This window comes from Tyto alba, unplaced genomic scaffold (genome assembly GCF_018691265.1).
Source record: "Tyto alba isolate M040663 unplaced genomic scaffold, T.alba_DEE_v4.0 Super-Scaffold_7, whole genome shotgun sequence".
Classification (NCBI taxonomy): domain Eukaryota; kingdom Metazoa; phylum Chordata; class Aves; order Strigiformes; family Tytonidae; genus Tyto; species Tyto alba.
In genome coordinates, this window is record NW_024881328.1 from 2285801 (window position 1) to 2427996 (window position 142196).

A 142196-nucleotide genomic window follows, 5' to 3' on the forward strand; every position below is an offset into this window, starting at 1 on the left:
GCTGCAAACGAGCACCGATCTGTACCCGGCAGCGTTGGGCGACGCTGCGGTTGAGGCGGTCGTGGCCGTTGGGGCTCGGCTTCAGCCTGAGGGGGTTAACCCCAGCTCGGAGGCCGGTACCATCCTCCTCACGCCTCCGGTCCCCCACGGTCCCGAGTGGGATGCGGAGAGCCGGGCTGGCTGTGCAAAACTGCCCGAACGAACGCCGTGAGGGCGGCGGCGGTCCCCGGTACTTTGGGGTTGTTTCTGACAATGAAAGACACCCGCACGGACAACATCCCCTCAAGTTCCTCCCGTGACGGGGAGTTCCTCCCTTCACGGGGGTGGAAATACCGGGCGCGCCCACCGAAACTCACCTTTCCTGAGGGGGGCTTCGCCCCGCGGCCGCCGCTGCCCTCAGGCCGCTTTCCCGCCGCCCCCGGGTTCCCCTCGCTGCCCCTCAGGCCGCTTTCCCGCCGCCCCCGGGTTCCCCTCGCTGCCCCTCAGGCCGCTTTCCCGCCGCCCCCGGGTCCCCCACGCGTGTCCCGGCCCCGCCCCGGGGGCCGCCCGGTACCTCCCCACAGCTCCCTCCCCCCCGCCCGCCCTCGCCCTTCCCACCGCGCCGGGGCCGGGCGGCGGGTAAAGCGGGCTGAGCCCAGCGCCCCGGGGCTGAGGGGAAGGGCCGCTCCGCGCCGCCATGGCCGCGGTGGGTGCAGCGGGGGGGCGGGCGGGGCGGGCGGGCTCGGCTCCCGTGGCCGTGGCCGTGGCGGTACCGGTACCGGCGACACGACCTTGATGTCTTGGCCTCCCCCGGGGCAGGTGACGAGGGGCACGGCGACGCGGCGCAGCCGGTTGAAGCGCTCCGATGGCAGCACCACCTCCACCAGCTTCATCCTGCGGCAGGTGAGGGGCGGCGGGGCTGGGGGGTGGGGGGGGGCCCTCTCCGCTGATCGCAGGGGAAGGGTTGGGTTAGGTTTACCTTTTTGAATCTATTTTTTTTTTTATTTATTTTGATGAAGAAACCACCGTGTTTCGGGGCTGCTGCCGGGCTCCCGCTCCGGGGACCGCACAAGTTGTGGGTGCTGCCCGGCCCCTCTGCGCCCAAACCCGGGGAGAGTTTGGGCACAGCTCAGAGCTGGGCTTAAAACTATAAACCCGGAGAGCTCCAGAATTAGGAGAGGGGCCTAAAAATTCCGACCAAAGTAATGATTTATTTGGATAAACTCAAGTATTGTGTTTGCCTTCTCCCCCTCAGCTGCGACTCAGGCGTTGGGCTGATATTCTAGTTATTCCCTGTAACACTGAGGGCAAGAAATACACTTTTTCTTAAAGAACAGGAGCTGGGATTTTAGTGGTTTTCTGATTTAAGGATTTCGGGGGGAGCGGGAAAAATGCTTGTGAAGGTGTCAAGAGCATTGGCATGTCAGTTTGGGGCTTGGGGCTCGTCGGTGCTAATTATACAGCAGCCCTGCTTTCCTCTGGCACTGCGGGAGTAGCGTTAGCGCTCTAGATGAAACCTCCTGCTAATAGTTACCCTTTCCTTTTCTGTTTCCAGTGTTACACTCTTGCCTGTCAGCTGTCTCTTGGTAAAATAAAGACTAACATCCCGAGTCTCACTGGAACATCACTTTCTCTCCTAAAAGATGCTTCTTAGAGTAAATATTCTTAATTTGCTTTAAAAGTAAAGCAGGTAGAATATTTCTTGGGGCACAAACCTGTATCCCCCACACCCCCAGATTCCTCGGTGACTTTAGTAGAAATTTAAGGAAGTGGAAGGAAAGTGGAACTGGGCCCTTGACAAATTTAGGGACACTTGTCATGCGTGGAACCGTATTTTGCTCAGGACGTGGAAGTTGTAAGGTCGGTCTGTCAGAGAAAGAGGTTTAAATAATCCGGGGAAGTTTTATTTTGCTTCGCGGTGTCTCCTCGTCGCTGCTCCAGCCTGGAGCAGAACCACAGTGGTGTCAGGTTGGCAGTCCCCGTTTCCAGCACCAGCAGAATGAGATGTGAGAGTCACAGTAAGAATCTGATGTTTAATGTGATCTCAGCCATGTAAATTAGAGTTGAAACAAGGATAAAGAAATATAATTAGCCTGTGTTTGTCGTGGTGGTTGAGGAGACGTTGCAGGCGGCTGTGGGCCCTTCCTGGAGATGTCCTGGAGAATCTTTCAGCTTGTCAGAAGTGTTGTTTCAAGAGGTGGATTTCGTGCTGTTCTCACAGGGAAACTGAGGGCTTGTGAATTAAGCAAAGGGAGGGGACCGGAGCACTCGATGCCTGAGGGAGCGAGGCTGCGGCGCGGGGTGTTGGAAACCTTGCACGTGGAAGTTGCGTGCTTCCGTGTCTGTTTGTCCGGTGGCTTGGGGGAAAGCGGGGAGACTTGCTTTTACTTCTGACACCCCCCCCCCCCCCCAACCTCCCAGGGCATTGCCTTACGGTCGGTGACACATTTGAGGGGTGCTGCCAATTCATAATAGGAAAGTCGGGTGGCGGGATGTTTTTCCTTCCATTGTGGTTGCAGACCTGCGAGTCCCCACACCAGCACCGGGGCTCTTTGTGCACCAGCATCTGCCTGTGCTGCCCTGGCAGGGACAGTGCCGTGTCGGCTGAAGCTAAGACAATTTCAGCTCCATCTAACGTAGAGCAAAACGAATTGTTGCATATCAGAACTTGCTTATCCCAAAACGAGAAGGCAGCAGGCAACCTGCTGTCGCTTTCTGAGGTGACTGCCTCGAGACTCTTTAAACAGGCAAGCGTGGTAGCTCTCGTCACAAGATCAGCGAGAAGATTTCATTTGAATCGCGTGATTTGAATCCGGGGGCAGCACGGTGGGGCTGAGCTGGAGACGTGCCGGGTGAGGGTCTCGCTGCTCCTTCCCCTGGACTTCACGGGATGATCCTCACTGTGGGGCAATTCAGCTCCTCAGGACAACATTTCCTTTGCACAACAGTGTTTCTGCTGCTCCTTTAGTACTAGAAGGAGACAGTTTTCTCAACGCTTGCTGTTTTTCTTTGAGAATGGGGGATTTCAGCTCCACAGACAGAGCAGTCCCAGCTGCCCACTGTTGCTGTCCTCTCCTGCTGTGAAGTTCTCCCTCATAGCAATCAGGCTTTAGAAGCATGAGTGGAAAAAACAGGGATTAACTTCAAGTAACATTGTGAAGATTGTAGGTATAATTTAAAAAAACATAGAAATTCTGCCAGTAAGATTTGCAATAAATGTCCCAAAAGAGTTTAAATCTTTCGTAGATCTCATATGCGTTAAGATTTATGCACCAGCTTCCTGTCCAAGTCCAAAATACAGATGGAAACTTTGTCATTGGTTTCCTTTTGTGTCGGGAGAGGCGCAGGTCCCCCGGATTTGAACTCTTTACTTGGCTTTTCATTACGTTGCATTTCATTTTTAATTTCAATCCATTGGTCGATCTAATTTAGTAAGGGAATAATGTTTGGACGAGCTTTTGGATTTGTGTTTTTGTCAACACCACGTGGCGATAAGCAAAGACGGTCCATCGCACTGAGTCCCGTGCGTGTGTCGGCAAGGGCAGAGCCCCCAGTCCCAGCACGGCCAGCGTGGGAAACTGGTGCCGCCCAAAATTGCCTCTTGCTGTGGGAAATGCTGTGCTGGAAGACACGAATGGCACGATGTACAAATGGGAACAGGTAGGTATGTGCTGAAAATCAATGGGCTGGTATAAAAAAAAAAAAAAACAAACTAACTCCTACCCAGTGAGCTCACTCATGTCCCAGACTGACCTGGGGTACAGGAGGTTCCCAGGTTGTTGGATGGGCACTGTCTCCAGTGGCATGGCCAAGGCTGCGAGTAAACCTGGCGCTGGAGCTGTTAAGTGTGGTGTTTGAGCAAGGAATGGGTGTACAAAATTGTTCCTCTTACGTGGCAGGTGCTGCTCAATTATATTTAAGAACCCCCTTAAGGGACAGAAGTCAATTATAAGACAATAAGTAGGTCAGCTGAAAACATATGCTTATAATTTTGCAAAATGCCGTCATAATAATTCATTGTTGTTTTTTTTTTTTTTTTTTTCTGGAGGATTTTGTGTTTCCACCACTTAGTTTCAGATGGTGTGACCTGCGAGTATATGCAATTTATTTTTTTCCGTTGACTTCTGGTAGCATCAGTTTTATTGCCTGTGATTTTTAACGGAATTTATTTCACTGAGAAAAGTTAAGTGACCTGTGAAGAACAGCAAGAGTCACCCAAAGGTTCTGTTAGAGCATTACTTCTTGTCAAAAGTAAGTGCCGTGGTGGCTGCTCGTTGCTGCAGGTGGTCCCAGGTGAGTTAGCAGGGCCAGGACTGCAGCTCTAGGTATGTGTGCCAGCAGTCATTAAAACCTTTTATGCATATGCTAATACAATTTGGGGAGGGAAAACACCACACAGTGAACGGTTCCGTCTGCGTAACAGGACTGGGGATCCTCAGGGGAAGGTCAGCGTCGCAGAGAGGGACTTTTACGCGTGGAGGGGGGTTGATGAAGGTCTGAGCAGGGGTCCTGTGGTGCTGGAGGTGAAGTTCAGCCTCCCTTCCTCCTCCTCCTCGCTCCTCAGCTCGGGCGGGTGCATCCTCGCAGCGGTGCCCATCTGTCTGTTCTGACTGGGGGTGCATGAAGTGTCTATACAATTTCTTTTTTTTCTTGAGCAAACCGCAGCCCTTAGTGCAGGTACGATTGAACATCTCCTTATTCTAGGTGTCCCTTCAGCACGCCCTTCCTCACGTAAAGAAGACTTTGTGCAATTAACTTTCAGGAGGTGGTCTGGGTTGAAGAGGTGTCAGTTGGCTCCACTTGTGAAGCTGTAACCAGAATTGCAGTCGGGTGGTGGGCTGATGGTTGGGTCCCTAACGGGGCTGGTACTTGTTGGCTCGTGCGCCCGATTGCCTGGCTGCGTCACGTTACCACAGCTTACATGCTTGAGGTGAAATACAGAGTTATCTGCTTTTTGATATCTCCAGATATCACATAAAATCTTGAAACACTCATGGTAATCAGTGGAAATCCTTTCCAGCTCATGCCAGAGGCTTCAAGGAAAGCCACCGAGTGTACCTGTTCAGTCCAAGCACATTTATATAAAATTATGTTCAGACACGCAGTTTATTTCTGGAAGATTTTTTGCTGTTTACATTTAGAGATAGTTGAAGTTAAAGTCAATTTTCTTTTAAGACATAGTTACACCTATTGTTTCATCTCTGGCAACGCTTGTGCTTCCCCCTGTTAAGTATCTTTTTTCCTATGTAATATTGAGAGGAAAAGAAAAAAAGCACTTTCTGTTCTTAGACCCGTTCTCAAGCTGGAACAACATTTTTAAAAGTTAGTGACATTCTGATCAAAAAAAAAAAAAAAAAAGTTACAATCTTTCAAAAGAGCTTTGTTGCCTTGTTTTCAAATGATTTTTTTTTTTCTGTCTGTGGAGATGGGATTGTGGTGTCCTTCCTGCAGGACCAAGAGGTGGGCTCCAGCTGGACGTTGGCATCTGCATTCAGCTATCTTCTTGTTCAGTCAAGCAGAAATAGTTGTAGATCAGATTTGGGAAGCTTTAAGGGTGTCTGAGTTTTGTTTGTCATTTATAAATTCTGAAAACCTTTCCCTTGGCACGCGGGACGTGGAGCTGCCCCGTTCCCACCTCAGGTGTCCCTTCGCAGATGCAAAGCACACGAGGCTGCTCATTGGCTCTGACAGATGTTGGCCTGAAGTACAGGTTTGAGTTTTGTAGCTGATGTTTTTTGCTGACTATCCTGTAAAGCAGTGATCAGAATTAGGGGGAATCAACATTTGGTCTTTGCCTGTCAGTGATGTATGTCAGCAGCTGCAGTGACCATTTCTTAACAAACTTTTTAACGTGCATTTGATTTCTTCCTTCAATTCTGCATTTCTTTTGTTTTAAAATAATCTTCCTCAGAATGAAATGAGACCTCAGTTGATGGCCTTGAGACTTTGGTCTTTGTAATATAGGTTTTCTGGTATGCGGGAGCTGGATGATGCTGAGTAGCATAGTCCATTCCAATGTGGGTATGTGATGAACCAGGCATTTCTCAAAATCTGATGCTGATTAGATTGATAAAATACATAGCTGCAAAGGAGCAGATCAGAATTTCAGTAATTTACCAGGATGATCTCAATTCTACGATGAGTCATTAATTTCTAAAATATAACTTACTGTCATAGAATATGATTATTCCTTAGGCAGAGGACTGGATCGTTGTTTTTCTCTATACAGCGTTTAGAAACTGTTAAAGGATTTGACAGGTGAATAAAAGATTCAGCCCTTTCTCCAAAGAACATAAGCCTTGTCTGCGTGGCAGAGTGACATTGTTTTAACTCACCTTTCTTTTTAAATCAATGTAGTTAGCTCATGCCACAGTTGCATCTCTCAAGTTAAACGACGCTTAAGACCAGTACACTTTATAAATCTGCATGTTTCAATTAAATCAGTAAGGTAAAGTAAGGCACGCTTGAACTGAAATGAATGCTCCCGGAGCATCTTGCTGTAGTACCCCAACAGCCATTTGACTTTCAGGCTGGTTTGCAGTTTTCTCTTGTGTACAGCACCATGCAGTAAGCTTCCAAAGGTCTTACGAGCTTCGGGAGAAATGGGTGTTTTCCACCGATGTCATCGTGGCCTGAAGTTCCTCTCCAAATGACAGAGGTGATTTCTGAAGATGGCCTGCTTCTGGAGGGCGGAGAGGAGGCCGTGCTTTGTGTCCGCGCGGGCAGTGCTGGGTAGGGGCTGTGCCAGGAGGAGCCCAAGGACAGTCCTGAGCAGTGCAGCCTGGCACTCCGTCGACCTCGGCCACCGCGGCAGGATTTGCCTGCCATGGGCTGGAGAGCTTTCATGGAGTTGTCTCCTGCCAGCTGGAGAGAGACCATCCGACCAATGGGCCCAACTAGGTTTGGAAGAGAAGGTCTGTTGTGACCCTTGGTGAGGCTCCTAATGACGACGGCGAGTAGGAGAGCTACGGAAACGATGAAGGCTGTCAAGGAGAACCACGCTTTGCTGCTGCTGCGCGTGGTTCAGTGATGGAGGGTGTGATACCTGAGCAGCTTCAGCACTGGTGAGCCCCATGCTTAGGTGGCATCTCTCCGTCACTTCCCATGGGATGCTGCCTCTGCGGATTACGTCAGAGTCACGGGATACGCCGCTGTTGGCTCTACCAGAGTTGTCTTCTGATAAGGCTTGAGAGGCTGATGGACTTGGAGTGTGTCCCCCGTTCTTGGTTTCCCCGTTGGTGACAGCTGGTGGCGTGTGGCTGTCACACGTACATGTGCACATCTGCCTTCCTGAAAGCTGCCTTGGCCCATCCAACGGTGTTGCTTTGATCCTAGGCACCCCAAAATCCTGCCTTGCTTGGGTTTCTCCTTGCACGGTTGGGAGGAGGAGGCGGGTGGGGGACAAGCTTCAGAAGGTTGAAACAACAGTAGAAGGAAACTTAAATGGATTTTTTTATTATAAAACAAAGACTAGGAAAGTTGACTTCTTTTCTGAATTCTGCCATCACTTAATCTGACCATGAAGAAGCCAGCAGACTTCTGCAACTTTTATTTCTTCATCTGGAAAGCGAGTGTAGCTGTGTATCTCTGTGTCACCAGGAAGCTTAATTGAATGTTTCTTAATGTACTAATTGAATCTCAAATTAGGTTCCCACTTAGCGTTCCGTTAGGAAAGGAAAAAGATCTTTTTTTGTATGTCTGTTTGCAAGCAAATAATGATCATGATTGCATTTTTTTTCTAAAAAAAAATCCCCTAGTTGTTTGTTGGTTTTTTTTTTAATTTATTTTTGTTTGGAGCCTTTTAGGTAGGTTCACTGGATTTATTCCTAATAAGCTGTTGTCGTCCCAGCTTGGTGAACGTGGCCAGTGCAGCACGTGAAAGTGGAACAGGATTCGTGTCCTTAGCATGCCAGTGCTCGTAGTGCTGCTAGTGGGTATTGGTGCATAAGAACAGCTAAAAAGCTTGTCAGAAACCTGGAAGGTCACAGCTAACTAAATTAACAGGATCCCTTATGTGTATTTGATGGAGTCATTGGTGCAGATTCATAAAAGTCTGTGCCTTTGAAATTCTCACTTTAAAAATTTTATGTCCTGTTCTTCAGCAGATGTGCTGACCGGCTTATTGTCTCCATGGTAACAAGGTTTCGTTTTTAAAATAGCCTAAAGTCGCAAAAGAGGAGTCAGATATTAATAGCATAAGCAGCGTAGGTATGAATAAAAAATAGGATTTGGCTATTCCTCATCCAAAATTTCTTGTATTTGGAAGTTGTCTGTCTCTTTGTGCATACTGTGGGTGTTTGCTTAAATGTATTTTTCTGGTGTGACCTATAAAATGAATTCTCTTTATTCATGCAATGTTATTAGAATGAAATATTTACATGATTACAGTAACACTTAGAATACTGGCGTAATACCAAATGCATAATATTTAATAGGTAACCATTAAAACCAATCATCTTTGCAAATGTGCAGGGCATGCAGGGGCGTAAGCACAAGGTGCTCCTACTGTCCCCCTCTCTGGAATGGGGGGACAGGAGGCAGAAGTGCTACGTGACTTGATAAACCCGGTGTTAAAGCCGGGGCTCGGCGCCCTGGGCAGCTCCATTCCCACCTCCCCTCGCCCTCCACCTTCTGACAGTCTCACCGCTATTTTTCTACTGAACAGAATGTGCAAAACTCCAGTTGTGTGATTATAGTGTAACGCCACACGCTAGAGCCATTTTAGCAGGTTTTGGGAGCCCGAGCCACGCACAGGCTCTGCCTGCGTTTGCTGTCATGCAGTTTCTATGGACACCAATGGTTTGTGTCAAATGCAATCTCGGTGTGATTGTCTGTGCTGAATATGGAGGAAGCAGAGATGATTACATGGGACTCCAAACCTGTATTTGCTAAAATGTGTTCTGTTGCTTTGAAAAGAATATGGTAGAGACAAAAATAGCTTTTTCCGAAAATCCTTAGGTCTTGCGTGACCCACAGGGTTGGAAAAAATAGCTTCTTAACTCCTTTCTGTTGGTTTCAGGGTTATATGGGAAAGCCTGACGTGTATAATCTTCAAAATTCCACTCTAAAAAATAATAAAGCAGAGCTCTAGCAAAATGAAATTTAGATGGAAACTTCTTCAGCCACTTGCAATGTTAGAAAGATCTCCCAATAATAACAGTTTTTGGCTAACAGTCAAATATAATCAAAACAATCAGAAGGCGATTTTGATAATCGATGTCGGGAAACTTGACAGCTGACAAAAGATGTCGAACACGTGTTTGGAGAGTCTGAGTACGTGTCTCTTGTCTGCTGTATTAATTTATTAATTGGCTGCTTGTAATGAGGTCTCCAGCTGTCCCTGGTGCTTTGGGGCAAAGTGGGGTGGGCAATAAATTGGACTCGCGTGCCTCCCCCTACCCTCTAGTCAAAAATAGAAGCTTTTTTAAAACATGGGGAGAAAGGGCCCAGACCTCTTCTTGCCCCAGTAAGTCATCTGTGATATGTACAAATAAAGTGTATTTTTGCCGCTAACTGGCTTTGGGACCTCTCCCAAAAGTCAGGGCTTGTAAAGGGGGGCTGTTCTGTATGGCTGTAGGCAGTTTTGGTGTCGGCATTCCCACGGGTAGCTTCTTGTATGTGAGTGGTCCCACACCAATCTCTGTGGTTTCTGCTTTTTGCAGTGTCTTGCACGTGTTTTTTTTTTTGTGAGATCTGGGCCGTAGCACGTTAAATGCTTTAAGGTACTACGGTAAAAATACATCTTAGTAGTTACACTCCAGTCACATTCCCTCTTAATAATAAACCCTCTCTGCACTCTGTTTCCTTGACACTTTTTATGATGAGCATCACAGTTTTGGGGAAAACCTTTTTTTGTTCTAAATAAGAGACTTAATGTCCTTAAGTAAGAGTCACTTTTGAATACTAGATTCTGATGGCTTTGTGTGGCTTGTGTCTGGGTTCTGACATCTTTTCTTGCACAGAAAAAGCAATATTCTAGCTGTAACCTTCATTTGGTTTTTCTTGTATTCTGTTTCTGCTATCGTTTGTATTTTTATGACTGTCATTCTCCAGGCTGATGGTTTCAGTGCTAAACTAGCGACTTTTTCTTCCTACCTTATATAATATATCATTTTTCCGTTTATACAGACAGACAGCGGGAACTGTCTCCACGTCTCAATATTTCTGTAGGTTAATACACTTAATGCATTTTGATATCCCTTGCAAAGTTTGATATCCCGATTAAGATAATGTAGCAAAATACTACAGGTCAGAATTTTGAAAACACTCGTTTCTTTGAAAATCAAGATAATCCTTTTATTGGCATAACCCGGTAGCTTCTACCCAGTGATATTCCATTAATTTTTCACGTTTCACCGATAGAAATATTTCCAGTGGTTTATTCTTTGGGAGGAAGAAGAGGCAGCGTGGTGAAGCAACAAGCTGCACATGGACAGTTTCTGTGACCAAATTCCCGTCAGATCTGGAAGAAATGTGTCCTGCTGAAGCGCTCCTCCTGCGGAGATTATTTTGTGGGGGGAATTGTCTTTCAGCTGAAGTTGTAGAGGTCTGCGTTTTCTGGCAAAACAGTGAATTCTTTTTTGTGTAATGCTTACAAAAATTAGTTCTTTATTATTATAAGTATTTCATGAAGAAAATGCATCTTTGGGGTGTTCTGTGTGGCCTTAAGCTTGCGTCCTAACGGGTGTTTTAGGGACATTCCCAGTATTGCTGCCTGTGCTTCGTGTGGCCCTTCGGTTTTGTTTCTTGCACTTTCCGTGGAGAGCTGCTCTCATACCACTCGTTGGGTGGGAATACATCGGGTCTTGTGAACTAAAACCAAGCTTATACCTGGCAGGAGAGACTTTGTCAGGGCACTCATCTATATGCTGGCACTTGTGGCGTGTTTTTTTGGGGGAGCCAAGCTGTTTCGTGGTGCGCTCTGCGGGAGTCGCTTGGCTCTGCTCTGGTGTCTGGTCCCGTGTTGGACATCCCAGGCTCTCCCAGCTGAGAGCATCCAAGCACAGCACGCTGTGGCAGGCAGGAGGTAGGATCTGGGTACCTGTGGAAGACCCATCACCCTGCTGCAGCCCTCCAGGATTTGCTGGGTGATCTGAAACAACCTTAGACACCTGAGTTGAAGCAGGAGAATCCCATCTACCATGTTACGGAGGAAAACCTAAGTCAAGCGCCTCACTTGTGACCTCAGTAACTGCAGGGTTACATGTCTCTTTCCAAAGAGAAAGGTTATGATTTTCCAACCAAATTAAATCTTTGGTTTGGATTTTGCTTGCCCAAATTCATGTAGTGAGATATGTTCTTCACATCCTACCTCATGAGTTCAGTGGTACCTTGTCCTGTACAAGACCTTCTTGGTGACAACACACATTGTACATAAAAGCTCTACTCCAATTTTTGTGAAGTGCTTTTGGAGCCTTTTATGGCAAAAGCACTGTGTACCTTGAAGTTCATGAGTGGAAGTTTTGCATTAGGAATTAGTTGAAATAAAATTCTGCTGAAATTGGGCCGCAAGTTCTGCTAAAGCTTCTATATGTGTTATGGCCGTTTTTGTGATCGTGCTTACAAATGCAGGACGTATCTATAAATAATGGAGAGGCGAAGTGGTTACACTTAGAAATGGAGATCCCTTTCCCCTGCCTCCTCCAGTTAATAAGACAGGTCAGACACGCCTGAGCCCCTCCGGTGGCAGATTCTCCATGGCCAGCAGCAGCACAGCAGTGGTCATGGACACTGAGACACAAAAGGGATGGTTTCTTCTTAAATACAGAAGATGTGGAGGACTGAAAGGAAACCTAGTCCAAACTCAATTCTTACTATAAACTGGTTGGCCTGATCTGCTGTGCCTGGAGGGGCGTTCATTCCTTGGGTGATCTCTTCTTAGCAATTGAAACTGATTTTCCCATTAGGAGATATTTCATAAGCTGGTGGTTTGGGGTTTTTTTCCTCTCTTTTATTCATCTTAGAGTGATAAAAATTACCTTGGCACTAGGCATTTCTTAGGGCTTTATGACCAGTTGTGGTTAATGTCCCGAGATATATTAAACATCCAGCCAGTCATTAATCTTCAAAGTACCTGGTAGCAATTATGGCTTAAATAGTCTTCTCCTGCTTTGGCTTTGATTATTCTGGGCCATTAGGAGCATCTTCGCCTCCGTCTCCCTGCTCCTCGCATGTTGGGATCATGGGGAGAAAGCTTCCATCCCACGGGGTGATAACACGAGCTGCTCCCATGCTCTGGCTGTGGATAGACGGGGTGTGTGACCTCGGGGTGTTAGACGGGAGGGCTGGTGGTGGTGGTGCAGGGTGGCAGCAGTAATGAAGCTTATCTTCACGTTTCTGCAGACTGTGATAGGAGGAGAGGGAATCCAGGACTGCTGAATGTAACCTACTTCCTTGGAGAAAAGGGTCAGGTTGGAGACAGAGAGAAATGAAGAATGAGATGGGGTTAAAAAGGCATCGAGAAGGTGGAAGAAGAGGAGGTGGGGGAACCATGACTGCAGTTAGAGCATGGGTGGAGCGGTGGGTAGGGAAGATATTTATGAAGTGAAGGGAGAATTGAGCAGGTTTGGAAGTGAGATGCAGGAGGTACAGGTAAATGGGCATCGCCGTGTGCCAGAACCGACCTTTGCATGACGCCTCCCTTCCTGCCACGTTCACCCTTTTTTAACCAACATCCCTCCTCTGCTGTTGTTTCGCCTCCCACTGCTGAGCTGCTTTCCCTCGCAGCACCCCTGTGCTGCCTGCTGCAGCTCATGGCCCCCTTTCTCTTCTCTGTCCTCTTCCAGCTCCACTGTTGGCACCCTCATCCTCTTCCAGAAGCTCCCTCTGACCTCCGGCTTTGGTTTGTCTGTCTCCTTTCTCAACCCCTGTGCCTCTCATTCCTCCGCACTGAATTTCAGCAGCTGCCTTGTTACCCACTTTCATCCAAGACAAAAAGAGTAGGAAGAGGGGAAATCACCAATTTTTACTTAAGTAACTATTTAAATTTGACTAAGGACAGTATGTGGGATTTTCTTGTTTGCCTTTTTCCTGGGAATGTTTTTATTATCTTTACCTCATGTTCTGTATGTCACATCTTATATTCCTCTCTTAAAACTGAAGGTGGACTTCAGCATGTTGTGACACTCGTTGCCTGGCTAAAGAGACCTGCCCAGTATACAGGATGGCAGCCATCAAATTAGCCAAGTGATGTGAAGAGATAAAGAGTTTAAAAAAAGAAAAAAAAAAAAGACCCTCCAAAAAAACCCAGCAAAGAACAGGGGCAGAGAAAAAGACAAGAGGAAGTAGAAAAGGGGGAAAAAAGGAGAGAGTAAGGAAGAAGAGGCACAATATGTCTCTGTCTGGTTTGCAGAGCAAAGAGTATGTGAACTAAAAATGTTAGTAGCAGCGTGCCAGAATGGGTGACTCTTGTGTAACTGTCATCTTCTATGACTTAGGTATTCTGGAAGGAAGATGTTCTCTTTTCCTTTAGGGAAGCCATTAGATGTGTCCTAGCCACACTAGCTGGTAATATAGGAGGTTCCTCTGGTTTTGTCCCTTCTTTTCTTTCTTTTTTGGTGTTTTGTTTTGGTTTTTTTAAATTTTTCTCTCCCTGAAGAGTTAGGGAGAGGATTGGTAGAAATACTGGCAATGAGGAGACAGCAGGAAGGCCAGAGTTGTCTGCTGCCTCTCTGCCACGTCATGGCCTTCTTAAGGGCACTCTCAGTGTCAAACCTCTGCCACTCTCTGTTTTCCAAGGTATTTTTCCATGCCTGGAACGTAGTTTGTAAGACTTCTGGAAGACACTGAGATTTCTCCTGGCAGTCTTGACTTCAGCACATGTGGTTCTGTTTTCTCAGTGGTAATGACAAGTTTACTCAGGGACCAAACCTTCAGAAAGCAAAATTTACTTGGTCCAAATGCCTTACCAAAACCAACCCTCTCCAAACAATACATGCCTTTATCGCATGCCTGCCTTTCCAGGCGCTCATCCAGATTCCCTGTGAGGCTCTCTTGGGGTGACGGAAATGCCTCACGTTCCTTTGGGGTCTGTCCCTCTTGGCTGTGCTTCCATGTTGGCTCACTGTGCCAGGTGTGGGTTTGATCAGAAGTCTCCTTTCTTCTCAGATGAAGATGGTAATTTGGTTTTGCTTCAGGCTCTTTGCCTTGTCACGCATCTCTTGTTCAAGGTAAAATTAACATAAGTAATTTTGTCTGGGAGCGACACCCCAGAGGATTAGGTGGTGCTGCTGTTCCAGCATTGAGGATTTGCATTAATTATTCCATATGGACTTCAACTCTTGAAGGGAGGTCACTACTCAGCCAAGAGTAAAAATCCGTATTTACCACAGAAAGAGGTGTTGTGAAACAAAATGAAGATGGAATAACTCTCACAAAATTCTTGCAATAATCCTAGAGCCCTGGCCTGTTCCAGCCATATATCGCCCTAGCACAGTCCTGGCATGAAGGGTCCAAACCTGGGCTGCAAGGAGTTGCAGGAGGCTGAATGGCAGAATGGGAAGATGCAGGAGGAGATGAAAGACGGAAAGATAACTGTTGCTTTCTGTGTTACCCTTTTTTAATTTTTTTTTTGTTTTTTGTTAAGCAGAAGCATTAATTACCAATCTTAATGTTGAGCCCCCAACCACCAATCTCAAAGAGAGGAGACTGAATAGAAAAGGCTGCTTTATTCTTAGTCATATTCCATAGTCAGGAGGTAGACAGCATTTGCTGTCAAACACGATTTTCAGAGCCCAAAAGAACATGAAAAAAAGAAAAAAAAAAAAAAATGATGTAAGCATTGCCGAGCAGAGCACACCCATCTGTTTGACTGAATATTCAGGCCCTCCTTATGATTTTTATAATGAACTTGCTTGCCATGGTAAATGCTGAAATAACTATTACGTAAGCTGATTTTGTCTTCCGAAGCACGGTATGAAGAGTAGCGTGCACACGGTGTGTCCCTGCTCCACAGTGTTCCTCCTGCAGCCTCATCCGTTCCTCCTTCCGTTCGTTTCTAACGCACTGTCCCCTTGTCGGATGTGGTGGTGCAAACGTTCTACTGACGTCCCCCAGCATATGGCTCGGTGCAAGCTTCGCATTTCTTATTAGCGCCTGTCCGTTGCCCAGCTTCTTGTTGAAGAACGGCAACACGGTTCATTTTCTCTTCTCTCCATCTTTGCTTGGGGGAAAGACGGGTGGACTCGCCAGAGGCCGTGCTGCTCTTACTGCGAGGCAACGGCTCTGCGTTTTGCAGTCCCTTCAGTCAACTGCGTAATTGCTCACAACGGAGCTTTTATTCAGATTCACGTGGGTTTTATTCTTGTTTGAAGCAAAAGTGTTTTATTTATTCATTTAATGCACTTAAGGATTTTTCTGCTTTAGACCATTATCAAGTAATTGAGCAGCTTATACCCCTCCATGACAAATTTCCTGATACTTTAAACGTCTGCATAATCTTGTGCTTTGGGTCCTCTCTGAGATTGGTGCTGGTGATTTAGAAGGACTTCTGTATTCTGCTGTTAACTGTGGTCATTGAAAATGAAATAACTGAAAATTTATCTCACAGCCAACCTCTCACCAGAAAATAGTACTTTTCCCACTTTTCTGGACCACATGTATGTGTCAAGCTTGCAATGGTTTCACCTGTAAATACTTCACCTTCCTTTTTGCAGATGACACTGTTTTCTGTGATCGTTAAATGAGAGGTTACCACTTACATGCAGGAAAAACAGGAGTGTGATGAATTACAAGCCGGTGTAATTTATGCAGAAGCAGTGTGGGGGAAATTGCAGCCCACTCTTGTTCCACATAAATTATGCATGTACCTCCTTGAAAATAGCTGCAGAGGGTGTTCAGATTTTTTTGGCTAATGAATCATGCCCTAAATTTCTACAGTACATACATTGACTCAAATGTCTCCCTTTTGCCCCACCTTTATTTTTAGATCATCTGTAAACTTTTGCTGAACGTGCAGTTCCGGATGTTTCTTTATTTTCCTGACAACAGACCTGTTTTTTGAAGACCCTGTTTTGAAAAGGGGCTCCTAAATTTACTACTTCTCCCAGAGCCCTCCCACGTGAGAGTTTACATCTTATGCTTCGGAGATCTTTGAAGAGATCCCTTGGCTGTTGTAGTAAGGATATATGTGAATAAATGTATGCTTATGAAGATGCAGCCTGCTCTTGTGTGCAGTCATCTCCCTGCAGACCGCGGCCGTAGACGTCTGGAGCAGTAGCCTTCAAGCTGAGGTCATGGGCAACACAAAACCATTGAACCTGAGCGCGGAAATAAAGAAGTTGCAAACAGTTCATGAAGAAAGCAAAGTACGATGCTGTCCACTATATAATATTTGCTTGGCGTAATATGTAATATTTATTTGGCCACAAGCTAGTGAAGCCTGGGGATGGTTAGAGGAAGGCTGTGTGTAGCCCTAGCCACTGAGCCGTGAGTAATAACTGGGGAGCAGCAGAACTGTGGTCTCAACTTCTCCTTCATCTCAGGAGCAGTTGCAGAGCCAGAGTTCCCTCTGTGAGACAGCAGCGGTAAGAGCACCAGCCAGCAAGATGCAATTTTGGAAGGGCTTCGAGAAGAATAGTGCTTTGAGGAGGATTTGGAAAGTGAAGAATGGTTTGGAACATGAGAAGATGGAACAGCTTTGGACCTAAAAGCGGCTTGCTACAAGGATGTAGAATGTTATAGAAAGAACAAGTCAAAGAAAAGTGTGATTTTCATTATAATAAAGGTGTGGGTGGACCAGCGTAGGCAAGCCTGGGAGAGGGGGCGGCACGAGGCTTTGGCTGGAGTGGAGGAGCAGAGATGTAAGGGAGCAAAAGCTTTAGCAGTGAGGAAGGTGGGCGCAGTCATGGAAGACCATTTTGATTTGGTCATGGATATGGAAAAGAGAATTTCAAGATGCTAAAGAGAGATACTCGGTTTATTTTATTGTCGTATGTTAGTGCCCTGCCTAGGCTATATATAGTTGATCTTAAATGTGCTTTCTTGAGGATTTTTCAGTGTTTTTTTCCCACTGCTTTATGTTACTTTTTAAGCACAATTATTTATCTTCCTTTGATGTGTCTAAGTAAAAGTGATTGCATATTTGGGGCCAAATCTTCCTTGCCTTGGTCCTGCTCTTCCTGAAATCAGTGAAGGTCTTCCATGTGCAAAGCAAGCAGGATTGCGTGAGCTAATAACACAAGCAGATTTTTTTCCCTTCTCTGCTATTGTTAGTAAATTGAAGTTTGCTACCGCTGCACGTCTATGTTTTGATAAATGAAGACAATCCATTTGTGGGAATGGCACCAAAACCAATTCAGTTCCTAACAGAAAAATGAAATATGATCAGCCTGGGGGAATGATGTATGACATCAGTTGGCCGTTCATATTTCAAAAGTGATGTGGTTAGAAAAGGTAGTTTTCTTATAGTCTGGTCTTCTAGGTAGCACTAGGCTGATGAACTCTTCCGTTGATGATCTGTATGATAAAAACAGTGCTAGGTCTTGCAACTTGACTTTTAAGGGCTCCATGTGGATGGAAAATATACCATTTTGCTAAGTACCGAGAGTAATTATCTTCTGGAGTTGTTCAGCACTATCTTTCAGTTGAGGAACTCCTTGCCACAGGGTTCTGTGGAATCAAAAAAAAAAACCCAAATAGATCAAATCAAAAAGGGAGTGGACAAACCAGCAGGATAGAATTCTTTTCACAGGCTGTCAAGTATTTGGCTATAATTCCTGGCTCTGGGATGGAGCCAAATCCCGGGTGCTCAGAGCACTCGGCGGTGTGCTTGCCCTCTTCCCACGCTCTCCCTGGAAGGGCACTGGTGAGGGGACTGGGACAGGCAGATCTTTGATCTGGCCTCAGGTGGGTTTTCTTCCCTGTGTAAGAAAGACATTTCTTGATGAACTTAGTAAACTGTATTTCATACCTTTCTTCTTGGGGAATGTATTCAGAGCTTTTGTTATTTCTGTAGTTCATTTCTGGATTCCTTCTGATTTTTAACATCCTTCTCCCAGTGAGGATAACAGAAGATGGCGTATCCAGGACTGACCTCAGCAATGCCCTAAGCAAGGTCATGCTGTGTCTCCTCTGTGGCTACTTGATGCTCCTTTTTTTTTTTTTTTTTTTTTGTTTGTTTGTTTGGTTGGTTGGTTTTTGTTATTTTGGTTGTGTTCAGGCCTCCAAGGGCTGCATTTCCCAGCGTTGTGCAGGTACTTATTCAGCCTTTTACTCCCCCAATCCCCCCACTCAGTGTTTCTGTGTTTTAGAGTTTGTCTTCTGTCTTATATAGGTAAATACTACTTCTTGAAGGCATATAGACCTTTAGCCTGTTCATACAAAAACATACTTGGGAACTGCATCCTGCTGTGCTTGATACTTCTGTTAAGCAATTTTATGGCAGTTTACATGTAATAGAACATTGTAATATTTTTGTCACAACCTGCTTTTAGTACAAAAAGATGATGTATGGCCATCATTAAGGAAGAAGGTGCTAAAAAAGTGGAGTTATGTGTCTGTTCTGACTTGAGGCGTGTGTGCTCGGTGGAAGGCAAGGCAAAGGCTCGGAGAGGGCTCCCTGGGATGGGAAAAGGTGAGTGTGCTCGGGACTTGCACCCTCCCACGGCTGCAGCATCTCTCCTTATAAGCATTTCAGTAACTTAACAGCCATGTTACAGAGATCTATCGACTTAACAACTTCCTCATCTCTTTAATGTTAGACTTCATTGATAGAGCAGCCCTTTTACCAGAAAGTCAGGCAGATCTCAATCAAGTATCAGTATATCTAAAAGAAAATGTTATCAATCTATTTTTACATGTTGTTTGATGACAACCACTCAAAGTCTGGTTTATTTTCAGTGAAATTATGATGATTTATGTTACTGTGCTAATTCTCTTAAATTCTGCAGTGATAGCATTGCACCTCAGGATTCCCTTAGTATGTTTTGGAAATTATTCCTGTTTACATATTTGCACAATGCTACCTTTCTCCTAGTCCTTATAAAGTTCCTCAGTATTTAAAGACTTATTTTTAAAAGACATAAAGAAGGAAAGAAGGAAAGGAAAAGGAAAGGAAAGGAAAAAGGAAAGGGAATGGAAAGGGAAGGGAAAGGGAAAAGAAAGAGGAAAAAGAAAGGAAAGGAAAGGAAAGGAAAGGAAAGGAAAGGAAAGGAAAGGAAAGGAAAGGAAAGGAAAGGAAAGGAAAGGAAAGGAAAGGAAAGGAAAGGAAAGGAAAGGAAAGGAAAGGAAAGGAAAGGAAAGGAAAGGAAAGGAAAGGAAAGGAAAGGAAAGGGGGAAGGGAAGGAAAGGGAAGGGAAGGAAAGGGGAAGGAAAGGAAAGGGGAAGGAAAGGAAAGGGGAAGGAAATGGAAGAAAAGATAATGAAAAGAGAAGAAAAAATATAAAAGAAAGAAAAAATAAAGAAAGAGTCAACCTATAACAATTTAGAGAGCCCTTTAGCCAATTTTACTAATATCTTGGGGTAAAAATTGTCTTTTCCAACTACCTAAAAAGTAACGTGTTGTTTCACTCCTTTCCTAGTTATTATTGGAAAAAATGATTTATTACGATGTGATGTGAATACATCGTATCACTTATCACTAGATACAAGGCAGTTTTTATTAAATAGTCATATCTTTTCTGCCTTAGGGCTCCGTTGCGCCACAATGTCACCATTACCACTTTTACTATTATTAAAGCCACACATTCAGTTGTTTTTACAATGTGTTCAAATTTCTGTTCCCAATATATGCTTAAATTGCTCTTAAACCTAAGTTGGCCAATTAGGACCTTTGCCTTTCCTTACAGCCCGCAGTTCTGTGCAGGTTCCCTCCACTTCTGGCCGTTGGCTTCACGATTTCTCCTCTGCTTTGCTTCCAGTTTCTGCTCCCACTCCCCGTCCTCCCCAGGCTGGGCTGGGTCTCCAGCCTAAGATGCAGTTCAGGCAGTTTCACGCTTAAGCGTTCCCCGCTCCTCACTGTTCATGTATTTTTGTTCATGTCTTACTCTCGCTTGATCCCAGGGTTGGAGGGGAGGTGCTGGGGTGCAGCGAGCATCTGCTCCTGGCCAGGGCCGTGCTGGGTTTGCGCAGCAAGCAGGAGGGCATGGCCACTCATGGGACACCAGCCATCGCCGTTTCACTTCCACATCCAGCGTAGTCTTTGTCAAATATTTAAGTCCTTCAGTTCAGGCCCTGGAAGTATGCGAATCTAACTACTGACGAGTAGTGAGAGTGCACTGTGGTAATTTACAGCATTAATTCCGTGGGGTTTTTGAAGTTCAGCTAAATATGGCTTTTAGAGATGGATAACATCGTTGTACGCAGCAGTTTCAAGCCATATTTTTTTCTCGTTCAGTTCTATTATGAGAATACTTACTTGTTGCAATGTATTTTAATACAATCAGAAACCAAAATGCACTGTACAGGTGGTTACTGACTCTCCAGTATCCTCTTTCAGGACCGTGCCCATTAATTAGTTCTGCTGTGTTCACCTGCGTGTTACTGTTTTGTAGGAGGAAAAATCCTTTGTACCTAAAAAGTAACTTTTGATTTGTACCTAAAAAGCAACTTTTGATTTGTACCTAAAAAGCAACTTTTGCTTTGTACCTAAAAAGCAACTTTTTAAGGTTGAATGAACTTGCGTTATTCCTATGGAAACAAAATGCTGTGCAAAGGAAAAAAAAAGAAAAATTCAAAACATTATTGGAAAATTGTGACCATCTGGAGGGAGAAGCCGTGTAGCGAGATGGCAGTGCTTTCACTCAACAACAGGAGCAAGGCACAGATGCTGCTGCTTCTTAAAAAGCGTCTCTCAAGGGATTTGGCCGCTCCCTCCTGGGTCTGCCTCCCCATCTTGCCCGGGTGCTTCTGTGCCATGGGTAGCACTGGAGACCACCAACGTTTTGGGGAGCTGGCCCCATGCTGTGCACCCACTGATGGCAACGGCTGCTTCACCCAGCTCTGATTCTGCATTTTCCAGGACCAAACATCCCTGGCTTCACCTTGGCACGCTCATCTCAGCGCTGGGTTTGCCACTGGCATGTCTTTATAGCGGCAGCATAATTATTGTTGTTATTTGACCTCAAATCCAGTTAGTTTGTATCGATGCTATCTTGTATTTTTGGTACTCCTTCCACCCTAATGCTGTCAGTTGAGGTATTTCATAAGGATAGACAACACTGAATTTCATCAGAATGAAGTATCTCCTAGATCCTAGGAAAAATAGGAAGAGTGTTTCAGGTAAGAGTTTTAGACCTCTGACCCATCTAGTCACTTACATAGAAAGTCATGAATTATTATGCTTACTGCATTTAAAAAGCATCTTCTCACAAAATTCTTCCTCAGTATTTTGGGCAAGATTAACCTGGCAATTCCTGGCTCATCTGGTGAGCACAGGTTTTGATAAGTAAATGTGAATCTAGTTCCTAAGGGTAATTTTATCAGTCGCCACTGTACAGGACAGGGGCCCGGAGTTTCCTGTGCCCTTATAGTCTCGTGGCAGCATTAAGATGGGGATGTGGTGGGATGGCTCTTATGACATGGAAAGGTACGGGCTCCTTGGGAAGGACAGGCAGGGGTGATGAGGAGGGGGCTCGCCCTCTGTGTCAGTGATCAGCTGGAACTCTGCCTGGGGATGGGTGAGGAGCCAACCAAGATCTTATGGGTCAGGATTAAAGGGAGGGCAGGGACAGGAGACATTACACTTGGAGTCTGCTCCAGGCCACCCGACCAGGAAGACCGAGCAGATGAGGCCCTCTATAGACAGAGAGGAGCAGCCTCGTGTTCACAAGCCCTGGTCCTCATGGGGGACTTCAACCACCCCAGCATCTCTTGGAGGGACAACACAGCAGCACATAAGCAATCCAGGAGGTTCCTGGAACGCACTGATGAGAAATTCTTTCTCCAAGTGATAGAGGAGCCAATGAGAAGAGGTGCTGTGCTGGATCTTGTTCTCACCAACAAGGAGGGGCTGGGGGGGAGCGTGAAGCTCAAGGGCGGCCTTGGCTTCAGTGACCATGAAATGGCACAAGTCAAGATCCTTCAAACATCGAGGAGGGCGTGCAGCAAGCTCGCTACCCTGGACTTCAGGAGAGCAGCCTTTGGCCTCTTCAGGGATCTGCTTGGTAGAGTACCATGGGATAAAGCCCTGGAGGGAAGAGGGGCCCAAGAAACCTGGTTGATATTCAAGGATCACCTCCTCCAAGCTCAGGAGCGATGCATCCCGACAAAGATAAGTTGGTAAGTCAGGTAAGACTGCTAGGAGGTCTCCAGGGATGAATAAGGGGCTCCTGGAGAAGCTCAAACACAAGGCAGCAGCCTACAGAGGGTGAAAGCAAGGACAGGGAGCCTGGGAGGAATACAGAGAAACTGTCTGGGTAGGCAGGGATCGGGTCAGGAAAGCCAAAGTCCTGATAGAATTAAATCTGGCCAGGAACATGAAGGGCAACAAAAAAAGCTTTTACAGGTACACTGGTGATAAAAGGAAGATGAGGGAAAATGCAGTCTCTCTCTGGAAGGAAAAAGGAAACCTGTTTACCTGGGACATGGAAAAGGCTGAGGTGCTCAATGACTTTTTTGCCTCGGTCTTCACCAGTGAGGGCTCCAGCCACACTAGCCGACAGCAAAGGTCAGGAGTGGGAGAAGGAAGAACCACCCAGTCTAGGAGAAGATCAGGCTCAAGACCATCTAAGGAACCTGAAGGTGCACAGGTCCATGGGACCTGATGAGCTGCATCCACGGGTCCTGAGGAACTGGGGGATGAAGTGGCTCAGCCACTATCCATCATATTGGAGAAGTCCTGCAGTCCAGTGAAGTTCCTGCTGGCTGGAAAAAGGGAAGCATAACCTCCGTTTTTAAAAAGGGTAAAAAAGAAGACCCAGAAAACTACAGGCCAGTCAGTGTCACCTCTCTGCCCGGCACAATCATGGAGTGCATCCTCCTGGAAACTGTGCTGGGGCACATGGAAGATAATGAGGTGATTTGTGACAGCCAACATGGCTTCACTAAGGGCAAATCATGCCTGATGAATTTAGTGGCTTTCTACAATGGGGATACAGTGCTGGTGGATAAGGGAAAGAGCGTCTGATGCCATCTACCTGGACATGTGCAAAGCATTTGACACTGATCCACATGACATCCTCATCTCTAAATTGGAGAGACACGGATGTGACAGATGGACCAGAGAGACCTGGGCAGGCTGGAGAGGGGACCCGGGCAAACCTCCTGGGGTTCAACAAGGCCAAGGGCAAGGGCCTGCCCGGGGGTCGGGGCGATCCCCAGCAGGGCCAGGGAGGGGATTGTCCCCCTCTGCTCCGCTCTGGGGAGACCCCCCTGCAGTGCTGGGGCCAGCTCGGGGGCCCCCAACAGCAGAAGGACCCGGAGCTGCTCGAGCGGGGCCAGAGGAGGCCACGGAGATGCTGGGGGGGCTGGAGCAGCTCCCCTGGGGGGCCGGGCTGAGAGAGTTGGGGGGGTTCAGCCTGGAGAAGAGAAGGGGCCGGGGGGACCCTGAGAGCGGCCTCCCAGGGCTTAAAGGGGGGACAGGAGAGGTGGGGGGGGACTCTGGGTCAGGGGGTGGGGATGGGACGAGGTGGGACGGTTTTGCACCGAAAAAGGGCAGATTTAGGTGAGCTCTGAGGCAGAAATCCTTCCCTGTGCGGGGGGGAGGCGCTGGCCCAGGGTGCCCAGAGCAGCTGTGGGTGCCCCCTCCCTGGAAGGGTTCAAGGCCAGGTTGGACGGGGCTGGGGGAAGGGGGCCCTGCCCGGGGCAGGGCGGGGCTTTAAGCTCCCTCCCCACCCAAACCACTCTGGGATTATGCTTACTGCATTTTAAAAGCTTCTTTTCACAGAATTCTTCCTTAGTATTTCAGACAAGATTAAGCTGGAAAATCCTGGCTCATCTGGTGAGCACAGTTTTTGACAGGTAAATGTGAATGTAGTAACTTAAGGGTAATTTTGCCAGCCACCACTGTTCAGGACAGGTGTCTGGGGTTTCCTGCACTCTTACATTCTTGTGGGAGTCTTCAGGCAAAGATAAACATTCTCTGGATTTACTAAAAAGTATTTCATTGCTTATCAAACACAAAATTCCCATTTCTTTATAATCTCAGATAAAGTCATATAAAAATACTTTTCTAACAGAATTGCATGCAGGAAAATATGCCCTGTGTCTTCACAGTCATTTGACAGCATAGAATGTGCTTCTAGGTGGGCTAAAAAATCCGCAGTTCTGCTAAAAGCCACAGGGTGGGGTTGTTACTTTAGGGCTTGCTGGAATACTTGAATCCTCGAGCACCAAGTTCGGAATCCTGAAGAGTTTATGTCCTTACAGTAATTTAAATGTGGTCTGTATATTTTTCAAAGTCTTCCTCAAAGACCTTGGCCCAGGCACAGACATCGCAAGCCCAATGTAATTAATTTCCAACGAGTTCCTCCTGCTGATTTTTGAGGAATCATTTGCAGTGCTGGATGCCTGGTAAAATGCCCAGGTTATCTCAGGAGAGAGGAGTTAGCTGGAGCTACAAGGAGTGCTGCTTCCAGGAATTTCTGAGGTTTTGTAGCCCAGGTAAGAAAGACACTCTTGCTTTGAATTTACATTTGTAGCTGTTGAGCTTGCAGGATGCACGAGACAAAGCGAACATTCAACAATTAGAAAGCATTTATTAACTTCTTAAATGAAACGTTTCCCGTAGCATTAAGCCACAAAAGGGGGATGTCGTTCATGGTTTCTGGGCAGGATTCACAGCGCTTTGTGGCTGCGTGAACTGAGCTGCAAAAACCCCTAAATAAGTAAAAAAAAAAAAAACCTCCACCAGCCTCCAAAACTGCTTCTTTCTGACCATGTGCATGTTTCCAGGTGAGAAACAAGCCGGGCTCTGGCTCTCACCACCCTGACTTATGAATACTGGCACCGCAGCCACTTGTGACTCGGTTTCTACCCCTACAACTCAAACGGGGATCCTAATGACACGGATTTTACTTTTTTAGCATCTCTCAATAAACGCAGGCAAATGACTAATATGTGCCGTTACCTGTGTATGAGCAGAGTGGACTTTTACCTTTGAGACACAAGATAGTATGTAAGGGTGAGTTGTATGTTCAGTAACTTCATATGTTAAGGATTAATGTTACATAAAAAACAGACAAGGGTTTTAATAAGAAATCTTTGATTGACAGTGGAAACTATAAGAGACCATAACATCATTGATGGGAACAAAATAGGTTAGGTGGTTTGTTTTGTTTTGTTTTGTGTTTTGTTTTGTTTTTGTTTTCTTCTCTCATCTGCCCTCTCTGTTGTCTTCCTACTTTCTGGGCAAACCCACAGATTAAAAACAAACAAACAAAAAATCCTCTGGTTAGATAAAGACATTTTAAAAGGTGCAAAGACAAACAAACATCGGCGCTGTGCTCTGTTTGAAATGTGTCCTCTGAAAGGGAAATGTGTTAAGAAAAAATGTTTTCTGTGATGAATTAGCATTCTTTGGGCGTGCAAGAAAAATTGCTTCTTCACTTCCACGTTTAGGGCTCCACTGGCATGTCTTCTGGTGTATGTCTTTCCCAGTCCCAAGCCAATAAAACCCCGTTGCCTTCGTGCCCGAGGGCTCCTGGCAGCCTGTCCCTGTGCTGTCGTCTCTCGTTCGTGGCCGAGAGCCCCACTCTGAAGGAGGTGGCCAGCGCTCTGCCCAGCTGATTTTAGACAAACCGCATTTTAGACAGCTGACATCTGTATCAGCAGCTCCCTGAAGCTCTCAACCTCCTAAAGCTTCACGTGCAAAAACCTGCAGTGTTTAAGCCACTGATGAATGGGAACTGAGGTATAATCCATTGGTTTGTACTCCTCCATATCCAGGTCCGAGCATTTGGCTTTTGTTTTTCTATTTACACCACAAAAAAACATTGTCTTATTTTGGTGGGTTTTACTCAGAAGTGCTTATTGATTTCTTTTCACCGCCTTACAGTGTCTGCACGGAGTGCGTTGGTGCTGGGCTGACACGGATTCATAAAAATATTTTGTCCTGAGAGTAAGGGATGAGAATTACAGCACGCACTTTTAGAAGAAGAAAATTACATGCTATCAGACCACAAATATACACCTAATTTACTGTTAAACCTCTGCATTTAAAGCTCATAAAAGCAAGGGGCTGGAATGCAGCACTTGTTTTGCCTGGTTTGTTTAGCTCACGGCAATGTGATATGCTGATGTGCTTAGATATATAAATACCCACGGGGGTGGGTAGAGAGCTGGAATGTATGGTGGCACTGCTGATATTTGGGGTTATGTAAATTAAAAACAGATTTATTAAAAAAAAAAACAAACCAAAAACAACTAAACCCCAAACCTATAAGCTTTTGTTTTTTCTTCCAGATTAAAAAAAAAAAAAAAAAAGGTAAAGGCAACCAGATTTGGTAGTGCAAGCGACCCTGTTTCTGCTGTTTTGGCAAGATAAAATTGTGAGAAATCTGATAAAAACAGTACTTGAGAGGCATACTTTTCCCAGTAGACTGCAGGCCCATCCCTTGATGTGCTGTATTGAAAGCTCTTTAAAAGGGAAAAGGAGGTTATTCCCACCACACTGTGCTTGGCATTTCCAAGAGGAGGGGTCACTGCCTTATTTTCACGTGGCAGCAGAGGTAAGAGCACTTTGCTGTGTCCAAACCACAGCTTTCCCCCCCTGCCCTGAAGATTTTCCATGTCTAGCTATCCACTCCTGATCAGGTGTTTTAGTTGTGGGTTTTTTGGTGTTCTCTATTTTTTAAATCCAAGCTTGCTTGGCCGTGGACAACGCACATGGAAACTAGCAGAGGAAAAGGTCTCCTGAGGTCTTCTGCATGATGACTTTATAGATTTATAATTAAATACAAAAATCTATGCCCTTTCTGTCCTGGGTTATATCATGACCTTGAAGCCTCAGAGTAATGTGGTAACTCAAATTCAGTAATTTATTGCTTTGGGCACCAACTAGTCCCTTCAATAAAAGGTTATTTGATTGGGAATTCGTGAGCCCTGTTGATAAGGACTTTCCAGCCGTGTGTGTTTGTATGTTTTTAGGGCAGCCGGTAGCATTCCCAGCATCTCCTGGGAGTGTGGGGTAGGGCTGTCTTCTCTCCGTGTCCTGGACTGGTAGGACTGGGCAGGCTGGGTGGGGATCTCAGAGCTGCCTCGTCCTTTGCTTTTGTCTTCTGGGAGCCCCAAACACAGTAAGCTGATGTGCAAATCTCTCTGCTCTCTCCCCTGATGTTGTCGAGCTCAAGGAAAATCTTGAAGATGCTCTAAAGATGGAATTGTTTTGAGTCATGAAAACACTAATAAACACTCCTACACGCTTGCAGTACTCAGGCTCGGTTGTTCTAAATAATTATAATTGCTTTAATTCGTCATATTTTGTGATGGCTTGTTCATTAAATCATGAGCTTCATGAAAGCTCCAGCTACTGAGTTGATCTGGTAGAAATAGTAAGATAGTGTTTAGCTGTTTGCACAAAATTATGCAGCAATTATGACGAAACAAATTTATTCCAGATTCTGCTGATTACCATGGTAACCCACATTCAAAATAGCAGTGTAAGGCCACTTAGCATAAGAAAAACAGAGTTTTTATCCCATATTAACTGATGCATACTATAGATTTTGATAAAGAAATCCTTAAAATGGAGGCGCTTCCCTTTTTAATTGCAGTCGTGTTGTAACACTGTGAATCCTCCTAGGAAAAGGAGAAGAGCGATCTCGCTGGGAGCATTGTGCTCGCAGAATACCTAACCTTTTGCTTTGCATAACATGTGCTATATATTTTTGACTTTTCTGACTAACGGCAATTAGGAAGGGAGGACAAGTGGCTGTTACAGGCAGAATTCCCAGGTTAGCAAGGCAGCCTATTTTTAGGTGCATCTTGAAGGCACAGTTATTAAGTCCTATGCAGTGCTTCCTGTAGCTCCAGTTTTATAGCTCTGGACTCAGAGAAACTTGAGCCGTGTGGTCGATTGGGCTAAAAGGATCTCATGCAGATGTAATCTGTGAGGGTTTGACAGCTCCAAGAATTTAGGACTTGAGTACTGACTCTCAGAAATAAAGCTGACTTCAGTTGTTTTCACAGTAGCTGGTTTGGATTCACTTTATGCCTGTGCATATGGTGCATATTTGCTTGACAGTGGTTTGCAGCTGTGATTTTTGTGAAAGCGGTTTTCCCCAATTGTGTGGGCCAGAAGCTGTTGAATTAAAGCTGAGATTTATTTACTTATTATATGCTGCTTTCTCCAGAAATTGAAGTGTTAAGAAAAGCAGTGGATGTCATAGCACTCGTGGTAAAACTGAAAGACTTTCTCATCCCTTACATATTTTTTACTCATCATTGGTGTAAAAATATGAGCTTTCTGCTATGAGTCATTCCCCGGTGTCACTGCAGAGGAAGGTACCAGGGCATCCTGATAATGCCTTGCTGGCTTTTTGATCAAGAGCATGAGCCTCACCTATACAGACCCAATGGAGAATGGTGTTATCTGCAGGAGAGTGGCTGAGGGGGCAGCTCTGATGTGAAAGGCTGTGGCAGGGGCTTTGGGGATGCCTCCACAAGAAGGTGATGCAGAAAATTGTCCCCTTGCCCCACGGTGGGTCCCAAGTCCCCATGGTGGAGATGCAGGCAGGGAATGGAGGGAGATTGGTAGCACCAAACCTGTAAATAAATAAGGTTTTCAAGCTGCAAAGCAACTAGAGTCTCCCCTGGCAAAAAAACAAAAACAACAAACCAAACCAAAACCTAAAACAAATAAACAAGCAAACAAACAAACAAAAAAAAAAACCAACAACAACAACAAAAAACAAAACAGCTGTAAAAGATGTGGCTTTTCAAAATTGTGGAAGTGACGGAAGTGTTAGTGTTGGGGATGTCCTGTGAGCTGGAGGAGGGTGCGTGAGGCAGGCCTGGGAGGCTGGCTGCGGGGAGCCTGAGCCCTGGGAGGAAAGGAGCCTGAATGCAGCAGAATTACCCAGTGCTTTAAAATAGATGGTGAAAAACATAATTGTCCTAGCAGGAGGAGAATGGGAAGGATATTATTTCACTGATGACCACAGGAGATGAATTTGGTGGGTGCGTACTTGTGTATTTTTATTTATCTGTTTGTTTGTGATCGGTGAAGCGTAACAGGAATGCATTCTTTCTTTCATGTCCTACAATTATTTTACTTGCCAGTACGTTCGCAAGCCGTACAGAGGGTGGGTTTATGCACAGTTCTGTTTGCGGCGGTGGATGCCCAGACAATGTTCAGTGAGGTTGAAATGTAGCTGCAAGAATGCAAGCTGTGAAGCCTTTGAAAATTCACTTTTGCATCACGTCTCTAAGACTTGATGCGGAACCAAAACTCAAGTTCGGGGTGTGTTTTCACTCTGGCTAAAACACTGATGTGGAAGCTGGTTCATCTGTGCTTCCTAACTTAACTGAAACCACATGGTGCTGCTGTTATGAAGAGATTCTTGAAATACTTTCCTCTGTTGGATGTGCTTAATGAAGGGTGCAGGGCATAAAGCTGTTTTTCCCACGATACACTTAGTGTGGTGCCATTTCCTCATTCTATAAGGTTATTTTAAATGATTTGTATTGCCTTGTAATAGCAGAAGCAAGTTAGCAGTTTAGTGTCCTCGCAAAGACTACAGCTTTTAATTTTTTGGGTTACTGGACCAAATCCAGGCTAGGCTGGTAAGCGTGTTTGACTTGCTCACGCGTGTATTCAGTGGCCTATCGGAAATGCTGAAAATCCAGGTCCAGGTCTCTAGAGCTGGTAACCACTTCACCTACCACTAACTGAAACTTGGTTCGGGTGTCGGACTTCAAGTCTCAGCAGAGACCAAAGACAGCTCACACGCATGAAGTGTAGCTGTGCCACAGATGGCCATATTGTGCTTATTCCATTCACTAAATGTATTTAAGGGGCTTATGAATGGGTTGCCTGTACTGTAAATTACTTGTGAAGGTGATGCTGGCATCTGACAATACTTTTGGGCTGTTTGCTGTTTGTTTGTGGTTGGCAAACTGTGCCTGCGAGTCTTGCTACAACAAAAGCTTTTTCTGGAAATAGCTGCTCAATTTCTTAAAATTGACAGTTTAGTTTGCATTATGGGCATTAGAAAGATGGGAAAAAAAAATGGGAAGCTACCGTCTGTTAATGCTCAGAAGGGAGAGGAAAAACTGTCTGCAGGTAGATGGAATATTCTCGTTAGCCCTACATCACTGCTTATTTAAGATAAAGGCATTCAAATGTCTGATTTACAATCTGCATAGAATTAAAGACATTTGCTATTTTAAGAAAATGCTCTCATGAATGTATCAGACCCATCAAGCTTCACCTATTGAGCTAGATATTCACAGTTCAGAGCGTAATTTGGCTCGCTGGTATTCCTTTGTCACCTACACCCTTACCACCTACTTTCCCACCCCCAAGATTTAGGTGGGTTCTTCAAAAGATGAATAAAACCAAATTAGCTGCACGAAGAAGAATTCAGGGCTTTCAAATCCAGTGGGGAGAGCGGGCGTGCATGTGTGTGGGAAGGAATGAGTCCACTGACAAAAGAAGCTATTAAATCTTTAGTGTTTGCTTCCTGCTACTATGAAAAGTATTGAAGGCATTTAATAAAAAGTCTTTTATTTTTATTTTTTTTCCATGACTAAGTCTGTAAGCTGCTGTACTGAACTTGGGTGAAATTCCTCAGCTATAAGCTGCTGCACGTTAACACCTGCTTGAAGGACCGTTCCCTGTTCTGGAAGTGGTGGTGGTTGGCTATATAGCTCTTGCAATCTATGCCTGCACAGAATTTTAGTTATAACATATTTTTAACATTGCCGCTTCCTGTACATCTGCGAAGCAATTACATCTTATTACCTTCAACAAGCCAGAGCAGTGCCTCCCCCATGCAGTGAGAAGATGCATAAATGATACACCCTCAAACGGTGAAGCAGGACTGGTGTGCATCTTCCCGGGACAGGGATGTATCCAGGCAGCTAGCGGACGTGGAAGCCGCAGCAAGTTATTTTGAGGAATAGGTGCGGAGGGATTTATGAAGATCTGACTGTGCTGGAACACCAGGACAGAAATACAAGGAGCATCACACACAAAGGCAGCTGAAGAAGCAGGAAAATGCTGATTCAGTGTTCTCTCATCATCTATTTGTTGCTTTTGTGCTCAAAGCCATGCGGCACTTTAGCCTTTGTTTCAATCAATTCACCTCTCTGATTTATCGCCGCAGTAAGGAGTGGGCCCTTCTACCTCTTTCCATTAGGCAGGATTAGTGCTATTTATTTATTTTTCATGGTGGACTTTCCCTGCTTCGTTTTCTTATAATGCATACCGTGCCGTGTCTTTGAATTTCAGTCATTCTGCGAGTATTTAGTGATTTCTGCTTTGTGTTTTTTGGTCAGGGATGATAGCTGCATCCTTCCCTATCACTTCCCCCCGCCTCTGGTACCTCCGCAGTGCCCTGCTTCCATCCCACCTGGATCTAGGCTGGAAGCCCTTGGCTGAGTTATGATCTAGGCTGAATGGGAAGCGACAGGAGTTCCGCTTGCCCTTGGGGAGAGGCGTTGTGTCGTTGAGAAGGGGCTGAAGCAGTGTGCGGAGCGGCGCGGAACTGGGGTGAGCACGGAGATCCCTTCACCTGGACTGCCCAGCTCCACGTGTGATGCACAAGCTCGAGAGCTGATAGGAGCTGATGGAGTCACAACTAAAGACTCTGAATCATCCGGTGCAACAGAGTTTTCTGCGAAACACAGTCAGTCTAAGATGGAGAATCAGAAAGACCGGTGGGTTTTGCTGGATGCAAGACAGGGTAGCTTTGGGGTGGGCTACTCCGGAGACAGGTACCTGGTGATGCTTTCAGGCCACGTAGTGGTTGCTGTAGCCTGTATTGCATCGTGGCCCCCAGATGTCCAGATTAAAAGCGGTGGGACTGCGTGATGGCTGGTGTGCCCAGGAAGTGGTGCGGCTGGGGAAGAAGGGACGGAGGAGACTGGTGATGTCTGGGTGCGTTCCGTTTTGATGGGAAGTTGACCTGAGGGTAGGAAACACAGCTGGGACCAGGAACTGGGAAGCGCTTCCTTGTCCTATAGAACAGCCACAGTCCCAGAGCTTCCTCAGGAGAACCGTTCTGTGCCTCGGGACATGGTGCTGCCGTGGTCCCTTGCTGCAGCCCTCCACCATTCTCCTGTTTTGCCCCAAGCCTGGGGATTCTGGAGGCTCCACAGGTCAGGCACGAGGTGCTGAACCACACCGTGGCTACCCTGGGTGGACCTCAGGTCTGGGACCGCTGCCTCTGTGAACCGGAGACCTTGGGAGTCCAGACCTGCACCCAGGGAATCTGGTGGGCTCTTCAATTTCTTGGCAAAACCTTCTCATTCTAATCTTGAAATCTTCCTGTTCGTTGGCCAGCCACCGTCATACTACCTGTCAGGACAGAAGAGTAATTGAAAGGGATCTTGGCGGGTTATAAATGTGGGCAGAAAATAAAATGCTAATCGGCTGCAAAAATACAGTCTGAAGGAGAGTAATCTTAAGCGTACGTTGAACAGATGGGTGGTGAGAAAAACAAGGCCAGAAGTCGTCTCACAAAGGTGAGCATAAAACATGCATTATGTTTCTCAGAAACATGTCTTTTGTTGAAGCAGGAAAGTGCCGTTTTAGTGCTCCAAATCTCGTCTCTCTGTTCAGATAATTAGAGAAATAGAGCAAGTTTCAGTAGCATTTTTACTAGTGAACTCTTTATGTTACGTTAAGGGAATAAGTATCCAGTAACCTTTGCTCGGGTACTTTGAAGTGATTGAAGACCACTGTTCCCAAAAATCAGAGGATAAAAATCTCTGAACTGAGCTCCCTAACAGTAGCTGCCAGCTGCGTTTTAATGGTGAGGGTGATTAACCTCTTGAGCAAAGGGAAGCCGTGGACTGTCCTGTTCTTGCTGTCTCAAATTGAGACCAAACGCCTTCCTGGGAACTTCTGTTCACCTACTATCCATTATTTCTCCTAACACGAATTTGTAGGTCTCAGCTAAGGGCTGTGGTCTGTAGGTGAAATTCTTTGGTCTATGACTTACGGGGGGTCAAACTTGATCCCTGTCTACTTTGGACTTCAGAATGAGGCCACTCTTGCCTCCCGGGTGAAACAGCCGTCGAGTACAGCAGCGTGTCGCTGTGCCTTGGGATGTGGCTGTGGTTCCAGATTCACGCCCCAAATATGGAGGAGCTGCCTTCATCGATGCGCTTCCAAGGAGGATTTGAATAATAAAATAGTCAGACCTAAATGTGGCTTTTTTCCCCTCCAGATTTGCTCCCTGTCCAGCCAATGCTACCTCAGTCAAGGTCAACAGAAGTGACTTCAGAGTATCCCAGTACCAGCTAGGTTTGGAAAGCCATCCTAAACCCACAGGTTTCCAAGGGCCAAATTTCTGACTGTACAAGTCACGTTGGAGATTAATGAAAGCTCCTCGTACATACGCTCCATCTGCAGAACGCTACTCGGTGATCTTATTCTGCTATTTTTATTCTGCTGAACCAAGAGGTGGCAGCAATATTCACTACTAAGACATTTGATACGTTTTACTGTAGTATAATGTTTAATAGCAGTAATGAGGGTTCAAGTCATAATTTTATTTCTAGTCTGAACTGGAATAAGCCCAGTTTTTCATCATTGCACCGGTGCGGCTGAAAAGAATGCTTATAAGCTTCTGGTCTCAACCTAAAAGGTTGGGTTACCTTTGACTGCCCAGGGGTCAGTGTTGTCGAAAGTAGTAACTACCGTATTTGAATTGAGTGACTAGGACTCTAACCTAGTATTCTGCCCGTCACAGCAGCTAATGGCAGCTATTTGGGGAGAATAAAATGCAGTGGAAAACACATATAGAATAAGCTGTCAACAGTATTAGGTCTCTGCATAAGCCTGTCCCTGCCAAGGGATCAAGGCTGAAAGCAAAGCTAGCCTGTACCCTTTCAAATATTGCTGAGCAGAACGTGTAGAGCGACAGCAGTTGTAGTATTCAAATAAATGTCCAATCCTTTTTTTAAGGATAAGCTTACTAGCTTTTGATTCCATTGTTTATTTTAATGGAGTCTGGAATTCTTCTACAGTTTGGATAAATATGTCCTTTTATAAATTTTTATTTTTGTCACCTTTTAATTCTGTGCTCCCTCATCTGCATATTGAATTAAATTCTGAGAACACGGGGTTCTGATCTGCTTCTCTATTGCTCATAATGATTATAGGCAGGGATGGCAGAGCTGCTATTATTTATTATTCTCAACACTTCCAATTATAATATTCTGTTTTCTGCTTGTAACTCCGTCAAGCCTAGGCTGTTCAAGCTGAATTTTTCCATGCTTGCTCTCAAATGACTTAATTTCATGTGAGAACATTGCTATTGTAATGGACACCTTTTTTTTTTTTTTTTTGCACCATAGCAAATATTAGACCCTAACTATTGATCCTTCTCCATTTATTCCTCCTTTTTGTTTCCTGTCTCATAGGCAGTTTTAGATCTAGGACAGAACTTTCCTCTCAGCAGTCTATTTAGGGTTTGGGGTTTTTTTAAGTAGTCTCCATAAGGATGTTGTCAAAGGCCGGAATAAACTAATCATTCTGTTCCTTTTTTATGCATGACTGCAGGGTTTGAGAGATTAGGGAAAATACACATCTAACAACTGCATGAAAGAGTCAGAAGGAAAAAATGTTAATATTCGTATAAGTGCTCAGAGCATCAGAAATTACCCAATCTCATCAAGCTTCTGAACTAAACCCGAGCTTTCACAAAATTACATCCTAACATCATGTGATTTGATGCATCATTTCAGACTGGGAACTTTGAAGGTTGGTTTACCAATGGGTTCAAACATCTTTTCCTAAAAGCCGAGAAACAGATCCTATATGCTATTATAGTAGCTCCTCGTGCATCAAACCCCACTTACACATAGGAGTTTTCATACCCGTAGCATGAAGATGGGCTCTGCTGCTGCCATGATTTTTATAATGAGAATTGTTCTCTTCTGTAAGGAAAAGACAGAAGGTATTTTTAGTCGTTTCTAACTGCCTCAGATTTGTAAAAGGACTCATACAGTGCTGCTGGCACGTGGAGTATTTCGAGCTGCTGAATGAATTCAGTGAGAATTGCAGGTGTTTATCGCCCTGAGCGGAGCACAGATGACTCAATCAATTCATCCCAGATCCCACCTGACTTTGCTAGAGGATGGCAGTGCCCGGGGATCCCCAAACTCTTCTCCCGTCCCCAGTCATGGGTGTACCTGGATCTGCTGGTGCAGGCCCTGCCTGGCACGAGCTCTCCCTGCAGCGAGGGCAGGCTGCGGAAGGAAGACGGGTGACGTTCTGGCTGCTGGGTGTCTGTTTTGAGCCATCCTACCTAGCACAAAGTGGCTGCTGGCAAACATGACTAAGGCCCTTAGTCCTCCTGGAAACGGTGCTGTTTGTTTCCTTCAAGGAGGAGGAAGAATTACCAATGGAAGGGAGTGAACCTTTCAAATGGGGACTTGTTAGAAATACGTTTTAGGGTTCCTTTTCTGGTCTACCTGTTCCAGGAGAGTCCCGTCATAATGATGAGCAGTCATCATTTGCAGGATTTTTTTACACAGATTTTTGTGTGCTGCTTCTGGATGGTGAGATATCACAAAGTCATCGTGTCATCAGGTAGATAAGAAAAGGTCTTCCAGAGACTTTATCGTCGAAAACCCAGCTTACTTAAATATGCAGCACCAAATCCTTAAATCTTTGTTTTTCTCAACTCAGTTCCCAACTATCCTGACTAAATATTTAAAGAAATCAGGTTGGATAAGTAGTTCCTCATTCATTGATCTGGATTGTTTCTGGATCGGTTTCTCTGCTTGGACGGGTGTCATGGAAATCTACTGAAATGAACTGAAGAGTTTCCTATAGTCCCTTGCCATGAAATTTGAAGTGCTGTGTTGCAGTATATGGTAATTGGATTATAAAGCATATGAAAAGGCAATAAAATCAACAGGCTAATCAAGCCATCCCTGTAAAATCCCAAGGAGAAGCAGCAAACTGTAGATGAGTTTGTGTCACGTTTGCCTCATTTTATTTATTTCTTCCTTTAACCTCTCAACAAGAACACCAATTTATTCTAGGATTTCAAAACTCTTTGATGCCTTTTACAACACCCTTTGTCATAGTCCAAGTTAGCTTAAATACAAAATAGAAATTGTCATTTTACTAGTTTATCTAAAGAAAAAAAATAACCTCCGGTGAGATCATGTTTTTTTACAGAAGCTGGCATTTCATTTTAGCCAGCAGGGTTGTCTTTGTCCAGCTCCAACTGCTCAGTCAAGTCTTTGTTTTCTTTAAAGAATTATTACATGATAGTTGTAATTTATCAAAACTACATTTCAAGTAATTTTTTTATGAATGTTTACTGATAAAACTACTATTCGAATGTATCTGGGAAATTAACAGTGACCAAGAGCTTTCTGGTCTGTACGTCTTTTATGAGATTGGAAAATCTTTCTGCTTATTGCTCTGCAGCCCCCGTGACATCCTCCGTCTCCCAGGTCTGGGATTTTGATGAACTCACTTAGGATAGCAGCGTGTGGCTGCCACCTGCTAATACACTCTTTTGTTATAATGGCTCTCAGATGATGCTGAAGAGCTGGAGATGATCCACATGCAGAGTGCATAACGTCAAACAAACAGCAGTGTCTGGCTGTGATGTTCCCGGTCACCACGGCCGTGCCCTTGCAGTGCTCCTACCCCCGCTACAGGCTCCCTGCAATTTTGCTTTTATCAGCCCCGGGGGGAGGATTGTTGCTCTCCTGTGTGTCTCTGTGGGTTTCAGTACTGGCGAGGCTTTCCAGAATGCACTGGTGACTCTCACTGCTTGGGTAAAAGAGCACCAGCCTGCCATAAACTTTGTAGTTGGTTTTTATTGATAGCTTCCCATCATTTCATTGGTTGGAGTCTAAAGCGGTACACAGCAACACTCAGCATCAGCACTTAAGGCAGTTAAGGAGATGATTGATTAACATTCATAATAAAAGAAGAGGAGCTTAAAATAAAGAATAAAACAAATGCTTAATCCTTTGGCCCAGATGTTTTTTGGCATGGAAGATAACAACACGTACCTTCTCTAAAACCAGATCTCCCCCTATCTTCCTTCCAACAGAGAACTATGACACAGTTCCAGCCCTAAAACCACCCTGTTTTTTGGGTTGGTACCTGTAGTGTGACTCAGTATTTTGGACCTTCAGGCAGCAGCAGCCGGGTGGATGCTGGGAGCTGCTGATCGATGGGAGTTTTGCTGGAGGGAGATCTCCGTGTTCCGTGTCTGTGAATATCACCATGACTGCTCAGCTGCCCACGTATCGGTGTCGGTTCAACTTCATTTCAAGTTTCGAGCCTTTGGAAGGGAGACCCGTGTTAATACAGGGGTATGGCTATGGGCTATGTCTTGCAACATTTTGCAGGTAATTTTGAATTTGCTTCGCTCAATACTGTGCACCAGTGGAAGCCACAATTAGAGTTGGCTTGAGTTATTAAAACCTCAGAGCACATTCATATCTGCCTCAGGAGGTGGAGATAATCTACTCTTTTTTAATCAAAAACACTCCGGAAGGCCGTAGCTATGGTTCCGAGTTCCCCACAGCTCAGCTCCTTGCAAATCTCCATAGTGCCTGCAGGAAAGAGAAATTTCACAACTAGTTAAATATAGAGGATACCTACAAATGTAGCCCAGTTACCTCTCATTGTAGGTGCTTTAAACCAAGAGAAAGTGACAAAGAAGTCTTCACACTCTCTTTAATTATAGCAGCCTTTATATAACTGTCAGATAAATGTGTTTTAGAATAGGTGGCACCTCACTTCCTCCAGAACTGTCAAATTAGACCCTACCAGACTAATTTATTACTTGGAATTCAAAGAATTAACGCATGCCATCCAGTAGTCTCTTTGAATAAAACCTTTAAATGTGCAGAATCCTCTGTGCCACAACACACCCCAAACAGCACAATACTTCTTTATTTTGAAATATAAATACATACTTATTCATCCGATTGCTCTGAGGACTGCCAGATACCGCAAATGTCATCCAGTTCTCATTGTTCGTGAGATGTTGGCAAGCAGGGTTAGTGGGGATTTCAAGAGGTTATCTTACTCGTACCTCCACCCCAAGGCAGAAACTGTTGTTACTGAACCACATGCTTATCTAATCCGTATTATAAAACAGAGGAGGGGAGAGAGAGAAAGAAATAAATTGCTTTAGAGGGAGAAGAGGTAAGCAATTGGGCTATGCCAAATAACTTAGAAGAGTGAGGAACTGGACTCCTTCCAACCGATGGAAGCAAGTTCTGCCTTAGGTGGATTGCTGGAGAATGCTGACGGTCCTTTTCCTTTACATTAATGAAATAGCTACTTGGGCTGTTTTGCTGATTTCAACAAGAGCAGCATTATATGGGGGGGAGGGTGTCTTCAACAGGTCCCAGAATGCAGGCAATGGAAGATCAAAACCAATGCTTATGTTTCATGTGAAGTATGCTGATGAAGCCTACGGGTTTTGGAGGCTTCTGCATGCTTAAAACTGCTAGAAGGAGTGGGTTCATATCCAAATGTGCTATTAATGTAATCACAAATGCTTTTTGTTAATATGCCCTTGCCTGCTGCAGGGATACTGTCTCATTACCCTAAGTAATGTCAGGAGTCCAGGATCATAACCTTACTGGCAGAGCAGGAAGAGGCCATAAAGAATTTCCAACCTTCTTCACTGAGTTGGTGTTTGGGTTTTGTTGCTTCAGGGTTAATATTCCTGCCAATCCTTCTCTCCTCCACAGTAGCAGGAAAAGAGGCATCGAGGCCTGCAGTCCCGCTGCACGACTCACAGTCGGTTAGTAACAGCGAAATCCCAGGTGGAAGAGAAATTTGTTAAAGTACAAAAAAGAGAGAACTTGCTGACTTACATTCTGGCTTTGCGCACTGCAGTGCTGAGGCATCTCCTTGACTTGGCAATCTAGTTACTGCGCATTTATTCAAATAGCACTTTAGTGTGTTTATGCAAATAGTTCATTGCTACGTCTCCTAAAAGAACTGTACAAGTGCTGTCATTTGATTGTGTAATCACTAGGTTGGGCTTTAAATAACGTTTCCTATGGTTCTGTACAAAATGCATGCCCTGGGAAAAAACAGTATTCCCACATCTGGATATCTTAGAAATGACTGAATAATTGATATTCACGAATATATGGATGCATATCTCAGAGAGTTCCTTTGTACTTCAGAAAGGGTTGAATTCAACAAAAAAAGAAAAGATGAATAATCTCTAGTGGAATCAGAGTATTTGGAAGAAGCCAAGTATTTCAGAGGTCTGTGGGATACTCAGAATATTCTGACTTCCAATCCCTTCTTTTACCTCACCCCCCCAACAGGCTGCAATAAAGTCTTGGCTTGAATGTTAGTGCTGGCTCAAAACACCAGGAACAGCTTAATTATCATTGAGCCCAGTGTCTTATGGGGCCCTTAACTTCAGAAGGAATTCTTTCTTTGGACTAATTCCTGGGTTTCCTTGTGTGGTCCCCATTTCTGCTCAGGAAGAGTTTTTGGCAGGTAGTATTTGAGGGCAGGTATAGTTAATCGCTCTTAGCTGCTCTTGTTTTACGCAGAATTTTTGTATATTGCATTTATTTAAGGCCAGAAGAAAATGTGTTAGTCTCTGTTATATCCCCAGTGTCTTATTGGTCATTAGAGGTCTTAGAAGACTCTTTCCAAATGCTAATATTGTCTTAGGTAGCCATATCAAAACAGCAGCCATAGGTAGTGCTGTCTTAGGGTACACATTTGCAGGGCCGTTCTCCAACCCCAAGATTAAGTACAGAAAACCAGCTTCCTCCACGTGCCAGGTCTGAGACCAGAGACTTGCAGGCAGTTGTGATTATGCTACAGTACATATTTGCCGGGGTGCGAGTGCTTAGTGCACAGGACATCCAAAGTCCTTCGGGTCGTGCCCAGGGACTCCGGGGTTCCCTGAACAGCCCTGCTTCCAAAGCAAGGGTTGCTGCAAACGAGGAATGGAGTAATTGCATTTCTCTTCGTGAGATCACTTTTGCTTCGGCTGCCACTGAGTGGGAACAAGACTGACTTGGCTTTATCTGCTAGCTGTTGTTTCCCATTCTGCTGCAAGTCCGGCACACTCTTTTTGGCAAGCCTGTCCTTTTAGTTTCAGACTTCTCATGAAGCCTGTGAAAAGTCCTGAGAAGGAAGAGGCTTCTAATTACCCAGCAATAACAAGTCATGGCCCTCAAGGTGATTCCAAATGATACTTTTGTTGTTAAACCACGTGAACTCATGTTATGCGTCTTCAGTGATGGGACAGCCTGGTTTTTGACAGACGCTTTGGGTAGGTCCTATAGGAACTGGATTGTTTTGTGGTCTTTGTTTACATCTCCTTCAAAATCTCATGTGCCCCTGGGAACATGTAGAGTTGTGGGTTGAGACCAAAGGACGACATACGCTCCCTGCATGCAATATTGGAGTAAATCCACGTGAAAGCTACTCCACAGCAGTCCTGCCAACATCATCAGAGGATGGCCATCCTCAGTGAGGAACATCTTGTGCTTATAGAGATTGCAACATACCATGATTAAATCCTAGTAAAAGTAAAGACCAGGCTGCTTGAAAATGCCTATTTACCAGTCTTTGAAGATTAAATCATAAATGAATGATACAAACAAAATGCACAATGCAGCAGCTGACACCATAAAAAAAAAAAAAAAAAAAAAAAAAAGTCTTCTAAAGGCTTAGACCTTAAAAAGGCTCAATTCAGCTCATTCACCCATTACATGTTTTCATTGGGTCTCTCACAGCTGTGCACGCGTGCGCACACAAACACTGATGGGGTTTTGGATGCTCGTTGCTTCAGTGTTAGCCAAGGGCAGACTGAAGATGACAGGTACCAGAGACTTTCTCTGTGGCCTGAGGCAGAGGAATTCCCTGCCTAATAATATCAGATCATCTGTATTCTCTTTTGGAAACAGGCCAGGGATGATTTTGATCTCTCAAACCCTTCAGTGAATGTGTATTGTAGTGGATTTTTTTTTGTTCTTTTGAACCACTCCTTGGGAAGCTCACCTGAAAAAGATGAAGCTTTTAAGTGTCTCTCCTACTGTAGTCTTTCCATTTTGCCTGTGCTAAGCTATCCTGTAAGTTGAAACCAAAGAGACTGGACTTTCTGGAAGCTGACAGAGGTGACCACCCATATATCCAGTGTAACACAGTGTCCCTCACTGTAAAACATAACATGCTTTTACTGAATAATGCCCCATAACTCTAGCAGTCATGTATAGAGATACCTGTGTTACAGGTAGTGGAATAGTGACAGCTTGTCACTGAAATAAATTTTGAGTTATTTTCCTTACCCTGTATATCCTCCCCTCTGCAAACCTTCCTCGCTCCCTGTTTCTGAGCTCCATCCAGCCTCATGTTCCTTCAGTATATTTTGAGAGCCTGATTCCTTTTCAGGCAACTTCTGACGAGCTGAATGTCTTCCTCTCTTGCTTCAGTGTGCTACCTCTGTTGTGTTTCTGTTGCGTGTTTCTTGGATAAATTGCCTCGTAATATTCAAAACCATCTTTGATTTAGAGTTTCTCTATATTATAGGTATTTGTATTTTTGCATTTTAGGCACATGGCTGGGAAAAAACCTTGTAAATGTTGGGGTTCATGTATTTTTTTGGCTCTTCAATTTTCTCCAACTTAGACCCTGAAAACAGGCATTAGGTGTGTGTGCTTGAGCCAGCTGAGGTTTGCTGTGTCTCAGGGGGGGGCAGTTCAGGTCTCCCCCATGTCCCGGCCCGTGTGATGGCAGCAGGGCAGCAGGGAGAGTTGTCTTTTTCAAGTACAATCCCTATTTAATGAGCTGTGTGTATTTTTATAGCATCTTTTAAGACACTTTCAAGTTGAGTCATTAAATATATATTTTTAATAACCTTTGTGACTTAAAAGGACAGTGTGACATCACAATCGTAGAACACCAGGTTGGAAGGGACCTCAAGGATCAGCTGGTCCAACCTTTCTGGGCACAGCCCGGTCTAGACAAGCCGGCCCAGCACCCTGCCCAGCTGAATCTTAAACGGGTCCAATGCTGGGGAATCCACCCCTGCCCTGGGGAGATTATTCCCATGGCTGGTTGTTCTCATGGTGAAACATCTTCCTCTTGTGTCCAGTTGGAATCTCCCCAGGTGTAACTTGTACCCATTACCCCTTGTCTCTTCCACGGGACTCCTTGCACACAGGGAGCCTCCGTCTTCTTCGGAGCCACCCTTCAAATACTGGAACATGGGGATAAGGTCTCCTCTCAGCCTTCTCCTCCTAAGGCTGAACAAACCCCATTCTCTCAGCCTTTCCTCACATGGCAGGCTGCCCAGTCCCTTGATCATCTTTGTAGCCCTCCTCTGGACCCTCTCCAGCCTGTAAGAGAGGTTATGTACATTCCAGAAATGTAATAATGTGTTCTGAAGGTGCCTGTGTTCTGTACATTCCAGAAATGTAAGTACTGGAAATCAAATAGTGATTCCCTGACTTCTGAATTAAATTATTTCATTACAAATTTATGTGAAGTTCAGACATACTTTTTTTCTTCTTGTGATTTCATGGCCTTTTTTTATTTTGATCTGACAAATGATTCTGATGTTGCACTTAGAAATTCCTTCTCGTTTTAAATTTTCGGTTTCCCACCAACAATGTATTTCTTCAAATTTGTAACATCACATATCTTCAAAGTGGGGGACGGAAGGGACCTTCTCCATAGCACAGGCCCTAAAAATTGATCTATTAATTCCTGTTTAGGGAGTTTAATGATAATTTTAAAGACAATATTGGAAGCTGAAATCCTCTTCCATGGTAACAGCCTCGCTTAAATCACCATGAAGTGCCCCAAAACATGCTGGATGTGTTCTCCAGGCCTAAAGTAACTGGAAGGATAACCCCCAGGAGGAGGAGGAGCTGCTGCTCAGTGTCTGGGGCAGTTCCACACTTGGTCAAGATGGCCAGGAAGGAGCAAGTTAGCATCAATCGTAGAAGTAGTTTCTGTCATCTCAATAACAGTTCCACCAGGAGTGGTTTGACAAAAGTGCTGTCTTGTTTGAAACAGACCACTGAAAATACATCAGAGATTCATTATTAATTAACTACTCGCTGTGTTTTGTTTGCTGGTTTAACATTAGCGATGAGCTCATTTCACAGGGCTAGAGATGAAGTTGCTGTTCCTTGGAAGAACTTGTAGACTGTGAGGGCTCAGTCCTGAAAAACACTCCCAGAGACCTAAACTTTAACCATGAGATTCTTATTTTGATCATCAGTGGGACTATGCTTCCTCAATATGTAGGTACATAAGCTCTTGAAAGTCAGGAGGGTATATGGACAAAAGCAAAAAGTGCATGGAGGGCATAGAAGAAGTAGTAAATTGGGACTAAGACTTACCATAGCTTTGGGGAATCTTTGATGAAATCTGTAAGAAATATGGGGAGAGTGACATCTTTGGCTTTGCTTCAGATGGCTGTTGGACACTTGCTAAATGATTAGTGGTAACTTCGGAAGCCTTTGGAAGGAATAGTAGATGAAGAAAATGGGAAAGACAAATAGGAGGTGTTTGTGAACACAGAGATGTTGGATCAGATTGCACTGAAGATGAGATTTAAAATAATTATGTTATTAAGGATGGGAAGAAAATTGTGTATTATTTCCCTGTAATTCTTTTAAAATTATTTATTTACTTTTTTATCACGTTGGGCTACTCTCTAGTGTTACACTTGCCTGTTAAAAATTCTGACATTCTAGGAAGGAGAAACGCTCAGTGCTTAAGCATGTAAGACGAGAAATCAAGAGACATACGCATGAAGGGCTGGCTTTGCAGTTTTCTCAGTGTGTGACTGATGCTGTCAGTCAGTTATCTTCTCCGGACGTGGTTTCTTCACCTGTGGAACGAGGTTTGCCCATCTCTGTGCGAGGTCGTGCGTGGGGCTGGTGCGCCACAGAAACAAGCAGTTATTTAAAGTGAGGGGTGGAACCAGAAACTTCAAGAGCACCTGTTTTAGAAATTTGTTTTCTTAATTTAGTTGTAGATAAGGCCCAAATTTAGCTTAATTCTGAACGCTTAGGGTTTTTTTTTTCCAGACCCTAAGGGGGAGGGGGTGTGTGTGTGTGTGTGAGGGGTGCGTGTGTGTTTCTCCTCAGAAACGAAATGCTGTTTTCTGGGATCTTGAAGAAGTGAGGCTGCGGGAAAGAAAGAAATAAAGAAATTCCCCCCGTTATTTGCCTCCTCCTCGGCACGAGGTGGCCCGCCTGCGTCGTTAGGTCGTCAGGGCCACGGCCGGGCGCCGTGAGGCGGTTGCCGAGGCGGCGGCGCTAGCCGCGCGCCCTAGCCAATGGTAGCGCGGCGCCGGCGCGCCTCAGCCAATGGTAGCGCGGCGGCGGCGCGGCGCAGCCAATGGGGAGCGGGAAAGCGGGCCGCGGCGGGCGGGAAGGCGGCGGGCGGGAAGGTGGTGAGGGGAGCGGGAGGCGGGGGGGCGGCGGCGGCGGAGGCACCGGCGGGAGGCGGCGCCGCACGGCTGGGGCGTCCGCAGCGCTTTGAGGGCAGGCTCAGCCCCGCCGCCGCCAAACAGGCCTCCGCCGTCCCCCCCCCCCCCCTTCCCCTTCCCCTTTTCCCCTCCCCCGCGGCGCCTCGCAGCGCCGGTTCCGCACCCAGAGAGGCGCCCGGCGTCAGCGGACCTCCATGTACGACAATTTGTACCTGCATGGATTTGAAGACTCGGAGGCGGTGAGTGCCTGCACCCCCCCTCAGGCTTTACTACCAGAGCCGGTAGGAGCCCGCCCCGAAACGCTCCTCAGTTATATAATTGGGGGGGGGGGGGGGGGGGGCGGGAGCAGTACTATTTCGGGGTCCCGGCTACAGCTTGCCGTCTGTCCCCCCGCGCTTGCGGTGCCGGGCAGCGCCGGCTCCTGCCGCGCTTACCGTTCGTTAGTGTAGCGGGGAAAGCCGCTAATTACACAATACTCGGGTGCGTGTTGGACAAAACGGCGGCAGAAGTTGCTCGGCTGTCGTGTGTGTGTGTGTGTCCCCCCCCCCCCCGGGATCGTCCGCATCGCGGCCAGCCGGTCAGCGTGGGCGCCTGTGGTGTGGGTTAGCAAAGCAGCGGTGCAGGTGCCGTGGGTGGCCGAGGCATCATCATCGGGGGTGACAGGATACCTGGATTGCCCAAAATAAGCTATTGCTCTGTGGGAAATGATCTCCCCACTGCTTTCCCCCACACACACCACCACCGCTCCCCCCCCCCCATCAGCTGGCAGCAGCCTTGCTGGGAAGCCGCTGGCGTCCCTCACAAAATGGTTCTCTTGCAGCACGGACGGCCCCGTTACCGCGGTCAGAGCTCGACACCCCGAATCCAAAACGTTAGCGGTGGTTGTCCGAGTGACGTTTCTTTCCAGCGGTAGCCGCTCAGGAGCCCCGTGGGGCAGAATTACTGGGAGCAAGGGGAACTGCTGGGATCACCGGGGCCATAAACACACCGTTCTGTATTAAAACAGGGATCTGTTACATAAGGCATTGTGGCCAGCTCATAAAATACACAGATTATAACATAAAATAGAGTGTACGTCAATGCAGACGTATGTATCGTATGATGTGGTATCCCCAGGAGAATGGACAAGATCCTGTATCGCTTCAGATGAGGCTTTTTTCCTTGCCTGACAAGGAGGTCGTGCCGGTCTAGGACTGAGAAGTGTAATCTGTCTACGTGTTGCCTCACGGACTAGCAACTTGTTTTAGCGTCCGTTTATTTCAGGGGGAGAGAAGCCACAACTGTGCTGGATTGAAATTAAATAATGTGGTACACCATGCTGAGAGAAAACCCTATGTATTTCAATCCTTCAAAACTCTGTATTTGAATTCTTTCAAACCGGTGCTTCTTTGGGTCAATTTAGAAATTCCTGCCTTTTCAGTACGCATATGTTAATCTGTGGTTTGTGTTTTCTCTCACTGCTGCTTACAAGCTGCCATGCCAAGTGCATACGAGTGTGTTGGTTCCTTTAGGGGATGTGTTTTAGGATCCAACTGGATGTTTCTGTAAACCAGGCATTTGTAAGGCAAAGCGTGAATTCTTGGGAACTGTTCTCAATCCTGAATCTGTCTTGTACTGGTATAATGTCTTTCAGCAAAGTATAAATACGGTCTTAAGAAGACAGCCTAAAAGTATAGTAGCATGGCTAAGAAGGCTGACTTGCTGCATAGTGGTTGCTGTAGAATAAATATTTTATAGATAAAAGCTCCATTTTTAAGTTCGCTAGAGAATGCAGATAAATGTCTAGTGGAATTCAGGGGTGCTTCTGAGATAAGCACTTATCTCCACATATTTCAGTAAAGCCCCACTGATTTCTTCCAAGAACATTATTTGGGAAAAGCACTTTTAATGACAGTGGAAGACCAGGGACCTACCTGTTACACAAACACCCGTGCTGGGATTTGTACTGTAAGAATCATGTGAGTAACAGAAGAGAGGAACAAGGTCTTTAGCTGCCTGCTTTGCAGGACTGTTCCAGGTTCCTTAATACTCTCTTAACTAGTTCATGACAGTGCTGTTTACAGCTTTTGTAATTTTACAGTCTATCAGTACTTGAGAATGTTTTTGATAAACTTAACGTCTAGAATCCTGGGAATATGTGAGAATCTCAGCTTGTGTTAACAACCTTCTCCCCCCCCCCCCCCCCCCCCAAACCACCAAACTCTAAAAGCAATCTAGATCTCATAGTCATATGGGAAAGCTAGAGGCCGTAAACCCCAAAGGCTCAGACACAAAGCAAATAAAATTCCCCGAGTGTTTGTTTGCTTTATGCTTCTGAACCACTTGCTTAAAACATTATACCTTATTATTATTTTGGATTCTGACTCATGAATTGAGAATGCCTGCTGAGACAATACTCTGGCAAGCAGGTAGCGTGATGGGTCATATGAGTATTACTTTCAAGCCAAAGAGAGCCAACGTAACAGAATTAATATAGTGAAAAACAAACCAAGGGTAGAATACTGGTTCCCTGTGGTTAAGAGAAAATAACTGCGAGCGTGCAAAGATTAAAGAAAAGGTCTCTGCATTGTTCTGGGTTTTAGGACCTGAAAGGCTTAGCCCAGATGTTGTGCAGCTACTGAATTGAAGGAACTACGAGGCTTGTATACTCTACGTGTTCTTTCATTCCCTCAAGCACAGGGAGATGTGATTGAGGACTTGTGCTACTTGCAGTGCTTCTAGCGCAAAATAAGTCACATCAAGATGAGTCATTCTAGTACAGTAACATCTTCCTAAAGTAGGCATTTGCCCTTATAAAACCCGTACAGCCTAATACTCATGGCAAGAAATAAGAGCTGACAACTCATTGTATTTTTTGCCACAGTTTTCATTATTTTGCACGTGGACAGTGTTCACTCTGCATGCTCTCTGAAGGGAATCCTGGCTCATGTCCGAAGTAGCAGAAAGCTGTTGGAACTGGGTGGACTGGCAGCGTTGGCTCAGAAGGTCTGTCTTAACCTCCAGCTTGGGGGGCAGCCGATCCAGACTGAGCCGAGCCGGCGTGGCTGCTGAGCGTGCTTCGGGCGCTCTCCCAGGCTGGAGCTGCGGTAGGACCTAAAGCTGTGCCTAGCTCTAATGAGAGGGCCAAACCGAAAATCCACTCACCCTCCTTTCTTGAATCTGTTCCTTACCAGTGAAAGCAGAGAGAAGAGCCGCAGTTGTGATCAAGGGTTAACCTTTGTCAGTCTTCACTGGGCTCAAACAGATGCTTGTTGCCCAGTGCCTCTGAACTGCTTCAAACTAACTTAGTGGTGTCACAGTTAGAAATCAGCTGAACGGCACGGTGACTTCAAATATCCATGATGTGGTGTTTTTCAGTAATAAAACCATCATAAGTCCTGTGTGTACATACCAAATTTGAATTTGCATTGGAAGAAAAGGTGAATGATCAGTGGGTGGCACTTGCACAGAGTAAATGTGCTCGCTTTTGGAAAGGCACTATAAAATCACAACATTTAAAGATAGGGAAGCTGAGGCATGAACTGAATTTATACCTCATCTCTTCTGGTAGATAATATGCATATTAAGTGATCAGAGAACACTCTAGGAGAAGTGTGCATGTGAAATTTTCCCTTTAAAATCAGGAACTAAAAGGACATATTAGTTAACAGATGTAGCTGATTCTTGTAATTGAAGCTATTACTATATTGTGGTCTTTTATGTGTGCACATATAGAAAATACATGCAAAAAATACATATTTTTATGTATGTATAAAGAAATTAATTCAGTGTGTGCATGGGTATCACAATTCATTGCCAGCTGTGATGATTAATGTGAAGTAGATGATACACTAGCTAGCATGAGGCTTCTTGGAGGAGGAAAATTACATTCTTGAAGCTGAAAAAGACTACCAGTGATTGTAGACAAAAAGTAAGGTGCAGAGAAATGGAAGCAGCTTTTGCAGGCACAAGTGCCCTTGTAATGAACACAGAAAGTGCAGACTTTCAGGTGATGGAAGTGACCATAGAGAGAAACATCCTCCCAGTTAAGATTTTCGCCTTGTTTGTTGGCCTGCCCTCTGACTGTGTGGTTTTGGGGGGCTTTTTGTAGTGCTTTGGGTAGTTCTAAACAGGGTCACCCTTTGGGGAATGAAAGCTTGTTTGCCTTGTAGGAAAGTATGTCTTACATTCTTGATGAGAAGAGAACAGAACATAAAAACCCATTAGGACAGGCGTCTTAAGACAGTGAGGGCCACTGGGTAAAACTGTTTTACCTTCACAGTTGTGAACTAATAGGTGTGTGTCTATTTATAGCAGGGAAAGATCTGAACACCGTTTGGTATGTTGGTCCAGAATTTCCCTGTGCTTTTAGTTTCAGTAAAGACTTCATCTTTTTTTGGAAACAAGCTTCAATGAACTCTTCCCATAAGAAATTGCATTTTCTGTGAAATGACATTTTCCATTAAAACAGCCTTTAACTGAAAAACTCTCTCCAGGAGTTAGCAACAAGTACCCTCTAATGCAGAGTCCTTCCCCGCCTCAGCAAATGACTGGGAATGGCACCTGCTGCAAGTAAGTGTCACCCTTTTTGCACCTGCAGAACTATGAGACTGGTCCCTTTTAGATTTTTTTTTCTCCCTCCAAAGCAGGGGTGTAACCTCAGAGCAGCACCCGAGCATGTGAAATCGCTTTCCTCACTTCTCACAAGGTGTAAGTTTAACGCTTGTCAACACGTGAGAGGCTTTATCTTGTGTGCTTGAATCGGTTATCAGGGCTGTTGGAAATAGCTGCCTCTGGATAGGTGCTTAGAAGTTCAGCTTGGTTTTGCACTGAGAGCAGAGAGCCAGCAAGGGGTGGCCTGGCGTGGGATTGGCAAGGCTGGCGTGGGCAGGGCTGGGGAGCTTGCTCAGGCGAGAAGCCCCCGTTGCGTGGCCGTGGCAGCGTGGGTGCTGCAGAGCCTCACCGCTCAGCCAGCGCCGGTGACAGCCTGCAGCACCCGCCCCACGTGCCTTTCTGCTTAATAACACCAGAGGCTCCCATTCAGGCCATCTTCTTCCTCTCAGGTTATTTAAAACGGCATTTAATTTATGCCTTTGTTTTCTGCCTGTCTTTTTGGTAGGGAAGCTTTTATTTAAATGTCGACTGGATTTCTGTGTGGTAGCTCTCTGGTCTCAAACAGAGGAGGAAGAGGTGGTCTTTCCTTGCCCTATACACCTCTGTTGTAGTAGGTCTTTTTGTTAACTGCTTTTACCTATTCACTTTTTCTCCAGCATAGCCTCCTTCTCATAAGCTGTGTTTGCACCTTCTTTGCTCAACTTCTCTTAGCCATTTGGCCTGCATCTAACTCTGCTCTGGTTTCCCTCAGGCTCTTCTCATCCCTGCATTTGCAGCCTGCCTCCTACTGCTGATGCTAGAGAGGGCTCTCAGTGCACCGAAGCAGCAGGAGTTTTCCTTTACTGGCTGGTAAGCCAGGATGATGTGCTTCCATCAAAGGTATTATGCAAGTCCAAACACTTATCACCAGGAATTAGATAAACACTTTTGGTGGGTTTCATGCCCAGATCCACAAAAGCATTTTAGATTCCTCTGATGTTTATAGGGACTAAGCACTGGTGAGACTGCTGGTGGGTAATGTTCAGAGTTTGCCATAAAAAGAGCAGTGAGAAGGACTGTGTATGCAGAAGCCTGCCTGGACTCCACAGCAGTGTCTACAGCCCTGGCACATCAGGGCTGTATCAGGGAGTTGGGAAATCGTGGCTGGCAGTGCAATATATAGCGTATCATTACAGCATATAGCATCATCGTTCTGACAATATGATAGGTATGCATTTCATCTGCAGTGTTATTGGCTTTAGGTCATGCATTAGGAGAGAAAGCTCTGCTTGGAGTCCAGTGTGTTGTTAACCAGCGGTACAAACTGTGGTATTGCCACAACTTGATAACATCACATGTGTGCTACAGGAGCTAGAAAGGAGGCTGCTGCGAAGCAGGGCAATAGCACTGAGAATTCATTCCACTAGACACGAGTTTGATGTGACATCTCTGTAAAAACCATGCTGATCTGTAGGTTTTGTGTCCAGTTATTGCATTTAAGTCTTGAGACAGCGTTGCTGAGAATTTTTGGGAAAGAGGTGACAAGAATAGTAGGAAAACATGTTTCATTCACCATGCAAATGGTCAGTGTCAGTATTTTGAGGACCGTGTACTCCACTCCCTTTCTCCAGTTTGGTGACATTACTCCTTAACACCGGTTGGTTGTTCTGTTCCTAGTGTACAGTTTTTCTCATGACAGCTGAGACAAGAAGATCACTGGGTGCTGCTCAAGTACAAAGACATGATTATAGAAAACCAAACCTTGGTAGGGAAGTTCACATTCAAATATTGATTGGATTGGATCACCTCGCTGATCTCTAAAGTAGAAGGAAAGGTGGTCTTTGCTTGCTCTAGACATCTCAGTTGTCATAGGCTAAGAATAAGAAATAAACAGAATGTGTATTTGGAAGTGGTTTTCCTCCTATCTCTTTGGTGATTAAAATTACACTAACTGGAAGTTTTGTAGAATAAAGACTTATGCTTTGCATTCCATTTACTTGTAAACTGTTCTGCAGTACTGCTTGCAGTAAGTGTAGATCCATGCAGAAGTGGCAGCCCAAAACATGAGTCCACTGTTTACACAGCAGATACATTTGAAGAGGCAGCTGGTGTATTCTGGTTTCTTCCCCCTCTCAAAGGAGAGGTGTGGGACGGGCTGTCCTGGGAAGGGGTGATGCCTGCAGAACACTACACGGGGGCTGCAGTCATAGGCATTCCCTTGCACTGTCTTCTGAAATTCATTCTCTGTGCCTGCAGCGCTTGTCCTCTCTTTCTGCTACCCCAGAGCTAGTTAGTGGAGTGGGTTTTGTAATAACCACTTAATTTTATAGAACATCGTTGTACAATGGGCGGCTGAGACCAAGCAGAAGGCTTCATACAGCAGTCAAATAAAACCTGGAACTTACAGTGGGGTTAGAAGGGTGTCAGGGGTTATTTGGTGCATCATTTCCACAGGTTCCTTCTGAAATTTTCAGGTTGAAGACTGAAAGTTGATAGTCTAGAACCGATTATCATTTTATATGGCTTGATGGAGTTTGCAGGCAGGGAAGAAGGCTGGTAGTGAAAGTCAATGCATTTTTCTTTTTTCCAGCATGCTTACCAGCAGGATTCTCTGGTGGTGGAGAGCCTGATGATACACACCCTTCTTACAGTGCAGAGAGTTTTCATACTCATAACATCTTTGCTTGGTTTATACATAAAATTAATTCTAGGGTAAGACTGCACAGGGAACATGCTGAATAGCCTCCTGTACAGACTCTCTGTGAGACGTTGAACTTTCCTTGTGGTTGGTGTCATGCAGTGAGATAAAGGCTGCTGAAGTTGTCCTCCTTGGGGATGTCTGCTTTTACAAAACAGTGGGGTGGTTTTGTAAGACCCCCAGTTGTGGGGCTGATCATCAATAGGAGGCAACTGGATTTCCTCTTTCTTACTCCTCAGAGAGACCACGAATGCGTATATGAACTGAGAGAACAGCATTCACAGTGCCGTTCGTTTGTTAATGACACTCGGCTTCTCTTCCAGCATAGCTGTTCTTTGTTTTTCCATTTGAATTAGTTAAGTTTTCTAATGTTTAATCCAAAAGGATGAGTAATGTCAGGACCTAGTCATTCCAGGATCGTTTGCCAGACTGTTACCAGTTATCTACTTGCTGTTTGTTTATGTAGGTTTTTTAGTTTCAGGTGTGCCCTGAAGTCTGTCTTGACTGGGATCATAGTCGATAATTTCTGATAAAGAGAGATTATCCTTTGCCCATTAAGTCTTCTGAATTGTCATTGAGATTTGGCTTTTACGTGGTCAAAGTGTTTCTGTGTTTTTGACAGTTTCAAATCTGTTTTCATTTCCATTAGTTCTTAGTAGATTGCCTCAACTAATGACTCATCATCTGCCTAACATTCTTCTTTTGTATAAAAGGCTGTCTGTTAAATGTAACGTTGTGATTTGATAGTATGGTAGTCAAATAAAACTTTCAGTAAGAATCATAAATAATTTTTATAAATTACTGCCTGCTGTTCCCATGGAAGTAGTTTTCTTCAGCAAAAATACATTAGAATGCAAAAAAAAAAAAAAAAGCTTCAAGTCATCTAAATGAAAGAAACAATGAGGAATAGCTAATTGTGTGTTTTCAATTTCAGCTGCAAGAGCTCACCTGATTGGGATGGTGTTTGTTTTTATGAAGGACTAAGGTGTATAATTAACTATGGCTTTACTCCTACTTTTGGATTCCTTTTGGTGAACTCTTTAGTGACTGTGGAGTAGAGCTGAAATGACCAGGGCTTCTCACAAATGTGCTGATCCTGGATTGCAGATTGCTTTAAAAAATTTCCCAGTGCTTAAGAAAATGCTGCTGCTAGGAAGCATAAACGGCCCTCGCTGGGCTGAAGGGCATCTGAGGGAGGACTGTAGCTCTTGGTGCTGAAAGAACACATCATAGGAATAATAAATAACAAGGGGAGAAGCTTAACCTAGGATTTGTTGATGTCATGGCTTGCTTCCCTATCTCCCTAAAACATGTTCTGCTTGTGAGATACTGAGCTGTTAGATGTTTTTCCATTGAGTATGCATTTACAAAGATAGTAGAGCCTGCTTTTAAAAATCAGCAGTTTAAACAAATGCAGATTACCGTCCAAACAGGACAAGCCTGACAACTGTTCACGGTCATTTGGAATCCAGTAATTAATTTCAAAATGTCATTTAGCTGGCTGAGTGCTGAGTTCTGTAGGGATCGCAGGTGGTGTCAAGATTTGCTTGCAAACTTTCCGCAGATCCTGGTTTGTATTTTTCCACAGTGCTTTGTTGCAGATTTTCTTGCCAACAGGGAACTGCTTTGAGTTCTTGAGCGCCTCATTTTGCCTTGGCTTCCTTTCAGTGTCTTCAACATGTACTTACATTCAGGTGCAGTATGTTTGTGTTTCTGCATCAGCACAGTGAGGAGGTTAACGGCCTGTTAACAGGCGCGCTCTTTGTCCAGGTACTTCCCCTCTTTCAGGAGGAGAGGTCCATCGCTAGTGGTCATCTTGGGTCTCTTCACTCATGACATTTTTCAGGTTATGGACCTGTGCACATGCCAAATGAATTTAGCTGCTTGCCAGTCACTCCTGTTGTAACATCATCTATGTATGAAACTGCTCCGGAGCATGGCTTAGAGGGAGCTTTTCATTGTTTGTTGCATAAACCAAAGAAAAAGAGTGGACTGGAGCTCCCTTGCCCCATTAAAGCTTACTGGTGCATGTCCTGGAGCAGTGGTTTATGCCCATCTTTTTCTGTGTTACTGGGCATCAGAAGGGATTTCTCCTCCAGTAAAAGACATGTGAGAGCAGTACTTGAAAAATCAGAGGAGCTGTGGACAGCAGGGTGTGTTAGAGGAGGGTGCCTCCAAGCACAGGTAGGCAGTGTAGTTTAGCACATGCTGAGTTAATTTTGGGGCCTCTTCTTCCTTGCTCCTGCATCATTCATTACCTTCCCTTCCACTAAGGTTCTGTCTTTCCTTCACTTGGCCCAGTTCCTAAAGTACTCACTTTGAACAGATGATGGGTTTGTGTCTATATATACACATGCATATGTGTACATACATACATATGTATATATGGGGGGTAGGGCTCAGGAGGTCCCTTCCAACCTCAGCTATTCTGTTACTCTGAAAATTGAAGAAGGACTTTTAGAGCAGAAAGGGAGGCAAGAAGGGGCTGGGCTGGGCTGGGCTGTCTGTCCAACTGCAAGCTCTGATGACTGTCTTGTGCCCACCTATCTATCTTTCTACCCTGTGGTGCTGACCAGGTAAACTTGATTTTTGATTTGGAGGATTATCTGTCTGTCCGGAGTCAGCCAAGCTTTTCTACCCAGCACAGAGAGCTGGAGGAAGCCAGCGGTACCTGATTTTGTACATGCACGTCACAGGATGTAAATCTGCATTTTCTGTTTCTCTCTAAATCTAGCCTTGTCAGAAAAGGCTTTAAGTGTTTTGAGGAAAGGGCTCAGAAGGCGCGATGGTGAGCTAAAGGCTCTACTCTGCTTCTCAGAGCTGTGAAGACTTTAGTTTTCCCAAGGGCAGAGAAAAGTAAGAAAACCCTGGGATGGGAGACAAGGGGCTACTCTTCTGTTTTGGTTTGTTTTTCCCTAAAAAGTCAGGTAGTAAGTACATAGGCTATATAAGTTACAGAGATGGAGCTATTTGGTTGTGCTGTTTCACCAGCATCGGGAATGCAGCCTGGCAGTGATTTGATTTATTACCGTACCATGGAAGAAATCATGAGGAAAAAATATTCCCTATCATCCTGCTGAGTACTGAAGTGGTGAAGCGCGTGTTTGAACGAGCTGCTAGCAACTTCATATGAAACTTTGCAAGACTTTCTATTTTGAGAAAATTCTGCTTATGCTAAATACATTTTTCTCTGTGAGTTCTCTCTTGCTTTTTCTTCTGTGCTGGGACATTTCCCTGCAAATCGACTCTCGCTGCTCAGCTCACTTGTACTTTCTGCTTCCTCCCATGGGCTGTTTGTCCTTGGTACAATGGCAGCACAGTTAGTGATTACATTATCATAAATGTCATGTTTTCTTTGAAAATGTGTTGCTGTAGATGCCGTACTAGGTGCTCTTCATGTGTATGAGGCTAGAGGATTTTTTTTTTAATAGCCATGTCCATTATGGCCCTAAACAAGCCCTTTGTACCTCTCGCCCCTGTGGGGTGAGCTATAGGGTGAGGTGGCCAAGGCATTTTCCCCATTCCCCCTTCCTGCTCACGGAGCCAGCTACAACCTGAACACCTCTGGGCTATTAGTTCAAACTAAACTTTTTCAGGACCTTTCATCCTTTAATCTCTTATTATAAGAACCCTGTGAATAAAGTTATGTTTCTAATGGCTACTCCCTTATTCTGCTTCTTTATAAACTTTTCCTTTCCATGTGGGATTTCTTGACAATGTTTTTGAGCCACATTCCTCCTGTGATTGGTATATCCTCTGAAGAATGTGCATCTCTCTTTTGCCTGGGAAAATGATGTATTCTGACAAGTCATCAGTTTCTGCTAAGATACATGGGTCATCAGATACCATGATAAAATTTTATTTTCTGGAATAATTAGTGGTGATCTCATCAGGTTCTGACAAAACAAGTCCCGGCATCATTCTTGGGCAGAGAAGTTTCAGTTATGACCAATGCAGAGAAAACCTCACCAAGGGAAAAAAAATCCAGTGGCAGCTAGCCCTGCCTTTGTCAGCAAAGGGTGCTTGTGTGTGAGACCCAGCAGCAGCTCTGTCCTAAACATCATGATGAAAGCTCAAGAATAAACCCGCCACACTCCAGGCACGTCAGCTACCACAGAAGTATGTCTCCAAGTAACACCAAGCTAGGAAGAGAAGTACCAGTGATTCAGCAGGCTGGGACAGTACTCAGCCTGCCTCCAAGGCAGTCCTTGCTCTTGACTCAAGCTAGATTCCTGAAAGGTTTGTCCAGTGTGGGAACACAGCGAAGCTCCCTGCGTGAGCATGATTGCTGCAGCATCAAGTGTGACTTAAAGTGTTGGTGCTACACCTAGAAGAAATCATCTTGCTTCCAGCTACCTCCTGGTGTACGGTCTCCCTGCTGACGAGCAGAAAACTGCGTCTGCTGCTGTGCATGGATTCCCCTCACCGGGCTGAGGTGTCAGCTGCTCCAACCAGTCTCGCACTGGGACCAGTATATGGGGGTCAGACCCTCTCCTACAGTATTCCAGTTCAGCCTTTGAGAACTGGGTCTTCACACACGCAGAAGAATGTTTCAACCCCTGGGAAAAAGGCCTCTCCATCGTTGTTTTCATGTCAGAATACCAGAATGAGCCACATCTGGAGGACATGCAGGGTCCCTTAGCAGTGAGGATCTCTCCCTTGTCCTGCTGAATAGCACCTGCACCGTCGCTCTGGGACCGTACAGTATTTCAGGATTTCCAGGCAAAGACTGCCAAGACCTGGAGGTAGGACATGATGTGTTCGTAACATGCCTCTCAGGCCTCCCAAAAGCCAGAACTACCTTCTGGGCTAATGAAGGAGTGTTTGACCTAGCCAGAAGCAAGTGGCAAGCACTAGCTGCTGTAGGTCAATGCTGAAAGGAGAGTAAACAAGTGGGAGCCCAGGGTGTGAGACTCTCTTTACTCTTCAGATGTCATGATGAATTTTGTTCATCTTAAAGTTTTGTTGTTTTTTTTTTTTTTTTCTTGCAAAGTTCCTATCACCACTTGTTTCCTCATAACGGAGCGTGAGGAGAGAAGGGAATTGATCCGTCCTTGCAAGGAAGCTGCTTAGCAGAGATACCTGACGTCGTTTCCCATGTGTACCCAGTGGTGGGTCTGGGCCAAGCTCAGTCTCCCACCTCACAGTAGCTCTTGTTCTCTAAGCAAAATTACACAGTGATACACAATTTTAGTGAAGTGCACTTACTGAAGTGACTGTTAGAAAAGCAGGCAAAATTATTTCTAAATATATTAATTTTCAAAGTTTCTGACAAGATATGAGAAGTAGCTTTATCCCTGGTGCAGTGCTTATTTTAGGTAAAACTTTCTCAAGACCTTTTTGCACACCAGAAACCAGGACTATTGGACTTTGCACTTTTTATCAGTCTCTTATTAGAAAACGAACAGGATATTGGCAGATGAAAAACCAGATGAATTATACTTTGCCTCCCTCCATTTTTTAATGTGAATTACAGTTGTCTGTTATTTTTTTCCTTACTGTCCTAAGGAGTAGGGTTGTAGGAGGTGTTCTAGTACATTGCTGAATAGCTATTGTGATATACCCTGGTGTGAATTCATTTCAGGTACGCATTAAGTAATCTTTCCCCTTAATAGATTAGGTCTGCTATATGTAAACATACAGTATGGGTGGGAGTGTAAGAGGAGAAGAGTCACAGACTGGAATATTTCCTGTTACACATTTAAAATTCTTAGAGTGGTGGTGGATACATGGAAGTTGTTTTGCCAAGTGGAGTTAAAAAGTTGACTTAGGCTTTGAAGCTTGCCATTGAATGTCATTTCTAGCGCCTGTGCTGCCACTACTTAAACCTATGCTGAAGAGGTTTTTTATCAATTATAATATTCAAGAACCTTGTTAAAGTTTTAGCTCTCCTGCTCTGTTCTGAATATGAATGTTCCCTTTTTGTTGTCTTAGAATCAAATTTGCACTTTACTATTTCATTGTAAAACCTTTCCATCTTCTTTTTTAATGAGAGGTATCCCATACTGCCCTCCATGCTCATTCAGTTACTGTATAGGCTTATGTTGTGCAGAAATTTGTACACAGGGTTTTGAATGATGTAGCCCCTCCCAGCCCTTGAGAAAGCAGTTTCCGTGTTACTTTGGTCTCTCTCTGTTCAAAAATGCCCTTGATGCATTTGCTTATTCTTGTTCTTTCTCAGCCTCTCATTTTCCAATATTGGGTTTTTTTTGAGAAAGAGAAGTTGTGGCTGGTGCTATATGTACTCTGCAGATAAAACTGCACCACCATGGGAGAAGTGTTCATTTGACAACTTCAAAGTTACATATATTTCAGTATATTTCATGTGTGAAACCCTGTGCTTCATGAAAGAGGTGTTATGCCTCCCAGGACTATATACATTTGAATACAGAAAAAAATCTTTGCGTACTACTGAAAAAAACACTTGCAGGCTGAGGGCTTTGCCAAATATGCTACTAGTTGGGAGTGGTCCAGAGAAAGATTACAGCATCAAATATTGCCTTGTGTGTACAGTTCCGGGTTCAAAATACGCAGGTTGATCCTTAGCCATGGGTTCTACATGTTTTAAGACGGTAACATCTTGGGTCTTCCACTACATCAGGCCAGGCGTGTCTCTGGTGTTGACCAAGTTTAAAGTTACAGTTGTGATATCTAAGGGATGATTGTGGCAGTCATTTTAATATGTAACATGCTCAGTTCTAAAATCTATTCGAAGATGCTTGGATATAACACAGAAAAAAATCCTATTTCCATACATGTTTTCTTGTCTGCAGGAGAAAGCTTCTGTTTGCAAGATTTCTTATTCAGGTTCTCTGCATGCAAATAGTATCTGCTAAGCAGGAAAATACATTCAAAGGAATGTAACTTTGCTCAGATATTTTGTGTTTTCCTTTATAAGCAAGAATTTCATTTATAAAAGATAGGTGAAATCTATTTGTCATCAAAACTGAATATTTTATATTCCCCAACAAAAACATATTCACAAAGCTAGGCTACCTTTCTTCTAGATGGTCTGATCTCTTACAGATAAAGAAATCCTAGTCTGTAGCCTCAGAATAACAACAATGGTGTAAATAAATAAAAACACTGCAGTGTTGTTTTGCTGAAAACTGACCTGTGAAGAGGTATGTTCGAAGTCACTGCAGTCTGCTTTTCAGGCTGATTTTGCTGAACGTTTTCAAACCTACCTGGCCTAAATAGAAATGATGTATGCCCATTAACTCTGAAATTTGGGGCCAGACCTGAACTGAGGGATGAAACCAAAATGAGACCCTAGGTTTCAGTGGAGCTAGGCTAATGTATTTCAGGGAGGTGCAGCCCAAAAGTCCTGATTCCTGCTTGTTTCTTCCAACCATGAAATAATTCCTCCTTTTGGTTGTATTGCCTCTTAACCCAACTGCAGTTGCTGCATTACTTACAAGAAAAAAAAAAAAAAAAAAAAAAAAAGCAGCACTACTTCCCAGCAGCTGGAAGATTTGACCAGCTTTCCCCCATCAAACCGGTTCAGGAAGGAAATCAGCAAAGTGGGTTCCCAAGCAGCTGCCTGCCTGGCTGGGTACATGCTGCAGTCTCTGGAGATCCTAGAGGCATCTGGGTTTGGTTGTTTGTGGTATTTTTTTTGTTGGTTTTTTTTTTTTTTTTTTGGTTTGGTTTGGTTTGGTTTTTTGGCTCTCATTTTATTTTGCTCTGAATTGCAACGGTGCTGCTGACACAGCCTGGCTGTAAGAGGTCCTGCTGGAGAGGAGCTACAGCTGCCAGGAGGAACAAGCCAGATCCTACTCTTTGCTGGTTTTTCTCTCTTTCAGCAGCTGCTGTTACTGTTCCTTCTGTCCGATCAGAGGGAGGTGGCCAGGCGGCACGAGCAGCACCCCGCTGCTCGCTGCTTTGGGATGACGAGGCGGGAGGAGGAAGAGGGGTCACTCCCAAAGGCTCAGCACTTTTTTTCTCCCTCTCACTTATTCGGTACCTCTTACTAATTTGGTAATTTATTTGTACTTCAGTAGTGTGGCTTGCACGGCTCCGTTCCAACTTTGAGAGCAGCGTAAGAGCTGCAGTGTAGAGATACGGAAGGGGCTGTGTTAGGGCAGCAGGATCGCAACTCAAGAGCGATACAGATACAAATGTCAGCAAAAACCAGCTTGAGTCCTGGCTGTGCCTGTGATGACAGCGTGCTCGCTCTGCAGTTCCCTGCCCATAGTACTCCCTGACAAGATGTACAGCGGAGTAGGAACTTAGTAGGAATCCAGGATTCCCAGGCCCTGTTTCTGGAGAAGCGGTAGATGAAGCGGCCTCCAAGAGTTAGGCAGAGAGAGGAAGGGCTGGGATTTTGCATTTTTCACTCTGCTGTGCATTGATGGTAGAGCTGGGTAAAAATCTTCCTTTAGGAGACAGCTCTGAGCTGCCAGTCCCCAGCGGGGTGGAAGGCAAGTGGGGGTACCCTGCATAGAAGCTTTTCTGTACATACATGGAAGTCCAGCCTGCACTGGCTGGGGCTGGGGTGCCTGCGCTGGGCACGGAGCAGTCACACTGCCACCTCCCTGGCCGTGTCTCAGCCTTGGCTGTGCTGAGTGCTGGCGCTTCTGTAATGCCGCGGGAGAACTGGGGCGTACGTGGCCTCTGCCAACCCCAGGTGCCACTGGCAGCCTCCTTATCCAAAGACGGTGCTGTGCTGCTTCATCCCGGCGGCGGGGAGGCCTGGCCGTGCTCCAGGGAGGGGAGAAACTCATCGGTTCTACGGGTTGGAAGAGGTTAGTGGTGCACGACATGAGGCCTGCTCCTCCTCCTCCTCCTCCTCCTCTCTGCTTGCTGTCTCCACAGCCTTCCCACCAAGCCAGGGAGAGAGCTGCTGGGCGCAGGAAGAAGCGCTGGTTTAGCAACAGCGCACAGCGACGCTGCGCCCTCCACATGGAGCTAATGGCACACAAGAGGATTTACAAAACGGACCGAGGGAAAGCGCTTTAGTAATTGAATTCTCCTGCAGGTTTTGTGCTGCGGAAGGTAGGATATGCACAGCAGCCACTGCGGCTAAACACAGGCCTGATCCCAGAGGAGTGTTCAACCCGATCGCTTCCAAGGAGCGAGCTCCTGGCATGGAAAACTCACTGCAAATGCACATAAAGAATGAAATAAGGAACACTTTGTTAATGCTAAAATGCACTAGAGAAAATGTGAGTTTAATACAAGCCTTTCCTGCCTGCCAGCAGCACAGGGCACTTGGACTTGCAGTGAATTAGTCTGGAGCATGGAGATCTCTTGGTGATCTGTCTCCTTCGAGGGGTGCCACAAATACTTCAGTGCTTATATAAGCTATGCCTGAGTGTATGCCCATCCCCAAATCTCTTCTGTTACAGGAGGTAAATATGATTATTGTTAATCTATATGTTTAGATCAGCATCACGTTATCAGCTGCCGTGTAAGTTGAGGGCTTGTCTGTCCAGCATGAGAGTTTGTCTACCCAAGAGTCAAGCCCTGGGGATTTCCCTTTGTTTAGCCCAGGGCAGAAGGGGAACTCGGGACATGCCAGGAGTTCAGCTGAGTGGCTTTTTGTTTCCTTCCTTCCCCTTGTCCTTCTCTTTGTCTGGAAGTGCAAGGAATGGTTTTGCATCTGATTGCGGGGAGATGTGAACCTACCTAGTGGGAACTGACTCGGAGTAATAGCGACATAAGGGCGGTTGTGAAGAAGCAACCACATTCTATCTTTTGGACTTTAGTTCCTTATGACTATCATATTTTGGTTGATGATTTTTGAACATTTTTCTTTTTTCTGCTGGATATTTTTCTGTACCTTTGACTTCACTGTAGCATCATACCCGTTCCCTGCCTTTCTGGTTACATTTCAGTACAGATTTATAGGGCGCTAGCAGAACCTTTGACAACAGTGACTTTTTTTTTTTGAACAGATGTATCTCTTCTAGAATATCCCAAAATAATGGCAAAAGCTTTAGGCCAAAATAAGGGTTTTAAATCTTGTCAAGCTTTTGACTGATTCCACTCCTGACAAGGCGCTTTTTTTTTTTTTTTTTTTTCTTTCAACAAAGAACAATATCCAGGTGCTTAAAGTTGTCCTGTTTGCTTCTTCTGTAGATTTATGTTACTGATGGATGTGAGAATTTTGATAAAGAAGCAGCTTTTTGCACAGAATGAGATCTTCAGTGCCTTTCTCAGTTATTGCTTTTGCCAAATCAAAGAGGTTGTGGGAATGATAGTGATTCCTAAAGGATTTTTTCTTGGTTGGAATGCTTACTGGATGCTAGTGAGAAGGAATATTAAACTACTGTTTCTCCTAAGCCATTTAATTAAGAATCCATTTTGAGATAACACTGGAGGCATTTATTTAAAAAAGGGATTTTGTCTTTGAGTTTCTAATTTTTAACTCTCTAACTAACTGTCAAATACTGTTGTACTATGTAAAATTGAAATAGTTTGTCATAAGCGCATGGTAGTAATTAGAATTGGGGAACATACATTCAGACCATGCTATGTGCTGAAAAAAATATATTTATGGTGTCTGGAGTTTAGATGTAGCCTAAGGTTTTGTCTGTTCCCTCTTCCTGGATTTGCATTTCTACCTAGTATAACTTAGTACCTTCCCATTTATCCTAACAGTGAATACATGGAGAGACTATTTAGCCAGTGGCATCTCAAGATTTTTAAAAAATCTTTGGTATTTGTTTGTTCCTGCTTCTAATCTCCCCAAAATAAACTGTCGTTTGGTTGTGTGTCCTGTGTTGTGCTGGTCCTTCTTACAAACCACCTGAGAATATGTGATAATAACAAGTACCTCTCAAAACACTGGTGTGTTTTCAACATGCGAACTGATACTCAAATCAGAACAGACATGGTAACACCTAACAAATATTATCAGTGAGGATTTTTTTCCCCCATTTTATGTAGTAGCGATTAACAAACCCCTGGTTTGTTGGCGGTACCTGTGTTCCATCGCTACTCAGCAGTGCTCAGAGCAGCAGGAATAGGTCAGAGTTGCTGTAATTGGGCACACTGAATTTCCAGCCTTATCTCTGTGAAGTCCCATCCAGGCAGTGGGCAGCAAAGTACAGACTGTAATAATCCTGAGGTCCTAGAAAGTCCTTGGAGTCCTGGATTGATTACAGCAATTAAGTTCCATAAAGTGTCGCTCAAATATTACCTCAGTAGGTGATAGCAAGATGCCCTTTCACTTGTATTTTGCTCTCAGCACGTACAGTTTTTAGATTGCAAGGTTTTGGGGAAAGGAGTTGCTATTTGCAGAGTGCATAGTACTTAGAAAATTAGGGCTTTTTCTTACTAAGATATTTCTAGCAGTATATAATAGCTTATTGTGAGTTCAGCAGTCGTGTGATTTCAGAATTTGGTCCTTACTGCAAGAAAAATAGTAAGTGATCATGGCAGCTGAAAGATGGTTCCTTAAAAAAAAAAAAAAAAAAAAGTGGGAAAAAAAGTAAAATGCTCTGTTTGTAAGCTTCGTTTATTAGAGTCTAAAGCTGTTTTTAAGCCTCCGAGTTTGGAAGCTTTTGGAAGGAAGAAGCTAATTAAAAACACAATACAATACAACATACTAGATCTTAGCCCAAACCCTATCAGTTGCCTGGCTTAAATTAAGCAGCATGAAATTCATTTCAACAATACCGTAACAGCATGTCACAATTCTTTCCCATTCACTACACAGCATGAATATTTTAAATAAAGTAATTTTCCTATAATTACATTAAAGGTGTAAGTCTGTTTTGGTTTTTTGTGCCCTTAGCAAAACCTGCGAGAGGTGGGCAAAAGCAAAGTGGATGGGCTGACTTCAGAGGAAGTCATTGCCGCCTAAATATAACTTGTCACAGCAGAGAGCTGCAGTCCTCTGTGTAATAAATGGAGTTTGGCTGCCCACCAGGTTTCTGCAGTGAAGAATTACAAAGCATGTGTTATCTGGAATTTGACTTCTGCGAGCTGGGGGGCCTGGTGCGGTGCTGGAAGGCCGGGTACCCTGCCGGCCCTGCGGCGCTTCTTTGTGCCTGACAAACTAGCGGGTAAGTTGCAAAGCCAACCACCCATCTGCTTGAGCACTGTTGGCAAGCGTGTGGTTTCACCAGATCAGGTTGGGGTCAAATTGTGAGACAGTTCAGCATGTTCTAAACCACTTTGGTTTAAAAAAGAAGAAGAAATAGCCAGGGTTACTTTGGTTGTATAAAACGTGATGGTGTGGTAAGTGGTGACACCACGCTAGAAGAAAGTCAGGACACTGTATTCATAAAAATCCTTAAGAAGATAGATGTTCTTTAATTTAACTGCTTGAATTAGGAGAAGCATGCAGTGAAAATAGACAGGTGGCTAGGATCTTCTCGACAGTGAGGTCTCGAGGAAAATTCAGCTTCTTCCCTCACATTTATAGTATTTGGGAGATTATTGTATTGAACGTTCCTGCTTCAGGGGGCTCAAGTCTTCTCTGTGTGTTTGCAACCCAAGGAGAAATGTACTGTTTTTTGGAAAGTGAAAAAAAAAAAATTTGAGCCAATGAATGGGAGAAAAGAATTACTGAGATCCTTCATTTGATACTTCTTACCCTTTCCAGTAATGCCAAGGCAGCGTGTGCTCTGCAGAAGAGATGACAAGGAGTGGGGGGGTGGCTAGGGTCTTTGCTCCGGTTGTTGCCTCTCGGCCATTTGGCAGTGTAATTCTGCGAGTCTCTTCCATGCACACCATATTGCGAGGGCAGCAATTCGAGAACAGTGGCAATCTGGCTCACCCTACCTACTTTGTTTCTGTGCCACCAACTTCTGCACATGGGTCCCGTTTACTAAAATAAGGTCCCTTATGCACATAATCCGACAAATAGAAACTGGAGGTCACAGCACATCCTGAGGAAAATGAATATCAGATGTCCACGTGCTGCTGAACAGTTCTCCAGGAAAATAACCGTAGCTGTTATAGCTGAGCTGTCTAGTTTTTTCCTTTTTCTAAAGGAATCGGCTGAAATACCAGCTGTCCTCGGGCACGGAAGAAGGCATAAGTAACAAACTTCTGCTTGGTCACTTCCTGCTCCCTCTGTGAATTAGCTACTCAGAAACAGATCACGGTCAGTTCACCAGAAGAAAAATAGAGGCAGAAAATAAATTCCAAATACGTCAAATTTTCAGGGATTTTTTTCTTTCCAGGGAGCAGTCTGAAGAGTGTTGGATGGTTCTTGTTCACTTACTAGGTGATCAGAAACTTAAGTTCTAATACATTCTTCTTTCCTTGTCTGTGAAAACAAGGCTTCTAATAACAACTGTGTTACTTTAAAAACACCAGCTTGTTCTGGCAGGAGCGGAAAGTCTCTTGTCCCATTGTGTGTGTACGTCCTTCAGTCCCCTTAGTGACCCCTGTGTCAGGCAGTTGGTGTTGATGCCTTTGTGGCTAAATACAGAGTTTTTTAGCAAACTTTTGTGCTACTTTATTCAGACAAAACGGGCTAGGGTGGGGTATTTTTAAAGCAGTGACTAGTCTGTTTTGTTGTTATTCCTCTGTGGGCTTTTTCTAAAGATCTGAAGACTAAAACCTCACAGAAGTCCCATCAAGGCAAATGAAACAACAGTGATGGGCTCTAGAGATCATTGCTACCAAAGCATTGTCACTGGCCTGTTGACAAACTTATGCTGTCATTAAAAGAATCCCAAGAAACCCAGCAAACGATGGTGGCCTTATCGCCAGGTCCTTCAGTGCCCCCATGAAGTCCTAAGGGGTGATTTTCTGGGATGATGCTTGCTGTGCCTGACTTCAAAAACGGTCCTAAAATCCACAAGGATGAGAACATACCCATTGTTCAGTTCGCTGCAAAAGAATAAATGCTGATTTACAGACATGCCAAAAAAACCCCCGGATGGCCTCTAGTCAAAGGTAAATAAGTCTATCTGAGAGCAGTCCCAGGACAGGGCGTGAGCAGGCGCAGCTTGGCACAGGGCAGCCCGGCTTTCACAAAGGCGACGTAATGATACGAGCGCACCAGGGAGAGAAAACAAAGCTAAGCTAGATGAAGATGAAAGAGAAATGGGGATGAATTTGAGCAGAGTGAAGCAGGAGGAGAAATGGGAGCTAGTTCTCTTCCAGATTGCCAAGTTAAATATCCATAATGCTGTAAAAAGGAGCTGGATGTAGGTGTGATTTAAAAAAATAAATAATAATTAAAAAAGTGGTTCACCCATTTCAGCAAGAATGCTTCATCACAGCCAGCATAGGAAAGCACCCATAGTATTTTCAGGCCTGCTGCTTCTCTGTCCTGCATGTGTCTCTGCTCCAGGACACTGCACTTGGAGCAAGAGATCCCCAAGAATAATGCGGAGGAGGCAGAGGGAGAGACTGAGGGCTTAGGGAGTGACTTGGGAATACACCACATTATTTCAGGACTTCCTGGCTGAAGACTTCATGCTGTATATCTGAGGAAATGTTGTGGTAGACCACATATGGTAAACACAGATGCTTGTGTAGTTGGCAGTATGATTAAGTTTAGTTTGGGGGCAATATTTGTGTCTCTTATTTTGTTGGGTTTTGTTTTGTTTTTTTTTCCCCTGAAGATTTTTTTGAAAATTTTTGGCTTCCTAATGTCTTATTGGGGACAGATGCAAAGCATCATCTTTCCAGGAGAGCTCATTTAGGATAACAGGTGCAATTTTATTAGCTGGTGTATTATTATCAGGTGTCATAAAACCCAATAGCAGTAGCTTCCCCAGAGCCTTGGGAAGATAACTCAATACTTTCAAGAGCCAAAGTAATTAGAAGAAATAAAGCAGTGTCTCTATACTGTTGCAGCTTTAGTTTGGTGCCTTTTATCACTGAAAAATACACCTTTTTTCTCTCCTGGGTCTTCTGAATAGCTTTCATGAAAAAGAGAGACCAGCTGCAGAGATAGAAGCAAAATTCAAGCTAGAGGTGTTCAGCTGTTGATTCAATCACACTTCTAACTACAAGTAGTTGGAATAAAACACAGAGCAGAGTATTCCCAGACAGATCTTTGGTCTCTTATGGTTGAACAAAAAAATGGAGTTTGAAAGGTTTGTGTGTTGTTCAGATTTCATGGTTCAGACACATTTTTGGAGAAAAACAGTCTGAGCCCATAGACATCTATCTGGCTGGGATCCTCACTTTTTAGTTTGCTTGGAGACTGCGTTAGGGGTTCTGTTGTGTGGGAAGATCTGAATTTACACGCTTTTTTTGGAGGGGGAGAAAAATCCCCATCCCAAAATTAATAATTATTAATTTGGAGGGAGAGGTAGAAAAGGGATGGAAGAGGATGGGTGTAGGCATGTGCTTAATTGCTTTGCTGAGTAATGGGCCAGAATGATAGAGCAGCTAAAAACTCTTCTTGTGAAGGGGACCGGGTAACTTTTGGTACCCGTGGCTGTTTTGTGTAGTTGTTGCCAGCAGAGGTGAGATAGCTGGAGCGGTTTGACTAGTGCCACGATGCATTTAATAACTTAGTTATTACTGATACTAATGTGTAAGTGCATTTTTATGGTCAAGCGAACGGAAACACTGATGGGCTAACTAGTGAGACATTTTGTCCATCTTTGTACCGCAAGTAGTTCATGCTGTCCTTTTTGCCAGTAAAACATCTAAGCTTTGTCTCAACCGATGAGTGTTTGAGGTTCCAGCGAAGGAAAAACAACATTTGAGTTTATAGTTATTTATAACCTGAGAAATTACATCTGCCAAAATGTCAAAATGAGAAGCTCAGAACAAATGACACAATCAATGACCACTGTCTCGGGCTTTTTTCTTGGTCTGCATAAATCTGTAAACTGTGGCTATTTTCCATGTGTTACACCTGGTGAATGTATACCTGTAATGCATGGCAGGCAAAATCTTGTACATCTTGTATGTTCATTTGAACGTTACAGGAAAAGATGTAGTGTTTTGGCAGTAAATGTATATATTACTAGTACTTTTTTTAAAACCAAATTTCTTAGATGTAAAAACACAATCTGTGCTGAACTGAAGGCAGCCTGAGAAAGGAGATGTGACTGCAAGATTTTAAATTCAGGAAAAAAAAGAGATCATGAAAAAGAGATGTGAGAACAATTGCCCTATTTTCTAATAATTAGTATTCACAAAGAAAAAACATGTTCTAACTACCTAGTAATTTTCAAATTGCTGAGACACCTAATGAGTTGTCTTAAATAAATTTACCAAACATATAGAAGGAAATAATTACTGAGCATTTAAGTCTGAAATCACAACTCAGTGCAAAATGGTTATGCAGCTGGCTTGTGTGTTTGTCACTCAGCAAGAAAATGATTTGGTTGGGAACTGAACCTTGTCCTGTTGGACTTTCACGTTCACGTTGTCTCTTAGATGTGAATTTGTGAAAAAGTCCTACTAAAATGCTTTCCTACAGCTCTGCTGGACCTTGGTATTTAACATTACAACAACTGTAACGGATTTTGCCATTCTGGGTGGATATTAATAATTCTAGAGGATACTGAAAGCAAAATAGGGGCTGTGCTTCCAGTATAATCTCTGCACCTCATTCTGCAAAGCCTTTTCGTGTGGCAATAACCCCTTTGGTTTCATTAGTGTTGTTCATCCTGCCTTGAGCTCCCACCAAAGGCTCACTTCAGCACTTAGCGTAGGACCTCTCTGCAAATTTTTACTCGGTGGTTTTTCTAGCACACACAGGTTTTTCTGGCCCTGACTTTGATTGCACCACAGAAATGTTTTCATGCCAAATGAACAGATACCCACTGTTTTGTATTTGCCTCTTAATTACATCACCTGCCCAGTAATTAAATTTAGCAGCCCACCCTGAGTGCTGAGACCAGGTGAACACCAACTGTGGTCAACAGTAGTGGCCACTGTTATTTAAAATATGGGGTTTTTTTTTAAGTCCACAAATTCTGGTTCCTGTTTCAATGTAAAAATATGTTAGTACTTATCCTCTATAACACCTGTCTTTATGGCATACTTGTAGTATTAACCTCTGTGAGTTAAACCTACAATTTCGGGTAGTGGGTACAGTACAGATACTATGACTAGCTTGTGTAGAGGCTAATCTTGTGCAGAAGGACTGCACAATGTGCATGCACCAGTGAGGCAGTTTATGTTGGGTCTTGGAGTGAACTTCATCTGCATGGAATAGGTCTTACAGGGTTTTTTGTTTGTTTGTTTGTTTTTTTAAATCATTCCTTGAATGCACGTGTCATATGGCAGCATATGGCCCTGCAGCAAGCACTGTGCCTATTTGTTCTTCTTTTGCTTTGTCAAGAGCTTTCTTTGTCAGGTTTCTGGGAACTTGCTGAGGAGATACATAACCTCATGTGTGATGTGCATTGACCTCAATTCTTGCTGAAAATTGCAGCAAGGACTGAGGACAACCGCTCTTTTTTTTTTTTTTCAAGTTGAAGCTCTGGTTCTTGATGAATACAGCCTTCCTGCTAATGAAATCAGTCTTCCTTCTCTGGGTAGCTGCTTAGGTTTTTGGCTTCTTCCACTGTCAGAGTGTGAAGGGGCCTCAGCCCCAACAAGGGACAGAGCTATGATCTGGAGTTAAATAGGCTTTAGGATATATCTTTTATTTCTGAGCAGTGCTGACGTCCCATATCACACTGAAGTTTGTGGAGGCTGTTGTTGCTCATTGAAGATAGGTACGTAAATGATTACATGGGGTTTTATTCTTTTTAAATTGAACGAATGAATACAGCAGTGACTGCAATGGAAAAGAAGTGAAAAAGCAATGAAGAAAATCCAATAATAGTAATAATAACAGTAAACAAATCTTGAGTTGCTTAAACCTTGCAATACATGGCAAGTAGAAAGAGCCACCTCTCTGACGGGGTTATATTGACCTTGTACCTGCATCTGCTGTTCTGGTAGTAAGAAAGAGTTTTATCTCATTATTTTCATGCACACATATACCAAGTTCAGAAGTAATGTATATATGTAGTTTTAAGAACCTGTATCACAATGTAACTTGAATAACTAATTATCTCTAAATATCCTGAAGAATAGCCAGCAATTTTTGTCGTATGGAAAACGTTTACTCTTGCAGACCAGACATGGTTGCTGAGGACGGGCTTTGCCTGCACAGGTTGGTGCTGTGGTGAAGAGAGGACTGTGAGCAGGCAGGGATGGCTGCTCCCGGCTTGCACAAAGTATTTATTGCTCTGAGCTGAGCTTTGTCCCATTCCTCTGTCCAGGAGCAGCAGGCTCAGCACAGAAGGGGCTGCACCAGGGCTTTTGAGATCTCACCTTCCTATTCTGGTTTGGGAGGATGAATTCTTGAGATTTCATCTGTGTGCTTTTGGACAAAATCTGCTTTTGTGGAAAATACTATTGGTTACAGTACTCATGCAGATAACTTGTTATCATGAGACATACAGAATGCAGCTAGAACAAAAATGGTACTGGTTTGAAGTGAACTCTAACCTCGTTTGCTGCTCAAGTAAACTGAGCAGTCACGCCTGGTGTGGGTTGGAATATGGTTTGGCTTGAGAGCAAAGGTTACTTTGCTGTTTTCTGTTGTTTGGGCCTAAAAGTTAATTTCTTGGGCAATTAAAGTGTCTGAAAGCAGCCCCTTCTGGTAGGAGCCTAGCTGTGAGTGATAACCATGGGCATCCCAGCACCTCGCCAGCCCCTTCCAGGAGCACCGTGTTCCACGTGCAGGTCTCTGAGCAAAGGTTTTGGCAGCTGGAGGAACCACAAGTGCTGAAGTGCCCAGTTAATCATGAATGGCTCGGTTAAATGGGAAGCTTTCTGATTCTTGCAAAGCAAAGATCCTAAAAAATTTAAGCCCCCTGATAGGATGTATTTAATCCAGCCAAAGTGACTAGTAGTAGCCAGTCTTTCCACGATTCCATATCTTAGCTGAGAAATGAAATTCCTGGCGGTGCTGTAACAACAGCTCCAGTGTTAAATGTGGTACTTCCCAGCTTTTGTGGGAATTGAAGGTAGGGGAGAGATCCGTAAGTTAGTGTCCAGCTTTATATGAGGACGTTTGAATGAGCTGGATATTAAAGGACATGTCAAGATTGCACCCAGAAGTCTACTTTTGGATGCTTTGATTCTTGGTAACATAGTTCATTAAAAAAAGACAGCCACAAAACCAGCGCAGAAGGTCAGATCCACCATACTGTCCCTCTCCTCCGGGGCACGAAGGAGTCCGCAGTTCCTCCCAACCTGTGCAGTTCTAATTCTGCCGTGCAGTGGCAACGTATTGCAGCAGAATCAACATGGAACAAATAGCAATGTAAGGCAAGTTTCCATATCTGTATATCCATCTCTAAATACAATTTTTTCTTTTACTAATTATTACATAAGTGGCAGGCTTCCTGTGCAGCAGGACTCAGCGCACTGACCCTCAGTCGGGACTTTGCTGGTTGTCCCCAGCCTCGCAGAGACAGGAACATGACAGAGCAGGCTGAGTGTGAGAAACAGCGTGTAGGAGAAAGTCGCATTGTGCTTTACAAGGCCACGTTTGTCTCTTTTGCAGTATAAAACAGCTAAACCACGATGAACAATCTCATTTTGTACAATATTGCTCTCTTAAACCTCCACTGTGCTTGCATGGGTGCTCACACACTTGGATGCCTGCTAGAAATTTTTTAGCTGAGGTCCTGACCAGCTTAAAAGCATTGGCGTGACCTCTGGTTCTGCTCTTTGGTCTGCTGTGTAACCTCTGTGTTCGGCATCAGGACAGGATCTTTAGGATCTTCAGGGGCCTTTGCATACCGTGTCTTGCAGGAGGTAAAACTGCCTTCAACATCCAGAAACCTCTGGGGAAGTTTGAAGGTACCAAGTGTGATTCCTGAGGTAGGGAGGGACTAGGAGGAGGCACAAGGAGGGGACACAGGTCAGGGGGAGGACAGGGTGGGACAGGAGTGATCTTTTTTCCCCTGAAGTACTTCATGCTGTGCCTAGCTCTGATATTATTCAAACTCCAGCAAACTATTCAAAATAATTGGCTGCCTCAAGGTGTGCTGCCAGTCCTGATACTTTGTCATTTTAAAGTGCTATGGATTTTCAAAGTGAACTCTCCGTTATTGCAAAGACATTTTTCTTGTTCTCCACTGAAAACAATGTGTGCATATGAACGCAGATACTACAGATTTCCTCTTCAGTGGCATCTATGCTTTATTAAGCATAACGATTGCCATGTGTGCTCAACGTCTGCTTATTCCTGGAGAGTGAGATGTGCTCAAAATGCCCACAGCTAGTCCTTGTGTAGGAGAAGGATGCCCGCAATTAGACAATGCTGCCCTGTTGTCTTGCTTAATGGATGAGGCAGAAGCTTTTTCTCTGAGCAGGGAATGTTTTCAGAAATGCTTTCTGGGTTGTGATAGACTCTGCAACACCCTAAATCTTTTCAAAAGAGGCTGCATGTCATCTGGCTTACTGGAGCTCCTAATGGATTGATGCTTTAATTGCACAAGCTATATGACAAATCATTACAAGTTATGGCTGGATAGAGAGCAATTCAGATCCGTGTATTTATGGCAGTTGGAAAAAAATAATTTGCAACCTCACTGAAGTCTTTCTTTTGTTCCCCCTTCTGAAACGGTAACAGCTAAAGGTTGATACTTTCTTCTGCTCTTTTCTTCAGCAAGCACGAGGGCTGGACCTGGCTGGCTGCTGTTTGTGGTGTCCAGGAAGATGATGTGTGTGAACTTTTCCTCCCTGAGCAGGCTGGGATGTAGAAATACCATGTTCACTAGGGTATTGTGTTACCCTTTCCAGCCATCCAGCTACCTTGGCACACACCTTTGAGCAATTTCAAGTGTCAGACCAGTCAGTGAGGAAGAGGGACTGATGGTTTACCATTATGTCATAGTTGCTGAACAGACAGACCCACTGTTCTTTCCACTTTACCCTTTTTCCCTAGCATTTTTGGTATTGCTTCAAACCTCAGTGTTTTTATCAAAGCTGAATTATACTAATTGATGACAGAGGAAAATGAATGAAGGGGAAAATAAATAATAAATTGCAAGAAAAATGAATTCACAGAAACCCAAAGTAAAAAGGCTGTGAAAAAAGAAACAAGTCTTTCATTGCCTTGAATAATATAATTATCCAGCAAAGCCTGTTCCCTTCAAATTGTCAAATCTGGTGTGCGCTTGAACTTACTGCATATGCTCCTACTTCACAAAATTCCTCTATCTCCCAGGGGGTTGTGAGACTGAGGCTGGGCAGCAGCGTGATAATTGGTCCTTGAATATTATGGGCAAATGTGAAACTGTGGACATACGCGATATGCCCCAAATTATCAGCTTGCTGCTCTAAGCATTATGAAAATAAAGAAATGAAAGGGTCTTTTTGATAAAGTTTTGATGTAGAGAAAAATACGGGGAATGCATTTTTTCTTCTTTCTCCTCCTCTCACTTCCCTAAGACTGCTAACATAATTTGGTTTTCATTGCATGGTCAGGTAGTCCGTTATACTTTCCCAGCTGTGGCAACATCATGGATGCATCATACGCATCTTTATTATATATCTTTATTTAGAGTCATCACATCTATTGCAGTTTCAACAAATGCCAGCTGTCAGTCCAGAACTTCATTGCGCTTGATGCTGTACAGGTGTGAGTAGTGGTGTTGGCTTGTTGCGCGATATCCTGTCAGTGTTGCATATTTGCTGTCAATACTCTGATCTTCAATCAAAAATTTTAAACAGAACCGAAAATAAAATACAGGAATTGATGCTTTTGTCTGTGCAGGGTTTTAAAAAATAGTCAGAAGCTGGACCTCTGAGGATAACAAGGGTTATTTTTAATTTATGGACTGCTTGTGTTATAGTAGTTCCCGGAAGCCTTCATCGGATTCTGAGTCCCATTTTGTGAGTAGAAGGTGCTGCTGCCAGGAGCCCAGTGTAACTACAGATGCATCTTGGCTGGCGAATGCAGAGTGCAGGAATCAAGGGTGATGCTAACAGAAGCACGGGAGGGGACCGGGACGTCGGTGAGGTGACTCGCAGGGGTGCGTCTGCGTACCCAATAGGCCTCTGTGGTCTCGCTCAACGCGGGGCAGCAGTCGAGCTGAGAAAAGCAAACCTCTTAATCTTGCCCAGTCTTTTCCTCTGACCGAATGTGGACACTCATGTTCCGTGGCCCACGCTTACGGCACGTTATGGAATGCCAATTTTCATTACTTACCTTGGACTGGTTTTTCTGTCCATCTTGCCACTCTTTGCAGAATCGTGCCTTGTTTTCAGTGTGGTGCTGCACTTCAGCATCATGTGAGTCACCGTCCTGGGGCTGCATCTTTCAGATAAGCCCCTTGCAATTTGGCATAACTTGCAAGAGAAGGGATCGTGCGGATGTGATTGTACCCATCCCTATCATTTGGAGTGCAGGCAGTGATTAGCATTGAGGAGCAGCCTGGGGTAGCCTTGCAGTATCAGCTGCTTTGGTTAAGACTACTTTGTTCTGACAGCATTAAATAGGTCAGTGCTCAAAAATACACCACTAGAAGCCAGGCTGGGAAACTGTGCATTCAGCATAGGTATCTACTTCTATTAAATTGCCTTACAGAGCTACACTGAATCATATCCAGAGGACTTGAATAAATATATAGATGTGAGCCTGTGCACTTTTTGTTCACCGTTTCCCCATACAGATGATCTCTGCAATCCACCTACGTGCGTGATGCTGGTATCTGTCCTGTCAGTGATGTGTTCTGTGCCTTGTTCTCATACACCTTCAGTACATAGAAAATTAAGAGGGAAATGACATGGTCAGAGAGCACGTGGGTGAGGAGCAGTGCCTGCTACTCTTGATGACAGCAGTGGTGGCTTTATCTCAGGCTTCAGGCGTGCCAGGATGTGGTGCGTTCCTGTTGCAGTGTATTATGCCAGGTAGGACTAAAATTTTGGAAAGAAGCCCATTGCTACTGCAGTATATTATTTCTGATTATTATTATTATTATGCCTTTTGATTTATTATTTGGAGAATGTGATTACTTTTCCTTCTTCTTTCGGCTGCTGTTGTAGCTTTGTTGTCTGTAAGTAAAAAATGTGATGATGAGCAGCTATAAAGCATTTTGTATCTTCAGAGTGATTAGTGGACAATACATGATAAGCTGTTCTTCTCTCCCACAGAGTTGGTTTGTCTTTGCAACTCCAGGTCTGGGGTTTTTTTCGTTTGTTAGTTTTTTTTATTATTATTATTTTTTTCATTGTTTTGAGCAATGCAGGCTCTGGTACGGAGGACCGGCTATATATAATTTCAGGACTAGAATGTTTGACCATATAAATTCAGTCTCCCACTGGAAAACTTCCCCTTGAGTTGAGATGTGGGTTGGAACAGTTGGCCAGGCAGGGGGGGTTCCTGCTACCCGTTTCACCTGGGTGTGATGAGTTGGCATGCTTTGCACTCTGGCTTTTGATCAGGGAAGAAATGGTCTCATGGCTCTGTTGGTGATGCACTGGGTAGCTGAAGTTCTCATCTTGCCCCCAAGACGGGGAGTGAGGAATAGCTGGCAGGCGCTGAGCAGCCCGAGAGGTGCCGTCGGTGCACGCCTGGCCGAGTGCGGTGGCGGGCGAGCTCCCTGGCCTCTGCCCCATCCCGAAGGAGGCAGAAGGAGGAGCAGCACGTCTCGCTTCCGAGCTAGGAAAAGCTTGTGCTGCTGCCAGCAGCTAATGCTAGTTTTCAGCCTGTTGATGTTAGACTTGTTCCGGCTCAGGACCCCAAACGCGTGTGTCTCTGCAGACACCCGGCTCACCGTGGTGCGCAGGCTGCCCGCCTGTCCTGGGAGGGCCTTTTCCTGCGCTGCTGGGATCGTAAGCTGTGTGTTAGCTCATGTTAAGCGAATCCTGTTCTTGACATAGAGGAAGTCTGCCCTCCCTAGTGACAGTGCCGTGCTTACGGCCAAGTTACAAGTATGTGACAAGGAGAGAGCATATGCTCGTCAGTGCTTCATTGCCAGAAGTCTTCCAATGGATATGTGTTCACATCAATATTGAAGAATATGTTAGTTTACATGGAGAGTAAGAGTATTGACTTCTGTGATAGGTTACATAGAATATGTGTCCCAGTGCTGCAGGTTCTAAATTGATTTAAGGAAAAAAAAAATTGAAAGTAGAGTGGCTCTTTTGGAGCACATATAAAGTTACAAATTTTGGAGCTCTACGGAGATATGAATATATAGATATATACATATTCAATTTGTTGTTAGAATGTGATGACGTAGAAATTATTTGTTACATCAGTTATAGAATACAATACAGCATATGTAGTCCAGCACATTATTCCTTTCCTGTATTTAAAAACAGAAGTAATGCCACTTAGCAGTGGTCATACGTTGCCGTATATTCCTCCTGCTGAGTACAGTACTGGGGGCGGATCCTGCTACAGCTCTGCATTATCCCGATCCTTTTGAAGTTCTCTTTTTTTACGATAGTGTTTTTGTGTAGTTACTTTTCTTCAGATGTGCAAAATATATAGGTTAAAAAGTTAGACTACAATGCAATCTATGTGCAGCTCTTTATACTAAACTTTACATACTGACGTTCATAGCAGGCGTTACCGGCCCAGCTGAGTGCTGTGATACAGAACCTGGGGAGCAGGTGGCTGCTGCATGTCAATAAGGGACATAAGTTTCCCATTCAACATGTATCTTGAGTGCAAAGTTTGACCTAGACTTCAGGATTTTGAGCTTTTTGTAGGAGTTTCTTCCTATAGTGAAAATTTACTTCACCTTCTGTACGAACGCCCGGTCATACACACCTCCATCAGTGGCACTGCTTGAAGTCTAGGTTCAGGTCCTCTTCTGGCTAGGGTTCTGGGTCAAGCGTGTGTTTAAGGTTTGGAGAGAGGGGGATTGATGTTCCAGATTCATCGTGAGTAAACATTCCCTTCACCTTACCTTATCTCTTTTGGAAGATTAAACCCCTGTCTTTCAGTTGGCTCCACGCGAACATAAAGTTGTGTAGGATGCTGGAGTCAGGTTGCTTTGTAAAAAGAAAAGAGGAGTCACTGCATACTTCAGATGTTGCCAGACATCCTGAATAATGTCCCAGACAAAAAAAAAAAATCTAACTCTGGCAATACCTTATTTCCTCTCTTATAGACCATTGTGCTCTGTTTCTGCTTGTGTGTGCTATTCTAGTTTCATATCATTGTATAGCCTTTGTGTTGCCCTGATGAGTAGCTTTTAATAACGTGACTTTTGCCACTTTTTCCCTCTTGAAGCACAGAATAAAGCTTTATGTGAGTGGCACCCACGGCAGGGAGGGAAGTACTTACACAATAGTACTGTATTTACAGGAAGGGGTGATTCTAACCAAGCTTTATAATACCTTAATTATATTTGATGTGACCTAGCCCTTGACAATTTTGAATCTAATGTTGCCAAACAGGATTGAAATACTACAAAGATTTCTGGATAGTGCCCACAACTGAGCTGTATTTCACTGTCAGTAAGAAAGTGAAGAGGTTCTTTGAAAGTGGGGAGAGATGTTTTTCTTTGGATTTTTGCCTTTGACTTAGTGCACCTGATCGGTAAAGCCAGGTTATTTCTCTGCTAAATTCTGCAGAAATTTTGTGCTAGCAACAATATGTAAAACCCACTGAAAGAAATTAAATAAATATTTTAAAAAGTATTTTATGAATCTGACTGGGGTGGGGGTTTCTATTTCTTGCATGTTTTCTTAGTGACATGAATTTCCTTTCAGGGCTCAGCAGATTCGTACACAAGCAGACCCTCAGACTCTGATGTCTCTTTGGAAGAAGACAGAGAAGCAATCCGCCAAGAAAGAGAACAACAAGCAGCTATACAACTTGAAAGGGCAAAGGTGTGTTCTTTTCAACTTTAATAATAACTAAGTTGTGTGGCATTTATCTTTTGCCTAGTGTTAAAATTCATACTGTTGTTTTATAACAATGATGCCAGCTTGTGAAATAGTTTGGCAATTGAGTCAAGTTACCTGCAGACAAAATGTTTGGGGGAATACAGTGTAAATATTCTTGTATAAATGGGAATCTTCTCTAGGGAGCTGAACTCTGTGGGCTTGTGTGAAATGATTAGGTCTGAATTTTGATGTATTTGGAAAATGTCCTCTTCTAGGTTTTTGGTCATTTGATACAATCCTTGATTCGGAAAAGCTTCCGCTGTTTGTGATGTGTGTTTCTCTTTGTAGTCCAAACCAGTAGCATTTGCTGTTAAGACTAATGTGAGTTACTGTGGAGCTCTGGATGAAGATGTTCCTGTCCCAAGCACTGCCATCTCTTTTGATGCCAAGGACTTCCTACACATTAAAGAGGTAAAAGCAAGAAGTCATAAAAGGGAATGTGAAAGGAAATCTTTTTACATGTCAAGGACTACAACTTGAAAAGTCGTGCCTGAACCATAGCAGATTAAAAAGAGAGCCAAGAGCCAGACGGAGGCTGGAGAGCACAGCACATCTGTCTGATTAGTGATGATGTGGTGGTACTTCAGCCTTTTTAGAGTTCCAGCATCCTGGGGTGGTCGTCTTGCACTTTTTTAACACCTGATATTACTGATTTGGTTTTGGATTTTCATGTCACAGGAAGGAAATAACATCTTGCTTGATTTTAAATCCCCTTCAACATGGTAGATTCAGATTCTTTTCATCAAATGAAGTTTGTGATGGATCAGAGATCACATAATAGAGAGGGATTCTATTGATCAGAAAGTAGAGTAGCACCAGGTCACACCAGGTCCTCATAAAGCACCAGATAGGCTTGTAAGGGAGGAAATAAGATTAAGAATAACATAATAAGAAAAGAAAACGTTGAAGAGGACAGATACAAAAATAAGGAAAAAGTAATGGGAATAAATGGGTCCTGAGTGTGGCTCTGGTAGAGGAAAATACATTTTATGGCACGTCAAGCATATTTTTTGCAATTCTTTATCCAAAGTGAGTCCTCCAAATTTGCATAAACCCCTGTTGTTTTGTAGATTTCTACATAGGCTTGCAAAAACGTTTTTTCATGTCTGCATTCTGGGTTTATTTTAGGGTGTTCAGTACTCATTGGTCTCTTTCTTTGAACATGTGTCTGTCATCACTTCAGAGCATTGATCTCCCTTAGAGTGAGCACATTTAGGAAGAAAACACCTGTTTCTGCACCTCTGGAGGCAGAGATGGGTGGTAGAACAGGGGGTTTCAATTTAAATTCTTTCTCCCTGAGAATGGAGGAGGAGGCAGTTGATTCCCTGGTTCCATTTTCTCAGTTTGCTGCAAACAGGTGGAAGTTTGATTTGGATTTTTTTTGTTTGATTCTTTTGTGTGGAGCAGTGCTTAAACCCCCGCAGAGGAAGTGGAGCACACTGAATCTGACTGCCTATCTCTGCATGCAGAATTGATTGCCTCTCCTTTTGGTTCCCCAGGAATGTGTTCTGTTCTTCCTAGCACCACACCTGAATTCCCTTGATACATGCCATTTTCTAAACTTGCTTCCCATCAGGAAAAGGTGCTTTGCTGGCACTGAAAGTTGAATGCAGGCAGCTGCGTCCATTACAGCACTCAGATCACTTTCTCAGCTACCTTCCCTGATGTTTTCCCACCCACACCAGAAATGTGCCCTACCTGACATGCTATCTTTGTGGTGTACATTGTCCTGTGTAACCATTCAGGTAACTCTGTGCATCGCCATTAAACCAAATATTTGATCTTGGCTTTCCTAGGATGTGGCTACCTTTCTTGTCAGGCCAGTGATTGAATTTAGTGTACTAAACTCCTTTTGTGCTGCCCTGTACATTTTTCCAGAGAAGTGACCCAAATCCACGCGGTGGCATTCTGTGAGTTTTCTTCCAAGATCTAAATGGCCAGGATCGCATGGCCACTAAACCATAAGCCATCTGGCTTACTGGTATTTGTCAGCTCTGCTGAGGGTTTAGCATAGTTTCTTTGTTAATGCTGAAACCTTCAGCTTGCCTGAAGCTGTGGCTGTAGTTCAGTAGGATTTCAGGAGTGGTTCCCCATGCTGGAGTCTAGCTGCATGGAAAAAGGCTTTGCAGAATTAGTTTTTCGGTGATCTGGCAGGCTTGCTTGGCCTAGAACAAGCATGGCTCCAGATTTTTGAACAGTGCTAAACTAGGTAAGAAGTAAGGTCACCCTGCTGACAGGATGAAACATCAGCAGTAGCTGATGAGTTGCTATATTGAGAATGTGTCCTGTATGTCTCATCTGTCTCCTACAAGACTATACATTATGTGCTTACTTAAAAGATGAAGTGGCAACAATTACTGACAACGCAGAAGAAATCATGGGCATGGCAACCAATAGGAATGAACTGTAGTCCTCCCACATGCTGAATGCGAAGAGTAACATATGGGAGGTAATGACCTAATGCAAATAGCCCTGTGTTCCTTGCTGCATCGTTATCGTTTGTATTGTTAGATATTCTCAGCATAACTGGTTCTGATCTCGTGTCTAGAGGCATCACTCAGAGATCCATGACCTGCTAATGGAAGAAAGATTCCCATGTTCAAGCTGTACATTCAGAACCAAAATAGAATGGGTAATGCTGATGGGGCTTGGGTTTTACAGTGGTTTAAATCCATTGGTTGATTTCACTGATTTACAAAAATAGAATGCTAGACCCTGAAGTATTTGCTTTAAAGAATGTAAATAGTTCTGTCGACTTAAGTGGAAGCAACATACTTAAAATTAAGCATTGCTTACTGACATTGCCTGACTCAGGGTCATAACAGCGTGAAAAATAGATCATTAAAAAGTTGAAAAGATAAAATAATGGAACCTCTTGCGTAAATAACAGCTATATAAAGAGGACAGGTTTTCAAGATGAGGGTATAAGGATTGCATTTCCCTTAGCTGTATATGTTAATATTTGTGTGTATGTATGGCTTAATAAAAAGGCTAACTTATTTTTCGAAGATGCTGAGGCTCTGTATGTTTCAGAGACTTTAGTTAGGCACCGTGGTACCTCTGACAACTGGGACATGGTATTTATGTGTTTCTGCAACAACTGAAGTGCTTGAGAATCCGGAGCCAAGAGAACTGATCGTTTTTAAGATGAGATTTCTGTGATAACTTTTTCCTGAAGGCATGCAAACAAAATTGGTACACTCATGCTGATCTTAATGACTTGAAAGTCAGTTGTGAAAAGAAGTGTTTCTTCTGAACACTGAGGTGCCTAATGAAGCATACCAGAGTATAAGGTTTTCAGATATTTTTCTTCAAAAGTGCTGCTGGCAGCCAGCTCCAACAAATTCTTTCGTACTACCTTATCCACTATGATACCACTTTTCATCTTTCCATCATTAAAGGTAGGCCAGACTTTCAATAATGCAGAAAAATATATGTTACTAAAGGTTAATGATAAATTTTATACTTTCAGGTATATATTAAAGTTTCTTCCTAGAGGTGATTTTTTTCTTCAACTGTCCTACATTTAAAAATATATGCCTCCAAAGAGTTTAACTTCTTCCAGGCAGCAGCACTGTAAAAGCCTCGTTTGTGGGGAGGTGTCACAACTTTGGTTAGAGCTCTACCACAGCGTTAACCAGATACAGGTTTGGTTCGAGCTGATAAGTGTTTTCTATTTTGTTTTAGAAAGGTTGGTCTGTCTTCATCTCAGTTTCTAGAATGGTGTTTGTAGAGTTTTTTTGCAACGGGCTAACATGTTAATAACATCCAGACAAGTACCTGGAAAGGAGGGAGGAAAAATGGTGGCAGCAGTGGTGGTGGTCTTTGGTGGAGACTCTTAAATTTTACAAGGAACCAATAATGGTGGTTTACAAGGACCATTAAATTTTACAAGGAACCTATAATGGTGGTTTACAAGGAACCTTGGTGGTGATCTGAGGATGTTATTTTTATGTTCGACTGCTTTCTGTGGCTGCTGTGAGGTAGTTTGGTGGCCTTGGTATACCAGAAATTGGTTCGTCTCATTAAATCACCGTCACATTTGGCGCCTCAGATGGTGACATCAGAGAAGAAGTCACAGCAGGATGTGTTGGGGCAGTTAAGAGATAAACCAGTACTGCTCCAGATAACGCTGCTTGCCGCTCTACAGCTGCAGAGAAGACATCAACCTTCCAACTAGTGCCTAGCACCTTTTAACTTCGCTTAAATTCACACGAATTGTCCAGCATTTAGATGTCATAGTGAGTCTGGTCTCATTGATCAGTATGGAGTTAAGGATTGTGGATAGCAAAATAAGAGAGTTTTAGACAGGGAGCGTTTTGAACTGAAGCCAGTAACCTTTCTCTCTTCCAGAAATATAATAATGACTGGTGGATAGGAAGGCTGGTTAAGGAGGGCTGCGAGATTGGCTTTATTCCAAGCCCGCTTAGACTGGAGAATATCCGCATTCAACAGGAGCAGAAGAGAGGACGTTTCCATGGAGGGTAAGAATGCTGTAACCTTTTAAAATAATTTAAAATAATTTCTGACACCGGGCAATATTTTCAAAGGTCACTTGATTCTTTTTTATTGCAGTGCCTTTGGAGGAGTGTTTGATTTGGGATTCCAAATGAAAATACATATTTGCAGAGAATAGACGTGTTAGATATTGATGAAGAGAAACAAGAAAAAAATGTGTATCGACTTTAGGAAAGATCAGTAATACAGTATGAGCAGTAATGACAGAAATGTCTGAAGGGCTAGAGAGTTTTATGTTCCCGTGGGTTTAAGTCAACTTGGTGCTCAAAGGCTGCTAGATTTTTTTCCCCGTTACATTCTTAAGGTTTTGGGTTTTTTTCTTTATTTTTTTTCTTTCTCTCCATTTTGGCCAAAACCAGACTTTTCAAACTTCATAGAGATGAGCACTGTCATTTGACTTGCTTGATTCTTCATCTTCCAGCCTGACCATTCTGTGTCTCCACACTGCTAGAGCTAGATATTGAAAGTGCCTGGAAAAATATAAACTTGGTCTCATTTTAGTCACTGAAGTCACTCTTCTGTTGGCTGAATACACAAAATACTTTTCCCTTTTTTTTTTTTTTTTTTTTTTTTTTTTTTTTAAATTACTTTATTACTAGCATATTATTCCCACTAATTGAAAACAAAATTTAAATATTCACACAGATAACAATGAGAACAAAACCTTTAGTACTGCAGAGTAAAGAGACATGAGCCAATTGAATCTGGACCTAATAGGTAGCAGTAAGAGGTGCATAATTTAGCCTGTATAGTACTGTCAGGGAATTGGCATACTAATATACTTAATCAGGGTCAGGAATCATTTCAAGTATAAACCATCTGGGAAAATGTTTTTAGAATGATTGAACAGCATTAACTGTGCTTCTTCCAAATTGCTTTTATATTTTTGAAATAGCTTCAGAGGAAGCCAGTGCATCTCAATGGACGGGAAGAAGATTATCTAATTCAGAGAGATGGACACTAACAGAGGATTTAGGATACTCTTTCAGATACAGTGTATTCGAAAAATGTTCCGCTTGTATGAATGGGCATGACTCCACCGAATCACCATTTTTTCCACAGATTTTGTCCAATCTCACCTATGGAGAATACTATGAATAAAATCAAGTATGACAAGAGCCAGGGAAAATATTGTAGAGGATATCTATTAAGATTTTAAGTAGTCTACATTAACTCTCCTGGATTTGTTTGATAAAGTTGGAAGTAATGTATAATGATAAAATAGTTTCTTTTTGAGCACCCTTGTTAGATATATAGTATCTGTACCTTCAGATTTCTTGAAAAGCTGTGACTAGCTGTGATACTAAGGCTCTCTGTGACGAAGAAGAGTGATAGCTTTTTCTGAGGAAGGCAGTGCAAAGTTGTCTATTAAAGAGCGTTTCTAGGGTCTAGTATATGTTCGCAAAGGATTTGCCAAGTCCGGGAGTACAGTCCCTGCTCTGGAGAGCATATGGCAAGAAAGCAAGGACAAAATACTGATTTGGCCTAGTGTCCTCTTGCTGCTCTGTCTGTACGTAATGAAAAATACTAACTACTGTGCTAAAGACGCGGGTGGTACCATGGGACCGTGTCACCTGCAGGAATCAGGTTGCTTAAACAGTCCTCTCCTTTCTGCCCTGAGCTCTCCTTCCCTCCTCCCGTCTCCTCCTCAGCTGCTTGTGCAGTGAGCTGAATTACAGAGCTGATTCACCTGAGCATCTCCCCCCTCCCCAAACCAGTTTCCCGTCCCAGTCTGCTGCGGGTTGGCTGCACCAGCAGTTGTGCTGAGAGCATCGGGCAGGGTACAGGGCAACGCTGTCTGCCTGGAAGCAGAGAGGGACAGCCCATGGAAAAAAGAGCTACTTAAACCCCTGTTGCTACACAAAAGCTCTTTAAACCACCACATAAGATCCCAAACCTCCCAAGAGATGGGTCTGGCCGGTCGTGTGTGCTGGCAGAGAGACCCAGAGAGACCGAGGAGTGCTGGGGGGGGTGGAAATCTTGTGCAGAGCTGGGCTGTGTTCTGAGTTTAGCAGACATCTGTGACTAGAGCTGCTGCGTTCCCCAGCCTGCGGGCACATCACAGAAAAGCTTTGCTCAGTCTCTCGTGGAGCCTGCTCTCCCCTCGTAGCCTGTACACAGCTCTTCCAGACATGGAGGTCAGCTTAATTACAGATGCTTTTCCCCGTGTCCCTGCCTGGTACTCTTCACCTCTCACTTCAGAGGAAGCTTTCTTGCAGCATGAATGTGGGTGAAGACTCTCCTTTACCCTGTGATTTCTCATGGGGCAGCTGCCTAAAACCTCACACGTTGGCATCTCTGGGCGCTTGGTGTTAATGGGGCTCTTTCTGCTACCACAGGAAATCAAGTGGAAATTCTTCTTCGAGTCTTGGAGAAATGGTTTCTGGCACATTTCGAGCCACACCTACTTCCACGGGTAAGACAGAAATTTATTTAAGGAAACTCTTGCTATTTCTAATACTTCTATTCTAAAAACTGTGTATGAAAAATGCAGGTTTCCCCCCTTCGCTGACTTATTAAGACATTTTACAGAAAAGTGCTTGCGTGCGGAGGTGGAGAAAGACTTCTATTTCTAGACATGCGGTAGTTGCTAAGGGACTGGGGGAAAAAATCTTGGGAAAAGTGGCAGCTGCCCCAGAATGGAAGGAATGCCCAATTTAAACAGGGCTGACCAAAAGAGAGGTGCACTGAGAGAAATCAGAAGGGCATTGACAGAGGGCTTTTTGTTGGCAAGTGTTGTGGTTGTTACATGCAGTGTGTGTGTTTTTTTAACCGAGTTCTCATTTGGTCTTTTAGCAAAACAGAAACAAAAAGTGGTAAGTAGTACTTTTGTTTCCATTTTATTTAATTCTAAGACATAATTCCTAGGATTTTCATATGGATCTTCTTTGGTTAACGATCTGAAGGGTTGTTTTCTTCTTCTAGACAGAACATGTTCCCCCATATGATGTAGTACCATCAATGAGACCTGTTGTCTTGGTGGGTCCGTCACTGAAAGGCTATGAGGTATGTATTCCAGGTATTTGCAGTTAATTAGTATGTTCTTACCTATAAATCTTCTTTAGTACATTCAGTGTGTCTGGTCCAGTGCAACCGTTTTATGACAATTTAAAGTGATCTTAGCTTAAATAACTGTTGAAAATTTTAATTTAAGAACTAAGAGCATAGTTAGCACTTTGCACCGTTGGGGTGAGGTACCAGCTGAATTTTTTTCTACCTTGCAGCAGTGTCTGTTACTTGTCATGTCTCAGCTGAAGGGTGGGTATCATAAGTACACTCGTGCCCTCTTTGCAGTTTTACTGCTGGAAACACAGTGCACGTCCATTATTTTCTGTACAGTTATTCCTGATTAAATCAAGTAAGAAAAAGAAAATTGTGTCTGCTACAAGAAAAAGTTGGAGCAGTCAAATTCACCAGCTAGACTTCTGTACACATGTAAAATTTTAGTCAAATTAGCACCTGCTTTGACCTTAATTAACAAAAATTTTGAAGAAGCTTCTCCATTGTTCTCCTCTTTTCACTTATAAAAACTTTACATCTTCCCATGAAACTCAGTGTTGGCCAATTAAGTATTGCAGTTTTGTTCTCCAGCACCTGGAACTGAATATGGGAACTCACGATTATTATTTCAGCATGTTTCCTTGACATTTATTTTTTTAAAGATTATTAGTATATTCAAATATATATATAAAGAAACCTTTAACCCTTCTAAATTATTTGCCTCTGTTTAACGTGGAAGTCGGTGTGATAACATGCACAGATAACCAGGACACCCATTTTTCAAGACTGCTGCAGATTCAAATGAGCATTTAACATGTGCTAAACGAGCATAGCTTTTAGTAGGGCATTTTGGTGAACTTAACCATCTGTTAAGTGTTTTGCTGAATTAGGAACTAAATGAACATGAGCATAAAATCGAAGATACACTTCATTTAGCTTAATTAATGTTGTTAGGACTTTATAGGAAATTATTAAACGTATTGGAATGGTTCTTTTTGGAAGGTTACAACATGGTACCATTATTAGCATAATGCAGCGTGCTTGCATTGTTTTTTTGGTAAGAATGATTTAAAGTGTAGTTTAGCAGAGCAGGAATTTGGTACTTCCTGTTCTACTCTCTACCATTTAATTTTGTGATGGTGTTTCTTGACAGGAGTAAATCTCCTCCACTGACTTCCATGGTGCTGCACTGCAGTTTAATTTGCCTAGAGACTCTCAAGTTCGGAGGAGATAGAGGCTTTTTGTTCATACATACCTCTGCAAATACACCGCCCCACCTTTGTTTAAGAAAATAACACTAAACACGACATCTTAAACGTATAAAGGTGTATAAATGGTAACGCGGTTACAATATTAATTTCAGTTACAATTAGTGGTCTACATAACAGAAACGCATTGCTCTTACTTCGTAACCTACATGGGAAAATTCTTTTGACTATTTTTTTTCCCCAATTAAATTCTGTAAGAACCGTTTTGAAAGACAACCTAGCAGAAATAACCTGCCAGAGGCCTGGGGGCTTTGCCTAAGTTCCTATCGAGACTGGCAGATAATAGGTGTCAGGCCAAGTTGTCCTGAAAAGGACTAGGAGCTCACTCAATAAATTAGATGACAGCTGCTGAGGCTGAGCTTCTCTCCAGATGCTTTCCCTTGTACAGGGATGGAAACGTTAATTTTTTCTGGTTGTAGACCTCTCTGAGAATATTGTTCTTTTCTGTTCAAACAGTCATCCAACAGCAACTTGTATCTGAAGTTTTAAGCCAGTTCTAATTAGGTTACTGTAGGAAAAAAACAAATGATCTGTTCAACCCAAAGAGTCCGATACGCTTCTGACATGTTCTGAAGGCTGTTGGGGATGGTGTTGCTATGGAAGGTGGTGAGGTGTGCTCTCATGCCTCAGTGCAAGTCAAGACAAGAGCAGAAAGAGTGACAGCTCTCACGTCCTCCGTTCCGCGGCGTGGAGAATGAGTCAGAAAACTTGAAAGTGTTTATTACAAAGCGTGCTGCCAAGAACATGAAAATTAAATGACTGCTACCTATAAAAGGTATTGATTGTTGGCAGTATCCTTACCTTCTACTTACCTCTTTTCTTACTTTTGACTTCTTTTTCTCCCTGTCAATCCTCCCTGTTCAATCTTCCTCACCTCTGCAAAGGTGACAGACATGATGCAGAAAGCTCTCTTTGACTTCCTGAAGCACAGGTTTGATGGGAGGTGAGAACCACTGTCCTTTTCATGCTTTTTTTTTTTTTTTTCCCCATGTGTTACTAACATTTTAGTGATTTTTTTTTTTTTTTTTTTAATGCAAGAAGATTGATGCATGTTCAAAATTGATTTACTGGCTTTGTATCGACACTGAAATGGAGCCAGCTGTGGGGTGGAACACAGCTGATGTGTTACTAGAAGTGCATGTATCTTCATATCTGCTATGTCTGTAGTAGGATTTCTTGAATTTAATAGAATAATTCTGCCTCAGTGTCATACCAGCTTGAAGTTACAGGAGAAATCTAGATGAAAAATGACTGGGGCACATCATGGAAAGGGCCAAAATATCTTTAAAGGTGGCATTACCAGGCTCAGGTTGTGAAGCAGGCTGTGCCCCTTGTTCGGCCGGGAATCGGGGCGAACGGTGCCAGTCCATGAACAGCCTTTTCGGCAGAGCCCGGCTCCTGGCTCGCTGCTCGCCCTCTTCCCTCCGAGCTCCCAGCCTGAGCTGCCTGCGTGTTGGGTAAGTGGAACTGAGTGGATTGCTTTCTTTTTTCAAAGAGCTGTCCGGTTCCTTTTGTGGGTTGAACACTTGAGAAAGCATGACTGATTGGACGTAAAAGTACCGTTTTATTCACAATCCTTTGGGCCTAAGAAAATTTCTTAACCGTTGGCTGCAAGAAGTGTGTACTGCTGGACCCGCTCAGCCAGCTGCTGAAGTGTGCAGACACCACATAAGAGTGCCTCTTGATTTGATTGTAAAGTTGCTTTCTTTGGGATAGGCTCATTCCAGCTCCTTTTGTGAAGTTCCAGACTCCTGTACAGCAGGGTGTTCTCTACATAAAACTGATCACGCCCTAGCCCTGAAGTAAGTATCAGAAACAGCAGATTTCACCATGTGCAGTAACGGTGCTTCAGACCAACACCTAAGGAAAATCAACTCTTAAATATTCTCAGTAGTCAAAAATACTTAAAAAGGCAGTTTGAAGAAGGAAATGCGGAGAACTAAAATACAGAAAAAAGTGTGTCAGAACTTCAAAAATTGTAAGGAGGATTCATCTTGTTCAGCTGGAACACAAAGAGTGTTTCCTGATGAGCTGTGAGAGGGATAATTCGGATATCCTTGCTAGGAACACAGGCTTGGTCCGTGGCATCTCTCCTTTCCACAGGAGATCATCACTAGTCATAGGTATCGGCTACATCTTTGAGATGTTCTGCCCTTCCTTCGTCCCAATTTGTTCAGCATATTCTAACTGTGAAGAGGAGCTTATACTGTGCTAGCTAGTGTGTGACAGTAAGCCAGGCTTGAAAATACCTAAAATATTGGCACTATGACAGGGAAAATAACAGTGTCTGTTGTTTAGAAGAAGTGGAATAGGATTTACAGTCCAGGTGTCTTTTGGGGTGCAGTGAGGAGACGACAGTGCTGAACTAACCCATAAACAGCTGAGACAAAACGATTCGTCATCAACTTCTGTGCGAAATAGCTCATCTCCTCCCTTATTTTTAATTGCCCAGCTCCAGTGATTTTAGCAGATCTTACAAACGTAGTGATTGATTTAAAGCCTGACAGATGAAGCACTTGTACGTGGCAGCCTGCAGTTAAATTTGTCACTTCTCTGAGCTGCTCGTGTGTCCTGTCAGTGCCTCCTCTCCCCACTCCTGAGCAGTGTGAGTGCTCTGGTTCCACCACAGCTCGCTGCACGAGCTCCGGTGCCCGTTTGCATTAGGTGTACGTATAGAACAGCAGCATACGTTCTCTTCCAGCTGTTGGCATATGTCTGTCAGCTCTGCGTGTGCCCGTGGTAACTGAGAATTATTGTTTCCAGTAGGAAACCATAGCAACTGGAAGTGATAAGTCATCTCCAGTTGCTGCGATGTGATGGCTATGAATATATCCTTTGTGAGGTATATTTTTATACCCTGTATGAGCAGAGGCCTGATCCACAAAGATCAGCAGTGCCTAAATACAGAGAAGAAAACACAAAGCACACTTAGACCTACCCGTTTAGTCTGCTTAATCGGGTGGGAGGCAGGACTGCTCTTTGCCTTCCTCTTCTGTCTTTACCCCCACCGTGCCCTTGGTCTGCACAGAGGGAAAAAAGGGGAGAGATTCTGCCTGGAGGGAGGTATTTTTTGGAAGTCCTGTCGCCATTAGCAATATTGGCAGCTAGATCGGGTAGAAGGATGAAATTTCAGCACTGAAGAAGTTAAATGCCACAAGCAAGCCGATAAAATTGACTTGAGCTCTGAGTAACTTCAGAAAAATGAATTCAATTCCTTTTCAGGCACCTCAGCTGCTTCTTGGTCTTCCTGCCAACTTTTATGGCTTTGCAGTCTTTCTCCTCCCCCCCCCCCCCCCCCCCCCCCCCCCTTCCTTTCCTTTTCTTTCTTTCCATCTCTTCTGCAATTTTGTGACAGGTTCACATTACCAAGAAAGGAAATGCCTGTCCAAGGAGGAGCTTTTTGAAAGACTTCAGTAAGACTCGAACTAGCAGGAGTCCTTCCCTACCTCTTAACACACTCAGCTTCTGTCAGCTCCTTCTTTTGTAACTGCAACATCCTCTTCTGGCCAGTGAACTAAAGGAAAGGCCCGAGGGCTGTGTTTGTTCTGCAGGCCTGCTGAAAGGAGTCTGCTAAAGCTTGGCTGGCACAAGGCATTCAGGGAATGGCTGCTTCGGCATGGTTTTCGAAATGCATTGTGTTTAATCACTGCTGCATAGACCAAGCCTGACTCTATACACCCTTTAAACAAAACATAGCAAAGGCGTATTTTTTTCTTAACATCTTTCAGCAACAGTGATGCTTAGGATTACTTCTTACTGGGGAAGAATGAAATGCTTCTTCTGTCTGGCACAGTAGGTGAACGTTTGTGGTCCGTTCTGTGTCTGTGATTCCTGCAGTCAGAGATCTAGGAGCTCCCTGAGCCAGAGGTGCAATCTGGGCCACTGTGTTTTATCATCACCTCTAGACCTGTGATCCATTAATTTCTCCCATTTCTTTTTTAAACTCATTTATACTTTCAGTCTACTGTTTTTCTGACAATAAATTTGTTTGTGTATTATGTCGAAAAATCCTTGCACTTCTTTTTAACCCTCCATCTGATAATTTCACTCAGAGCTGCGTATGTCTTACATTCTATGCAACAGCTGCTAGTCATTTCCAGTTTGCTTTCTTTTCATTATTCATGGCTCTTTGGCTCATCACAGTCCTTCTAAGTGGATTTTACGTGAAGTGATTATATGGTCTTTGTTTTATTACCTTTTGTCTCTTGTCAGCTCACTGACAGATCAAGTAAAAAAAATCACCTTCCTTAAGTTAAAGAGGAGGCTCCAGCAGTACAAATAGCTGTGGCTCAACTTGCTTTTCTCCTTTTCAACCGTGAGCCGAGTCATTGAGCCCGCCGGCCCAGCTCCCTGTCTGGAAAAGGAGAGTGTGTGTTGGAGGCCCGGTGTCCCAAAGCAAGCAGCTCTGTGCGGTGACTCACAGGCGCTCCGAGAGGAGTGACGTGGCCCTTCCTTACCTCTCCACAGCGTCAGGTTTAATCAGGGGTTTAACTACCTGGGAAGAGAAGTGCTGTTACTGCTATGACCGTGGTGTTCTGTGTGTCCTAAGACTGGCGTAACTTGCAGTATTTATGTCACTGTGTAAATTTGTGCAGGAGATGAGTGAGTTGGGGAGGAGAAAAGTTAACTAATGAGTTAAGTAGAACAGCAGAAACTATATGCCAGATTCTGCAGCATTGTAGGGAATAGAAAATACAGCTATGCAGCATTTTTTTTTTTAGTTGTTCTTTAAAGATGACATAACTCAGCTATAAAACATGTCTGAGTGGTATTTTATTGTATTTGCACTTTGGAATGGAATGTAGCTGTAAATCATGCACAGTGCACCGAAAATTTGACTCCTGTGTTTTTGTTCTGTCCTGTGTTCTTACTCATAGGATATCAATAACTAGAGTGACAGCTGACATTTCTCTTGCTAAGAGGTCTGTTCTAAATAATCCAAGCAAGAGGGCAATAATTGAGCGGTCAAATACAAGATCCAGTTTAGGTAAGACATTGACACAGATGTTATTCTGAACGTGGTACCATACTGGAGAAAAGTGACAGGATTTCAGCCTTCAAGGTGTCATCAGTTCTGCATTTTTAAATGTGTCTACAGGGTTTTAATGTGTAACTCTGAATTTCACATACCGAAAGGGGAGACAAATTTTTCCTGGCTGAGGAGGGGCAACAGAGCACAAGGTACTGTGTTAGCCTCACGTTAAGTGATTACACAAGCAGTATTATGGCTGCTGTTTGCAAAAAATGAGTTAAGGGCCTGTGGTCAGAAAATGGGTTCGGTGCTCTTTCCTCCCAAGGTGAGTTGGCCTCAGCTCCCTCTTCTCAGCCCTGTGCTTTTAATTCCACATCACAAGGTGCCAAAGAGCTTTCACCTTGCCCAGCCAAGAAGGAAACGCATTGCTCCTGACCCTGGGACTGGTTTTGTATTTAATGTTGAACAGCTACAGCTTGATTTCGCTATCTAGCCATGAGACGCTGGGTCTTCCCGCCCTTTCCTCACAGTGTCATGACTGCTGTGTTCTACCGGCCTGATGAATTCTTATTTCTTTCATAAGGGTGGAAATTTGTGTGTAGTACATACATGACAGTAACCTGGTCTCTGGCACACCATCCTGGGAGGTAGGAGGAGTTGGTTTTCAGTCTTCTCCAGAAGAAAAAGCTCTTAAACCCAGTTCTCTGATCCCCTGAGTGACTGTTGGAACTAGAGGTGTAGGCTGTAGGATGCTTGACTTGTAGTTGGCATTCTAGTACAGGAGTAGGCACCCCAAAATGAAGTGCTGCAAAGGTGAGTACTAGATTTTCTTGTGCCTGGGACCACGCGTTGCTCTGTGGAACAGCTCTTTGGCAAATTAAATGCATGTGAGTTGCTGACATAAGGCTCTTTTGTGCTTTGGTGGTATAACTTACAGGCTTCAATTTGTGCTGTTTGTTCAGTTGTGCTATTTAAAATTCATCACATGCATGTGAATGATTAAGAAGGGCAAGAACAATGAATATCAGAAATATAATTTACATGGAAATAAATCTTTCCTTTTTCTTCAGACAAAAATGCTTTGGTGTGAACATTGCCATTAGTGTCTCTTAAAGCAGTATCCTGTCAATTATTTAACATAAATGATTTTTTGTGGTTATAGAATTAGGAGATCACAGTTCTGCTTCTCATACAGGCTCTTAAGTTAAATCAAAATTACAATCTGAGAACAAAAAAGTTTTAAGAAACATCCATACATCATTTGCTGTCCAAAATAAAAGAAATCTAACGACTCTTAAGCTATTTAGCAGATTTAGAAAATATGCTTATGTCTGTTTTATGGTAATAGAAACATGCATTTAATTGTATCCAATGTTTAAATACACTGATACTATAAAGGAACGTAGTGTGAATGTATTTTCAGGCAACGGAATTATCTCAAAGATAATACCTATTTAAAAAATTTGCCAGGAGTAATAGGTTATTTTATGGAAATTACATTAATTCACATATGGAGTTCATATACTGAATGCATGCAGTCCGTGAAAATAAATGGGTGATATTATTTTTGTCTGAGTAATGCTGGGGCTGAGTGTCTTTCACCTCTTCTATTTTCCGTTCCTAGCTGAAGTACAGAGTGAAATTGAGAGAATCTTTGAGCTGGCAAGGTCCTTACAACTGGTTGTCCTAGACGCAGACACTATCAATCACCCTGCACAACTTATCAAGACATCTTTAGCACCTATTATTGTCCATGTTAAAGTGTCTTCGCCAAAGGTAATGTGTCTCACCCTTAAAATGTGCATTTGAGAGGGACCTGGAGGGCACTGTGGGAGAGAGCAGTGTGGTATCTGTACATGAAGAATTTAAGAGTGAGAAGAAGGGAAAAAAAAGTAAAATTTTTAGATCAAGGTCTCCACAAGGGAGTATGTGATGCACTTTATTTTTTTTGGCTTTAAACCTTAACCTACCCTGAGGCTGAGCCTTAGATGAGGCACCCAGCGATTCAGTAGACAAAACAATCCCTGAGGAGGAAATTCTTTCTGTAGCTCTCAGTTTCCCTTGGCAGTCCCTTTGCAGCCCCCCTGCCCCAACACAGCTGTAGTTCTGGGCTGTCTCTCTGCAAGCCCTGACCTTCCGCTGAGCTTCAGAGAAGACACCCAGCCCTTTGCCCACTTCCCAGGCAGCTACTGATGGTTGTCTGTTGATCACAAACAAAGCCTGATTGTTTTTGTCTGTGGCTTCTGCCTGGGGCGTGTTGATACACCATCCACAGCTGGACCAGTGTGGCCGGGCTGCTGGCCAGCTGCTGCCAAGGACCCCCCAGTGCGGCACGGACCCCACAGTGACCATGGCTGTTAGTGCACAAGGGGGACTGGAGTCACAAGAGAGACCCTGGCTCTCGTGGGATCAACACGGCGATGGTGGGGTGCTGCCCAACACCTGCTGGAGTGACCACCACGGCATGTCAGAGGTGTCTGAGGAGAGCCGGGCGCCAGTTCTGGGTGCAGGTGACCAGCAAGGCATGGGGGAGGTTCTGCTGGACCTGCTACTGGGGAGAAAAAGGAAGTAGACAGAGTTGTGAAGGTCCAGGACAGCCTCAGCTGCAGCGACCATGAGACAGTGGAATTTAAGATCCTGAGAGAAGTGAGCAGTACAAAAAACAGAATTGCAGATCTGGACCTTAGAACTGGTTTGTTCAGGGACCTGTTCAGCAGGATCCCATAAAAAAGTCTGTCTTGGATAAAAAGGAAACTCAGGAGAGCTGTGTGATCTTCATGGACAGCTTCCTCCCAAGCACAAGAGTGATCTGTTCCTACACAGAGCTGGGCCAGAGAGTGGTGTGGATGAACAGGGAACCAGCCTGAGCTCTAGAGCAAAAAGGAGGCACCCAGAAGATGGATGCAAGGACGGGCATCCCAGGAGGAATACACCTTGGGGGAGAGGGGAAGTTAAGAAATCCAGAGTTCAGCTGGAGCTAGAACTAGCAAGAGATCTTAAGGGTAATGAAAACAGCTTCTGTAAGAACATGGCAAGCAGAAGGAAAGATAAGAAAAGCGTGGGCAGTGTGTGGCAGGGACCCACGGTAGCAGAAGGTTGATCTGCAGACCACCTAATTAAGTGGACATATGCAAGGCCAAGGGACCAGATGCGATTCATCTGAAGGAGCAGTCTCATGCCATTGCAAAGCTGCTCTCTGTTACCTTTTAAAGCTCATGGTGGTCTGGAGAGGTTTCTGAGAACTGGGAAGAGGCAGATGTCACATCCATTCTCAAGAAGGGTAAGAAGGAGGATCGGGGGAAGTACAGGCCAGTCAGTCTCACCTCAGTCCCTGGGAAGGTTGTGGAGCAAAGCCTCTGGGAAGCTGTTCCCCAGCCACGTGCAGGACAGGGAGGGGATTGGGAGCAGCCTGCAGAGATTTGCCAAGGGCTGGTCATGCCTGAACGGCCTGGCTGCCTTTTGTCATGAGGCTGTGACTCCAGTGGACAAAGGCAGAGCAGTGGCGGTTGTTAGCCTCTAGTAAGGTGTTGATGTGGTCTCCTTGTAGTATCCCAGTGGGCAAATTGGTGAGATACAGGGTCTGGATAAGTGTGGGCTGTAAGAGAGGTGGGAGATTGGATGGACTGCCATGTTCAGGGTGCTCCTCAGAGGTACAGAGTCCAGCTGGTTACCAGTGCTGTCACTCAGGGATCTGTAATGGGGCTAGTACAGTTCAACATTTTTGTTAATGACCTCGTTTCTTGTACAAGGCTGTGGACAATACTTGATTCTGGGGCAGGTTAATGTGCCAGAGGGCAGGGCTGTCATTTAGAGGGACCGTGGCATGCTGGAGAAACAAGCTGTCAGGAGCCTCTTGAAGTTTGGCAAAGGCAAATTCCAAGTGCTGCTGCTGGGCTGGGACCAAGTGGCGGGGGGGCAGCTCTACAGCCAGGGACCTGGGGGTCTGGGCGGGTGACAGTTTGGACAGGAGTGAGCAGTGTGCCCTGGCAGCAGAGAATCGGCTGTATATTGGGCCGGACGAGCAAAGATGCGTCAATCCTGGCCCAGAGAGGCTGTGGGATCTCCTTGGAAATGTTTAAAACTCAGCTGGACGAGGGCTGGAGGAATCTGATCCAGCTGGCCTAACTTTGAGCGAGGGGTTGGCACAGAGACCACTAGAGGTTCTTCCAACTTAAAAAATACTCTTCTTGTTTTCTGAACCTTAATTTTGTTTGAAACTACAGAGAAATAATTTAGGATTCCTAAGTTTTCCACCCCTTAAATTCTAGTAATAATCACAGTGGAAGGAAAAAAAAAGAAAAAAGTTACATTATGCTGTTACGGCTACACAACGTAACATGCTGCTACTGTTGTGCTGCAGTCAATCCAGTATAATTCTCTCATGTATATAATTTTCGTGGTCCTCTAGATTGTATTTGTCAAAAAGAACCTATCGCTTCAAGTAGAATAAAGCAAAATCACTATTTGCACTGCATTTGAAATATTTGCAAGGGGTCAAACGTGATGCAGAGGGAAACGTGCACAGCTTTCAGGGAGGTTATCAGAAAGGTTTGTGCTTATGTGCAAGGACAAGATTTTATCCATTTTGTTACACATATGGAGAGCTGCTGAACTTGCTAATCCTCCAATGGGATATCAGTCTGAGCTTTATGGAGAAATGCAATTCTTAAACTCACATTTTCCTCTTTTCCTCTGTTAGGTTTTGCAGCGACTGATTAAATCTAGAGGAAAGTCACAAAGTAAACACTTGAATGTTCAGTTGGTGGCAGCTGATAAACTTGCACAATGCCCACCAGTAAGTACAGAAGAAAGGCTAAAGAACTTGTGATACGTGGAGTTTTAAAGATTTGTGCCATGTTGGTCCTTGATTATAGCCAAGTTCATACGTTATCACTTTACTTTATGGTGATTCAGACAGCCCTGCAGTTGCAACCCTCGATCAGCTTTTACTGCTAAGAAACAAGTTGTTTGATACATTCTTCGTGATTATCTCCTGTGCTGGGTTTATTATGATCTTTGGCAAGGTGACAGGTCAGAAATGACGTGTATGGTAAATCTGACCTACTAGCACATTAGCAAATGACATCATTTGTGGAGCAGTGCTATCTTAAGGTCCCCAAGGGCCAAAGTCTCAGACTCCTGGTTTGAGAGGAGGCTGCAGAGGACTTGCCTTCAGCTGCACAGTGAGTCCAGACCCCCCCGTCTGTCCGGTGCGAGTCCTGTGTCTGCACGTGGGTGATCCCCGGGCCTCCTGACGCAGCAGCTCCTGCCAGCCATTCCAGTTACCTCGTGGCAGCACAGTCACTGCTCACCGGCCGTTTTATCAAAGATACAGATCCCTCACTGTGAATAACCTGCTGTTTAAGGAGCAGAGGTCCCGGAGAGCAGATCAGGCAGGCAGGTGCTGTGCAGAAAAGCTGTACAGGTGTCTGGACAGGGCAGCTCAAACTTGCTTTTATTTTTGGAAAACCACGCCTGGTTTCTGCAACAGAGAAAGCCACTCACTGGAAACAAATTTGGATGTGGGCTTGCTTTTACAGCACAATAACTGTGCGTAACGTTGGTCTGGTAGCGCAGAGACTGCTGTTTGTCCCAGGGCAATGCTCAGACAGTCCTGCCTACGGCTTGCCCATTGCTCATCTTTCTCATGCCAAGGAACTGTGAGTAGAAATCAGATTATCTAATTCAGAGAAATTCAGAGCAAGACACTGGGAGGGTTTACGTGATCGTACTCTCTGACTTAAAATAGGCAAAGTGCTGACAAATGTCTCGGAACAGTGGAGGAACAAATCTGGGAGTTTAGATCAGCAGAACAAATGCCTGACCCTGATGGTCAGGTAACGCCTCCTGAAGACTTTGCCTTGTGTTACGTAGACCTTAAAGAGAGGGCCTCCATTTCAGGTGGCTTTTATTCTCAATTCAGGTGAAAGCAACCAAGTTCAAGCAGCTTTTGTTCTGGAGTAATGATCCACAAGGATCTGTTTCCATGAAACTTAGTTTTGTATGCTTCTTAAGATACCAAACTTCACTGCCTCCTCCCTTCTTGTCCCCACTGGCCGTAAAAAGATAATTTGGGTATTTCTGGGCACTCCTCCTAAATTAGAGTGATAGATCTTGCTTTTTGGCTGTTCCCATTGGTAGGAATGGAGTCTGAGCCGCGTCTCCTTTAGGCCAGTGCTCTCATACCCCTTAAACGTCCCAGGGCTACTGCTGCTGGGAGCAGTGGCACTCCATCCAGCCGAAAGGGAGACCTGGAGAGAGTTTTCTCCTTCTCCCTCCTCTTGCCCACTGGTTGACCTTGGAGCTTAGCTCCTGCCTTGAGCTTGACCTTGCCTAATCTCTCACTGATGCGTGGAGACTGCCGGCCTCTGCTGCACCAGTGTGCCCGCCACTGCCCCGCTGGAAGCGATCCCTGTGGCCTCAGCTCTGCCCAGCGATTCAGCCTTGGCTGAGCAAGAGGTGGGGGAATTCAGCATGCACGGATGGGCTTTCTGAAAAATGCTTCAAGCTGAGGGACACTGCGGATGCGTTCAGGTTGTGTTTGCTCAGTAGTTTCAGCCGGATATGAAATGAAGAATAATGTGGATCTGCGAAAACTTTGAATTTTGGCAGCTTTTTTTTAACGTTTTGGTGTATGTTCAGGCTAGATTCGTACGGAAAGGTGAGAAAGCAGGGAAAAAAGCTGATAGGCTTGACTGAAATTTCTGTCCCCTCTATCTAAAAGGTTTAGGAGTGCGTCCAGAATGAGAGATCTGATTCAAATTCCTCCTGTGCCTGATACAGAGCGAGAATTTAAATGAGTGCTGCTGGTGGTGGCGTGTATCTCCATCTCTCCAGTTAAACACCCTTCCCGCAGGGCCCGCCGGGCCCCTGACAGCTTGCTGTTGCCCTGGCAGGGCTGGGGGTCCCAGCTGCTCTCCTGCCACCCCTCTTGCCCCAGCAGCACCAGTTGCAGGTGGCTGGCTGGGGGGGTGGTGGATGCCGACCGCGCAGCCATCCAGCCCGGTGCGTTACCGCGAAGCCCCGTGAGCTTCTGGTTCCCGTAACCGTAGATTGCTTTGCTCACCGTCTCTTCCTTGTTCTTTCCACTTCGAGCAGCACTGAAAGATGTTCAAGCCATCTCGAGTTCTTCCGGAGAGCTCAGCTGCGTTCTGTTTCTCACATGTCGTTTTCTACTGAATTGTTAACTCAAAATGATGACGGAGAATTCCTGTGAGCCATCCAGGTCCCATAAATAAAACACAATGGTACGCTTTTCTGCAATACCAAATAATGTCTATAAAAGCATATACCTTCCCAACTCTTAATGGGTGTGAGCCAAGTTAGATGGAGCTGCACCCCCACCTGTTCGAATACGGCTTGTGGTGTTTGCACCAAGCTTACACACAGAACAACCCGCTGCACATTTGAAAGGTGTATTTATTTTTCCACCTGCGCAGAGAAGCCTGTCCGTGTTTCACAGCCTCGTTTGCTCTTTCGATGGTGGTTTCCTCTTGTTCCACGTTGGTGTGCTCACATCAGTTGAAGTGAGGCAAGTGGCTGCGTTGATTGAAATAAACAGCGTGCGGCAGCAGGATGCGTGTTGTAGCTTGTTCCTTGTGTCATGGCACTTAGATTGTCCATCCCCAGGATCTAGTAAACTCCGCCTTAACACCCAATCCTGTAATTGTAATTTCTTGCCGAATGCAACAAAGTGAGACCCCACCTGGATAAGAAAAATATTTCCCAATTTCAGAATATCCAGATTGCAAACATGTAACTTGCTCACAGGCTGCCTTCCACTCCGACTTGCCCACCAGCCATCTGCAGAAACCATCAGGTCAGGTTTGCACTGTTTGATTTCGAGAAGGTTATTGCTGACTAAGAGTACTGGAAGGGAGATGACAGTCTTGGTTAAGTTTAAATGAAAGGACCAAGCGGATCCATGATTTAATTAAGTAAAAGTATACTGCTAGGACCAAAGACACTGCTGTCTCCCTTCTGGACTGTGACCTGCTTCATCTGTTTTGCAGCTCAAATTCCTGCAAGAGGAGTATTTGTTTAAAGTAGAGATACTTGAAAACCATAAAAACCTCACTTTTTTTTTCATTTGCTGAGAGCCAGCCTTAAGTAATCAGATGGTGCTGTATGTCTAGACATTTTAAAAATAGCTGTCTTTTTGTCATATTTAAGTTCAGGAACTGCTTTCATTATTGATTCCGTGCTAATCTTTCACTGATGCTGCTCAAGCCAGTGCTAAGCGTGCCTATCACTGCGTGACTCTGTTAAGCAGGAACATTATGTGGCTCAGAGAAACATGAACTGTACCAACCGTACAGCTTTAAATACACTGGTTGTATACACCTTGTTATTATTTTTTATTAACCTTTGGATTCGTGGCAGTGCTAAGAGAGGGTATGTATCCTTCCGATCTATTTGAGATAACCTGTGAAATACCAGAAAATGTACTCTAGCAAAACTAAAATGCATTGGTATAGTTAAAAATAGCCAGTCCACCAGATACATCTACAAGTTCAAATTCTTCTTGCTTCTCAGTTCTTGCTCCCCTGCCCTTGCAGTTCTCTCTGGGGCATCTTTTCCCCCAGAGCCTGATCTCACCCTCCCTGACCTGAGAGTGGGATGCAGTCGGGGATTGCCCTTTGCTGTGCTGACTCTGGGCTGTGCCTGAGGCTCAGTCCTTCCTACACTCCCTCTCCCACTCGTCCCCGGGGGTTATGCCATTTTCTTTTGTGTTGCTAACGTGGGGTAATGCACCTAGAATGTTTCACAGGGGTTATACAGTAAACCAAAAGAACTAGCCGATGGCAACTCGTTTTACCTTCTCTTCAGGCAAGGTCACTGCTTTAATGTAGATCACTGAAGAAATACTGGTGTATGGAAATGCTCGTATGATGATAACTATTTTACGCTGGTTGTAGGAAAATATAGCAGTGAATAAAATGCATTGTAAGAACTGGGAAGAAATTGCTTTACTCCGTGACCCATACAAACAAGGATCTCCTTAAAAGATTCCTCCCAAGTGCGTAGAAATAGAACAAACACACTTTAGCTACGAGCAGAACTGTTAAATGCACAAAAAACCTGAGTGTTTCCTCTGTAATTTATTTTCCCTGTAAAACACCGTAGAGCCCTGGATTCAGGATTCTGCCAGTTTTGCAGCTTTTCCAGGTGACCTTCAGCTGACACCCTGAGAGGCTCACCATTACCAGTCCTAGTGTTATTTTATGGTTAACTGTTAAAAAGGTGGCACTTTGACTGCAGCTGTTAAAAGTTCTTATTCCCTAAATTCAATTTAATTGAGATCACTGTCAAAACACCCCATGGAGCTACATACTGTCACAGAACTGGGTGGCTTAGGTCTGTTAGCTAGAGAGTTAGCTGTGCATTTCTTGGAAGTGCATGAAGCTGTTATTCCATTAAGGCAGCCGTAGGCGCTCCCACCTCTCATCTCGTTGTCTTCCCTCCACCTTGCAGCTCCCTGAATCAACTGATCCAGGTTAAAAAGAAACTTGAGAAACAGTTCCCTGCCTTAGCAGGAGGAGGTTGAAGGGTGTTGGAAGAGTGTTTGTTGACCTGTTTTCTGCTAAGGTCTCATACAGCTGAAAATACCCCTTGAGACAGGATTCCCTTGCAGCCTGCAAAGCTGAGTTTTGGCTGGACAGCCAGAGTTGCCCTCAAATCCGTGGCCCACGATGCAAAGAATGAGCAGTGCAGGAAGGCTGCTTGCTGGCCTCTGACCAGAAAATGACAATATTAATTCTTCATTTAAGAAAACACATACTGTATTCCAAATGTAATATTTTAATGTCAATATTTTCCAAAGCAAAGTACATGTAAACAAACCACACTGTTATTTCCCAACTTAACTATGTTTGAATTACTGACTTCTTCCACAAATTATGATGTTGGTGATAGAATGGAATATGTAGTGTATCAGCATCTGTTTAAATAGCAGAGGAGGGTGTAAAGGGCATAGATAAGTAGAGGAGCAAAACAAGCAGCAGTAAACACTGAATCTGACCAAAGGATGTTGTGTTAGGAGTATTCTTGTTAGAAGAAAACTCCGTACTTGCAGGTAGAGGAGGGAAGCATTTCTCTATCATGCTGATAAGAGGGAATAAATTTAAAAATAAATAAAATTGCTTTAGTATTCAAGTAAGTTCTGGACCAGAGGTTTGGACAGAAGGTAGATGCATGATCAAGATCTATGATAAATTCATCGTGTTGTTTTACATCTCATTCTAGAGATGTCAGCTCTATGTATATTGGCTAGATCTATAAATATGCATGGAGGAAAAGCAGCCTGTGGTTTGTATTGGTTACTCTTAACACCTGCAATGTTCTGCACTTACTTATCATTTCCTGTGCTATTTTCACAATTTCTTTTCTCCACTAAGGTGTGAGTTAAGATTAAAGATGAGGTACAAAATTCTGCTGCTGGAAATATGTTTATATTTTTCTTGAGGGACTCAGTTTATGATGGTTTACTATCAGCTGTTCATTATCATCATTTCTCATGCTGATAATCTAAAAACATTGTCTGCGGAGTGTTCTTGGGTGGCACAGAAGCCGCGTGGCTTTGAATTCCACTTTCACTAGTAAATAGCTTCTCTGTGGCTTGCATGGTGCGCGGGTCTGCGGCAAGTGCCAGGACTTGCACTCGTGGTCAGGTACTGTCCCCTGGTAAGTGGATTAGAATCCCAGGATGGTTTGGGTGGGAAGGAACCTTAAAGATCATCTAGTTCCAACCCCCCTCCCCTGGGCAGGGACACCTTCCACCAGCCCAGGGTGCTCCCAGCCCCGTCCAACTTGGCCTTGGTAGGGATTAGTGAAAAAAAAAAAAAAAAAAGGCTGTACCTGCATGGTCTTTTAGATTTGAGAACAGATAGGTGAGACTATCCAGATAGGCAGAAGTGAAGGCAGTTTAAAGACAGGGCACGGAGATAGTGTCTGAAGGGCTGGATGTCCTGCAGTAGCCTTGCTGAAGCAGAACAGCTGCTGCCAACCGAACTGCATTGCCGCGTCCGCTGAGGTGGAAATGGGTTTAGGGACATCGTCACTCTGGAAACGCGTCCACAGTTAGGATGAGAGAAGTGTGGGTGAGTCCTGCGCTCCAGAACCACTGCGGAGCACCCCTGTGTTACTCTGACATCTGGCTTCGGTTCCTATCTCCCAGCAAAATAAATTCATTAAAGGTGTCTGGTGCCAGCGAGCGTGGTAGGGCTCATGCAACACCTAGTGAGCCTTGCTGGAAGGATACAGCAACTTCTGAGAGCTTTGAGTTTTGATCACCTTTTCAACCCAGTTGTGTAATTCTTTGCAATCCCATGCTCGGGTTCTTATTTATTGAATTTTAAAGGATTAGCTGGAAGGATACAGCAACTTCTGAGAGCTTTGAGTTTTGATCACCTTTTCAACCCAGTTGTGTAATTCTTTGCAATCCCATGCTCAGGTTCTTCTTTATTGAATTTTAAAGGATTAGCATGATGAGAATTGTTTAACATCTCTTTCTTGTCACCTGGAACATTGTAATGAACCAAACTCTGTTGTTGTGATCAGGAAATGTTTGATGTAATTTTGGATGAAAATCAGCTTGAAGATGCTTGCGAACACTTGGCAGAATATCTCGAGGCATACTGGCGTGCTACTCACACCACCAGTAGCACACCCATGACTCCTCTCCTTGGGCGAAATTTAGGATCCACTGCACTTTCACCATATCCTGCTGCAATCTCTGGCTTACAGGTATGAAAATACATTTCAGCCCCAGACACCAGTGCAGATCAGGTGGGTTATTTTAATCTACGGGAAAATAGCGTAATATGTTTTATTTAGTGTAACTTGTATTTGCTTCACTAGTTATTGTTCACTGTTTGGCCACTGCCAGCAGTAAGAAGGCAAGCTAAGGCCTGTGGTCAGTGAAGCAGCAGTGAGGCAGCCGAGTGCTGAAGCACCGTGGCTGCTCTTGCTTTAATGGGATATAAAACGGCCATAAATTTTCTAGCAAGGAGTGCGTTCTTGAGGAAGAGTTAAATGACACTCTGTCAAGTGGTATTACAGCCATATTAGAAAACGGCCTTTTTTTAATCTGGAAAAAAATGTCATTGCAAATGAGACCCTGTCAGATTGAGAATAAGCATGTCCAGTATGTAACAGCAGTTGAGCTACCAGCTGCTGTATTTAAGAACGCAGAACAGTGTCTGTAATGACCCCTTTTATTTCTACCCTTGTGACTTCACAAGGCATTTACTTTTGGATGAAAAACTTCCACGCTTGTCTCTTCTATCAGCAAAATGCCTTCAGCTTTTTGAGTTTTTTGAGTGTGAATAAAATACATCTTTTTACCCATTGAAAAAAAATTCTGACCATTTTTTTCCACAGGGATAGCTCAAAAACGGCTGAACTTTGAAACTTCAAACGTGGCATGTAAATAGTCCTTAATGAGAAGTACGTGATTTACTAAGTTTGAAAACAGAAAATGTTTTTGATTAATAGTTATGAATGCTTGAGAAGATCAGGATTGCAGCAAACTTTTAAGTCTGAAAGTTTCAGAAGTTCTGTATGTGTGTGACTTTCTAGGAGCGTGCGCTTTCTAATGTATGTCAAAAGTAGAGTTGAGCAAACTGCATTTAATGAATAATTCACCTGACAAATTTAACCTCTGTTCTGCTTGTAGAGTATCTGGAAGCAGGTAATAATTTTGAAGGAAATGATGCATTGTTCAGTGTTTTCAATTAACATAAAGCTGTTTTTTCTGTGAGTGAATTGCACTTCACTGAGGGTGCATGATACCTGATACTCACATTTCTAATGCTGTGCTTGATTTTATTAGGATCAGTAAGCCACTGTTTCCTGACTGGCTGAATGCCCAAGCACTGTTCTATTACTAATAACGTGCACATGTAAACTGTTGTTTTCATCTCCACTTGCCTTCAAATTTCAGTTTTCCATCCCTTCATGATAATAAAATGCCATCTGCAGAACTTTCACCTCTTCGGTTTCATTTTGAAAACTGGGTGTATCCACGGAATGTTTTTTCAGGCATTTATTTCTCTCTGATCAATGGACACCAGCAGTAACTGTGAAATGTTGCTCCATTTACTTAGGGAAAACTCACACTGAAGATGAAAATCACCCCTGTGCAGTGGGCTGGCTGAAGGTATGCATCACTTAATCCCCACTTCACCCTAATTGTGAAGGCTTAGGTGGGACTTGAATGGTGCTAGTTCTCTGCAGAGGGGTAAATTTCTCCCTGAGTGAATGACGCCCAACTAGAGACTGCAGGATTTGGCCTTCAGTGCCACTTAAGCGTTCAGGTCCACTTAAAGAGTTCTCATGTTTTACGTGGTTTTCTCGCAGTAGGAACTTCCATCATCTGAAGTGCTTAGCCACCTAGAGATTTTGTACTAATTCAGGCCTTCAGAAGGATTTGCATCGGTTTGAATGAGTAATGATGTGGTATGATAATTATAAAGCAGTCACACGAATCCTAGGAATTAAACTAGCTTAGGTGCTTATGATATATTGAGAATTTATACTTCTTACGAACGTGTGACTCCTTCTTGCCTGATACCTTGGGGAACTGAATACCAAAAGTCCAGAGCCTCACGTAACAGTGACACCCAAGAATGATACAGATTTGCTGGGACAATCTGTACACATTTCACTTAATCAGGAATTAGGCGTATCCCCTTTTCACTTGATTGTGGCTTGGACTTTACTGAGAATTGAAAGTTCTGATTTAACTTAAGTCTTTGGGCTTCACGAAGGTCATCAGGGTGCAGTTAAATGGCATAGATACAGAAGAGTCAGAGAGGGTCTGTGCGACAGCGTGCTCTGACTGTGTCCCATCACACCGTGTGTGGAACACCCCCCAGAGCCAGTGGTCGTCTGGTCCTTCGTCACGGTCTTGCCTGAAAGGGGAAGATGTTGATGTTGAGCTCTGTGTGTTTGCTGTCCTCAGCAGGAGGAGTAAATTTTGTCATTGCTAACTCCTCGGGGCCAGTCGTCTGCCCGTGTGGCTAAGCTCTAATTTTAGTGACAGTTCAGTGAATGGATTTAAATCCTGCAGTTCAAGTTCAGTGTGTTTCTTAGGCTCCAGGGGATTTACATTTTAAGTCCATTACTGCAGAAAACATAACGCAGATTATCGTTCCAGTTGCGCTGCAGGATCAGAAGTTACTTGGGGCGTGAGTCTGGCATGTAACCACACCAGTTTTGTGCCACGCTTACACCTCTCAGGAGGTCAATAGCAGGATCAGAACAGTCGAGGTGGAGAAACAGGAAGGTTTCTAGAGAGGAGCAGGTTGCAGCCAGAGAGGAAAATTACTACAGGGAAGATAGAGGGTGTGAGCACAGAAAGTTAAAGTTGCCATTGATTGGGCGATTATATATCAAAATTGCATGCTTAGCTCAAATAACTATGAGAAGTGCAATTTGTGAGGAAAATGTGTAGGCTGTGACATATATTCACTGCTAAACCACGATGCTGTAAGGAAAACTTGGGGATAAGGTGGTAGAAGTTGCTACCCAGTAGCTGGGGGTGCGAATTTGCAGGAGGGCACCTTGCCCATGCCAGCGTTACGTGGAGTCTCTGGGTGAGTAACCTTGGTAGCATCGATCCACAGAAAGGGGCGCGACATCCTATCCACCCTGCTGTAAGCGGAGACCCATCTGGGCAGTAACTCCCCCGTGCCGGCAAGCCTTTCGCTATAAATTATGCAGCTAAACAGTTGCCGTACAGAGAGGGTGCTGCGGTGGGAGGAGAGTTTTCTAGCAGAGAGGGCATCGGCCAGAATTTCCGCGCTGAGAGGAGCAGACGGTGCTGTGTGTGCGAGGGAGCCCGAGGCCGCGAGCGCGCAACCGCCGCGGTGGCACTCGGGGCAATTCCCGGGTCGGGAGAATGGCGTTGGGTGTGCGGTCTAGGGAAAGTATTGACCAGGCTTCTGAGAGTGTGGGTGGCTGTACTCTTGAGAGGTTTAATATGCGAGGACAGCAAACAAAATATTTTTTTTCAGGTTATTTCTTCATTGTGCCAGTGCACTGGCAAAAAATGGGAACTAATTTTGTTCGTGTGACAAGTGTAGCACATTGTCATTGTGGGAATGTGAGGATAGCAAAGGCTAAACCTTTCAACTAATAAATTATCATAGAAAAGGGTTTTCTGTCAGCGTATTTAAGGTAGTTACTATGTTTTCGTTGAATTTGTTAATATCTAATCATTTTAGCCACCCCTCAGCTGTCTGGTTAGCAGTCCATCATTTGTTCAGTCATACATATGAAGGCTTTTAAACAGGTCTCAGAGCTGCACCTTTTAAAAAACTAAACAAACAAAAAAAAAGAAGGGAAGAAAAACCCATCAAACCCCAAGCCCAAACATCTTCAGATGTTTTCCCAAACCACATAAATCCGTGCTCAGAATTTTCTGAGCAGAACAGAAGCATGAATGTTCTGTTCATGATCAGAGCAAAGTGATAAATGCTGAATACATCAGCTCACTTTTCACGCTAAGTGGCCTGTAACGTTTAACAGGGCGAGTCCCGTAAGGTACACGTTGCAGTACTGCGTTTGGTCTGCTTTCAGCTCTAGGAACCAGACTGTTCTTGTAACCCGTTCCTGTAGCGAACAGACTTTAATATAAAATGAATAATACAAAAGTGGATGGATTCTGAAAGGCCTCAGAATAAGTCTCAAAACAGGCTAAGAAATGTGAAATACTCTTTGTCTGTATTAATGCTTGGATTCTTTGGCCCTCGTAGAGCCAGCGTATGAGGCACAGCAGCCATTCTACAGAGAACTCTCCAATTGAGCGACGAAGTCTAATGACCTCAGATGAAAATTATCACAATGAAAGGGCTCGGAAGAGCAGGAACCGCTTGTCTTCCAGTTCCCAACACAGCCGAGATCACTATCCTCTAGTGGAAGAAGAATACTCTGACTCATACCAGGACACTTACAAACCCCATAGGAACCGAGGATCCCCTGGAGGATATAGCCATGATTCACGACACAGGCTTTGAGTTCAAGAACCTGGGGAAAAATAGTCATTCATCAGTTGATAACTTGCCATAACGTAGCTAGGGGAAAAAAAAAAAAAAAAAAAAAAAAATCATCTTAATTTGGCAGATGTAACACGGTTATACTGAAGTTGCACTCTGCTGCCATTTGATGTTAAGTCGGGGGCAAAAAAAAGTTACCATGCCCTTACGTTTATGCCCAATCATACAGGTTGTTATTTGGATTTTTTTATTTATCTTTTCTTTTTAGTACAGCATTTGCATTTATAGCCATACCTTTTTTGTCGTTAGATATTAGACACATCCGTTTGTAATTTAGGATACTTATCAAGGCACTTATAAAATAATTTCCTGTGCTGGAAATTCCAAATGACCAGTTCCAGTTGGAACCAATTTATAAACCAATTCCTGTTGGAATTTGGGTGAATTGACTGGAAAGTCGACTTGAGCATGTTGCAATCAATTGAAAAAAAAAAAAAAGACAAATGAAAAATCTGAAAATTACAAACCACTAAAAGCCAGAAAGTCAGCTGCAGCATTTGTTTGCTGGAAACTCAATTTACATTTAAAGTTAGAATAAAAGGATTTATTCTAACTACTTATTTCCAGAATGGCTTTTTCTGACAAACCAAATGTAAACTATTGAGAGTGCCAAATATCACAAATTATTGCAGCAGTTACAAAATACTTTCCAGTTTGAAATTATTTTTAGACCTGGCATGAATGTTGCAGCAAAGTTATTTCTTTAGTTTAGCCAGTACTGACATTTTTATTGCGGTCAGCAGTGATGAACTGTGACCGGATAAGGGGAAATAGAGACAGGAAAATGAGCAAACTTAAGAATAGTCTGTATGGCTAGATGGTGAGGATAGACATTTTTTTTTTTTTTCCTCTTGTTTACCTGAATACAGCTAGTAGTCCCAAAATGGAACATTAGTATATAGATACATAATATTTTTTTCTCCCATTTGTAGTATTCTGCCTTTTTAAATGGAAAACAATACACTCTTCTTACCTAGTGTGTAGGGTACCTACATTCCAGTACATCTGAGTACCTACCTATCTGTTACATCTTTCAAAATCCATATTTGAATGTCTGAAAATTCCAGCATCGCACAAGAACTCTCCAGAAGATGAGTTTAAATTTCAGTAATTAAATCTGAGGGAAGTGGGGCTAAATATTCCTAAATGATGAACATTTAAAATAACATGCAGGTCAGAATTAGCTTGCAAGAAAAATGGAGTATTGGAAAAAAATCTGCTCACAGTGAAGTCACAGAGCTGACATTTTTGATTCAAAGAACTATGATCAATCTTTGGAGATACTGCTGCCTTACTTCCTAACAATCACTTCTTTTCACCTACTGAGTCTTCAGTTCCTTTAACTAGGTAAATTTATGTGATTGGACCTGATGTCTTACATGATCAGTGAAGCCTTAGATCCCATGTGATTGAAAAATTTACCGTGATTGACCGTTTTGTACAGCCCACTAATGTCTTTAAGCAGAGACTCCTGAAATTCCCCACTGCATGCATTTTCTAAAATTGACAGAACTATGCTGAACTTGCATTTTTTGAATGCAGGGTCACGTCAAAACTATTTTTTCAAAAACGAGGATCATTAACTTTTGTAATTGCTTATTTCCTTCCCAAAGCCTGCTAAAAGTAGGCTTTAAAAGCATGTAGCACTAAATGAATTTCCTGAATATTGCGGTTTCTTCTTCTTTCTGGACCGGTTAGCAAAGATCACTGGTATTTTCCACCACCGTTGAGTCTGATTATCTTCTTGATGTTAACAACGAGAAAAGTAATTCATCTCATATCTGGTACAACCAAAAATGATGTACATCTCTCGCAGCATTAAAAGATTGCGGATGCATGATTAATATTTTAAACAACTTCACTGCCTAAAAGGCAGCCTTCAGCACCACTAGACGATTTGAATGGGCCAGTCACCAAGAAAAAAATGAACATACCTGCATCCATTGGAGTAACAGAGTTAAGAATGGATATGACAGGCCTGATCCTGTTTGATTTTCTCAGGCTGAATGCCTGCAGATTCCAAAAAGAGCATTCAGGCTGAGGAAGCACGGCAAGATCTGGTCTGGGAATGGTAGCTTCAGCTGCCTCCTCTAGTATTTTCTGCTACAGCACAGTGGAGCATTCTCCAGTAATTTTTACAAATCTTTGTTACGTGTACAGCACACATACCTGCATGAGAAAGAAGGCATTAGGCAAAACATTTTTTCTATAAGCTTTAATGAGTTTCTTGTTTGTGTGCATTAAAGTATTAATTGCAAAGGATGCACTGAGATGTATAAACCTAGAGTAGACAGCTGTTTATCTTTATTCTGTAGTAGCATTAGGGATCAGATCATTTAACTGCTTGAAGATATTTGCATTTTAATGGCAGGTAGCCGCGAAGCACCTACATATATTTTCTAGTAAACAAGGTTACTGCTTTATCATTTCCTAGACAAAAATGCCATTTATTTCTAGAGCCTTTTGGAGCCTTGTTTTTAAGTCTTCCATGTCATGCTAGTAAAGGGAAAGATCTACACAACACATATGCACAAATTCCATCCCTGCAGCATTTGAAGTGCCAAAACGACTTCGTTTGTTCTAATAAAAACAAGCTTGTGAGGGGCATCCTGTATTGTCTTGAAAGAACCCATCGAGTTCCTTTATTATGTGGGTTTAAGTTTACTCTTGTCTGTAATTAGTTTACCCTCTCCTCTCCCACTGCCCATTCCATTTTAATATAAGAAACCAATTATAAGTGATCCAGCAGGTCTCCTTGCTTGCTGGTTTTTTATTCTTTGAAGATAGATAGATCCTTAAGTACAAATATTCCGAACGTGCTAATAGATTATTAATTTATTCTAGATACAAGCTATGGGAACTCTTTATTTTAAAAAGTAAATTATTTTTAGCAAACATGGTAATCAGTAAAAGCTGCAATGTTGATCAGGACATGTTAACTCATAGTATTTGTATTAGAACTTCAGCAGTGCTAGCCAGCTGTATTGTGATTTATTATGCAATGGCGCTATAGAAAATCGTGAAATTCCTGTATTCCTGAATGAATACGAGTAAGACTAATTTTCCAGTCCTTGCACCATTTCTTCTTGTTATTAAAATACTATTAAAGATCAGAGTTCTGTTCCTAAACTCTGGCGTATTCAGAGGATTTTAGAAATGTTTATAAAACATTGATTTTTTTAAAGGTCTTTTTTGTTGTTGTTGTTATCTGAGTTTTTCGCTAGGACGCTTTTGGATTAATGACAATTTAGCCAATAAAGGTGATAACAACGATCTCAATGCCCGAAGACAATATATGTCAGTGCATTCCTATGTTTGTGAGCGAATTAACAAAGTACTTTTAAAATCTGGACGCCACTTTAAAGACAATTAACTGTTAAGCTTTTCATTTCAGATGCTTTGGCGAGTTGCATTTAACAGATGGGCAGGTTCTTCTGCTAGGTCCACAGGTGAACACGCATCCCATGGGATGCGCAGCCCGCGGCCGATTATGTTTTCCACCTGAGTATGTTACGGAGTTGTGCTTAAAGGCATGCAAGTAAAGCTGGTGTGTATCGAATTTTAGCGTGTAAAGAATGGGCCAAACGAGATGATGGTTTTCTGAAGGGGTCGGTCTGGCAAAAACCGGTTCCTCTGCCTGAGAGCTGATAGCGCAGTACGGCCCGATGCCTGGACGTTGTCCTGCACCCCGCCGTCCCCCTTGGGGCGGCACCCCGGGGGTTTGTGCTTGGCAAGCGAGAGCGGTTTGGGGAGGGAGGGCCGTCCCTCTGGCGAATCGCCCCGTCCTTGGGTTAATTCTGCCGACGGGGGCTCCGCTTCGCAGCGGGCGGGCCGCAAATAGGGGAAAAAAACAAACAAAAAAAAACAAAACAAAACAAAACAAAAAAAAAAAAACAAAACAAACAAAAAACACAAAAAAACAAAAACAAAACAAAAAAAAAAAACAAACAAAAAAAAAAAAAAACATTTCGCTGGGGGGTTCGCCAGGTTAGGGAGCTGCTTCTGATGCTGAGGGTTGGGGGGGGGGGGGTTAATCTTTTGTGCTCCTTGTTTTTTTAAAACCACGTTTAGAACGGACTGAAGAGAGTGAAAATTACAAAAAGGAGGAAAGGTGGCTGTAGAGGAACGGTAGTTCCTCTGGATGCGCGTAGTCCCGTAATTTCAAGCTCAGTTTGCAAATCTCCAGAATTCAGTTCGGTTTTAGTACCGTAGGCTTCTCTGAAATCTCCTGTCTTTACTGACATTACCAGTCTCAAAATAATATTGCTATTACTATTACAGATTTGGGTAAGTTAGGGCTTTCATGTGTCCTCTGCTATACTTTCTTTTCAAGTTCTGTGCTTCCGAAGCCTGTCCTTGATTTCATGGTCTTCATTTTTTTAAAAGCAAAAATAATTGGAGACCACAAAGTTAAAAAAAAAAAAAAAAATGCATATTTTGTAAAATACCATTTAGACAAATCTGGTTTTACTCCTAAAAATGCGTATTTTAAAATTGGGTTGTATTACCCCACTGGTATTAGTCCAGGTGGGGATATGCAGGGTTCTGCTGTCGTGTTTTGTTGCAGTTACCCCTCATTCCTTCAAACAGTAGTTCTACAAAGAGTAACACAACTGCAAGATACTGTAACATAGCCAATTTTAACTCTGGGGGAATTAAGTTTCCATTATCCTTAAAATGATGCCCAAAAAAGAGTATATGAAGAGTCATCATTTGGATAATCTTTGTTAGATTGTTATTCAAGTCCAATTTGTTTCATATAGGAAAAAAAAAGGTATGTCTTTAAAAAGAAAGGGACATTTTAATAATGTTGTAAAATACATGTAAGGAATTAACTTGGAGAAAGAGCTGAAAATGCTACTTAGTATTGAAATTTGTGTTACGATCTCTTTCATTCTTTGTGAAATCCATTGAAGAACTCAAGAGAAATATTGTAATTGAACCCATATAGAGAATTTGGGGAGAAGGTAGAGATCATTTTAAACTGTTAATGAGAGTGTGTCGTTCTGTTAAACCGTTAATGAGAGTGTGTGGTGAAAGTGGGAGTGATGTTTAGTAGACTTGCCTTTTCCCCTCACGCTTCTTGGCAGTGAGTTTCTATCTGGACTAGATCCTACAGACACCTGCTACTGGACACTGGTTATTACTGTCTTCTCCGAAAGTCGGCATTCGTGAGATCTGACCATTGATGTCACATGCTGATTATCATATGCCTTATCAATATTTCCTGAAAAACAAAATGTAATTAAACACCACAGTCCCCTTTGATATGAGTTCTACTCTGTATAAGCGGTAGAAAATCCGTGAGAAAATACATTGTACAGTACAGAATAATATATTTTGCCAGTGATGTAAAAACAGAGCAAGGAAAAAGAAGCACATTTGTAATAGCACAAATTTACAATAATTCCACTATTGCATTTGGTGTTGTATTTTGGGGGGGGGGAAAAAAAAAAAAAAAAAAGGTCCATTTTTTGATCCAGCGTTAGTGGATTTATTGCAATTTTGATCAGTTTACCTTGCTGATACTTCAGTTTATTTCTAAGCCTTGCATTTTGCATATGTGACTGGCTTTTCAATAACCTGTATTGCTTCCATATTAGTCAACGAAAACAAAACAAACCTTCTAAAATGAGAAAGTCCACTGCATTCATTTCTGCTGATTTCCTCCTCAAAGCTGGAATTACATTAGTAACTTCTCCTTTTGGCCAATGTAGAGATTTTGGCATATGACTGATGGCTATACCACAAATTCACCAGTAGCCCAAGGTCGGGAATGGAATTCTCCCAGTAAGTGCGTTCTTGGGGCTACAGAACTCCCCGCTTTCCCGTGTGGGGCCGGGGAGGTGGGGAGAGAAGAACCTGACACCGTCAGAGCTGTGGGTGAGCCCGCCCAAAACTTCCACTGATACTGCTGGGAATTTACAACGTAAAGAAAAGTAAGCTTAAGGGATGCACGCTTGGGCCCAAGGTGTATTTACGTTTGAAACGCGCCCGATTCTCTTCTCTGCAGAGAGAGAAGTCGGTGACGGGTTGTACAAGAACAGAACAGGAAGAGATTCAAGCAAAATGCACATTTGAGATACATGGGAGAAATAGAGGGGTGAAGAAAGAAGGTGAAAAGAGTCATTCAAACTGCAAACTACGGACCTTGGGCTTCTCGGATCCCAGAAAATCTCTGTTTCTCACCCAAACTGGTTCCCACTGATGGCTTGGCAGTGATACCTCCAGCCTCACTGGGAGCCAGTTCAGAGTCACACCGGTAAAGACACTACTGCCTTTACTACAAAAAAAGCTACCCACAAATTTGTCTTTTCTGCTGATTTGCCCCTTTCTGGTTTTACTTCTATAGATACTGTATGTGTAGCATTCTACAAGGCATGCTGGGTAAAATATACTATGCAAATGTGTACAGTGTTGCATGCTCTGCTCTCCCTCTGCTTTTAGTGGCTTTCAAAGAAAAGAAAAAAAAAAAAAAAAAGTGTTGTTATTTTTGTGATCAGAATCATTTAAAAAAGAAAATGCAGACTGCATGCTGGTAGTATCCTCATTTCTATGGATTTGTTTTATGGGATTTAGATGTACAAAAATGAACTGCATTACAATAACTTTTCTACAATAAATGAAAGAACTACAAACCGTTTAAAAGTCTTTTAAGTCTCTTTGTATTCTGCACTCAAGGCTGGAAAAAAAGCTCAGAAGAGTCACTTAAGAGCGTTGTGGTATTTTTATTGTATGCTGATAGCTTTTGGCAGCAGCTTCACCTGTTAGCATTTTTAGTAAAAATTAATGAGATTCTGAAGAAGGAGATGCATCTGGTCTGTGAAATGAATGATGTTTATTTTTAAATCTATCTGCTCTTAAATAGCTGCAGCTCAGAAGTACGTAAATGTATACAATATCTCACTATTCCACCGAGAAGTAAAATAGTTTCAGCCAGCTGCTCAGTTGAAGGATTCTCATGAACGTTAACGGTCTCTGGATCTGGTCCTCAGCATGATCTCATATTAATTTAATATTGGTTCCTAGACAGAAACAAGTACCAGAATGCTGTGAGGTATTAAGGATTGAATAATTAAAAAAAAAAAAAAAAAAAAAAAAACAACATGCAGTATCTTGAGAGCAAGAAAGCTCTGAGAGATGCTACATCTAGCAGAGTTCCCTGCTGCCTCTTCCCAAGAGTGAATAAAGGGGAGCTGCGCCCCAGCAGCGACACTCTGACCTTCAGAAACCCTGGGAGTGCGCTCCTTCCCAACGGTGCGGGGCTGTGCCAGGCCCCGTCCCGCCGGGCTCCCAATACTGCCGGGCTCCCGGTGCCACCGGGCTCCCAATACTGCCGGGCTCCCGGTGCCACCGGGTTCCCGGTGCCACTGGGCTCCCAATACTGCTGGGCTCCCGGTGCCACTGGGCTCCCAATACTGCCGGGCTCCCGGTGCCACCGGGCTCCCAATACTGCTGGGCTCCTGGTGCCACTGGGCTCCCCGTCCTGCCGCCCTTCTCCCCGGCCCGGGCTCGGGCACGTTCCGCCTGTCAGGCCCTTCCCCTCGCATCGCTCTGGGCCACCAGCAGTGGCACAGCGTGCCGCTTCCTCGGCGTTTGTCAGGAGCCTGCCTTCGGAGGACGGACACGTTTACCAGGTAACCTGCATATTACATGTGAATTAATGTTGGCTTTTATGTATCTAATGCACATGCCAGGCTTTTAAAATTCTGTTTAATTGAATTATCTTGTCCAAGTGTCCAAAATCAGATACAAGCATGTGAGTTTTAATCTAAGCTGTTAATAAAAAGCTTAAGCTCTTTTAAATGAATACAGCTGAGCAAAAATATGTTTTCATATGATCCCAGAAGTTAAAACTTCGTAAGTCGCGTATCTTGTCTGTCTGCTCTACATGGTCAGGTTTCTTCTGTGTAGAAGTATTTTCCCCTCACTGTTGAAATCCTACCGTAGGCAGACGATGCACTTCTGCGGCACAGAAACGCTCGGGTGACCCACTGCCTGCCTGACGGTTGCTTGGAACAAAATGTACGCAACCTAAAAAAGGCTTTTTGAATTTCCAGGAGGAAATTGTGTAACTGTATTCACCATAAGCCATGCCGGTTTGAGTGCTGCTTAGAAAGCTTCCACCGGCAACGGGCAGCCCAACGTTTGCATTGGCATGTAAAAAAAAGTGGGACTATTTAGGTTAAACCAGGCTGCCATGCAGATGTCTTAAATGATGAATTAACTAACAGAGGGAATAGCTTCTTAGTCCTAAAATACACCGTATATCCATTCCTCTTGTAAAAATGCCACTCTTTTTGCAGCTGTTGGGTACAGGCAAGCTGTTGGTAGTTGGGGGCGTTACGTGGCAGGACCAAGGGTCGCTGGCTGCAGATTTTTAAAAGTTGCTTCAATAAGTCGCCAGGTTTAACAAAACGAAACAAAACTCAAACTCCATGGTGGGGGGGGAAAAGCCTCCGTGCTCCTCTATTCAAAGAATCAAAATTAATGGTTTAACTGGATTTTGCTAACCTTGTGGTTGTGCAGCCTACCCGGCCCTGGAATGAGCCTGCAGGTTTCAAGCTCACAAGCTCAACCAAGACTAGAAATGAATCGTATGGACCTGAAATTTTCAGCTGCGGTACAGCAGAAAGAGGGATAACTGTCAGCTAATGAATAATTGATTCCATCGCAGGCTGAATGCTGAACTTGGGGACAGTGTATCGCGTTGGAGGAGCTGCTTCGTTTGCCTGGCGGTCGCACGCCGTCCCAGCGACGGTTCCTGCGGTGCACCTCGATTCCTCTTCCACCTTCCCCTCATCGGCTTCCCCAAAGCCACCGCGCTGGGCTGGCAGACTGCCCTGCTTGTCCCGAGAGGAATTCACGGATCCCCGTAACTCCAGCAGCTGAACAGCACGGAAGGATATTCGTGCAGTGCACTTAACGTACGATAAAGCATCGCGATTTTTCCGAAGTCATGTCTGAGGTTAAAAATTAGCAATAGAACTCTAAAACAGTGGACCAAACCCACAAACGGTCAACAGCCTCCATGTTAAAAGAGATTTTTTTTTTTTTTTTTTTTTTTTCCCATGGACTGCCAGTGACTGTTTAGCTAGCATCTGTGCTAGCCATGTCTTTCCTGCCATATGAGGTAGCTGATACTATTGTTAACGCTGAAAAAGTTGTAAAGCATGAACACCATGGACAATAATATGCTATCTCTAGTTACTTTAAACCTGGGTGACTACAGGTCTGTTGCCAGTGCAGTGCATGATACATTTTTATCCTATTAAATGCTGGTTTATTGTCAGGAATAAAAATTAACACGGAACAAGGAGAAAATCCGGTAACATACACTATCAAGGACAGAAAATTATACAGTGGCATACTGACAGTGCTGAGGAACACCAAGCATGTCCAGAGGACTTTAAAGACTTTCAGGACAGAGAGGTTTCTCCCTCCCAATAAGAGGGGACTGAGCACTACTCCAAGGCTGGCTCAGCTGCCCCCCAGGCAAGCTTGCAAATGAAAAGGATCTCTATCCGATCACTGTGGTGACAAATGAAGCCTTAGAACTCTGAGCTTCAGAGATGCATTCTGAAATTAAAAAAAAAAAAAAAAAAAAAAAAACAAAAAAACCCCAGACTTTCCACCAGTTTCTCTCACAAAGTTTACTGTTCCAGAGAACTTCAGGTGTTTTTCCTTACCATGCCCACCAGTGTTTAAAACGCAGACGTGTCCAACAGCTATGCAACCTACCTGCAGCTCCCTAGAGAAAACATGAACTTGTAAAATCCCAGTGCTGAAGTTCACCTCCACCACCAGCCCCACTGCAAAACGGCTGTAAAATCGTTCGTACAGCGCTTAAATAAAAGCCCTGGGGCTGAAATGTAGGTGGTGCCGGGCATTAGCCCTGCGAGGCGGCTTTGCAGGCAACAAAACGGAAACGCGGCGGTGTTTCTCTGCTAAATAAAGCAGTGTTTTGGCCAGGGACGAGAAAAGCGAGGGCAAACATCCCACGTCGTGTCTCCAGCCTGTCACACCGAGGCGCGCAACGTTACTTGAAAATCCCTCAGGTTTAGAAACGCTGCGGCACGCTTAGACGGAGGGCTTTAGGGGGGGGCTGGATGCTTTAAAGGTAAAACGGTGATAATAATAACAAAACTGAGGTGAAGTGCGGGGCTGCCCCCGCCGCTGGGCGGGAAGCGGCGACTGCTGCGGCGCAGCCGCGTAATGGCGGCGGCGGCCCCGCCTCAGGGCGTCACAGCGACGCGCCCGCCCCCGCCCTACGGTGGCCGCGGCGCGTTGCTCCCCGCGCTCGTCTCCGCGCTCCGCGTTCCTCCCCGCGCTTCGCCGCCGGCTCCGGGGAAGCGGCGGGGGCGGCGATGTCCGAGCGCCAGCAGGCCCGGCGAGGCCTCAGCCCGCCTTCCCGCCGGCACAGCGGACGCTGGGTCGGGCCCTGAGCCGCCCCGGAGCCGGGTAACCCCCCCCCCCCCCCTCCCCTCCCGCGGTGAGCGCTGAGGAGCCGGCGAGGCCTGGGGCTGCCCCGGCCTGAGGGATGGGGATCCTCTTCACCAGGATATGGAGGCTGTTCAACCACCAAGGTGAGGAGGTGGAGGAGGGCGGGCCGGGCCTGAGGGCGATCCGCGGCGCGGGGAGGGCTCGGGGCGGCCGGGGGCCCGCCCTTGCGAACCGGCCCCGGGGGAACGAGCTGCCGCCACGAAACTTGAGGGGGGTTTAACCTTTTTTAAACCACCCCCCCACCACCCCCCCCTCCTCTTCGAAGTCACCGGGAAGCTCGTTTCCCGAAAGCTGGGTGTTAAATGATTAACGCGTACCCGCAGCATACAGCTGCGTGGCGTTGCAGCGTCTGGTTTCGTCTTCGTCGGCAGAGCACGCTTTAGGAGCTGTTTTAAGTGATAAAACCTCCGTATCTGGCAAAGTTGCGCGTTTGTGGAGCAAGCGGTCTAAGTAACTTCAGCTTTGTAACGCCTGTCTCCTCACAGCAAGGTTTTCATGGGAGTTGTAACTTTATGAAACACATGCTGCTCTTATCTGTGTTTATAAGCCCTTTTAAATTGAATTTGAGTGAACCCAAATGTGCTTACACGTGCATGTTGAATCTCCCGGTTATGTGCCCAGTGACGCTGAGTGCAAATACAACAAAATATTTTTGTCTTGTAGCATCCAGCCCCACCTCAGACCTTCTGTTCCAGCCGATTTCCTAAGCTCCACTGTGCTGGCAACATCACACCAGAAACAAAAGTTCCTAGTTATGTGGGGTCAGGTAAGCAGATATTTTTACAATATTGTGCAGTTATGCAAAGTTATTAAAACTGGAACTTACGTTTGATGGTGTATAAGACAACTCTGCAAAACCACACAATATTGATAAAATCAAGGCCAAGAACACCCTGCTTACCTGACCCCTTTCCCCTCCCTCTTTCCTCTGTGATAAATCAATGCAAGTGTACTTTGCTGACCGAAGGAATTGATCTCTAGTCCTCTGAAACTTGGGCACTCTTATAATGGCTTTGCGTTGCCCCTGTGGACCACTGAGGAGGAGGAGAGGAAAGCCCCTTCTCCCAAAGCTTTTACTTGCTTGAATAGTCCTGTTGAAGCCCAGGTTATTTGTGCGAGTAAAAGTTGTGTAATACAGCTGAAAGCAGGCAGCACTCACTCGTCCTGGAAATCATAAATTTGAATGTACTTGACAACACCAGCAGTAGAACTCAAATTCAATTTTGTGATGCATAGGAAAGAAAGTGCTAAACAGAAACAATAATTGATTCTGGCATTGAGCTCCAAAATGCGTTCGCATATGTGTCAGAGTAGTTTTGTGGAGTACTCGCTGGTTCATCTAAAACTAAATTGGGTGAATGCGTACTGTAAAATATTCGTAGGCAAATCTGTTCTCTGGGTTCCAAACCTGCAGGGAGGAAACGAGGACACTGAGGAAGGCAGGTGAATCACCCTGCTTACAGTGCAAGGCAGTTGTTGTGGTTTTTAACAGCTCTTTCCAAAGAGATTAAGATGTTGCAGGCCATAATAAAAGTACGGCCTTGGAAATGAGCAGTTAACACGTTTAAGCACGTGTTCTGGAGAACTACTGTAGTGGGGGGGAATAGAGAGTGCAGTCTGCTACAGGCTGCAAAAATGTGTAGAAGCCTGGGAAAGAATTCCAGCATGAGATTGCTCTAGCGGTTTAGAGAAGGAAAAAATCTGCATGTAGTCTCTCAGAAATTGTTCCTGTAGATGTGCAGGCGGGGAAAAATTGACAGTCACTTACCTACTCAGAACAGTACATGGGTTTGTATACCTCCACAGACAAACAGACTTTTTGGTACGGCCCCTGAAACATAGCACCTGAAGTTTGGCAATGTTTGCCTAGGGAATCAGTCTCAAATGCCACACTAGCCTTGTTTCATAGCACAGCTGTTACCTTGATAGCAAAGTTAATTATGTGACTTACTAGTGATATTTTTATTTCAGAGCACAAAGTAATCATTGTTGGTCTGGACAATGCAGGAAAAACGACCATTCTTTATCAATTGTAAGTATGGACTGCAGGTGATGTTTAATGTATTTCAAGGTGTGCACTGTATGTGTTACTCTGACTTGTTGTCGCTGTTTTCCTTGTTAGTTTTTACTTTGAGAGCATTACACTGAAGATTACTGAACGGTATAGGTGGCAGCGGGTCACAGCGTGTGTTTAGAGTTTGGAAAGGTCTGTATTTTGCCTGATGTATGAATAAGGTTTTGTTCAGAGCTTTTATTTATCAGATTACATTGCTATTACCACTTAATCACAACTGCCTTTGGTGTCACTGTGTAGGCTGTTTGCCAGCTCCATAAAATATGATTAGATTGAGGGCTGGCCACAGGACGATGCTGCTAAACCCACCCGTGCCGCAGCGTGCGGATACTAAACAAGTTGTTGTGAGCAGCAAAGCACCGAAGCCTGACCTCTCCCTGCCGTGGCTTGTGTCCCGTGTGCCAAGATGTGCTTTCGTGTCGCTTGTGGTACAGGATGAAGGAGGATGGCTGGGTGCTGGCTGAAGCCAGGACAGCGTAGCTCCGCCGCCGGTGGCAGCCCAGGCTGCCAGGCCTTCATTTGAACCACCAGCTCTGGAAGCTGCCGTGCAGCTTCTGCCTTTAATAGCGGCATTGACTCGTGTTTGCCTTGCGTTAACCTTGCTGCTGGTTTACGTGAAACTTGTATGAGCTTCGTATCTCTGGTCCTCAACTGCATGTTGATAAAAGGGTACAAATTTGTCCACGGACTCAGAAGTTCCTAGGTGGGACAGGCGGCTCAAGGTCTGTTTATAATAGAAACAGATTTGCAGCTTCTCATGTGAAGTCGTCTGGTATCTGAAAGTGTTCCCGAGTCAGTATCAGAAATAATTCCTGTCAAGTGAAATGACCATACTGGTCCAATCCTGCACTTAGAATATGCCTTCTTAAAATGTTTGGGGTTTGTTGTATTATGATCTGGTTTTGCCTTTCTAAAGCATGAAACTCATGCAGCATTTGCAGCCACTTATGCCCTAGCACGCTCTGCAGAGAAAGTGAAAAAGATGAAGGTGGTTGTCATTACTTAGATCAGGAGTGAGAGATTTTTAAAAGCATCAGTAGAATGAAGAGTATTTTTTAACACTAGTAACTGCTGCAGCTGAGGGTTGTCCTTAGTGCATTTTAATGCTGCCTGTGTCTTTCCACTTCCTCCGCTTCTTCTTTCCATCTTCTAATTTCTGCAGTCTCAGTGTTTTCTTTTCCCTTTTGTACCGTGGGTCTCTGTATGCCTCCTTTCCCTTTATACTCATTTTAGCTCCACAGGACTACTTCCCCTTCTCTGCTCTTCTATTCCCCTTCCCCTATTTGCCGCTTTGACAGAGCTCTGTGTGAGTACTGTCCTGTGTTCCTCCTTAAACCTTACCTCCATCTGTGCCTATCCTGTTTTTTCTCTTGCTGTTTCTTTGTGGCAGATAAGTGTTCCGAGCATGAATGTTTAACTCTCTTTTCATAAAAGATGGGCAGAGATAACTAGCAGGGCAGCTCGTGTCGGGTAGTGCGTTGGCCGTTACTTTTGATGTTGTGGAGGGTCACAGCAGACGTCGGAGTGGTGATTCTTCTAACAGATCGTGGCAGCTCCACAGACATTTCATTTCTGCCCGTTCTCGTACTCGAATCTCCTGCCTCCCCTCAGGCAGCAGCAGGAGTTTGTGACCGGGTGTCTAGAAATGCCATTAAGCTTCATGCTCACCTTCTTTCAGTGGGGAGGAGGGAGAAATCCACCGATCGTATTGCACCCTGCGAGATGCCAACAGCTTGCACGTGGAAGGCTGCAGGTTCAGTCAAGGAAAGAGGATTCAAGATGCAACTCTTCCAAGCATTAAAAGGATTCTGCTAAAACCCGTTTTCTAACTATGAAATCAGCTGCAGGCATCATCTTATATCATTGCTATCCTTAACTGATTTTGTGATTCTTCTAATCCTTCTCTTTCCCTCATATAGTTGCCTTCAAATGTATGTGGTGAGAAAGATTCTTGTTATGTGCTGCTAAGACACTGGGTAACTGGGATTCATTTTATCTCCTTGGTTCTCTCTATCCTCTTCAAGAAATATTCCAGCACTGTTACTATTCTCAAAGTGCTGTCACTGTAACTAAAAGCTCTGCTAAAGCTTCAAAAAATGTTCACAGAAAATGAAAAAAATATATTGAAGATTATCAGAAGAATAAATAATTAAGTTCTTTGAAAATGGTTGCCATTTTCAATGAAGCTTCTTTTAATTTTTTTCCATATCGCATACGGTAGAGTTTAAATAATTTGAACTTCAGGAATATTCAGAGTACACATTTGGTTATTGCTATTCATGTGGAACTGGTGGTGTTGAAGTTGCACGCAGTATCTCTAAAACTATATATTTGAAATATTTAATGTCTGTGTGTGTCTCCAGAAAGTAGTGTTATTGCACTGTGCTGAAGAGAGAAGAGAAGGAAGTTTGGACGTAAAGTAACTGAATTGTGAGGAAAGTACACTCTTATGGGCCTAGACTGGAAGGAGAGTGAGATGTAGTATGTTTGGTGGAGTTGGATGATGAGTTGTTGTTTTTCTGCAACCTTGGAAATCTTGTGGCTTAACCACATTCTTGAAGAAAAACAACTTCTCTCTCCCATGAGTGCCAAAATTGGCCTGGAAAAAGAAAAGCTGACTGCTTAAAACAGCTTCTGAGGCAAATATTCTCTCAGCTTTATGATTTAATTAATTATCTTATACTTTTGTTCATGAATGCTCTCTCAGCTTTGTAATTTGATTATTCTATAGTTCACTGAGTCCTTTTTTTATTGCTATTTTTATCAATTGTTATTTTTATTCGCCCTCCACTGTCAAACTTTGCCTCCGTTTGCCGCGTAACGAGCATTTGCTACGATTCCCCCGCTAAGCCTTCCACCTCGGAATAACCACCAAGCTTAGTTTTTAGGGCACTTTGGAGCCCTAAGGTGCTCGATAGTGCAGGTAACCTGCCAGTGTCTGCAGTTTCTCACCGAGCCACTCTCTCTCCCCCTTTCCGCAGCTCCATGAACGAAGTGGTGCACACCTCGCCCACCATCGGGAGCAACGTGGAGGAGATCGTGGTTAACAACACGCGCTTCCTGATGTGGGATATCGGGGGGCAGGAGTCCCTCCGCTCCTCGTGGAACACCTACTATACAAACACGGAGGTGAGGGCGGGCGCCTTGCTGCGCGGCTCGGTGTGGCCGGGGCTGGGGAGGGCCCTGCTAACCGCGCTCTGTTCTCGTTTTTTGAAGTCTCCTCCTGAGCAAGCTGTCGTACCGCTCGCTTTTATGTTTCTTACAGAACGCGGAGCTGCGATTGAAAACCACTTGTCTGTAAGGGGTTTTGGGTCTGGGGATCTGCAGCCTGAGGGCAGGGGCTGGGTTTGTCCTGGTCCTGCAAGATCCCCCTGTTTACAGGTCCCTTCTTGTTGACCACAGCTGCACTATCTCTGTAGCAGGTACTCTAAAACCTGTCTAACCCCTCACAAATAAGACTGAAAGCCCAAAAGATTTCCCTCAAGACTGTGGGAGCTCTGTCTTGCAAGCTCCCATGATCACTTAAGCACCCCTAAGAATTTTAAGAACTCTTTAGCGATGAAGTTGCAGCGCATACACTGAACTTGATTAAAATAATGATTTAAGTCCAGGTTTCCTATCTATTATCAAATATGTGGGGTTTTTAAAAAAGTTATTTTTTTATAATAATTAACTTCGTTCTCCTGTGCTTCTCTATGAGATGCTGTGACATGTATATGCGTGTGTGCTCTTGAAGTATGGAGTTTATGGGTCTTTTTAAATCTGTTGCAAATACCTATTTGCATGTTAGTGTTTGAAGTAGAGGAAGCAAGTCGGTACAGTTTACCTTTTAAAGGCTGCAACATTATTTGAGGGGTCTGCCTGCTACCTCAGTTATGTTAAGCAAAGAACAAAACCAGATCTGGGGTTAGAGAGAAACGCACGCTTTCAGTATAAATTTTTCACTTGAAAATCAAAAGCAGAAAGGCAAAAGACATGTCAGAGCTACCTGTCTATATAAAACACAGCATAAGCTGTAAACTGTAGCAGGGCTGGGAGAAGGGTATCTGGAATAGGATGAGATCTGATCATCCAGCTGACTGTCTGGGTAATGTGAGGGGGACAGTAATCTGTTCTGCTGATGGGTGTGTGGCTGGAAAGATAAAATTTGTTCTCCGACTAATAACTTTTCACTTTTTAAAGTTTGTGATAGTTGTTGTGGACAGCACAGACAGAGAGAGAATTTCTGTGACTAAAGAAGAACTGTATAAAATGTTAGCACACGAGGTGAGTAGACCCTACGTTTTCTTTGGTTTAGCATTTTTTGTGGGTGAGATCTGGGTGGTACATGTTCAGGGTCACACGCTGTTTGTGAAAGCTCTGGCTTCCTCCTGCTCGCTGGAGACAGACCAGAGTGGAGAGAGGCCTCTGCAGCCAAGCCCGGGGCAAACGCTCGCAGCCGCCTTCCCCCAGCTGCGGGCAGCGCTGTGCCAGAGCTGTCTCTTCCTGCTACAGGCTCTGTCTTTTGTGAAGCTCGCAATAAAGCTGTAAATTAATACCAAATTACTGAGGAGAACTCCCACAAAAGCAGCTTTTCAGCTTGTGAGTGCTTCGGTGAAACAGAAGTTAGAAGTTCAGAATGACTTTTGTGGTTTTTATACTTTAATCCGTATTAGTAGCTGAATGAGATTGTTTTAAAAAAACATTGCTTCCTCCAACAATTTAATTACTGTTTTTGATAGCTTCACGGTTGCTTGATGTTTTCTGTTTTCACAGTGAAACAGATACAGCCTTAATAGTAAGTCTTTTAGCAACCAGCTATGAAATAGAAGAAATTGTCTGTGGCTATAGTAGCCGTCGTTCTATGTGTGTGTGGAATTACAGAACGAGAGTATAATTTTCTAACTTGTAAAGACCCTCTTTAAAATTGAGCACCGTGATAGGTCCAAAAGTGAGCTGTCTGGGTCTGATTTTAAAAATACCGGAGTGCCATGTAGGCCAGGGAGCAGCTCTTACATGACCTGAATGTCCCAAAGACTTTAATCTCTCCATGCGGAGTGGCAGGACGGGAGCCCTGATTTTTACTGTCCATATGTTTATACGAGCTTGACTACTGCTGGGACTCGTAAGACAAGTTTAATGCGAACTGGATCAGTTTGTATGAGATGACACTGAGGACACTGAGCTTCCAAATTGAAGAATACAAAGATGGGCATAAAATTGATGGCATTAGATCCCAGAATGTTACATCTATTTTTAAACTACAGCCACTGTTTAGTAGGTGACTGCAGGAAGGGCAAAGACTGCCTATGTCTTTCCTTTGAGTGATCATGGTCATCTAAAGCATTTGAGAAAAAAACAAGTGCTTTGGCTTGTGTCTTGAATTTCTAATTTTTGGTATTTAAATCAAAATTATGTTTAATAAATGACTTCTATTAAAGTAGGTCTGGCTTTCTCAGTTGTGGTGGAGTGTTAAATGTGGCTTGGGAGGACTGTTGCCATTGGGTCCACTGCTGTTGTAATCAGAATTTCAGAGACGTGCTCTTCAGTCTGTTGCAGTCGCTAAACAAAATCGCATCTTCTCTTTTGTAATCTATAAATGAAGATGCAGAAGTTGTTAACGAACTGAATGTGAAATGAGGGAAGTCTGGAACTCCGAGCACCATGAATGCCCTCGCTTCGTTTTCGGAGACTATTTCTGTGCTCCGAAAGCGCCCATCTGACAGTAAATGTGCCCATTGTTTTACAACAGGATGTTTTCAGTATATTCTGCTAACTTTCCAGATGCTGCGGCCTTTGAAGAGAACAACAATACACATAAGCTGAAATGAAAGTCAAATATTTATTTAGAATAGCTTTTCCTTGCTGTCCTTGAAAATCTTTTATTTCCTATAATCGGTTCAGTTGAATTGGTGAGGCAGAGTTGAGTTGCCCAGGTTGGTTCCGTCTGTTTTCTGAACCAGTAGATCATTTGGGAATTAATTTTACTGCTTATGAAAATAAGTGTGCCTGATCTGCATTTAAGTGACTGAGTTGTCTTGGCTTCCTGGGAAGACCCTTTTACTTTTGGAGGGACAGATTTTCAATGGTACGTGCCTGGACTAGCGTGATTCCAAGCAGCCTGAGATAGAATAAGCTTGTCCCTAGAGTTTCTTTTCCCTAAATTGTTAGGACTGATATTTTAAATGTTGCATGGGACTTAAAAGGTTTATTGAAACGTGCTTGTTCACATAGATGTCCATCCTTTGATTCTAAAGCAGTGTAAGTGATGATTTTCTACAAATTCTGTGTATCTTCTGATAGAATATTACTGCAGCTTGCTTTACACTGTCAGTGCCGGTCTGAATGCCGCTTAAAGGGTGGGATTTCCCTCGCTTAAAAAGTGCTGGTGGGGTAACCCACTCCTGCCCCACCCAAGAGCTGCTGCCCAGTCTACTGATTTGCTACTGGAGTCAATCGTAACGGCGTGGCAATACGGGGAAGCGCGGCGTGTAGGTAAAAGGCAGGCTCAGGAGAACGCCGTGCTTGGTTTGGGGACGCAGGCAGGAGCGACCTGCGAGGTCGGGGTTGAAGGGGAGGCCTCGGCTGTTGGAGGTGTGAGGCGTTACTGCAGCTGCACACACACAGATACCGGGGTGCTTCCAAGCCTCGGGGAGCGCAACTAAATATCGTACCTCGTTGTGCAGGTCAGCCTGGGCAAAGATGGGATGTTTGGTCTCAGAGGATTTTCTGAAGTTACATGTCGATCAGCCCGCGGCGTTGTGTAGTTTAGGTTTTTTTGCTAGGGCTTAAGATTCTGTACTTTGGTGTCACATCTCTTGCCTCTGAGGGCTGATTTGTAATCATCTTTTTTTTTTCTTTTTTTTTCTCCTTAGGACTTAAAAAAAGCAGGTTTGCTGATCTTTGCTAACAAGCAAGACGTTAAAGAGTGTATGACAGTAGCTGAAATATCTCAGTTTCTAAAACTGACTTCGATTAAAGATCACCAGTGGCACATTCAGGCATGCTGTGCTCTAACTGGAGAGGGGTAAGAGTTATTCTTGTCTGTAGGAGGGAAATCTTGAATTATTTTGGTATTTTTATTGTGGTGTTTGGTTTTAACACACATTCCTCCTCTATCAATAATAATCTTACACTTAAAGACTTTTGGGCTCAGAACACACTGACTTAGGATCGCTGTGATCTGAAAAGTAACTTTCACATCAAATCTGCAGTCTCACCTCACAGTGATAAAACTTTGTGATTTGGGTCTAATGAGGGCAGGGGGTGGGAACGACCTAAAATCTGTTCTGGCTTATTGAGAATGATCATATTAGAGGGAACGTCTGCATGTGTCTTGAAGTGCTGGGATCTGAAGTCTCTCACCCGGGGATCGTACAATAAGATGAAAATACTGTGCTCGGAGTGAATTGTTTCTGGAAATTATTCCTTCAGTCAGAATTAGAGAGTTCTTAGGAAGAATTTATATTGGTGCCATGGAATTATCTTTAAAGTATATCCCAGAAGTACATGTATTCCTTAAAAACGCTCTCTTTTGTTTACAGACTCTGCCAAGGACTCGAGTGGATGATGTCGAGACTTAAGATCAGATGATTTTTAATGACCTCTTTGCACAGACATTGCTTAAAAAGAGCTGTACCCGTGATTACCTTCACAGTGGCAGAATTAATGGGATAGATGTATTTATACTGAACTGATTTCAACTTTATTTTCTACATAGATGCACACACACGTACGTGTATATAAATAAGACCATTTGGCAAAAAGAAAGATGCAGTTGATGGCTCCAGTTTGGTTTCCTGTTTGTTTTCCTCTGAAGATGCATTTAAAAGCTGTGATCAACCTTCTTTTCAAGATACAGCCACTGAGAACAGTCCGATGTTGACTGTGGTGAAGATGAAGTGAGAGGAAGGAGCTTTTATCTCTGAGTTTTATTATTCCACTGTAGTCCTCTCTAGTCGAAGGTGTTGGCTTCATTATTCCAGTAAATTAGCAAGCAAATCAATGGCATAGATATCAACTTTCCAGTATTTTTAAGGTTACTGATGTTACAAATGCAAAAATATTTTCCTGTATGTGTACTGTACATATTTGTGTATATTTATACCTCAATTTTAGGTTAATTGCAATCTGTTCAGACCAGTGTGTAAAGCTGAATCGGTATGTTGACAGTAGGACTAATATTTGACGTCGCCAACATGTCACAACTCCTTCTCCTTTGTCAGCTGTAGGGCTGTAACGTCCATCAGGCAGTTGGCTCACCGCAACTTTATAAAGCAAACTCTCTCCTAAGACCAGGGGTTGTTTTCTCACATGATTTTTTAGTTGGGGAGGATGCCCTAATGAATCGGGGCGTATGGATTGAGCTTCAAATTACAGTGGTGGCAAACAGTAAAAATTTGCCGGAGTGTTTAAAATTAAACGGATTTTTTTTTTTTTTTAATTGCAGTCATCATTGGATTGGTTGATTCCAAAAAGTGTATGTCATCCTGTCTGATGGTACTGCTTTTTTTTTTTTTTTTATTTGCAGTACTGTTCATTTATGATTCAGGTCTAGTAGAAGTACCTTTAGCTGTCTTAAAGGGAAAAATGTCATCTTGTTTTTTGTTGTGTTTTTTTTTTTTTTTGTCTTAACCAAAGAAGAGGCACGAAAGTACGTTTAAAAGTCCCACTGGAATCTTACAAAACAAGTCACGCTCTGTATTAAGTGTTTTTCAGAGGAAGGCACACTTCTCTTTGGTAGCATAAAATGTATATGTATCTGTATGCAATGGATGGAACTGGGATGGAGACCGAAACAGATTACACTACTTGAAAAGCTGTAAGTGACCCCTCGATCATGTTCCCACAGAAGTTCCGGGGCGGTGCTTCTTGAAAATGTAACTCCCTTGCATGGTCCCCAGGTGAGTTCTAAAGAAGTCTCAGAACACTATGTGATTGTCTTTTCTTCCTGCAGCACCTAACCCCGTCCAGAAGTTGTTTGGCATCACCATTTGAAAGGATACAGGCTTTTCAGTGGGACGGCAGTTGGCTGGGTTGAAATGTCGTCAGTATTGTGAACGTGTACGTAGCCTTAATCAGAGGCTTTTGTGTTGGAGATGTATGTTCGGGGAGCATAGCAAAATGAAATAAAACTTTGTTTAAAATGTCCTTCCCTTTCTTAGCTCATCTCTCTGATAAGGATGGAAAAGACATTTTAAAGAAGCAGCCTAGTTTGAACTTTTTAAGGTGCTTATCTTGGGTTATGGGATAATCTAATCAGCGTGCCTGCCTTCCCGCTCGCCTGCTTCACTGTCATCATGTTGTGAATTTGTAGGGAAAAGAAGGGAGGCAACTTCAAAAGTCTGTAGTTAACAAAAGCAGGTAAAGAATTTAACTTTTTAATATATTTTTGGTATCTCTTTACGATGCTCACTGGCTAGGGAATCTGCTGTCTTTGTTAAACATTTTAATGTGTACATGCATATATTTATAGTGCATGCACATAGGTATTGGTATTTAACTGGTGTATTGCAAAATGTATAAATGTTTGAAGAAATAACAATTTAATGCAAAGACTTTCTCAGTTTATCTGATGGTATCTGCAAGAAACGAGCTCTGTGCGCCCTTGCATATGAAATGGAATTGTACGTTTTCTAGTCTTAAAAAAAGAAAAAGCAGACTTGCTTACAAACCGAAGCATTTGGCTTTTGAGTCTTATGTCTTCCCTTTCATCTCTTTAAAAATATTTTGCTTTAGTATTGTTAAATACTGCATACTTCTGCCTGAATCTGCACAGGTGGTGTGTGTTGGGTTTTTGTTTGTTTTTAAGAGAGTTGTTCCTGTTAACGAAAGAAAAGCCACGTAGCAGTATTCTGCTATCTGCTTCCTGCTGAAATTTGCTGCTTACTCCCTCGCTTTAATTTGTAGGATTTAGCACATCCATATAATGAAAGCGTGGTGGGGTTTTCCAGGTATGCCTTATGTTACAACCAGACAGCTTATGTTTACACAGAAGTCAATTTATGTTTACTTTTTCCCCTCTCAGTATCCTGGCCTCTTCCACTTTCTGCAGCCTCTAAGATACCGCGTGGTTCGCTTCATCTTCGTTTCACAAGCGGCAGCAGACCCTGGTAGGGAGTTGGGAATAACTGCTCACGTGAAGCCTGCCTGCTCAAACAATGTCTTTTGTGCCCTGAAGAGTTCATAATCCAAAAATTAAATCGTTCTCCGTGTGTTGGGAGGTGAACAACCCAACCTTCACCCGACTACCAAAGGGTGCGTGGCACGTCACGTGTGCCGACGAGTTTTCCGTCTGGTTTGGGATCCCCCCAGTACTTTGGAGGGAGTTCAGTGGTGGGCAGTGCTTGCAGACGCGTCGCGTGCCCGTAGCGTTCTTGGCGGGGGGGCTTAGGAATCAGAGGAAGATAGAGCTTCGCTCTGAATGCTGGGCTTGCAGTCTCCATAAGCGGGGTGGATTTTGGCTGTAGGAGCTGGGTTGTCAACAGGGGTGCCGGTTCCAAACTCTCCCCTTGCACGCTGGGTGTGATCCTGTTTCTAAGCGCAGCAAAGCCTAGCGAAGGCGGAGCAGCGTCATCCGGCCGTTGCAGTGGGAGCTTCTGCAGGAAAGTGTCTCTGCCTGGAGGTTCTTCCTGAGAACGAGTGTGCTTGCTCGGGTTCTCACGAGGTGAACAGCAGAAGAATGTGCGAGCGCATGCCCTCCTGGTAGTGCTGTGGCTGTTGCCTTCTGTGCAAAGTTAGAAATGCTTTTAAATTTACTCACCTTAGCAGGGCTGGCGAAGAGCAGACCGACTTTGGAACACACAAACCCTTTTTGTCTGTGCTGCTTGTTTAGAGCTTTTTTTTTTTTTTTGTCTTTTCCCTGTAGGACAATTCACATTTTTCTCGCAGCTCTGTAGAAAAGCAAGTTAACTTTGCATCAGTGCTGCTTTCAGCTTCATTCGGTTATTCTTTGGAAGTGATTGTCTTAACATGAGTCATGACCTTGACTTGTATTGCTTTTGTGTTTTCACCCCCTGTGTGTTGTGTTGCCTTGGCTTTCAGCTAAAGCTCAAGATTACTTTGCCTTTGTTCTTCATGAAATTCATTCTTAGGATATTATACGGAAAAAGGGAGGGGATTTTAAAAATGGTGATTTGAGTTTATGCTGCCGAATGGCATTTTACTAGCAAAAATAAATACAGCAATAAGTCATATTTCAGTAGTCTAATACTTAAAATGATGCTTTTGCTTTAGCAGATAACAAACTTGGTAAATCACCTCTGTAACATGTTGCCTCTGTGAGCTAAAAATTATTATACAGGTTTTTAATCGTGAGGAAAGGCGGAATATAGAACTTGGAAAATGTGAACAGGAATCTACCTAGCTTCTTTTTTTACTTCTTATTTTTCCCAGGGAGGTTGAATAGCTGTTTTCCTATGCGTTATACAGTGTGTTTCTAGGTGTAGGTGTGCGGGTGTGAATGTTAAACATATGTGATGGGCACCTTCTACAGTCTGTGCAGCTCAAGTGCCTAAAACTAGTTCGGTGAGCTTTGGTTTTTTTTTTTTCTTTCTATGCTACAATTTCCATTTTCCTTAAAATAGATATATTTCTATAACAGCATCCAAATGTGTGTAAATGAGTGGTTTTTTTCCCCTCCCTACACACCGGTTTTAACATAACTTCCAATAAGTTTTTTTTACAGTTCCGTTCTATCCCCTACATTCCAAGCACTTTTCCATTTATCAGACATCACATAGCCGGCTTGCTTTGTGAAAGGAAATATTAAATTTGTCCTTGTATCAGATTGGCTAGCTGGAATTCTTTTTGAGGAATTCTTTAAATAATAACTTAATCCAAGAATACTTGGCCTTGGCAGCATCCTCATGTCACTAGCTCCTTTTTAATTGGCTAGCAAAACATTAACTTTGCAACCGTGAGATAAATTATGTCTAAAAAATTGTTTTCAGCCAATTCGAGTGAATGTAATATTAAGCCTTTAAATGGTGCATCGCTGAGCGTTAGGGGACAGAACTGATTGGATGTCACGAGGAATGGCACTAAGAAAGAAAAACGTCTTTGCATATAGTCGTGATGTGTATTAAAAATACAAATGTGACTTGAGTATAATTGTTGCAGCGAATATACTAAATGTACAAAATGAGAAATTATAAGTGGTTGCCACTAACTTTTCTATAATGTGCTTTAGAATCGTAAGCAGAAAATATATTCTTGCCTTACTAGGATTTTACTGGTTCATTTTTATATTGTACAGAGACTTTTTTTGAAAATGTTCTTCACATTAGATGGAAGCCTTTATTCATAACATTCATAACCATACTCGTGTACCACCCTTAACCTTTTAAGCCAGATTTCTTGAGAGTAAGGACACGAGTTGGGTGAGGTTTTTAAGCTTTTCCTATTTGTAAATTTAGAAAACTTAGCTGATACTAAATTAAGCTAGAAAATGCTGCTTTACCTAGAAGGCTATAAATCATTCTTTGTAAATCATCAGCTCAGTGTTACTCTTGTGTATAAACACTTCCTGCATCAAACGCTGTGGAGAGTAGAAGAGGTGGCCAAGAAAAAACGGATCCACCTGCGGAGAGATGCAAAGAGTTTTAGAAACAACCAGACACCTCAGGTTGGAAATCCTGAGCGCTTTCATGGCGACTGAATTGGTACTATATGGTAGACGAGTGGTAACTGATCCAGTTTGAACCGTGTCTGTATGAGTGTTTTCATGGATGTTTTCAACGTGTCCTCAACTTTCTTCCTTTTCCGCACCCTTTACCCCGTGGCCACAGCCCGTTGGTGCTCGGTCCGAGTCTGCCCTTGCGGCTCCGGGGGGGCCAGCAGGTCTCGGGGGACCCAGCTCCTCATCCTTACCCTCCACCAAGTACTGGCCTGTAACACCAACCTCCAACACTAAGCCTGCAGTTCTCGGCGGGTAAAGGAAGCGGATCAGATTAGTTTAGTAACCATGTAGTTGCATTATAGTAGATTATCTGTCTGTTTTTTACAAATGCAAAGTAGCAGCCGTATGTGCACGCATTAATCATACAACCAGGGTCATATTTCTTTTGATCGCTTGTATTTTGTACTTCTCTTTCTACAAACTTTGTCTTCTTTCCGAAAGAAGTGCGTAAAGTATGTGGCTAACACTGATACTGCAATAAAATGTCATTCCAGAACATACAAAATTACTGCTTCAAATTGATACCAAGACTTGTGAGGGCCGGTGTTTCCTGGCTTGAGTACTTTTCTGGCTGAAACTTGAGCATGTTTATTGAAGTCATTTAGGTAAAACTTTTTATAAAGCTATTTATTCAAATAAAGTTCAATTATGATTCTGTTAAATAACTTTTCCTGAAATGTTGTCAGAACATTCCTTGAACTGTTTCCCCCTTACCTCTTTCTGTCTCTTCTGACTTTTAAAATCTGATTTTCATTTAGTTGAAGGGAACTCTTTCAGTTCTTCTAATTCTTGTTGAAGAAGTGAAACAAACACAGATTTGATCTAAAATCTTTGAGAGGGGAGCTGCGTACAAGCATGTAGACACATTTATAGATAATGTCAGAATTGCTAATTCTTAAAAACCTACCAGTATTGATTAAGATGAAAGCACTTGTCAAAATTGTACTGTTTGCATCAAACCTTTTGCGTGGACGTGTTGCGGTGAGACTTTTCAAGCAGAAATGGTTTCTGACCTAGTACGTGGGGCTGCCCAGCCGCTGCTGGGGTGGAATGCGCTGTTCTGCCGAACCTGTGGTGACGGGCTGTGTATCAGGAGGTCGTTTGGGATGAGTCTGGTAAGAAGGGTGATTCGGCTGGTTTCAGATAGATTGGAAATGAAAATAAATGCTGAAATGCCCTTTTCCTGTAGAAAATACTCAGTTCCAGTGGTGTACCGCTCCTGCGGACTCACATACTGCACGCTGGTATCTGCAGCCTTGGGGGGCGGGGGGGTTTACAGGCAGCTGCTTAGAAAGGGGGACAGATGAAACCAAAACCGGGTTAAAAAGGAAAATTATCGTGTTACTGTACTCAAGGTACGTTGCTGGTCAGCTCTGCAACGCAGTCTTGCTCACGTGTGTTAATTTTGGACTTCTTGCTTTATTTCTAATTGCCCTGTGTTTGTATCCTTGTGGTAGTCTTGTAGAATGACTTTTCTGGTGGGTAACGCACAGGCAGATGGTGTGAACTGAGTTTTGAGGAATCGGTAACCGCAGCAGCCCCTCCCTCACCAGGGCGCGATAGGCGGCAGAATGCTTTTCCGCACTCTTGATCCTTCTGCCTCTGATTTTCGCCGTGTGTCCACCTGAAACCTTTCCCCCTCGTGACGTGGCTCTCCTGTGCAGGTGGGTGTTGTCTCCTGCCGCTCCCGGCGCGTCCCGTGTTGCGTTGCTGCGCTCCGGCTCCGGGCAGGTTTTGCCGGCGGGCGAAGGAGCGCTGAGCTCCCTTCGAAGCCGTACCCGCCCCTGGGCTGCATCTTGCCTGTTCCTTTTCCTCTTAACCCAATTATTCCTTGACTTTGCTTCGACTCTCCTGAAAACTGCTTGTCTTTTTCTTTTGAATCCAATTAAATATATTGTGATTAAAAAAAAAAAAAAAAAAGCCATTATCACATACTTACTCTTCTCTATTTTCCTCTGAACTGTTTGTTCCTGGGGCCATGTGCCTGTTGCCTGCCTCGCGTCCCCCTGGTGCTGTCTGGTCTTAGTCTATGGATCACCACGTTGATCCGTAAAAAAAAAAAATACAAACACAACAAGTATTTCTGAAGGTTTTTATGCTGGTAGGGTTTTAGCATTAAATACCATTACTCTTTTTAATTGCGCACAAATAAAAAAAAAAAAAAAATGCCACTGCCGAACTCCGACTGTTTAACTTTTGCATCCAACAACTGAATATCCTGTGTAGAGCAGACCTGCTGAAATGAGCCTTGGCTTAGTCATTTACATCTGGTGTATGAAACTGTAAATAGATTTTTTTTTTTTATTTTTTTTTTTTTTAACAAAAAATGCTGGTAATGTTGGCTTTTTTTTCTTCCCTGTGTGAAAATCAAAGACTGCTGTGTTCTCTTTAATTGTTTGGGGTTTTTTAAATTAAAATATGATATAGTACGTTTTTGATCCTATTCTCACCTTTAAAATGACAGGTCGTATCACTGCTCTTGTTGCACAGCCTACATTGGTTTATTCTCTGAATATGGTTCTTTAACATGAGGTTGAATGGATGCAAAACCACAGAAAAATTAATGTCTTCAGAGTTGAGTCTTGTTATTAACTTTTTTGTTCTGTCTTGCTTTTTGCCCCTAATTCTTCAGAGTTGGAAGGCTTCCCCCTGCCCAAATATGTATGTGTGTATGTCTCTGTAGGCAAACTGTTGGGGTCATCTGCAAAAAGATGCAGATCATGGAATAGTAACAGTGAAAATTATCTACATTTTTTGTACATAAATAAAGATTTAGTATGATGCTGGTACTGTTGAAGACTTGCTTCCGAGGTCCTTGTCTTGATTCCAGACAGACCCCCTGTTATGACCTGTATGTACAGCTTTGAAACGTGAATTAATGGATGCATATTGGAGCTGTGTAAACAACTAATAAACCTGTTTGTATTAAGTTGGCCAGATAGTTTATTTAATTTAGACTCACCATTTTCAGAGTAAGCTTGACAACTTGTTTTTCAGGGCGACCTGTAAAAGAGTTCTGGATTTGTTTAGCGTGGTCCTGCTGGCCGGTGGCGTGCCGCGGTTTTTAACGCTGACTTGGGCGCCCGTTTGGTCTCGTCGCGGTGCGCTGGGGGCCGCTGCCTCGGGAGCGCTGAGCTTGCGCCACCCCGGGTGCCGTCTTGGGTCTTTTTTCTTTTTTTTTTTTTAGAAAAGACTCAGTGGTATATACAGTGTATTAAGCACCAGATAATCCAACCGTTTGTTGGCTGAGAAGTGGTTTGGGTTGGTTTTGTTGAAATATATTTGACAACCCATTTGGGTGGAGGTTGCTGGTGGCGGTGGCCTGGTTCTGTCGGTATGTGCCCAATCTCCTTCGCTGCGAGGTGCCAGCGGTGCTGTGCGATTTGCGCTGCAGTGAACAGGCTAGCTGATAGATGAAGGAAAGTCTTAAACTTTACTCGACACAGGAATCTTCCTAGGAACTTTCACTATCTTATTTTTCATCCAGACTTTCATAATACATGTCTCAAGAAACAAAGTGAGGAGAATTACTGGGTTCTTAAGCGTGTTAAGAAGCGAAAGCTGCTTTCCAAAGCACGTTTTTAAACTGTAAATTTTCTCTCTCCACAGAGCAGCTCGTGCACGTGTCAGCCAGGGGTGTAAGAGAAATCAAAGCTGCTGTGAGTTGATAAAGTAACAAATTGTCACCGATCCTTGTATCGTGCCTGTACTCGTTCACAACTAGCAGTGTGCAGGATGCCACGACGGAGCCCGTGGCGCGGTTCCTCCACGCGCTGATGGGTCGTGGCGGGTCTTTCTGCGGCACAGGGTGCAGGTTCCCGTCCGTAACCGCCTGCCTGCTGAGAGCTCGTAAGACCACCAGGACCTCAGATATCCCTGTACTTCCTTCCTCCACACGCCCACATTATTGAGCACCTCTCGACCTTGGCATAAAAGAGGAACCTGTGGGACTTGTGCTTATTTATGCAAGAGATTAAGTGATTAAAAGAACCAATTTGACACAAAATGCATGAGCCACTAGCTCTGAAGCTTTTCATCTGCTGCAGAGAAACTCAGAAGTGCAGAGCTTTTGAGGAACAACTTTCAAGTTACCCCTTTTGTATTCCTTTTTTTTTTTTTTTTTTTTTTGATGTAGGTAGTACGCGGAGATAAAGTGGCCTTCAAGGGGTCTGTCACAGGCATTTTTTGATGCGAGATTTGTGTGTTTTCTGGTTCTGGCAGCAGCAAGCCAAGTCCAGCTGCGGAGGGCGAATGCCAGCATCGCTCACCCTTCGGATGTCGAAGAATCCTTTAATGATACGCGTGCCGATAAACTGCCGTAGCCAAACCCTGGTTTATCAGTGGTGGAATATTCCTTAAAGCTGAACTCCTGCCGAGAGGAACAAGCCCCTCTTCGCCATCCTATGGACAAGAGCAGTTTTTCCACCGTGTGTTTATATCATTAATTCTTACCTTGCCTGGTGCATTTAAGAAGAATCCTGAGATAATGCAAAAAATGTGTGCATTGGTAAGTTAGATAGCTCTTAACTGGGATGAGGTGGGACAATCCCATTCTTGGGATTTTTGCTGCCAGCCAGCAGTGACGGCGGCTGTTTCATGCTGAGCCCAGCAAAGGAGTGAGAGGCCTGGGGTGGGGAGGGGGGGAAGATGTTTGGGGAGGGTATCTGGGCTTCAGCTAATTTGAGATTTAAAATTAAACTTTATTTCTGCTTTTCCAAAAGCAAGAGGTTCCTCTGGATTTTGACCAACAGGTTTCGCGGCCCGCAGGGAGAGAGAGCTCAGCTTTACAGGCCAAGTAATTTTTTCAAAAGCCATTTCTGCCTGGAAGTGAAATACAGAATATGTGATGTGGTAGAGATTTTTAGAGGTAAAGCAAATAAAACTATTGTTTTTCTGGTTTTCGGTGGTGGGTACAGATTTACTGAGGGGCCTCTGGTTCCCTTCCCACATCGGCAGCAGATGGTGAGGCCTATATATTCCCGTTCACACGGCACAGTTGGACCCATCTGCACCCCTCTAACAAACGATAGCATGACTGGAGCTGCTCCAGAAAGATTATAATTATCTTCACTTTTCTGCCAGTCAAACCTCGATCCAACCCCTGAATTATTACCCATTTCTGAGTGTGGAGAGTGGCTCAGGAGCCGGTGTTTGCTCCTCTTTTGAAGCCACTGCAAAGGATTTCTTGCTCCACCTCTACCTTGGGCTGCTTCCTTCCAGGCAAGCCAGATGGGGGCAGGATCCTCCGTTTTATTAGCAAATGATTCAAAGTAAAAGCTTGGGGTTTTCTTTTTTAATGGAATTTTGCTAGATCCAAGGTGATCTTAAGTTTAAACCTGCACTACCACCAAAAGAAATCCGCTTCCCCTCTCCCTCCCTTGCAGCATGACAGATGCCTGTGTGGGGCTTGGGGACCTAACTGTCATAAAACTACGTTTATTTGCAACCTTCTGAATAACTTACAGCTAAATCAGAGTGATGCATACCCCTCAAACAGCTTTTTTTTTTTTTTTTTTTTTTTCTTGGCACTGACATGGAGTGGAAATAGGTGGTGAGGAGCAGAAAGAGGGTAGGACGGAGGTGGGACTGAAAAAGCTGGAGATGTTGGCAAGGTCAGTGTTCCTTTGTGGCGCTAGTGCTGGTTTAGCACCCGAGCCTGCTTTCATACACAGCGTAATTTTGATGAATTCACATGGTGCCTGTGCCCAGATTCTGGCTTGCTGCTAAACAGACCCAGGCTGAGCAGCCCCACCGCAGCATAGCGTCGCACTCAGCGTCTCGCTTTGGGCAAACAAAGAAAAAAAACTTCTTCTGTGGAGCTAGGAGTGTGTAAGCCAAATGTTTTCCTGTCTAATCGCACTATCACAGTTGTTAGGCCAGTTACAGCGACGAGACCAGACAAGCTTCGAGACGGAGACCCTGCGCTGTCGGGTGGATGGGAAGCCTGTGGCCTTTTTTATGGCAATGTCCTGTTTATCGGCCTGCAACAGGTGATGCTAACGCTGAAAGCAGCGGTGGCAAACGGGAGGCTGTCATTGCTGTAAGGCGGTTTAAAGAGCATGGCCCGAAGTCGTTGCCGTGACACGGGGCATCACAGACTTCAGTAGGAACAAGATCTGAATGCTTGCATTAATTCACCCGCCGGTAGCGAGGAACCCAAAGCACGGAGCTGCACGGCGTGTTGGGAGGGGAAGGAAATCCTAGGTGGGTGTGAAATTTCAAAACCATGTTTGTATTTTAAAAATCTGAGGTCGCCTTACCTTCGCCCAGCAAAATACCTCCATCTGCTTTAGGCCTCTCCCGGGTTTCACAGGCATGATAAACTATTAATGCGACTTTGGTAGAATTAAGGAAGAAGCCTTGGGACGAGCCCTGTTGTTTAGGTGAGGTTTGAGGTGACTGATCTGAGGCTGAGGTGAGGGACAGGACTCCTGAGAAGCCATGGAAATGGGTCACTCGTGGCTGCGGCTTGCCCCGCTGTGCGTGGAACTGCGTTGCAGCCGGGAGCTGACCCGGAGAGTCGGGTGGGGGGAACCCCATGGCGAGAGTGGAACCCCCTCCCCAGGGCTGCGGGGGGTGCGCGGGTTCCTGAGCTGCCAAGTTGTCGCTCTGTGTCCTTGTGTGTGAGCCTGTGTGAACAGAATTCTTACGCAGAAGAGAATTGGGGGGGGGGGGGGGGGGAAATAGGAGCAGATTACAGGAGATGCGGTTTTGAGTCATACCATCTGTGTGGGTAGGATGTGTCACATAAACTGCCTTATTTCCCAAATGGTGGCACGTATAAACTCACTCTCCTTTGCGCTTAACTGTTACTAAGCCTCGCCTGGGTAAATGCTGTTGGTTTCCTTAGAAACTGGGTACGTCGGAGGGAAAAGCAGAAAGTGTCGAGGACGACAGTGGGGTGTTGCAAGTGGTAGAACAAAGCAGGCAGAGTCCGTTCCCGCCGCCCGGAGCGGCTGGTCCCCAAGGCAGAGGCCGGGCGACGCCGGGAGGAAAACTCACTTGTGCTCAGCTTGGGAGGGCTGTGCCCGTCCGTGCCCCTGGGAAAGCGCTGGCACCCCAGGTTTAACCTGAGGGTGGTGTTGGAGGAGGTGATGTAGCTTCAGGTGATGGGCATCCGTGTCTGAAACGGTTCGGTCAGTTCTCGCTGTGCAAACATGTCACTCAACTGCGGTTTAGTTCTTGTGACCAAACCAGAGGCAGAGCCTGAGAGTTGTCTCAAAAATGGAAATCCAAATCCAGTGTTTTGACTGAGTCTGCCGTAAAGCCTCGGTGTTTAATTCTGTATTTAAACCGACTCCAGACTCGTCCCGGAGCCCCCCCGATGGCTTCCTGAACAAGCCACCCCTCGCACGGTGCACAAGGCTTCTCCCAGCAGCAGCCCAGGTCTCGCTCTGCGTCAGCACGTGCTGCTCGGCCCCTCCCTCGAGTGGGAGCCACAGGGGCTTCGTCCTGTCCCAGCCCTGCAGGTCAGGACTAGGTCTGATACAGATTTAATGGATTTTTTTTTTTTTTTTTTTTTTAATGGCTGTGACCCTGTGTCATTAAGCATGAGGGTGGCCTCTGTCCTAAAGGCTAATACCTCAGTATCTTCGCAGCAGTAAGTCTCTTGTACCGCTGCATTGCTCAGAGGATTTAGGTTTTAGCAAACTCTTACTGCGAAGCCTGTTGCAAATTGTAATCAAGTAGAAAGCAAAAAATATAAAGTGATCGAGCCGAGCGTCGCTGTGCGTTGTATCAGGAGGTGCTGCTGTGCATGAAGCGCGTGTACGAGCTGGAGTCAAAGGCCACGTTCTCCGTTAAACGCGGGATGAGCTCACGAGACAAAAGCTGTGACGCGGCGTCAGGGCTAACGCGGCGGCCGCCTGCGTGCCACGGGGGCAGCTGCTGCCAGGGCCCCGCCTTCTGCAGGACACTGGCCTCCCAATTTTCCCGGCAGGCAACACAGCATGAAAACAAACAAGGAGCAATGGATTAGGAGTCTTCAAATTCTACCTTTAAAAAAAAAAATAAAAATAATAATTGCGTCCACATGTCTGTCACCTTCATTAGAAAAGTGTGGCTAAGTTTAAGCCATGCAACAAATCCATAAATTCTGATCTTTGCTGCAGTCGTTGGTAATATGCTGGATCTTATTTTTTGAGTCAAACTGATGGATAAGCTGAATCACCAGTCCATTATTAAAAGGAAAGGTGATGCATAAGCTCAGTGCATCCAAGATATCACAGAAGGAACAGCGGATTGCAAGGACCCAGGCCGGGGTAGGCAGTTGCAGCGACACTTGAAGAGCAACAACTGGAAGCATCATTTATCAGATGTGGGAAAATGTTAAAAATAATAGATGTTTTAATTCGCCGTTTTGACATTTTTAGCTCACCAGTGGCTTCTGAAAGAGAACACTGCAGACGCCCTTTTGCAAGCAGTCCTGCGGCGGTGAGGGACGAGGCTCCTGGCAGCTCCGTGCTGCATTCACTCCCCCCGTCAGGTAGTAGGTAAGGAACGCTGTCACGCTCACTGTGCACCTTAATTTATTAACTTCCGTAACTAGGGAAGCACTGCAGCAGCTTGGCAAAGGAGGTGACTGCTTCTCTTGAGCAAGTACTTTTATTTTATTGCTGCCCAAGGGGGTTCCGAAGGAACCAAACCCAATGCAGGGTCCTGCCTGCTCCCACAGCTCTTCCCACTGCTGGGGGACAACGGCACAGCCTTTCCCGTTTCTGAAAAACTCAAAATTTCAGCCGCTCGCGACGCGGCCCCCGCTCTCCTCCCCATGGAGCTGTGGGGGGTCTCACCAGTGCTCCCCCGGGGACGTCGCCCTGCGCCCAGCCCAGCTCCGTGTTGCTGCCCCGGGCAGGACGTCGCGTTTGCCTCCCTTAAACTTGGTGAGGTTTCTGCCAGCCCTGAATTTGGTGCTCAACTTCACTTAAAAGAAGAGCTGCTTTGAGCCTCTGCCTGTAGTTTGGGTTTGAGCCTGTAGTTTCACAGAAATAGAGTGTTTCTATAACTGGAAAACTTTGAAGACCATAAAGCCACTGCTACTGGTCTTCCCATAGAAAATTATGCTTTTAGAGCTGTTGTCTTAAGGAAGCCACTAGATCAGCCAATAATTTCTATCATCTGGAGTAAAGATTATAACACGTACTGAATTTCAAATTTACTCAGCTTGAAGTTTAACAAAACTAGCTTTTTAGTCCTTTGGGTATTCGTATATAAAACTAGCTTATTCTGACTTTATATGAATGAAAGTTAAAGCACAATTGATTTCCCCAAACACCTATCTTAATCTATTAAAACGTAAGCTTTGAGTTGCATGGGCTTTTGCTCTTCAGTTCATCTGCATTTTCAGCTTTTCGTCTGTCTGTTCAGCATTTGGGGTGGAAATCCTGCTCGTGCTGGAGTTTTTGCAACTGATTTTAAAAGCTCCTGGGTTTTGCTCTAGAGCTGGAGCCTAATGGATTTCAGCTGGCTCTGTATGACAAAAACAGAATTATCCCTGTCTGGTCTCTCCTGTGCCAGTTGTGTTTTTGTAGACTATCATCTTTCCTCTAAATCATCAGTTGAATGTGCTACTAAAAACTCG

At 44.0% G+C, this 142196-nt stretch overlaps 2 protein-coding genes across 11 annotated transcripts; both read left to right on the plus strand.

The window, feature by feature from the left end:
• The first annotated feature begins 597 nt into the window (after positions 1 to 597).
• Positions 598 to 113839, plus strand: CACNB4 (calcium voltage-gated channel auxiliary subunit beta 4). Of its 9 annotated transcripts, XR_006164527.1 has the most exons (16): positions 765 to 882; positions 77389 to 77508; positions 77854 to 77976; positions 81919 to 82049; positions 84423 to 84499; positions 84880 to 84899; positions 85009 to 85089; positions 87236 to 87294; positions 91229 to 91338; positions 92948 to 93099; positions 96023 to 96118; positions 102883 to 103068; positions 103705 to 103770; positions 104000 to 104014; positions 104430 to 104482; positions 107082 to 107108. XR_006164527.1 is itself a non-coding variant. In XM_042783921.1 (14 exons), exons 1-14 carry the CDS (start codon positions 677 to 679, stop codon positions 107340 to 107342), a joined length of 1509 nt encoding a protein of 502 aa, XP_042639855.1. In that variant the 5' UTR covers positions 598 to 676; the 3' UTR covers positions 107343 to 113839. The 9 variants fall into 9 exon arrangements, 5 of the variants coding, with proteins under 5 accessions (XP_042639855.1, XP_042639857.1, XP_032842948.2 ...); XR_006164526.1 differs by lacking the exon at positions 104000 to 104014 and having other exon boundaries at positions 107082 to 107133; XR_004406257.2 differs by lacking the exons at positions 765 to 882; positions 104000 to 104014 and adding an exon at positions 44490 to 44740 and having other exon boundaries at positions 107082 to 107133.
• Positions 113840 to 117641: 3802 nt separating this feature from the next.
• On the plus strand, positions 117642 to 135545 carry ARL5A (ADP ribosylation factor like GTPase 5A). Of its 2 annotated transcripts, XM_042784162.1 has the most exons (7): positions 117881 to 117967; positions 118548 to 118650; positions 119856 to 119916; positions 122940 to 123087; positions 124141 to 124224; positions 126813 to 126964; positions 127482 to 135545. In XM_042784162.1, exons 4-7 carry the CDS (start codon positions 122944 to 122946, stop codon positions 127528 to 127530), a joined length of 429 nt encoding a protein of 142 aa, XP_042640096.1. In that variant the 5' UTR covers positions 117881 to 117967; positions 118548 to 118650; positions 119856 to 119916; positions 122940 to 122943; the 3' UTR covers positions 127531 to 135545. The 2 variants fall into 2 exon arrangements, with proteins under 2 accessions (XP_042640095.1, XP_042640096.1); XM_042784161.1 differs by lacking the exon at positions 118548 to 118650 and having other exon boundaries at positions 117642 to 117967.
• Positions 135546 to 142196: the final 6651 nt, after the last annotated feature.

Coding starts and splice junctions, on each gene's coding strand:
- ARL5A (XM_042784161.1), top strand. CDS start 117,922: ATGGGGATCCTCTTCACCAGGATATGGAGGCTGTTCAACCACCAAG. Junction 117,968..119,855: donor GAGGCTGTTCAACCACCAAG/GTGAGGAGGTGG, acceptor TTTTTATTTCAG/AGCACAAAGTAATCATTGTT. Junction 124,225..126,812: donor ATAAAATGTTAGCACACGAG/GTGAGTAGACCC, acceptor TTTTCTCCTTAG/GACTTAAAAAAAGCAGGTTT.
- CACNB4 (XM_032987057.2), top strand. CDS start 775: ATGTCTTGGCCTCCCCCGGGGCAGGTGACGAGGGGCACGGCGACGCGG. Junction 85,090..87,235: donor CGTCACTGAAAGGCTATGAG/GTATGTATTCCA, acceptor ACCTCTGCAAAG/GTGACAGACATGATGCAGAA. Junction 96,119..102,882: donor AACTTGCACAATGCCCACCA/GTAAGTACAGAA, acceptor TGTTGTGATCAG/GAAATGTTTGATGTAATTTT.